General features: G+C 40.1%; 8 protein-coding genes across 20 annotated transcripts; 3 read left to right on the top strand and 5 right to left on the bottom strand.

The window, feature by feature from the left end:
• Positions 1-4,845: 4,845 nt before the first annotated feature.
• Positions 4,846-6,165, bottom strand: LOC115793588 (free fatty acid receptor 4). Its single transcript, XM_030748635.1, is given in 8 exon segments — positions 4,846-4,979; positions 4,982-5,094; positions 5,297-5,381; positions 5,384-5,453; positions 5,456-5,630; positions 5,632-5,716; positions 5,719-6,019; positions 6,130-6,165. Coding segments are annotated over 8 exon segments (999 nt in total).
• A 495-nt stretch (positions 6,166-6,660) lies between these two features.
• On the bottom strand, positions 6,661-14,185 carry LOC115792993 (centrosomal protein of 55 kDa-like). 5 transcript variants are annotated; one of them, XM_030747671.1, is made up of 11 exons: positions 13,953-14,185; positions 13,512-13,585; positions 12,754-12,936; positions 12,434-12,661; positions 9,849-9,920; positions 9,479-9,629; positions 9,116-9,242; positions 8,508-8,697; positions 8,353-8,427; positions 7,964-8,086; positions 6,661-7,447 (listed from the first exon to the last, which is right to left on the bottom strand). In XM_030747671.1, the coding sequence occupies exons 3-11, from the start codon at positions 12,904-12,906 to the stop codon at positions 7,253-7,255; spliced, it is 1,314 nt and encodes a 437-aa protein (XP_030603531.1). In that variant the 5' UTR covers positions 12,907-12,936; positions 13,512-13,585; positions 13,953-14,185; the 3' UTR covers positions 6,661-7,252. The 5 variants fall into 5 exon arrangements, with proteins under 5 accessions (XP_030603531.1, XP_030603528.1, XP_030603529.1 ...); XM_030747668.1 differs by having other exon boundaries at positions 12,754-12,915; positions 13,953-14,184; XM_030747669.1 differs by lacking the exon at positions 13,953-14,185 and adding an exon at positions 13,808-13,826 and having other exon boundaries at positions 12,754-12,915.
• On the top strand, positions 14,044-40,115 carry myofl (myoferlin like). Of its 2 annotated transcripts, XM_030747666.1 has the most exons (54): positions 14,044-14,230; positions 14,761-14,816; positions 14,952-15,043; positions 20,369-20,477; positions 20,623-20,719; positions 22,174-22,337; positions 22,682-22,810; positions 23,193-23,255; positions 23,395-23,445; positions 23,547-23,577; positions 23,675-23,790; positions 23,891-24,017; positions 24,102-24,205; positions 24,304-24,372; positions 24,460-24,503; positions 24,582-24,664; positions 24,767-24,802; positions 25,018-25,142; positions 25,216-25,329; positions 25,521-25,698; positions 25,856-25,980; positions 26,110-26,219; positions 26,394-26,586; positions 26,714-26,869; positions 27,004-27,135; positions 27,259-27,422; positions 29,505-29,619; positions 30,147-30,249; positions 31,585-31,724; positions 31,807-31,971; positions 32,157-32,244; positions 32,450-32,527; positions 32,650-32,831; positions 32,947-33,105; positions 33,176-33,277; positions 33,423-33,584; positions 33,685-33,850; positions 33,939-34,009; positions 34,104-34,118; positions 34,210-34,308; positions 34,556-34,684; positions 36,685-36,840; positions 36,962-37,053; positions 37,149-37,319; positions 37,507-37,655; positions 37,835-37,977; positions 38,081-38,169; positions 38,250-38,345; positions 38,461-38,602; positions 38,699-38,798; positions 38,913-39,088; positions 39,180-39,289; positions 39,377-39,524; positions 39,678-40,115. In XM_030747666.1, exons 1-54 carry the CDS (start codon positions 14,143-14,145, stop codon positions 39,714-39,716), a joined length of 6,141 nt encoding a protein of 2,046 aa, XP_030603526.1. In that variant the 5' UTR covers positions 14,044-14,142; the 3' UTR covers positions 39,717-40,115. The 2 variants fall into 2 exon arrangements, with proteins under 2 accessions (XP_030603526.1, XP_030603527.1); XM_030747667.1 differs by lacking the exon at positions 24,767-24,802.
• Positions 40,116-40,704: 589 nt separating this feature from the next.
• On the top strand, positions 40,705-71,379 carry parga (poly (ADP-ribose) glycohydrolase a). 4 transcript variants are annotated; one of them, XM_030748504.1, is made up of 19 exons: positions 40,742-40,770; positions 40,898-41,039; positions 43,464-43,526; positions 43,655-44,266; positions 44,384-44,516; positions 45,676-45,798; positions 45,918-45,998; positions 46,403-46,477; positions 51,395-51,487; positions 52,756-52,910; positions 57,969-58,048; positions 58,149-58,209; positions 58,775-58,850; positions 62,164-62,311; positions 65,269-65,347; positions 65,422-65,530; positions 66,109-66,214; positions 69,317-69,445; positions 70,162-71,379. In XM_030748504.1, the coding sequence occupies exons 3-19, from the start codon at positions 43,489-43,491 to the stop codon at positions 70,341-70,343; spliced, it is 2,280 nt and encodes a 759-aa protein (XP_030604364.1). In that variant the 5' UTR covers positions 40,742-40,770; positions 40,898-41,039; positions 43,464-43,488; the 3' UTR covers positions 70,344-71,379. The 4 variants fall into 4 exon arrangements, with proteins under 4 accessions (XP_030604366.1, XP_030604364.1, XP_030604367.1 ...); XM_030748506.1 differs by lacking the exon at positions 40,898-41,039 and having other exon boundaries at positions 40,705-40,770; XM_030748507.1 differs by lacking the exons at positions 40,742-40,770; positions 40,898-41,039 and adding an exon at positions 40,818-40,897.
• A 1,941-nt stretch (positions 71,380-73,320) lies between these two features.
• On the top strand, positions 73,321-91,795 carry ogdhl (oxoglutarate dehydrogenase L). 4 transcript variants are annotated; one of them, XM_030747832.1, is made up of 24 exons: positions 73,321-73,419; positions 74,027-74,239; positions 74,628-74,798; positions 75,574-75,676; positions 76,671-76,679; positions 78,421-78,536; positions 78,648-78,802; positions 79,317-79,463; positions 79,556-79,646; positions 79,723-79,902; positions 81,304-81,432; positions 81,585-81,764; positions 81,848-82,000; positions 82,619-82,721; positions 82,873-83,001; positions 85,204-85,354; positions 88,131-88,258; positions 88,336-88,514; positions 88,612-88,683; positions 89,169-89,294; positions 90,176-90,248; positions 90,337-90,500; positions 90,590-90,744; positions 90,842-91,795. In XM_030747832.1, the coding sequence occupies exons 2-24, from the start codon at positions 74,027-74,029 to the stop codon at positions 90,963-90,965; spliced, it is 3,051 nt and encodes a 1,016-aa protein (XP_030603692.1). In that variant the 5' UTR covers positions 73,321-73,419; the 3' UTR covers positions 90,966-91,795. The 4 variants fall into 4 exon arrangements, with proteins under 4 accessions (XP_030603692.1, XP_030603693.1, XP_030603694.1 ...); XM_030747833.1 differs by having other exon boundaries at positions 73,335-73,446; XM_030747834.1 differs by lacking the exon at positions 73,321-73,419 and adding an exon at positions 73,590-73,662.
• Positions 91,796-94,297: 2,502 nt separating this feature from the next.
• Positions 94,298-94,851, bottom strand: c15h10orf53 (chromosome 15 C10orf53 homolog). The gene is made up of 3 exons (XM_030747836.1): positions 94,758-94,851; positions 94,551-94,670; positions 94,298-94,424 (listed from the first exon to the last, which is right to left on the bottom strand). The coding sequence occupies exons 1-3, from the start codon at positions 94,849-94,851 to the stop codon at positions 94,360-94,362; spliced, it is 279 nt and encodes a 92-aa protein (XP_030603696.1). The 3' UTR covers positions 94,298-94,359.
• Positions 94,852-100,918: 6,067 nt separating this feature from the next.
• chata (choline O-acetyltransferase a) lies at positions 100,919-111,934 on the bottom strand. 2 transcript variants are annotated; one of them, XM_030747922.1, is made up of 15 exons: positions 111,747-111,934; positions 111,301-111,399; positions 110,681-110,872; positions 110,251-110,369; positions 109,642-109,695; positions 109,360-109,540; positions 108,691-108,868; positions 108,431-108,600; positions 104,178-104,278; positions 103,952-104,080; positions 103,743-103,865; positions 103,518-103,659; positions 103,237-103,299; positions 103,019-103,156; positions 100,919-102,131 (listed from the first exon to the last, which is right to left on the bottom strand). In XM_030747922.1, exons 2-15 carry the CDS (start codon positions 111,346-111,348, stop codon positions 101,700-101,702), a joined length of 2,070 nt encoding a protein of 689 aa, XP_030603782.1. In that variant the 5' UTR covers positions 111,349-111,399; positions 111,747-111,934; the 3' UTR covers positions 100,919-101,699. The 2 variants fall into 2 exon arrangements, with proteins under 2 accessions (XP_030603782.1, XP_030603783.1); XM_030747923.1 differs by lacking the exons at positions 111,301-111,399; positions 111,747-111,934 and having other exon boundaries at positions 110,251-110,409; positions 110,681-110,818.
• A 647-nt stretch (positions 111,935-112,581) lies between these two features.
• Positions 112,582-115,209, bottom strand: slc18a3a (solute carrier family 18 member 3a). Its single transcript, XM_030748386.1, has one exon. It carries the CDS (start codon positions 114,726-114,728, stop codon positions 113,175-113,177), a length of 1,554 nt encoding a protein of 517 aa, XP_030604246.1. The 5' UTR covers positions 114,729-115,209; the 3' UTR covers positions 112,582-113,174.
• Between the last annotated feature and the right edge of the window lie 7,185 nt (positions 115,210-122,394).

Genomic DNA, 122,394 nt, shown 5'->3' with positions numbered 1-122,394 from the left:
TAGGATTGTAAATATTGTGGGTATATTTCCTGGTTTGCATTCGGTTTCCATGGCGACTGTAGGATGCAAAATGTTTCTGACCTGTGATGCAGGGGTGCGGGAAACCCTCCTGTCACCCTGACAACTGTTCTACTTCAGCCCCATCCCCCTCACCCCCTTCCACAAAAGACAGGTTAAGCAGTCCTTAAAATCCCTTTTCTGCGGAACATAGTGTTTATTTCATTTGTCTCTTTTTATGCTTTAATGTTCCTGCAAGTCACTACCTTCACAGTTTTACTGCAGTGTTCTCTTCTTCTTCTGTGCCAGACACTAGATTGTGCAGCAGGGTGCTCTTGGAGCCCTATAAGGTCGTCACCATCTCATTTCTTATTTCTTACTATCCCTCCAGAGTTCTAATGATTAATATGTTTACTCACTGTGGCTGTCAGGCCTGCATGCCTGTGACCCATCTTGGTAGAAATATGTGCAGGACTTCTGAAAAGGTCTCTAAATAAGTGCATAAATCCTCGTGTGATTACAACATTTTATATCCTGTGCCTGTTTACCATAATACTACTAAAGCAGGAGAATTAGAGGAGCATGATCCTGCTCTGGGAGGTATGAAAAATTACGCTACGAAGAATGAAGCTATTAGACTGCTTCTTAGAAGTATCAGCAGCTACTGGACTAAATGGAGAACAGTGGATATTATTGTTGTTCTGCAAGATGTTGTGTAGTGTCTGTGCTTCATAAATGTCACCATTCATCACCAGAGTAGGACACAGTCTTTCCAGCAACAATATCACCACAGTGAGTCTAGTGTTTCTCACTTTTTTGATATGTATTTGGAGACTAGTTTCCTTTAATATACACAGATCGGCTACTGAAATACACTACTGTCTAATATTGTGCAGATTCCCCCCCTTTTTTCTCCTGACCTTCTTAGGGTGTTGACACAGGACCTCTGGGGTGTTATGTGGTTTGGGGGTGGGGCTTCAGTAGATCAGGCTTGTTCTGGCACATCCCCCAGATGCTCTTGGACTGGGATCTGGGGAGTTTGGAAACTGGGGTGAACTTTGTTGTGTTCTTCAAGCAATTCCATAGCAGTTTTAGCAGTGCGGCATCATCCTGATGGGAGATGCTGTTCCCCTGGGCTGTGCTATGAAGGGTGTTCTTGTTCTGCAACAATGTTTATGTGGGTGGTAAGTGTCACTGTAGCATGCAGCAGAATATTGCACTGTAAAAATATTTAGTATTAATAACTTCACATTTTAGTGGTTTTGATGTTGTGGCTGGTCATTGTATATGCCTGCATTAGCTCACGACCTCATGTATATGCTATTTATTTAAAAAAAAATCTTTGCATTAATGCAAATGTATTTCATGTGGAGACATTCAATCTGTGATAGGCTGTAGGTAAAATAGAGCCATTCGAACAGGTAGTCTAGACTAATGAGCTGAGCTCCCCACTAGAGGGAAATGTAGAGCCAAGGTAGAAAAGTGTAGCTGTCAGATGGATTCAATAGCTTTATAAATTTCTTTCTCTAAGATTTCCAGCTAAAGTGGAAGAGAGTTTCCTTTAAGCAAATTTTTCTGTATGATTATTGAGATTTTAAATCGCTAAAGGTGTCCACCCTCCCACTCTGGTCTTGTGTAAACTTAGTGAATGTGCTTGTTTTGCAGGTCTGCCATCTTGTCAGCCCACAGAATAGACATGGACATTTGCAAGAGCTTTACATGAAATAATGAAGATATGTAACTACTCCATTTTGGGGTTGATCTGTGTGTGTGCATGCACAACAGAACACATATGCGCACATGTTCAAATAAAGAGAAATAGGGATAGACAAAGGTGAGATTAGAGAAAAATCAGGATCAGGGACATGGCTTTGGAATGGCTAAGAAACCACAAGCATTGAAGAAATACTGAAGTATGTTCCGATAAGTGCTACAGCAGCAGGATAGATTAAAGGCAATCAAGAGAACTGGTCACATAAACACTGTATGACTCCTTTTCATAAATTGTGTAATTACATAATAGTTTCCTTCCTATTTGGATTGCTGGACATCTCTTTTTCCTCTAAAATACAGTTTTTGACCATTATCCCCTTCCTGAAAGCTGACAAAGTTGCCAAACATTTAGATCATATAAAGGTATTAAAATTGTTGAATGTGGGACTAAATAGCATACTCCCATGACAATGAACCAAAATCAAGGGGGCAAGATCAGATATGATTATGAAAATATTAAACATGTGAGTGGCTCCATAGTGTAATGATTTACATATTTGCCTAACAAGGGAAAGATTCCTGAGTTCTGGGAGGAGACACAAATTCCTTTGGGGTTGCATCAAGATGGGCATCTGGTGTAACAAAAAAATCTGCCAGATCAAACATGTGGAGTCACCTGCTGCGGTTATCCCTTGTGAACAAGAAAGCAGCTGAAAGTAGTTTTTCCGTCACCGAAAAATGTGAGACATATCAAAGCTGAAACAATCATTAAAGCATTTATGAGAATTGATTTCATGCTGTGCAGTTCAAATAAAAGTTCAAGTGAATCAGTTTTATTGTTTGAGCAGCAGCTATAAGGGTATGACGCTGTTATAACCTTTGAGACAACAGGATAAAAAAGTAAGAAATGCACTGAAATAGCAGCAAAGATACTCTGACCTGGATGTGGTTGCTGAAGGCAGCAAGGTTCACATCTGTCTTGGCATTTAAAAAAACAGCAATCCTCAGCAAAGTGATGCAGTACAGTGTCACTTTATGTTTTCTCCAAGTCTGCATAATGGATTGCCTCTGTAACTGCAGAGGGATGCTCCCCTCAGACAGATACAGTACATCTGGTACTAAGGCTATAAAGCCTCTGGGCTTCATGAATTTGCAAATCCATTATTGCAGGCAGAATACAATGTGCACTCTAGGATAAGTAGTAATGAGTTAAGACTGCAAATATAGTGTATATGTGTCAAATATTTTCACTGGATCACAGATGTTGTGATAAGGACCCAAATGCCAGACACAGGAAGCAGAATGTTCATCAAAAGGTTTTGCTAATTCAAACATCTGAAAAATTAAGTCCAAAATGAAATCCAAACATAATCCAAATCCTTTCTGGGCGCAAGAAAGCCCAGAGCACATATGTGTCTAACTAGGTAGCACTAACAGATGGCACAACACCGCCAACAACAAAGAAGAGGGCAGGGCTGCATATGCACACATGACAAAATGGAATTTTGGAAACAGAGACGAAGAATGAGATCCAGGTGAAGGCGATCAAGACAATCAGAGAGGAAGCCTTGGAACCAGCTCCCAGTTTGGATTGTAGGAGACAGAGAACCTCTCTACTTTTAGACAAAAACTTTCCTTTGTGATGAAGCTCATCGTTAGGGCTGCATCAGGTGAACCCTCCCTTAGTTATGTTGCCATAAGCTCAGATTGCTGCAGGACTTGATGTGATACACTGTGATGCACTGAGCACTTCCTCTCCACCCACCTTTTACAACCCACATGTTTATATACCACTGCAGCACGTCATTAAATTTTGCCCCCTCTCTCCATAAGTCTGTGTTTTGTCCCGTCTCCCAGTGCTCTCTTTTTCTTATCTCTTCTCTTTCCCCTCACCCCCTAACTGGTGGCGGCAGATGGCTGTCACTACCCGAGCCTGGTTCTGCCGTTTTTCTTCCTGTTGAAAGGGAGTTTTTCCTTTCCACTGTTGCGAAGGGCTTGCTCATAGGGGTCATTTGATTGTTGGTGTTTTTTTATACCTTACAGTATAAAGCACCTTGAGACGACTATTGTTGTGATGTGAGGGAAATGAAAGGATAACGTAATAAAGACATTGAATAAGCTGAGAGGAAGTATGTAAAACTAACGCAAGACACGGAAAAAAACGAAACCTTTAAATTGAAGCAAAAGACAAATAATGATCACAGAGACAAGACGACTCAGAAGGGGGGAAAAGCAGAGAAATATGAGACAGAGAGAGAAACAGAAACCTAAACTGCCACCTCTTTTAAATATCAAGAAATAACCCAAAACACAATCACAAAATTAAAACTTATCAGTTGAAAAACATGAAACTTAAAGTCCTCATAAGAACAGGAGTGAAGTTAAACACCTGAAGTAAGAATCAGAGAAATACAATAAACACATCACTTTAAAACAGAGATGAACACCAAAACTAAACCTCGAATAAAACAAGAAGCCAAAACCAAAAACATGTTTCCCTATAGAGCCATCTTGAATGCAGCAAATTCCTCCAAAACCTGTATGTCATTCAGCATTGATGTTGCCTTCACAGATGTTTATAAATGCTATGAGCTTTAATGCATGACATTTCTGCTTCTTGTTTAGCTGCAGGTTTTCAGAAGAGCTCATGCAGTGATTTCCACTATAGAAACATGTCTGTTTTTAAAGCAGTGCCCCCAGTGGTCCAAACATCAGGCACATTCAACAATTTCTTCTAGCCTTTTTTTCATGATGCTATGAGGCTAAGATTAGATGGTGCAGTGGAACCAGACTAGGTGAAATAACAATACTCCAGCTGGTCAACTCAGAACAAGTATTAATATCCAGCTGTACTGTGGTCTTGTTTCCTAATTCATGTACATGCACTTCCCTAGAAAGAAATAACTGTGTTTACGCATTAGTCAGACTGCCCAGGCCTGTGGGTATTTAATCACTGACAGGGCAAAACGGGGTTTTTACTGCAGAGTGGAATTTGACTCATGTTGGGAGACAAACAGACCTTTGTTAGCATGATCTGGTGCTGAGACACTGAATCCAGATCTTTCTTTTTCCAGATAAAATGACACAATTAAATAAAAGGATTATTTTTTTGTTTTTGTTTATTAATACTTAAAATCAATTGAGCGCTGAATTGGCCAGAGTGAATGTCACCACCCAGAAGAACATGGTAGAAGAGACATATATGTGACCCTGTGAGTTCCTGACCAATATGAGGAAAGTGATAATGAAAATAGCGCTGCACATGATTCAGAAAGCACCAAGACCAGCACAATATGGAAGAACTTCATATCCTGGCGAGAGACATGGTAGTGAGGAGAGTCTCCATATGGGTTCTGACCACCTCTGGGTCAAAGTCTTAGCCTGCTATTTTTAGCAATCTGGAATGGAAGTAAAATGCTGTTGTACAATGATGACACTTGTGGTTACAGAGGCATGATGAAACTATTTACACAGCCTGATTGATCCGCATATGGATTGAGAGCTGAATTTTTGCAGCTTGTGTTAAAAGCATAAAAAAAACACTACACACCCACTCTATCCTTCTCCTGACATCTTTAGCAAAGACAGCATTAAACCCATCTGCAATATTTTGCTGTAACTAACCAGAATTATGAGTCCTGAGAGAAGGCCTGTGAATCTCCCCTTGCTGGGTCAGGCCACTTGAGAGTACAGATGTCACCACGTTCCTGTGGCGAAAACATTAAAATATACATTTACAGTAGGCATCCACTTCCATCAGAGTGAAGAACCGAGTGAGAGGCAGGGAAGTGAGTGCAGAAAAGGCACAGATGAAGATGAGGGTCACAGTCACCATCCTAGGGGTTAGAGTTGGCACAGTCTGCAGCCAGAGAATAGCTTGGACTCTCTCCACACTGATGGAAGCCAAGGTTGTGATGGCGACAGCCACTCATACAGATGACACAGAGCACTGTGTAGCAGGCAGTATACCCCAGCTCCCAAGACACAGTCCAACGTACTGCCACATTGTTGGGATCATGCTGACAGCAGATCAGGTCAGATCAACCACAAACAAGTTGAGAGTCAGGATGGTCTTATTGAATAACAGCGTGTGTTCACAGGTTACCAGGACTACAGCTCCCACATTTGCAGCCACAGAGACGAGGAAGACTGTGCTGATAGCCATGGTCTCGATTATAGTGGTGGCAACATGATCTGAGTGGTGCAGCTCAGAGAAGAAAGAAAAATAAGTCAAGTTTCTAAAGTTAAGTGAATGAACGTGTCTGTGTCCACACAGGCTGAAAAAGTACTTAAATCTGAAATGCTCACACTATTCACCCCTGTAGATTACCAGAAAAATGAACATGGGACAGATGCTGATAAGAATTAAATGGATACAGGTGAGGAGAAAGGGTGGGTGGAGACTAGACTTTTTGATACTGTTTGCTCTGTGATGCCTGAAAGGAAGTCAAACATTATAACAGATTCTTTGCATTTGTATTTTTAAACATAATTTTAAGAATTTTGTCCTCATTCTCTGCTCTAATTTTGCATTTCTTAAGCAATAATGTTTCTGCACTTTTCCAAAAATAGTGTAGACACACTTTCCTAATGATAGGCTCCTGCTGGTCTTATGGTGACAGATTTAACACGTTCCGCAAGATTTACAAAGCTTAACAAATTTATTAGACCACCACCCAGTGTAATGCTTATGCCACAGCTGCATGCTGGCTCAAATTTGGGTTTAAAAATATGAACTCAGTTTATTTTGCCTAATAAATAACAGATGGCATGACAGATCTCTAAAATAATTGGTGTTTAGTTGTTTTTATGACAAGTGATCAAATAAATTTGTTAAGCACTGTATTTTGGAAATACTTCTTTACAAGATGCTAAAACACTTTCCAACAAAAAGTTATGCAAACACCAAATTCAGTAGAATTTATTGAACATGGATCTCAAACATCTGTAGCCACACTCAAACCATCAAATTGTTGCTTGTAAATTTCAGTTAAAACCAAAACTAATTTGCATCATGTTGATTTTGGCACTACCAAAATCAGTAGGATTCATTACACAGGGCACAGTATCTAAAGAGTATCTACATCAAATTTCAAGGAATTTTCCAACAGTTTATTTTGCACTAAAATATGTATGGTATTATTTCCTTGGAATATTTTTTCATTCCTTCTCACCCAGCACAGCTGGTGTGCTAGTTCAATCCAGATAATACTCTGCCAGTTTAGGGAAAGACTCTGCAAATACTACAGAATGCAGAGAAGATGTAACTCTGCATTTATTGTTAATTAGTTCTTTCAAGCTGCTGCAACAATTTGCTGCCAAGAGCTGTGAGCAGCTGCAGCTGCTTGGCCGTGCTGGATGAAGCAGATATTGCTCCAAATTTAGCTGCATCTTTGGTGATATGTCTAACCAAAACTTTGAGGGAATCACTCGAGAATCAGAACTTAGACAACTCATCACTTTAATTTATTAAAAGAACTTACATCTAATAACCAATATATCTTAAAGAAAGATGCAGAACTAAAGAGCTCCCAGGCTCAGCTCAGTTTAGACAGATTTCTAGATGGTTCATCAGTTCTCTGTGGTGACTGACTGGATACTCAGCCTGGCAGCTGGGACACTCCAGGATGCTTTCATTCATCACGTTAACTTGAGGGGAGGATGTCAGGCTGGGTCTGGAGAGGTGGGGGGACAGGGGAGGGCTTGTTTCACCTGAGCTGTGATCCGGCTCCTCTCTCTAACATAAACAGCATCATCCATCAGTTACAGTTTAGTCCCTGGATGAAAAATCTGCACACTTCATTCTGAAGCAAATCTTAAAGCTGCACTAATAACTATTTTTATAATAACAGAACAGGTTGAGAAGGAAAGGTGCTGCATTTTATTTATTTTACAGCTTGATTTTAGTTTTCCAATCGTGGGTTTTTGAGTTGTGGACTTTCAAGTTCTGTTTATTATTTAATGTTCTCTGTTGAATTTTAGGTTGCTCTTCATTTTTTATCCTTTGTTTTTTTGTTTCATTACTTTTGGAGGCCAAGTAGAATTATTTATAGTAATCTTGTATCTTGAGTTCAGTTAATATTGTCTACGAACACTCTACGTTATCAGTCCAGTCTTCCCAGTGTTTCCCTATTGTCGGGTCCTATTATTATGCGTTTTCCCTGTTTAGTTATTTTATTTTGGTAGTCTCTGTAAAATGAAAACTCTATTAATGCAGCTTTTAAGTTTGACACTTTGCTGTATTGATGCCAACCTTGGACTGTTTTGCCACGCGGCCTTTTGATTTTTGCAGTATCTTCAGAACTTTAACCATTTGCTCCTTTAAATAAGAACAATTCTGCCTCTCGTCCTCAAGGTCTTGTGAAGAAATCTTGATCTAAAATGTCAAAAAAAAAAAAGTATTAAAATTTCCAATGAACTGAATGAATAACATTATAAATTAGGAGATGAGAACTGGCTTCAGAAGGTAGGCACAGAGGTAACAGAACACGGTGTGCCTGCATACGGCTCTGGCTTCAACAATCTAAGTCAAGCCCAGAATCTCACAAAAGGCCTTATTAGAAAACACAAACTGCTGATCCTGAGTTTACTGTAATTAATCTGGGCCTTCATTAAGAGTGGATGAATTAGTGCCTTTCATACCTGTCGCTCCAGGTCTGCAATCTTTTCCTGGTCTGCATAGTGACGATTTAACATAAACCTTTGAAAGAGATTGACCTGAGTGGAGAGCAGTTTTTGTGTGACTTTACCGGCTCTTTCTTTCATCATGTGATGGCAATAAGATTTATACTTGTTACCTGCAGCTCAGCGTTGGCCGACCTTCTCCCCTCTTCATCCAGCATGCCTTGGAGGTCTATGTTCTCATCTGTCTGCTCTTGCTCTTCATCCTCAGGGCAACTTTGATCTTCCTGTGTGCTTCTTCTGCTCATTCTTTCAGCTTTCAGCTGCTGCTCGAGCTCCTCCACCTCCCTTTCTCTTTCCTTGCACCTACAGATCAGTTTTCCTGTTAAGTAGCTGACCATCCTCTAACTGTGTCCAACTTGAATGGAAACATATCTTCTGTTACAGCTATTCCCAAATTTCAGACTGCTGTGGCCCATTTGAAAGTATAAAAAAAATTCTCTGATCATTACAAGAGCCAAGTCTGTTTTTGGTATAAAAAAAAGGTAAAAAATGAAAGATTTGTCATTTTGAAATCCTGTGACTTTCTTTAAGTAGTTCTTACAATTAATTAGCATACATTTAATTATTTAATTGCAATTTTAAAATAAGTAGCAGAAATGAAAAAAAAAAAAAATTTAAACTGCAAGAGGTGACTTCTTGTTCCTCTACAGTCCACCAGAGGGCTGCAATCCACATTTTGGGAATAATGAATTTTTTTTTTTTTTTTTTGCAGCAATCATACCAATTTTGGGTGATCATGAGGTTTTGTTGGGTCACTTCAACTCGTTCCCTCAGTACCTCCAGCTCATCTTTGGCTTTCTGCAGGAGTCTTTCATAATGCCCCTGCATCTGGCTTATTTTCTCTTTCTCTGCAATAACAAAAATAAAACAAATATTAAAAGCAGAAGTTGGACACAAGGACATCTGCACATGTGTGCCATCTGGTATTAAAAAATAACTGTGAAAATGAAGTACATGGAGAAACATTCTGTTACAGTGGGCTACTATTGAGCAATCTTGATATCTTAAAAACTTGTTGTGACAATCTGTTGCCCTCTGTTGCCCCAGTGGTGAGTGTCTGCTGCCCACTATCCTCTTGGCTCACCATCTGAATGGTCCTCATTGTGCTGCTGTGAACGGGCCTGATTGGCTTCGTTCAGCTGCTTCTCCAGCCATAACATTCTGGCCAAAATAGCTCTCACATAGGCCTCTCTCTGCTGGTCATACTCCAGCCACTGCTTGTTTTTTTCCAAGGCCTCAGGGCATAGAATGAAAGAATGAGAAGCACATAAGAGAAGAAGGCAGAAACAGAACTGTGCCAGGAAAATGTCTCCAAATTACAAATACTTAGGAAGACATGTATACTGTACACTTACATGTAAGTAAAAACTAACCTAAAACAACATTAAGGGGATCTAGGAGTGGATAGAAAAACAGAGAACATTTCCAGTTGTGCCAAGCAAATAAATAATTACATCTCTGAGATGATTTTGGAGCTCTGCCACAGCTTCATTACTCATGGAAGCCTGTTCGTCAGCTGTGGAGTCCTACCACAGACCAGAAAGACACAAAACAATATTACACATTTGAAAAAGACCAAATCATATTAGCAGTCTCTCACCTGCAATGATAAAAAGAGAAAGCTAGGTGGCAGGATAGTCTGAAAAAGATCCAAAACATGATGACTTAGGGCTCTCAGCATCCTAATGCTATTGAGACTGAATAATAACTGCTGCCATCTAGCGGCATACCCTGGCTAAGAGGCAAGAGGGTCTTGGTAAATCAACCCCCTAAACAGCTATTTTACACAGATGTTGGGAAGTCTAACAGTGACACCTTCTGGTGAGGGAATTAATTACATTCATAGACTAGCTGCCCTCTTCATCTGCAGCAAACTTATCAAGCAATTAAGGATGCTCAACATGCTCCAGATCTTTTCTTCTATGCAGGGTTGACAGAGAGACAGGCAACCATTCACGGACACATTCACCCAATGGTAAATTTAAAATCGCTAGCCACCAGATGTGAACCCAGACCTTACTTTAAGGGGACAATACTAACCACTGAACTGTGGCAGCTTTCTTCTGCCAGCTTCATGCTCCCAATTGAAGCAGCATGACAGGATACATTTAACTCACCCTGAGTATAAACCAATACAGCAAAATGTTCCTCCTACTGCATCTACAGTGGACACATTTTTCCACACCTACAACTGGGCCATCAGCCAGTGACATGCAGTGGATCTGTATCAGTGACACACTGGAATATAAACAGCACTCCCCTCAGCCAGGATCTCATACTCTCAGGAACCTGTATAAGAACCTAGCCAATAGGGTCTACTCAACTTCATCCCATTTATCACTCAGGAAAAAATTCTTATTTGGGATCTCTGGAAACAAGACATCGGCTGGCACGACCCGACTGAACCTCAGAACCTTTTGGACTCATCAACTCTACTTTCCAGCCTGCGCTGATATGCCTTCTACCACCAGACAACTCATGCATTCTGTGATGCATCAGCAAGGGCAGGGAGGCACAGGCACAGAGAGCTGTCACCTACATCCACACCACAGATGATGATGGAGGGATCCACACTGCCTTCATGCTAGCCAGGTTCAGAGTTGCACCTAAGAAACAAACAACTGTGCACTGCTTGTCGGTGAATGCAACCCTTTAATTGTGCAGAGTGATACACACTGAGTTGGCCCTCATAATCAGCCAGACCTTCCAGATTCCACCACTGTGTCATACTGGGTTTTACTGGCTAAGATCAGAATCTTGACGGTGCAAGACTGTCAATACTGGCATGCCAAGCCCAGCATCCCAAAAACTGCCGACCTAGCCTCTAGCTGACTACTAGAGGGAAGAGCCCTCATTCTATTCCACTGGAATGGATTGTTTTGGCCTACTTACTGTCAAGATTGGACTCCACTAAGAGTAAAGATGAGAAATCTTGTATAATTCATGACCACCAGAGTATCCATCTTGACCTCCTGGAAAGCCTGGATTCAGATGCCTTCTCCCTCCATTGCTTCATTGCTCGACAAGAGAAACTTTTTGAGCTGCCATGTGACAATGGCACAACTTCACTGGAGCACAATATGAGCTACAGGAGGCCTTTAGTGTGATTGGAACCCCAGCTAGAGGAGCAACTCACCAGTCAGCAGATTCCGTTTCACTTCAATCCACCTAGCGGCCCACATTTTGGGGGAACATGGGAATGAAAAGTGAAACCAGTGAATATGCTATATTATGGTAACATTGAAGGAGTGATCAATTCCAGATCTAGTTCTGTATACTGTTGCTGTGGAGACCTAATGCTTTCTGAATACCAATCCTTGTATCATCTGACATAGTCGATCCTGATCCCATAACACCAAACATCCTTCTCATGGAACGATGGGACTCAGGCCTTCTATGATTCCAATAACCTACTGTGAAAGAGACGATGGAGGGACAACCAAATTTTGGAAGTTAACTTCTTTCTTTTTCCTTTCCTCCTTTATTTGCTTTTACAGGAGTGGCAAAAGTGGAAAACAAGTGGCCAATAACTCACAATGGGACAAGCGGTGGTCAAAGTTGACCCACAGCTCCTGAGAGCTCTCTGGCTTTTGCGTACTGTAGCAAACTGGATCAGATAGACACATCTGGAGTGCTATAGTAAAGGTCACAGATTAAACCTATGTCCGACTAGTTGCTCGTCTAATACACCTTCCCAAACTTTCAGAGGAAGAGACACACTGATGCCAGCCTTGCCAAATGAGTACAAATGTCATGACTGACATTTCGGGATGGTTGTGTTGGGAAGCCTAGTAGTGACACCTTGTGGCAAAAGAATTAATGACATTGACTGGCTGCCTTGTTCATCTGCAGCAGCTGGGCAGCAAACTTATCAAGCAATTAAGAATGCTTAACATGCACCAGACCTTTTCTTCTGTGTTTATAATCAGACAATGCTATATTGTGTATTGATATGAAGAGGAAGGTGTAATGCTTACAAAGGCAAAGTAGTTTCTACTTCCTCTGGCATTATAATCACTAAATTGAAAATCTGCTATACCTGCTTCCCTGTAACTTTGTTCTTGAGATACTGACACCTAGCTGAGATGACCTCAAGCTTGTCCTCGATTTCTTCAATCTCTCTGGAGTAACGGGATATGCTACTCACTCCATACATCGGGCTCTTTTCTTTTTTACACAGATGGTCACCAGGGCAAACAGTTTTCTCATCTTTTGTCTTCAGCTCCAGGGAACACTCGAGCCTTATGGTTTCAAGGGAGAGGAATCTCTGCATGTAGACACAATAAAACCTGTTTAAAATATGGTCAGACTGTACTGATACAAAAACACAGATTTGACTGAGTAGTATGATAAGATTACCTCTATCAGCCTATTATGCTGCGACTGTTGATGGGTCAGCTCAGCCAGGGACCTTTTCAGGCAAGTATTCTCTTTCCTGAGGCTGCTGACAACCACAGCGAGCTCTGACTTGATCTTTTTCTCAAGAGAACGCTTGTATTTAGATGCTGCCATCCCTGTTACCTGCTCACATGTATCACAAGACTGTCACAGGTGCAATGGATCTTAGAATATACAATATCAAACATAAACATTGTGAGTTTAACATTCATTAGCTAAGACAACAGCACCAAATTTTGATTTTATAATTTGCTTGCAATGTACTGTTGTTCAGTTTAACCATGTTTAGTTGCTTTTGGCTTTGAAACTTTGTATGCTCTTTTAAAGGTTAGGTTTGTGTTGCTGAAAAGTGTCTAATCTTCTAATATTTTATACATTATTTTACCTGTTAAATTACCTGGTTTAATATATTTGTGTCTATCAGCTCATGCTAGCAAGCTAAAGTCAATCTCACAGTTGAGTTAAACTAGCTATTGAGCACTTGTCTCTTATATCTAATAAGTAAAACTGTCATAATAATTATTATAATCTGTAAAGTTTTTGTTAGTCGGTAATAAGGCTAATTTGGCTAGCTAGCTTAAATAGCTAGTTATACCAAGAAGCTGTTATCGTAGTGAAATATGACTGCTCGCTTTAAAACAGACGTTATTTTCTTAACTTTCTTACGGTATTGTTTTACTAAATCCACTGAAGCAGCTGCTGAGTTGATATTCTGTTACCTAGAAAGAGTGGTGGCTGTCAGATTGTGAAATTAGATGACTGCGGTACCCTCTTTCTTCCTCCATCCATCAGCCTGAAAAACACAGACGTTAAAAGTTTAGCGGGAAAACAGCGGTTTTAAATGAATAACAGTACTGACTGTCTAGAGGAAAGTTTTTGCAGCATATTATTATTTTTTAAATATAACATCAAAGTGTATGGGTTTACTTAAAAGAAGAAACATCTGGAAATAACACTAAGTGAGCATTTTTTTTTTTTTTTTTTTTTTGATAGCAGGGAAAGATTTAGACATCACCACTAAGTGGAGCTGCGGCACAAGAGAAGAGCCGCTTGCACAGCTGCATATTTAAAAATGCTTCTTGAGATACAAATATGCGACATTTTTGAAAACAAAGGACAGGCTCTCCCCTGCTTGTCGCTTTTGTGTGCCCATTGCTTACAGTAATGCCTCCTCAGACTGGGTGGGTGCTGTGACTCATGAGGTGAGGGTTGTCTCTGTGTCCACTCCTCTCCTCCTCTTGAAGCTTTTTTTTTTTTCAGTTCCTTCTCCGATGGCACTTCTCTCAGCGGAATATGAAACTTTTCTCTGAATAATTATTATTATTATTATTTTGTTTGTACTTTATCACCATGCTGCGGGTCCAAGTAGAATCCGCCAGCGGGATTCCCAAAAAGAAACTTGGCAACCCAGATCCAATAGCTTCGGTGATCTTTAGAGGTGAGAAAACGGTTCAGGATAACTATTAACTTGACTTTTCCTGCTGTATGCTATGTCACTTCTTTTCAAGGTGAAACTGACCATGCATACAACGTTTCACTTTCTATCGGTTTAACGTCTTTTAGTTATGATTACTTAGTTATTATTGCAGCTGAAATTTTTTGGCTGTGACTCACAAAACAAAGATGCGTCCTTATAAGGTCAGAATAACACACGGCTCCCACAGGACAAGGCTTATACTGTTATTATTTATTTATTCTTTTTTACAAAACTGCCTTAGCATTGTAAAACTGTTCATGCAATAATTAATTTTAGTTGAAAGAAAACTGGTTTGGGACTAATTTGTGTGCCTATCAGGGTCACTACTTTTCACTGTTAAAGCTTTGTCCAGTAACCACTTAAAATAAAGCTTTACATGGGAAACAGTCCAATTGTAATAAATAACATAGCATAATGAAATTAAAAAAGCAACAAGAAGAGCATAAGAAAATATAAAGTATAAATGTGTTTATCATCATTGTTTCTTACAGGTGAAAAGAAGAAAACCAAACAAATTGATAATGAACTGAATCCAGTTTGGAATGAAGTAAGTGAGGAATGAAAGTTAACTGGAATGTTTGGAATGCTGGAAACTAGAATGCAACAGTATATTGATGTGTATATCGTTAACATGACTTTGTGCTGGTGACTGATTGTGAATGCCCCCTTTTTGTAATTACAGGTGTTTGAATTTGATTTGAAAGGCAGCCCTTTGGATGCATCTTCGTTCCTCGACGTGATTGTGAAAGACTATGAAACAATCGGAAAACACAAGTATGTGCACAGAGAGCGGTTGACTGGACAAATCGTCACATCTGCGCGTTGATTTACTTATAAATGTGCTTACTTAAAAATTTAGAGTCTTAGTTGTCCTAAATCAGACAGGTATGCGGGACTGAATCAGTATTGATCCCATTGTGACAAATAACTCTTCATGTGAGCATATTCCTGCCTTTGTGGTGGCGAGCGCCTTTGAGTCAGCAACTTCCCTATTAGTGCAGCTAGTCATTACAGATATACATGCATGCTGTGCCTCAGGTAATGACTTAAAGGGAAAACCTCATCCCACCTCAACGGTTTACCTTCTGACATGTGATTATAATCACGTCAGTAGAGTTTAGAGCAGTTGTACATCGATGACCAACATTATAACTCCCAGTTTTCCAGACTGTGACTGAAAATAGTCATTATGATCTGTTCCCGAGGAGCAGAGTAGCATGTTGTAACTTCACTGAGATATTTAACTCCAGGACTCACTTTAATCATGTTGAGACTTGCTACGCAAAAGAACATACTGTGTCTCCCTCACAATGGTGCTCCAGCATTTATAAAAATGTTTCCTTAAAAGGGGGGAAAAAAAATTCCTTTTTTACTTTTTTCCCTCAAGATCAAGCCATCACTTATTAGTCAGTTTAATCATCCTCTTTCATTTGTTTGACACATATACACATAACATAGAGGGCCTGGGTTCCTTTGTTTTTCTACAGTGGCAACAAGAAAGGAGACCAAACGATAAAATTTCCATTGAGTCACTCCAGTGACTGATTGTGCACAGTATAAATTATTCTCAGGCAGGGACAAGGGGTGGGTGGAGGATGTCTGCGTCAGCCGCACATGCATTTTATGTTTTTCTGACCCTGCAGTGCATGAGAGGGGAGCTTGTGCTGGCTTGTCATTGGCACATTAGTGATTTTAACAGCTCAGCCAGTAATGCCATGAATCAGGAAATGTAGGCTGTTTTTTTTTTTTGTTTGTTTGTTTTTTTAACCAACCCTTACCTGCATCTAAAATCCATGATAGTAACGATAAATGTGGCTCAGGGAACTGAAGAGGGGTATCTAATCTGCAGTGCAGTTAAAATAAGGCAGATCCAGCTGCTCAACTGGCAGTCATTTCCTTTGGCGGATTTTATTTTGTTTTTTCCTCAGCTGTCTTTAAAAGTCAGTAGTGGAAAATATTTGAGTATGCCCAAAAAAGTTGTTTTTTTCAGGGTGGTTTTAAAGTCAACATTTTTTCTTCAATAGAGCAGCTACAAATAAGACTAGAATTCAAAGTTTAATTTCATAGTGGAAGTTCTTTATTCTCATTGTGTTTAGAAACTAAGTGTTCCTTACCCGTTCTGCCAGGAACAGTAAATTACCATGCCAGATTTATTGCACACGTGACACAGTTTTCCAGGAACAACTCAAGTTTTCTAGGCTCTGTGCAGTCTCAACTAACTCCATATCTGCTGAGAACCACTGAGAAAAATAGTCTGAGCAGAACCCTGAATGTTATTGTGACTGTTACTTACTGTAAGACTGTTCTCCTGCCTCTTTGGCTCTATATTTGTCCATTAAACTGGGCATAGAGTGCATGCCTGTGGTACATCTTAATGGTTTCCATCTTTCTACTCTTTCCTCATATACTGGTTCAGCTGCTCCATCCACATCTCCCTGTTGACAAAATTAGTGAAGTGATAGAGGAAAGCTTGCTCAGTTCAGATAAAATAAAGTGGGTGATTTTAACCTCCATGTAGATGATGAAAATGACAGCCTCAGCACTGCATTTAATCTATTATTAGACTCAATTGGCTTCTTTCAAAATGTAGATGAGTCCACCCACCACTTTCATCATGCTCTGTATCTTGTTGTCATGTGTTAAGTCCGAGGGGTGTGAGGACCCAAAGGCAGACACACAAAGGCAGACTGTGGTGAACTAAAAGGAAGCTGTTTATTTGGCTGATTTCCTGAGGACAAGCAAAGGTGAAACATAAACCACAAATGGAAAGGGAATGCCAAACTGATGCTCCGACAAGATACAAAAGGAGACTGAGACAATAAATACACAGAAGGGTGATTAGGGTAAGTGGAGACAGCTGAGGGGGACACACACACAGGTCAACTGAATCACAGAAGACAAGATGCAGGAAACAATACTAAAGGCAAAGCACAGGGAACATTACCTCTCAAAGAAGTCTTTCCAATTATTGATGCTTCTATCTTAAAAATGATCAGTCTGTCTTTATTAGTTGGCTATATACCACAGGCCTTCAAGGTGGCTGTAATTAAACCTCTGCTTAAAAAGCCATCACTTGACCCAGCTGTCTTAGCTAATTATAGGCCAATCTCCAACCTTCCTTTTCTCTCAAAGATTCTTGAAAGAGTAGTTGTAAAACAGCTAACTGATCATCTGCAGAGGAACGGTTTATTTGAAGAGTTTCAGTCAGGTTTCAAAATTCATCACAGTACAGAAACAGCATTAGTGAAGGTTACAAATGATCTTCTTAGAGCCTCTGACAGTGGACTCATCTCTGTTCTTGTCCTGTTGGACCTCAGTGCAGCTTTTGATACTGTTGACCATAACATTTTATTACAGAGATTAGAGCATACTATAGGTATTAAAGGTACTGCACTGCAGTGGTTTGAATCATATTTATCTCATAGACTCCAATTTGTTCATGTAAATGGGGAGTCTTCTTCACACACTAAGGTTAATTATGGAGTTCCACAGGGTTCTGTGCTAGGACCAATTCTATTTACATTATACATGCTTCTTTTAGGCAGTATTATTAGAAAGGATTGCATCAATTTTCATTGTTATGCAGATGATACTCAGCTTTACCTATCAATGAAGCCAGATGACGCACATCAATTAGTTAAACTGCAGGAATGTCTTAAAGACATTAAGGCCTGGATGACCTCTAATTTCCTGCTTCTAAATTCAGATAAAACTGAAATTCCTGTACTTGGCCTCACAAATCTTAGAAACATGGTGTCTAACCAGATACTTTCTCTGGATGGCATTACTTTGGCCTCCAGTAACACTGTGAGAAATCTTGGAGTCATTTTTGACCAGGATATGTCCTTCAATGCACATATTAAACAAATATGTAGGACCGCTTTTTTGCATTTGTGCAATATTTCTAAAATTAGAAACATCCTTTCTCAGAGTGATGCTGAAAAGCTAATCCATGCATTTATTACTTCTAGGGTGGACTACTGTAATTCATTATTATCAGGCTGTCCTAAAAGCTCCCTGAAAAGTCTTCAGCTGATCCAAAATGCTGCAGCTAGAGTACTGACAGGGACTAGAAAGAGAGAGCATATTTCTCCCATATTGGCTTCTCTTCATTGGCTCCCTGTTAAATCTAGAATAGAATTTACAATCCTTCTCCTCACATACAAGGTCTTGAATAATCAGGCCCCATCTTATCTCAAAGACCTCATAGTCCCATATCACCCCAACAGAGCACTTTACTCTCAGACTGCTGGCTTACTTGTGGTTCCTAGGATACTTAAGAGTAGAATGGGAAGCAGAGCCTTCAGCTTTCAGGCCCCTCTTCTGTGGAACCAGCTTCCAGCTTGGATTCAGGAGACAGATACCCTCTCTATTTTTAGGTTAGGCTTAAAAACTTTCCTTTTTGATCAAGCTTATAGTTAGGGCTGGATCAGGTGACCCTGAACCATCCCTTAGTTATGCTGCTATAGGCCTAGGCTGCTGGGAGGATTCCCACAATAGACTTTCTTTTCATTCACCTTATTTACTTTGTTTATACTCCACTCTGCATTTAATCATTAATTGTTATTAATCTCTGGCTCTCTTCCAGAGAGATGACTGCCCCTCCCTGAGCCTGGTTCTGCTGGAGGTTTCTTCCTGTTAAAAGGGAGTTTTTCCTTCCCACTGTCGCCAAGTGCTTGCTCATAGGGGGTCTTTTTTGAATGTTGGGTTTTCTCTGTATTATTGTAGGGTCTTTACCCGCAATACAAAGCGCCTTGAGGCGACTGTTTGTTGTGATTTGGCGCTATATAAATAAAATTGAATTGAATTGAATTGAATTCAAAGTAAAACAAAGGAAAACAGACGTGTGAATAAATATAAGGGGCTTGACACAGGAGGGAGGAACACTTGCTAATAGTGTTACATCTGATTGATCTTTCTGAGTTAACTTAAGGAGTTACTTCCTCCACACCATCGGTGTGTCTATTAAAACCCATTCCTACAGGACTGCTCACAGATATCCTACCATTAATTAATGCTTCAATTTAAATATGATCAATCTATCTCCATTAATGGGCTAAGTACCACAGGCCTGTAGGGTGGCAGTAATTAAACCATTACTTAAAAAGCCATCACTGGACCAGATGACACACACCAATTAGTTAAACTGCAGGAATGTCTGAAAGACATAAAGGGCTGGATGACGTCTAATTTCCTGCTTCTAAATTCAGATAAAACTGAAGTTCTTGTACTCGAACCTACAAACATTAGAAACATGGTGTCTAACAAGGAGAAACCTCCCTGAGCCTGGTTCTGTCGGAGGTTTCTCCATGTTAAAAGGGAGTTTTTTCTTCCCACTGCTGCCAAATGCTCACTCATAGGGAGCATTGTGGTTTTCTCTGTATCATTGTATGGTCTTTACCTTACAATATAAATTGCATTAAGGTAACTGTTGTTGTGATTAGGTGCTATGCAAATAAGATTGAATTGAATTCAAACTGAGTTTCAGCTATTTGGTAAATGGACTGGTACTTATATACCCCTTTTCTACTCTAACTGAGCAATCAAAGCACTTTTTACTACAAGTCTCATTCACCCGATCACACACTGATAAAAAATGCTTTTTCTATACCTAAGTGCCTTTTCTACATAACAGCCAGACTTGCTCAGGGTTCAGTATCTTGCCTAAGGATGCTTTGATTAGAAGAGTCAGGGATTTAACCACCGACCTTTGAATTGGTACACAACCTGCTCTACGTCCTGAGCCACAGCTGCCCCTATGATATGATTTTTAAAAATGTCCAGTGTGTTGCAAACCATTTTCATTATTAATCATATATTACATAACTTCCTTTTACTAAAATAAAAATTTACATGGTGATACCCAATTTGTCATATTATGTGAAGTGAAACTGAGAAGTGGAAACTGTCAGATATCCAGAGGAACGAGCAGTTACAATCATAAACATTGAGTCCAATTCCTCTTTGCGGTAACCGTTCAGCACAAATTGTGGAAGCACTCTTTTTTTTTTTTTTAGCCATTTGAAGGCGATTGATGGTTTCTTTGATTGACGTGTGTGTGAATTTGACCCAGTGGAAATGAATGTGATTGCTTTTCAGATTTATTGGCTCTGCAAGAATCTCACTGAGAGACTTGGTCAGTGGTCAGGTGAAATCTCTCCCATCCAAGAATGTACCACTTGTCAATGAGAAGCAGCAGTCTTTTGGGGTAAAAACACGATCCTACATATTGTGCTGTTGTTTTTATGAAATGAAATACTAGGTTTTTGTTGAAATCTATGATGGAACTTTTGATTAGACATATACAATAGATCTGGTGGTGCCAGGAAATTGAGAATGTATTCTTTTTGTAGGCAGTCATTAATTTGCTCATTGGGTATGAGCCACCTATGAACGCCACTCCAAACCTAAATGAACAAGTTGATGGAGACGTGCCTCATTTGGATGCTGGTAAGAAGACTGCAATTAACTAAAATCTTCTTTGGTTTTATCCATCCATCCATCCATAGATTCATCAGACCACATGAAATTTTTTCATTGCTACAAAGTCCAATATTTATGTTCCCATCAAACTGAAGCACTTTTTAAAACCCCCCATTGTGGCTTTCTTAGGCTAAGGGTACACAGCTGTTTAGTCCAAATCCCTTGATTCCTCTTTGCTCTCTGTGTGTGGAAATGCTCCAGTTTTCACTGTTAAAAATAGCCATATGTTCTACTGATGATTTTTTTGCAATCTGATACAACAAACATTTAAGTGATCTCTGGTCACAGTCATTCAAGATTTTTTTTTTCTGACCACATTTCTTCCTCAAAGATGAGCACAATGCTTCCAGGTTTTAATAATAGGTTGGACAGTTCTTTCTGAAACAGAGTAACATATTTTCCACGATCATAGTACAGTATATGTCTTGTTGTTGTTTATGAAAAGAGAACCTACTCACTGCATCAGTTAGGGTTAAATAGCCTGTTGCCAGCCAAGACATATTAATCACTCTATTAATTTTTTTGGCCACATCGAAAGGAGCCAATTGAGGTAGTTTGGGCATCTGTCTAGGATGCCTCCTGGGCGCCTCTTGGGTGAGGTGTTCCGGGCATGTTCTAAAGGGAGGATGCCCTGGGGCAGACCCAGGACAAGCTGGAGTGATTATATCTCCCGGCTGTGTAGATATCAGTTATGAGATGTTGTAGAGAGGACCAAATTTCAAGATACATAGGCAGCATCATTTAAATAATGATGTTTTATTTAGCTGAAACACAAAGTCCAAGGCATACCCCCCTCAAAAAACAAACAAACAAAAAAAGCAAAACAAACAAACAACAAAAATCTACAAACCAGTATTAAGATAACAAAGAACAGTAGCATTATCCAAAGGACAACGAGAGAGATGGAACGATATGTACTCTGGAGACTGAGGGTTAGAAACACAAGGGGAACAAGACACAGGTGTGCATAATCAACACAGGTGAGGACAGTCAGACAGACAGTAAGTCTCAAAATAAAACAAGAAATAACTGAAAGACAAATACTAAACACAGAGGCAAGAAGAATGAAGCTAAACATGATAATAGAAACAGGTGAAGAGGTACTAACAGAAGGACGAAGCAGAGAAAGAACCAGACGAGGAAACTCTGGGGAGATAAAAAACAAACAAACGAAAAACAAACAAACAAAAAGCAATGGAACCAGAACTCACAAAAACTGAAGTTCAACATGACTAGAATCACTAGATTCCATCACTAGAAAAGTGCAATCAAAACAAGAGCCAGAAGTCAAAAATACCACAGGGCAGAAGCTTAACATGACTAGAATAATAATGAAGATGAATAACCATTAATTTCACAGATTTTTGCGATTTTTTTTTTTTTTTTGCTGGTGTTGTTGTTGTGATTTTGCACCACATCAGGCAGTGATGAGGGTGATGAGAGAGAACCAGACACAGATGGGGAAGGTCAGGGTGGAGTCTCCGGAGCTCCTGGTTTACCAAGCCACCCTGGGAAACCTAGACAGCCAATCCGTCTCAGGCATAAGAGGCACAGAGCCCTGGCCAATAAGCCTCAGGACTTCCAGGTATTGTTTGACTTGTAATTATTTTTACTCTTTGTCTAGATAATGACAAATATCGGTTTTAGAAGGAATTGTTATTGTTAATCACACGAATGACAGAACATTTCACCAGTGCTGCTACACACTCAAGTCAGTGCCAGGGAATAGACAGACAGGAAGCAGACTTGTCAACAACCTTTCTGGTTCTGCATCACTTTCTCTGGGGCAATATTTTTGTTCCACAGTTTCCTGACATTAATTTGAGCAGGCTTATGTGTTCACTGTAAAGGTTGGCAGAACAATTAACTCAAAGAAATCAATAGCACCTTTTCAGAAATGATAAACTGCAATTGTCTTGCAATGTCCAGATCCGTGTTCGGGTTGTCGAGGGTCGACAGCTGCCTGGCAACAACATCAAGCCGGTGGTTAAAGTGAGTGTGTGTGGACAGACCCACAGGACAAGAATTAGAAGAGGGAATAACCCCTTCTTTGACGAGGTAATGACTCCATCACCACACAAAGATACTCTACTCATCCAGAAATTACTTTTGAGAAATGTATTATTGATCGGTTTAGCCTTTTGCTTTGTTTTTTTTTTAGCCTTCTTTTGCCTGCTTTACATCCTGTGGTATTTCTGTCTTTATCAGCAGCTTTAGTCACATTCTTTAGCTACTGAAGGCAGTCCTTTCAGTTTTTCCTGAATTTCTCTCATTTGCATTTCACCTTGTCTTTTTTTTGCCTAAATCTTAGCCAAAAAAAACCCCTGTAAGTTGTATAATTTGCTACAATCAGTTATATCAGAGTATTCTGGAATAGAAATGTACTGTGCACACAGTGAAACAACTTGTGAGAAGCACTTTCTGTCTCTCTGTCATTCAGATGTTTTTCTACAATGTTAACATGCTCCCCTCAGAACTGTTTGATGAGAGCATCAGCCTTCGGGTATGTAAATAACTCATTTGTGCAATAAAGTTATTATTGATTTTATATATATATATATATATATATATATATATATATATATATATATATATATATATAAAATCAAGTAATTTCTGCATCTCATATCTTTTCTCGACAGGTCTATGACTCCTACTCCCTCAGATCTGACAGTCTAATTGGAGAGTTCAAGGTGTGCCAAAAATGCTTTTAAATCCTAAACTTTGCTTTCATTATTTCACACTTCACTGATGAATCAGAAGTCTGACAGATTTCATTTTCCTTCCTATCCAGCTCGATGTTGGGTACATCTACGATGAACCCAGTGAGTAGTTCCATATTGCAGGCATGTTTTGAGAAATTTCCCTTTCTAAACACTGTATGTAGATGCTTGAACATGTTTCATATGACCCCATGTGCAGGTCACGCCATAATGAGGAAATGGCTCCTCCTCAGTGATCTTGATGAGTCGAGCGTGGGGCCCAAAGGCTATCTGAAAGTCAGCATAATTATTGTTGCTACTGGAGATGATCCACCAGTGAGAATACCTTCTTCCTCAAAATCACATGCCTCTCTCTCAATGTAGTTTAAAAAAAAAAAAACACCTCTTCTGCTCTCCTGTTACCTTTTGTGTTTAGACTGAAAGAAAAGTGCTAAATGAGGCGCAAGATGACATAGAGAGCAATCTTTTGGTGCCTGCTGGTGTCACAATGCGATCAGCCACTCTGAGCCTTAAAGTCTATCGTGCCGAGGATATGCCACAGAGTAAGTGATGTACCATAATTTTCTGCACCTCCCGTGGGTTAATGCAGTGAAATCTGTTTAAGAAGCTTCTACTTTGTGTTGCAGTGGATGATGCCTTTGTTCAGACAGTAAAGCAGATGCTTGGAGGGGAAGGAGACAAGAAAAACTTGGTGGATCCATATTTGGAAGTCAGCTTTGCTGGGAAGAAGGTAATTTCATGTTAGATTAAAAAGGGATGTTTTTAAAATTACTTACAATGTAATTACAGTTAATTTGCAATGATTCTTTTGTTTTTTTGTTTTTTTAGGTGTCCACCAAAATAATTGAGAAAAATGCTAATCCAGAGTTTAATCAAATTATCAATCTTCAAGTAAAGGTAAAAAATAAAGAAGCAAAAAGATGCATATGATTCAAATTCAAATAAGACTTTAACCTCCAGCATAAATAATCTCTACCTCTGTAGTTCCCATCCATGTGTGAATGCATCAAGTTGACTATGTATGACTGGTAAGAGCTGACAGTCATTCACAGGCACAGGTGAGGACAGCATGACCTCTATCTGATATGTCCTTTTATTCTTGGCAGGGATCGTCTAACCAAGGATGACGCTGTAGGAACAGCATTTTTGAATCTGAGCAAAATATCTTCCTCTGGTGGAGAGATTGAAGGTAATCATACAGTATTGCTTTCACTTTTGCCACTCACTGGTTTATATCCATGTTGCAGTGTAACATTTATATTGGGTTTTTGTTTTTATTCATTCAAAACAGACACACAGGCTGAAAATTCCAACGCAGTCACTGAATGTATGTACTGAACAGTTACTGGCATGATTGATTTTGTTTTACGTTTGAAAACGACTGTAAGATTGGATCATAAAACTGATTAAGGGATATAATATATTTACTGAGGTAATAATAGGTAATAAAGACTGCTTAAGTGTCTGCTTCTCTTTATGTCTCTATCCTTACCTTGAAACTGTCCTGGTGGATTTTTATATGTAGTTTTCTGTGTGTTATAGTGAGCCCAACTGCATCAGATGTTGGTTTTCTCCCAGCCTTTGGGCCCTGCTACATCAACCTGTACGGTAGCCCGAGAGAATTCTCTGGCCTGCCTGACCCATTTGAGGAACTCAACCTTGGAAAGGTAAGTCTAACCAGTGTGATATTTTGCCCTCATTAGCATGTACTCAGTGTTTTTTCATTTTCACCTCTTTCAGGGAGAAGGGGTCGCATATAGGGGGAGGGTCCTTGTTGAACTGTCTACTCAGTTGGATGGAAAGATTGATAAGAATGTGGATGACATCTCAAGTGATGACATCTTGGTCGCACAGGTACTCACTACACACATCATAGCCTGTTGTGCTGTCTTTGCTTCTACTGTTGATCCGAGTGTCCCCAAAGCAAAAAAAAATAAAAAATCTGCAGCTTGGTTTCTAGCTTATGTAATCTAGAGACACAATACCTCTAACTAATGGTGTGAAACGAACTTGTAACACTCCCACATCCTTTTTATTGGGTGCAGAAATATCAGCGGAGGAGGAAGTACTCCCTGTGTGCCGTTTTCCACAGTGCATGCATGCTTCAAGAGCTCGGTGAGCCAATCCAGTTTGAGGTCAGCATTGGTAATTATGGTAACAAACTGGATTCCACCTGCAAGCCACTGGCGTCCACCACCCAGTACAGCTTTGCTGTGTTCGATGGTACGAAACTTTTGTAATAAAGAAAAAAAAAATCTGCATCAATAATAACTCTAATATGCTTGAACTGTTAACCTTGCTATAAGTGTTAGCAATAAGGAGTCATAAACTCCTAACATGTGTTTAAAATAACTGTGTATATTTATTATGTATGCTACAGGTAATTATTACTATTACCTACCCTGGGCTGACACTAAGCCTGTAGTGATTCTCACTTCATACTGGGAGGACATCAGCCACCGCCTGTACTCTGTTAATATTCTCCTCTTCATTGCTGAGAAGCTGGTAAAAATAGCTCACAGTGTAATATTAGCATTAATGTATGCCTTAATGTTCTACAGTACATGCCTGCACAGGAAGTGGTGCTCATTAATCTCTCTCTCTCTACCTTTTACTCTTTGCGATTTGTTTCAGGAGTCTCACCTTATTTCTTTAAAAACAGTCATCTTAGCCAAGGTTCCTGAGACACGCCTGGCTGAAATTTGGCTTAAACTCATCAACTGCCTGATTGAGGACCTTAACAAGTAAGACAAGACCAGACAGATCCCACACTAGACCTGCATGAAGTAATGCTTTAATGTAGATTCTTGTTAGATAGCTGTAATTTTTTGCTGTTAGGTTAGATAAATTTGCAGGTGGCTTTTGTGGTTAAATTCTGTTTATTTATTTATTTTTTGCTCTGGTCTGTGTTTTGACAGTGTCCAGCTTCCAGTTGTGCAGGAACAGCCCAACATTACAGCACTGGATCTCCAGATAAAAAGTCTGCGTGATGCTGCTGTGGAGAGTATCAAACACATGGCCACTCGGATGAGAGAGGAAGCCACAGATGTCAAGGCGACTGTTGGTGAGATTGAAGACTGGTTGGACAGACTAAAGCAGCTGGCAGAGGAGGTGAGAATTTTTTTCTCCTGCTAAAGGATGTCCAGGGTGCCATTGTTATCAAAATTACAATATAAGGCAGCTCAAAAACACAGCATTGAAACTTTTTTTTGATGCAACTTTTGTGTGTCTCCATCAGCCTCAAAATAGTATGCCAGATGTGATCATATGGATGTTGAGAGGAGAGAAGCGGGTGGCTTATGCGCGAGTCCCAGCCAACCAGATCCTGTACTCTAACTTCAGTAATGAGGCCTGTGGCAAACACTGTGGAAAGACTCAGACCATCTTAATGCAGGTAAAGCACTTATAACAGATGTGTCTTTAATAGCCTGCAGTCAGTCAGCAGGCCCTACGAAGCTGCTAGAATTATATACTTAATTGTTTAAATTACCCATAAAAATGATAATGCCCTTGATTTTTGTATGTCAGTATCCCATTGACAAAGACAAAGGTCTGAAGATCCCTGTTCAGCTGAGGGTCAACATGTGGCTTGGTCTCTCTGCCCAAGAGAAGACGTTCAACAGCTTCTCAGAGGGAAACTTCAGTGTGTACGCTGAAATGGTACAGCATCTACGCAAAACATTTGCTTCTGAAGAAATACATAAACACATGTGTGACTGCTTACTTTAGAGAGGTTTTCTATAAACTATTTCTTGACAGCACTCCTGCTTTTTTTCTCTGCAGTATGAGAACCAGGCTCAGGTGTTTGGCAAGTGGGGTACGACCGGCCTGGTTGGACGCCATAAGTTCTCAGATGTAACCGGAAAGGTGAAGCTCAAACAAGAGCGCTTTCTGCCACCACGTGGATGGGAATGGGAGGGAGACTGGTTTGTTGACCCTGAGCGATGGTGAGCAATCATACAAGCACACACACTCACAGTCCTTTCAATCTTTTCAGTTTCCTGCCTTGTACAGTTTCAAGCGCGTACATCCTGTTGCTGTGCACTCAGTCATGCACTCCTAGTATCCTGTTCACATTTCAGCATCTTTTATGGAAGCATGCTGCTGTATGTTCTATGAATGTAACGGATGTCATTGCGGCCAAGAAGCTGTCATGGTCCGGGGTCCGTGTGACCCTGTGTTTTTGTTTTGGCTTTATTTTCTCTGTTCTGGGGTTTTTCTTTTGTTGTGGGGTTTGGTTATGTTTTGATTTTCTAGTTCCTTGTGTTTCCCAGTGTTCAGTGTCAGGTCTGCTTCTTTGTTCTCTTGAGACACTTCCTGTTTTATTTTGACAGTCTCTTGTTCCCTGTGCTTTGTGTTTAGTTTTGCTTCCCCTGTGTCATTAGGTTCATTTGGTTCACTTGTTGTTCCCTGTTGTTTTCACTTGCCCTAATTACCTTGTGTGTATTTAAGCCCTCAATTTTTTTTTGTTCTTTGTTGCATTGTTGCCTGTGTTTACCCCTTAGCTGTGTGTCCTCAAGTGTAGTGATCTGTTTTTGCATTTTCTCCTAGGCTTAGTGTTCTGCCTTTTGGTTCAGCTTTGGTGGAGATTTTTGGGTTTTGTATTTTGTTTTTGTTCCTTTGCTCCTTCAGCAATAAAGCTATTTTGAGTTTAAGTTTTTATCCCGTGTCCTGCGTTTGGGTCCACCCATTCCTGCACACAGTCCCAACCATGACAGAAGCACCCTGTGTGTAGGGTATTAGCCTACCTATAAAAACAACAAAATGCAAATAATTAAAAAAAAAAAAAAAAAAAAAAAAAAAAGGAACTTTTTGTTGCTCCCTTATTGACAAAAGGTTGTCACAGGAGGTAGCTCCACATATTTGATTTGGCAGATTACACTAGTCCATTTTAGGCTGCATCAGCCCAAAATGGACTAGTGTCTCCTCCTGGGATCAAAATCAGGGAGCTTTCAAAATGATTGGCCAATGGTTTAAGTTAAACCAGTACACTATGGCGCCACAACTGTATGTAACTGAAAACATCACCTGTTTGTTTGAGCTTGCTTTCCTGTTTCAATCAGAAAGCCGGTACTGTGGGTTCTAGTTTGTATTTGTTTTAGAAGTTGTGGGTAAAAGTAGACCACATGTCACCCAAAAAGTCACACCACACCTGGCATTATGAATCAACACTGCCAGTCATGCTCAGATGTGAGCTGCAGATGTGGCTACAATTGGCCTTTCCATAATACAATGTTGAGAAGTAAAGGAGACAGTGCTTTTGGAGCAGTGCATTTTCATGGATTTTCTGTTGTGAAGCACTTTGTGATATCTGTCATGAAATGTGCTATGTAAATACAATGTTACTTCCTTACTTACTTAACTGAGAATTTTCACAAAATCTCAGTCACAGCACAGCATAGAATAGTGATGTGTGCCACCACAAATTATAAAAAAATATCTGCCCAGTGGCATTTTAATAGGTTACACAGCACCTTCTGACTTACATATACAAACCCTCTCTCTCTGTTTAATTATTTACTGATCCCTTCACATTTCTTCATTTTCTATGGGGTTTTAGCTGCACTTGCTCACTGGTCCAGCTTTCCCTCAGAATCAGATTACCACTTTTTTGGGGGCGTTTTTTGCATGGCGAATGTTATTTTTACACAGTTTTCTCCAAGAAGCTGTTTATTCCTGCTTTTTGATTGATGTTGTTGGTGGTACAGATTCCCAGGTAGAGTCCCGTGTGTACCCTCAAGTGAATTAGGGTACCAGCCACAGTGCAGAACCAAACTATCATCACAATCACAGGAAATGAACAGGAATTTGGCATCAGCCAGTGTTTTAGTTTAGGGACTTCTCCTTCCCTCCCTTTGTGACTTCTGACTCTAAAGTACTTAGAGCCTCACACCGAAGTTTGTGTAAATAATCTTAGCTATCTGAAGCCTGCCTTCCTGAGATTTTCTGATTTGTTTATCGTGGGCCTACATAACTTTTGTCTGAGTCATTCAGCTTTTTATTAATCTTTGTGGTGCTGTTCTCTACAGTCTGTTGACAGAAGCAGATGCAGGCCACACAGAGTTTACAGATGAGGTCTTTCAAAATGAAACACGGTTTCCTGGGGGGGAGTGGAAGCCTGCTGCAGAGCCCTACACAGACGTGGTATGATGTACTTCTCTCACCCATAGCCATATAAATACACGTTTAACTTTAAGGCCTGAAAAAATCAGAAAAATGTTGGTGAAGATAGCAGGACAAAGCCTGTTTATTCATACTTGTTTCCAATGTTATCACTTTCTTCTGTGCTAGTGTGTACTCATGAGAGGTCAATTTCTTTGTGGTTTTATTGACGTAAATGAGCATAAGGCCTTTTAAGGACCTGACCAGCTGTCTTTCTGACACCATTTGTAGTTTTTAGCAGGGTTGCTACTAAGAATAATTACACCACATTGAGTATTTGGGCTGAATAAGAGACCAAAAACCTCAAAGCTGCTGTAAACATCTATCGCCCCAGTCTCCCTTTTCCAGCAGTTCCAACGTGTTTCATTTCTTTTAGTTACCCTCCTTCCAAATGCGACAGAGAGCTCTTAAAAGCTTTAATAAACCAGCTGCTTGTTTTTCAGTTTCTGTATCATAATTAATACTAGAATTATAACATAAATGAATAACAAACTTTGCATTTCGTGTAGAATGGTGAAAAGGCTCCGAGTCCAGGGGACTTTGAGTGTCCGCCCGGATGGACCTGGGAGGATGACTGGAGCTTTGATAGCAACAGAGCTGTAGATGAAAAAGGTAACATGAAAATTAAAATTAAGTGAGATTAGGTCCATGATTTGTTGGACAAAGACAATATTTTTGTAGAGATGTCAGTGCAAGTGAGGGAGGCCATCATTAGGCTGAAAATAAAAACAACTCAAAAAACAAAATAAAGTGATCCGAAACACAGCAAAAAAGAGGGGAGTGGCCAAATCTATAATTTACAATATGTATTATTTAAAAGAAGGAATCCACTGGACATCTCAGCAACACCATAAGCCTGAAAGACCACAGAAGGCAAATAAAGTGCATGAATTCTTTCCATATTTAAGAAATACAATTTCAAAACTTCTAACAAAGTCAAGAATGCTCTTAAGGAGGTAGGCATATCATTGACAGTGTCTACAATCAAGAGACGCCTTCATGAAGTTCCAATCGGAGGGTTTACAACAAGGTGCAAACTGTTGGTTGCACTCAAGAACAGAAAGGCCCAATTAGACTTTTAGCTGAAAACATCTAAAAAGTATATCCACAGATTAAACCAAGATTAACTTGTACCAGAATGATGGGAAAATAAAGTTACGAAGGAGGAAAGTTACGGTTCGTGATTGGAAGCATATTGCTTTTTCTATCAGCCATGGTGAAGGTGTTATGACATGTGCATGTATGACTGCCAGTGTAAGCAGGTCCCTAGTGTTTATGATTTGACTGCTGATAGAAGATGCAGGGTGAATTCTGAAGCGTACAGGGCTATACTCTCTGCCCCAATTCAGCCTAATGCTGCAAAGCAGACTTCATAGTGCAAATTTACAAATGCAAAAACTAAACTCAACTCAAGAGTTACCCGAGGCAAAGAAGTGGGATATTCTTCCATAACCAAGTCAGTCACCTGATCTCAGCCCAGCAGATCATGCTATTCCGTTACTAAACACAAAACCAAAGGCAGAGAGACCCACAAACAAGCAGCAACCGAAGGTGGGTGCAGTAAAGGCCTGGCAGAGTATTCTAGGCAGTTTGAAACAGCATTTGGTGATGTCCGTGGGCTTTAGACTTCATTCAGTGATTGAAAAGGATTTTCATTCAAGTGTTAAAAACTGTTCTTATATTTAAAATTATGTTAGTTCGTCCAATTACAGTTGAGCCTCTGGGGGATTATATATAAAAATGTCTGTAATTTCTTTTTATTTCATTGAATTAAAGTCTGCACTTTAATCTGTTTGATTTAAAGTCCTCTGTGGTGTGTATAGAGGCAAAATTAGAAAAACGTTGTCCAACAAATTACAGGCCTAACCATACATATCTTCTCTTCCTATTGTTGTCATTTTAGAATTACTGTGAGCCTAACTGTGTACGTGTGTCTACTGACACTAGGTTGGGAATATGGCATTACCATTCCCCCTGATGATAAACCCAAATCCTGGGCTCCAGCAGAGAAGATGTACCATGTCCACCGCAGGGTGAGACTCATGAGAAAGAGAAAGAAGATATCTGACAAAACGGCTGCTGCTGAGGTGAGGAAGAGGTAGATTAGTAAAAGAGTAGATTCAGCACATGGGTATAATCTCATTGTTATTTATTTTATTCCCTCTATAGAGACAAGGATTGGGGGAAGGCTGGGAATACTCTTCCCTGATTGGCTGGAAGTTTCACAGGAAAGCACGTTCCTCTGACACGTTCCGCCGCCGCCGGTGGAGGAGAAAGATGGTCCCATCAGACGCAATTGGGGCCTCTGCCATCTTCAGACTGGAAGGAGCATTAGTAGGTCTATGTAAAGTACTCTGAGTAAAATTATTAAATATAATTTTTATTCTGAAATGACTCTGTCCTCATAAATGTGTTCATCTCTGTCAGATATTGGCAAATAACATCAGTTTTATTTCAGTTTTGCTCAAATGTTTCGAAAACCCTTCTTTTAAGCTCCTTGGCGTTTGTTTCATTAACAGGGGCTTGATGTCGACGAGAAGGCCAATAAAACATGTGCATCCAAAGTATTTGGTGCCAACACACCCACTGTTTCCTGCCACTTTACCCGTAAGTAGCTGGATCAGATAAAATAAATTCCTGTTTGTTGCTGATTAAAGGCATAGTTTTTCTTTGAACTCTGCATCCCAACTGACTGCTCTTAATGTGAGATTACGCTGATATCCTGAACCTGAATATATCTTATGTCTTATGAGGTTATATCATTTCAGGAGACATGCTGTTTGGCATTTTAATAAAAATGATTTCCCTCCAGGGTCTTACATCTACCATCTGCGAGTGTACGTCTATCAGGCAAGAAATTTGTGTGCCATGGACAAAGACAGCTTCTCAGGTAAAAACAATCCCTCATGATAGGAATACAAAGTGTAAGCCCATTAAGAAGAAATAAATGAAATAAACTCCTGAAGTAAAAATTTGCAAAGCGTGATAATAAGAGTATTCTGGGTTTTCTAGATCCCTACGCCCACGTGTCATTTCTGCATGTGAGTAAGACCACAGAGGTCATAAAGACTACACTGAACCCCACATGGGATCAGACTCTCATTTTTGATGACATTGAAATCTACGGAGAACCACAGACCGTTGCCCAAAACCCTCCTGATGTAGTCTTGGAGTTGTATGACAAAGATCAAGTGGTGGGTTCAGTGTTTAATCTGCTCAACTTCTGATCAAATTACATACACAATCATGTCCTAGAAAAGCAAAAGTTGACATAATAAGGCTTTGCTGAGTCTGCACTTTATTCTTTAGGGTAAAGACGAGCCCATGGGCCGCTGCACGTGTCCCCCTGTGGTAAAACTGAACCCCAATGTGGCCGTCAGCCCTAAGCTGCTGTGGTTCCCGGTCACCAAAAAAGGTCACAGTGCTGGAGAGGCACTGCTAGCTGCTGAGCTTATACTGAAGGACAAGGTACAGAAAACACCAAAATCAAGTGATTATACTGTAACTTAACATTAAGAAGCTTTATAAATGCTTACAGGTTAATGATGGAGATTTTCCTCTGGTGCCTCCTCGGCGGGGGGAGAATCTCTACATGGTTCCTCAGGGAATCAGGCCAGTTGTACAACTCACTGCAATTGAGGTACACCTTTAAGTCATTCAGGGCCTCTGCCAGCCCAGACCAAGAACACTGTCCTACCTTTAATTTATCCCTCTCTGCCATGCTACCCTCTTCATCTGCCTCTACTAGTTTTTGTAACAGTGAATGTGTTTTTATTTGCCCCCAGGTCTTGACTTGGGGCTTGAGGAACATGAAAACCTACCAGTTGGCCACGGTGTCATCCCCCAGTTTGATAGTGGAATGTGGTGGTGAGATTGTTCAAACCGCTGTGATCAAGAACTTCAAGAAGAACCCCAACTTTCCTGGATCGGTGCTGATGCTCAAAGTGGTAATAACCTTGAGTCTTTCTCAAGAAAATAAAACAAATTCACATGTATAGACTTTTAAATATTTCCTTACAACAGCCTGTTCTCTCGCTGTTCATATAGCTTCTTCCCAAAGAGGAGATGTACACCCCTCCCATTGTGCTGAAGGTGATCGACCACAGACCCTTTGGTAGGAAACCTGTAGTGGGACAGTGCACTATCGACTGTCTGGCAGAGTTCCGCTGTGACCCGTATCGTCTTAACGATGAAGTCTGCATGTCTGCTAGAGGTATCCACAGACACAGAACTCTCACACATGCACATTTAGCTTCATAAGGTAAGCACTGATTATATATATTTTTCCATTAACTTTGAAGTGGCAATGATAGCTGCCAATCAAGGAGATGTTGTCATAGACATGGAGGAGAGAAGCATTGTCAAAACTGAGGTAAATAAATCACTGTCACAAAAACAGAATGACAAAAAATTTAATCTACTACTTTTTTTTTGGTGAAACTCATTCTTTGCTTCCTTTTTTACAGCTTCAAGCAGAAAAGGTCAGATTTTCTCTTGTCACACATTGTCTACTAATGGATACTATCATCTATCTTAAAAATACTAAATGTATTAATATTTTTTGGTGTGCAGGAGGAGGAGGCAGTAGACTGGTGGAGTAAGTTTTATGCCTCCATTGGAGAGGAGGAAAAGTGTGGACCTTACCTAAAAAAGGGATACGACAAATTGCAGGTGACATGCTTTACAGACGGTTTCACACGCAAACTGATATAATCTGAGCATGCATTTGTGATGGTTTTACGACCTAAATCTAGATTACACACAGGCTTGTGACCTGAAATTAAAAGTTTGCAGTTATTTTCAGTGAAAATAAAACCAGTATGGGTGTTCTGTGAAGTCTTGCAGCTAAGTGATACACCCGTTTTTAATTCACCTGCTGTAACAAACAGGAAACCGTAATGCATTTTGTGGTTTTTAGGTATACAACTGCGAATTAGAAGAGGTTAGAGAGTTCCAGGGACTCACTGACTTCTGCAGCACCTTCAAACTTCAGAGAGGAAAGAATGAAGATGAAGAAGATGACCCGTCAGTGGTGGGAGAGTTCAAGGTGAAGAAATGTGGCTATCAGTCATGCAGCATCCCACTATAGTCCAATTACTGTTGGAAACTTATACACTGCTCAAAAAAATAAAGGGAACACTCAAATAACACATCCTAGATCTGAATGAATGAAATATTCTCAATGAATACTTTGTTCTGTACAAAGTTGAATGTGCTGACAACACAATCACACAAAAATCATCAATGGAAATCAAATTTATTAACCAATGAAGACCTGGATTTGGACTCACACATAAAATTAAAGTGGAAAAACACACTACAGGCTAATCCAACTTTGATGTAATGTCCTTAAAACAAGTCAAAATGAGGCTCAGTATTGTTTGTGGCCTCCACGTGCCTGTATGACCTCCCTACACCGCCTGGGCAAGCTCCTGATGAGGTGGCGGATGGTCTCCTGAGGGATCTCCTCCCAGACCTGGACTAAAGCATCCGCCAACTCCTGGACAGTCTGTGGTGCAACTTGACATTGGTGGATGGAGCGAGACATGATGTCCCAGATGTGCTCAATCAGATTCAGGTCTGGGGAACGGGCGGGCCAGTCCATAGCTTCAATGCCTTCATCTTGCAGGAACTGCTGACACACTCCAGCCACATGAGGTCTAGTATTGTCCTGCGTTAGGAGGAACCCAGAGCGAACCGCACCAGCATATGGTCTCACAAGGGGTCTGAGGATCTCATCCCGTTACATAATGGCAGTCATGCTACCTCTGGCGAGCACATGGAGGGCTGTATGGCCCTCCAAAGAAATGCCACCCCACACCATTACTGACCCACGGCCAAACCGGTCATGCTGAAGGCTGTTGCAGGCAGCAGATCGCTCTCCACGGCATCTCCAGACTCTGTCACATGTGCTCAGTGTGAACCTGCTTTCATCTGTGAAGAGCACAGGGCGCCAATGGCGAATTTGCCAATCCTGGTGTTCTCTGGCAAATGCCAAGCGTCCTGCATGGTGTTGGGCTGTGAGCACAGCCCCATCTGTGGACGTCGGGCCCTCATACCATCCTCATGGAGTCGGTTTTTAACCGTTTGTGCAGACACATGCACATTTGTGGCCTGCTGGAGGTCATTTTGCAGGGCTCTGGCAGTGCTCCTCCTGTTCCTCCTTGCACAATTGCGGAGGTAGTGGTCCTGCTGCTGGGTTGTTGCCCTCCTACGGCCTCCTCCACGTCTCCTGGTGTACTGGCCTGTCTCCTGGTAGCGCCTCCAGCCTCTGGACAGTACGCTGACAGACACAGCAAACCTTCTTGCCACAGCTCGCATTGATGTGCCATCCTGGATGAGCTGCACTACCTGAGCCACTTGTGTGGGTTGTAGAGTCCGTCTCATGCTACCACGAGTGTGAAAGCACCACCAACATTCAAAAGTGACCAAAACATCAGCCAGAAAGCATAGGTACTGAGAAGTGGTCTGTGGTCCCCACCTGCAGAACCACTCCTTTATTGAGGGGATCTTGCTAATTGCCAATAATTTCCACCTGTTGTCTATTCCATTTGCACAACAGCATGTGAAATTGATTGTCAATCAGTGTTGGTTCCTAAGTGGACAGTTTGATTTCACAGAAGTTTGATTTACTTGGAGTTATATTGTGTTGTTTAAGTGTTCCCTTTATTTTTTTGAGCAGTGTAATTACACACACACTCTCTCCTTACACCTTGTGTACCATCTAGTGGACAATTTAAGAACAGCAGTTAAAATAAGGTTGGCACAGATTTGAGACTGGGAGCAGCTATACTAGTGAGGAAACGTGTCCACCACTATGGCACGGGTGCATAATAACACTGTAATGACGTGTCTGTGAAGGGATAATTTACTAAAGAATATGGTAGTCCTAGAGCTGGTTTGAACCACTTGCTTTATTATAATATGGCATAACTATCATTAAATCATAGTTTAAGTAGTTAATGCCGATACTTTAAAAATCCAAGCTGATTTTGGGAAGACTCACAATTTTAATATAACAATGCTTTTTTCTCTGGTGCCCTACAGGGCTCATTCAAGATTTACCCACTGCCTGATGACCCAGGGGTGCCAGCTCCACCTCGTCAGTTCAGAGAGCTCCCTGAGAGTGCACCACACGAGTGCCTGATCAGAATATATGTGGTGCGCTGTACTGACCTGCAGCCTAAAGATGCAAACGGCATGGTGTGTTTCATACACAAAGCTGCAGCTGAGAATCCATGCTGCTTTAACCCTGTGCAGATTAACCTGTCATAATTTTGAAAAACTGCTTTCAACATTATTTATTTCTGCATTCTCCTTTCAGTGTGACCCGTACATTAAGATTACACTGGGGAGGAAAACAGTGGATGACAGAGATAACTATAAACCAAACACCCTCAATCCCGTGTTTGGAAGGTGAGATGTTGGCTTTTTTTTTTTAAATTTTAATTCATTTAGACTAAGTGAAAATGCAAGAAGAATTTCGTATTTTTTTCTCCATTAATGTCCAGGATGTTCGAGCTGTCCTGCTTCCTGCCTCAAGACAAGGATCTGAAGATTTCTGTGTATGACTATGACCTCCTGAGCAGAGATGAAAAAGTGGGTGAGACTGTCATCGATTTGGAGAACAGGTTTCTCTCTTGTTTCAGGCCCAGCTGTGGCCTGCCAAAGACTTACTGTGTGTAAGTATGCACACTTCAGTGTGAACTGGGACCATAAAAATACATCTGCAGTACAGCTAGCACATGCTAATATGCTTCATATGACTTCATTTGAGGATTAGTTTCTTAATTCCACATTTGTGTAGCTCTGCCTTGCTTGTATCTGGTCATTATGATCAAAGTTGCCATTGGTTCTATTTTCTTTCAGGTCTGGGATCAATCAGTGGAGAGATCAGCTGAAACCTTCTCAGATACTCCAAAATCTGGCCAAAGTGAGGGGTGTCCCTCCTCCACGCATAGAGGGAGATGGCAGCTCACTCTCTTTCTCAGGACGAGAATACCACCTACAGGAATTTGGTACAGCCATTATTGAATCATACCCTATAATCATATTAATAGTAATTTTATTCCTTTTGTGTACTATCCCACTGATTGTGTCCTGCTTTCTTGTATGCCTTTCCACTGTTGGAGATATTCTTACTGTTTGTGTCAGTGATATTAACACTGACATATGTGATCCACTGCGTTCTTTGCAGAGACCAACACGGTACCACAACACCAGCACTTAGGCCCAGCAAGAGAGAGGCTGGCCCTGCATGTTCTCAGAGATCAGGGCTTGGTGCCAGAGCATGTAGAGACCAGGACCCTGTCCAGCTCCCACCAACCAAATCTACCCCAGGTTAACACCCATTGCTGCATTTTGATTTAAACATAACACTCTGCGAAAATGAATGTTGTAGTTATATGCTTCACTTTGTTTAAACCTTTTTCCACAAATGCAGGGACAAATTCAGATGTGGGTAGACATTTTCCCCAAGAGGCTCGGTTTGCCTGGGCCTCCGTGTGATATTACTCAACGCAAAGCTAACAAGTAAGAAACTCTTTGCAAAATAGTCATATATTCTAATATAATGCATTGAAGGGTGAAACAGAATTGTCTACTTGAAACAGGTACTTCTTGCGAGTCGTCATTTGGAACACAAGTGACGTGATTCTGGATGAAAGAAGCATCACCGGAGAAAACATGAGTGATATTTACGTTAAAGGGTATATTTAATATCATGTCCCTCGCTTCAGTTTTTTATTTGTACTTGTACCATGTTCAACAACATGGCAACATTTTTTTGTTTGTTTGTTTGGTTTTTTTTGTATTTTTTTTAAGATGGATTCCAGGAATGGAGAACAACAAGCAGAAGACTGATGTCCACTACAGGTCTCTGGATGGAGATGGAAATTTCAACTGGAGGTTCATATTTGGCTTTGACTACCTGCCTGCAGAGCAGCTGTGTGTTGTCTCTAGAAAGGTGAGTAAAGTCACGGATGAGCAGCAAAATCAGTGTAAGCAGATATACTGTGATGGTCTCGGGTAATGATCTAAATAAAATCTGATCTTTATGCAGGAGCATTTTTGGAATATGGACAAAACTGAATTTAGGATTCCTCCTAAACTGATCATCCAGATATGGGACAATGACAAATTCTCCCTGGATGACTACTTAGGTGAAACATTATTGTTCTTTCTCCAAATTTACTGAGGCAAAAGCCTTAAAACGAGTCAGCTACAATAATGTATGCTCCACAGCTGTTTCACAGAAAGATATTTTTCTGTTACAGGTTCAATTGAGCTGGACTTACTGAATCTCATCCCCCCTGCTAAGACCCCAGAAAAGTGCAGCCTGAAGATGTTGCAAGGAATGATGGGATCACAGCCCAGCTCACTTTTCTCCCAGAAGTCTGTGCGAGGCTGGTGGCCATGTGCAGTTGAGCAGAATGGAAAACCCGTACTTGGTGTATGTTCACTTTTTCTGCACAGTCCTTTCTAATTTTTTTATAAATGTTTTTAGAGATCCCGTTTAAGGCTGTGTTTCAAAAATTTTGCAGGGAAAAGTCGAGATGACGCTGGAAATAGTGTACGAGAAGGAGATGGAGGAAAGACCTGCAGGGAAAGGCAGAGAAGAGCCCAACATGAATCCCAAACTGGACCCACCCAAGTAAAAATATGGCTCTGTAAATAAAAAAATAACTGTTTTATTTGAATATGCTTACTTTAAATGTAACTGCCTGTCTCCATTCAACAGCCGCCCCGACACTTCATTCTTCTGGTTTACAAATCCTTGCAAGACCATAAAGTTCATAGTGTGGCGCAGATTCAAGTGGTTTTTCATTTTGGGGATTCTTCTTCTGCTTGTTATCCTGTTCATTGCGATCATGTTCTACTCCCTCCCTGTAAGTTCACTCAGTTTGCTGATAATTTCTTTATTTCATCACTAGGTGTATCCATCAGAACCCTTAAAGCATTTTGTCTAAAATTGATGTAAGCGATTTATTAATATAGCAATTTTAATTCAGAATCTAAGAAGTCTGTTCTTCTCTCTGCAGAATTACATCTCAATGAAGATTGTGAAGCCTTTCTCCTAAGAAGCATTGTAGAAGAGCTGTGTATAAGAACTAAGCAATAACCTTCTCTGCTGATGCCTTAGAAGTCTGACACTCAGCATTTTCCTGTCACAGTGACTGCTATGAATTTTTATATTTTTTCACTCAGTCTATTTGTATGTCTTGTACACAAAATCAAATTAATTTCACAGTGTTAAAAAAAAAACTAAAGAATGACAAAAATCAGATTTTATATCTATAAAAGATTTCATATCTTGTGTGAATTCCATGATAATGTCAAGTATTCTGTGTAATCATGTTTGAATGTCAGTCAATACTACCACTACATAAATACTTTTTGTACTTTTTCATACATAATGGCAACACTTGCAACTTAGTGATTAGAGTTTAGGTGACATGTCCAAATAAATGTGTAAATAAATTCAAATAATAAATAAATAGTGGCAGTAAAATTCATATATACAGTGCTGTGCAAAATTGTTGAGCCAATCCTTGTTTCTTTAAAGTTTGCTGGAAAAATGGGGGAAAGGTGCAATAATTTATTCAAAGCATGCGCAAACATACATTGAATATAGTATATACAGCAAAAACAGAGTTTGTACAATTCTAAAGAGTTTGAAAGTTACTATTTGGTATGAGCACCTTTATTCTTTAACACAGCCTGAACTCTGAAGCCTTGAGGTGACAGTTGTGATTTGGTGCTATATAAATGAAACTGAATTGAACTGGTCCAGCCCACTTAAGATCAAAGAGGGTTGCATATGGCCCAGAATGTAAAATGAGTTTGACATCCAAGGTATACACAGTATACCTCGGAGTTTTGGGTTCCTGCACGTGTTGAGGGAATGAAAAGGTGGCAAAACAATTGATTAAAATTAACATAGAAGCACTGTTAAGCAAACCAGAGGTTAAAAATATCATTAAGAATCATATTATGCAAAATAATTGGCAGCAATACTGGACACAGCTGACACAGGAAGAAATCTGCCCAGGATCCACAAGGACGACAGTTCACACAGAATGCAGGGCGGGAACCCAAAGGAAGAGATGATGAACCATACACTCCACAGAATCGGTGAACACCCAACATGTACTGAGCCACTCCTTTAAGTATGAGGAAGAATGGCTTTATTTGAAGACAGCAAACACAAGTTTATGCTAGAAATTAAGCAATGCTTTATTTGATTGTCTCCGAGTCACAGGTAGGTGGCGGTAATGCGCCTGTAAGTTGCTTTGCCAACCACCATTAAAATCTACAAAGGAAGAAGAAGTGGCACAGCGAAGTGAAACAATGATGTGGAGAGAAATAGTTTATGTTTAAAAGCCTTGCACAAGGACATGTTTGTAAGTCCTTTTTCTTTGTTTGAATAGCGACAGCGCTGTTAGCTTGTGTAGGTTATTGTGTGCCACAGTAATCGTGGCTAACGTTCAGAATTTATAGCCAATCAAAGCTAAGTTAGCTAAAAATGCTGTGTTTTTGCAGTGCGTTCAGGGTTGTGAGATCAAACAAAAATCAGTCCAAACATTTTTAACATGAAGGTAAAATGTCAAATGAAGAAAGTATGCTTGGTTAGCTCGTCGCGGCTTTGGTGGAGCTGTCGGCTGTAGTTTCATTTTAGTGTTTTTTTTTCGCGATGTGCTGACATCAGAGCTTATTTGTTCGTTAATTAATGTGACGCACATATACAGACAAAATGCTAACCTGAATTCTGTAACTTAGTGTGGAACATCTACCTAAGAATCGTCCCGGTGAAGCAACAGAGTGTGATAAGTGGACCAAAGTCCAAAACACCTGTTTAGGTCTTACCGTAGCTTCCACCCAGTACAAGGCATTAACGAAGTTTGTATTTCGCTGTGTAAGAAGTCCACTCATACATAACAAGGCCACTATGTTTCCATGTTGTAGCTTAGAAGCATGTCCAGTTGTGGTTAGTGGTTTACATACACTCATCATGAGCACTAGTGTCATGGTAATTTTGGTTTTTGAAGCTCTTTTTCCAGGATGGAATGATTGTACATCATATATCTTTATTGACTTAGAAAAACAAGAACTGGGTGCACAAGTTTGAATGTATTTTGATCCACATAGGGTCCGAACTACAAATACAGGCTCAAATATACTGCTCTCACAAAAAAAAAAACATGGAAATGAAAATGATCAGGGGGCTGAATTGAAAGCCTGAAAAAAAAAAAAAGAGCCGGTAGGCTAGTCCTTTTTGCCAAAATTTCATTGCAGCAACTCAAAATGGTACTCAGTATTTTGTGTGCACAAAGGAGGAGATACCAGTCCTGCTGATGGGTTAAGGACTTTTGGAAGACATCAACAAGCTTCTGGCATAATTTGGGCTGGATATTTGACCACTCTTGGCAGAATTAAATTGGTTGGTTTCTTGGGAAATACTCGGCTTTCAAGCATAGTCCACAAATTGGATGACGTTGGGGCTTTGGGAAAGCCATTCCAGAAACATAATGTTAACCTGCTGAAGAATCTGGAGGTAGGCCTTCTTCATTATTCTTCATTATTCCATCTACTTTGTGCAATGAACCAGTACCACTGGCAGCAAAACAGCCCCAAAGCATGCTACCACCATTCTTGACAGTTGGTACAGTGTTTTTAGGTTTGAAAGTCTCACCTTTGCTCTTCCTAACGTGCCTCTTGCCTTTGTGGCCTATAGCTCAGTCATTGAATCGTCGGACCATAAAACTTTTCTTCAGAAAACATTTGGCTTGTCCATGTGGGCAGCTGCAAATTTCAGTTGAATTTGAAGGTGTCAGTTTTAGCGCAGGGGCTTCTTTTTGGTCGGCACCCTCTTAGTCTGTGGAAAAAAAACACTTCACTGCAGACAGTGGCACTGGTGTTCCAGTCATTTCCAGTTCATGGCAGGCTTGTGCCTTGGTGGTTCCTGAACATCCTAACCCTCATCTGAGGGTGACAATTTGGGTGTTCTTACAGATCTTGCAAAAGTGGCGATACATCTGTTTAACTTGTACTTGCATACAATTATTTGAACTGATGATCTTAGAATCTGCAGTTGTTTAGAAAATGACTAGTCATTCACATCTTGAGTAAATCTACAGTTCTTTTTAGATCGTCACTGAATTCCTTGGACTTTCCCATCGTTCTGACGATTGGCCAATCCAATGAGTGCTGTCAAACAAATAAGAAGAGAAACTACCAGCTGTAGTCAATCGTGATAACTAAGGAGACGCTAATACGCATTGGCCTTGTCAAGTTAAAAGACATTTTAGAACCTTTCATCACCACTTAAAGATTTAAGTGAGTGTATGTACATATTTGACCCTGGGTGGATTAGAGAAATCCAAATAAATGAATAAATAACTTGTCCATCCAATTCTTGTTTTTCAGTTATTAAAGGTGTATGCTGTATAATCATCCCACTCTGGAAAAAGAGCAGTTTAAATAAATAAATTAAATTAATTAATTAAAAGAATTAAAAAAATTATGATAAGATCAAATTAAGATATCTTTACTGACATTGCACAATACAACACAGTTTTGTTGGAGCCATCCTCCAGGTGCTGAAATAATAAATACAAGATAAAAATTAGAAATATAAATAAAATAAATAAGGAGCTGGTATTTACAGTGAGCAGAGGTAGTATGATGCATAATAATATGACTCAAATTACCATAACATTCATGTCCATGAGTGTATATAAACATCTGACTGCAACTGTATAAAATCCTGTAATATGTTGCAGTTTTCAGTGTGCCATTCTTTTTTTCTTTCTTTTTCTCTAAAGCAGCTGTTTTTGATTCATCTTGTATGACATGTCAAACTTAGATGAAGTTATGGATTCTCAAACAAGGTAAAGTATCCAAGTTAACTGTTTACTTTGGCCTTGCATAATATATTTCTAATTAATGAACATGTTTATAGAAGGGTGGAAGATCCATGATTATAATAAAAGTACATTTTCTTTCTCTTCTTCTGCAGTTTAAATGCTGAGATTAAGCCAGAACATGTAAAGGATGATGCTCCAAAAACAAGCATCACAGATGAACTCTCTGACACTGCAAAAGACTGTTCGCCAACAGAGAACACACACGATAATGTGGCTTCTCAGAATTCGATGGACTGTGGGTCTGCAAGTGACGTAGATGAATCTGTTCTCACAGGCAGCAGAAGTAACACAGCTCCAACACACTGCTCTGACGGGCAGAAATCTAAGAGGCCTAGTTCACCAGGTCCCCTTCCCACTAAGGCAACCTGTGTTGCTGCACCCACTACAAATGCTAAACTCACCCTCTGTCTTAGTTATAAGAAGCCTGTGTGTACACAAAGTGATGTGGAGATGCTGAGTCCTGATAGTCCAGTCTATAAAACCATGTTCAACAACTCTGCAGACCAGGATTGTGATGGCAGCTCAAAGGCTCAGGTAATGGAATGTCAGATGACTATCAAAGACTCTGATCCAGGAAGTTCAACCAAAGAAAAAGACCATGTTGTTGCTATGGGATCTGAGGATGCTGAGATAGCAGAGTACAGTGGGTCATCAAATATGAGCCAGGACTTAGATAAAAGCCAGCCAGATGCAATTTTTGAAAGGTACTTGCAAAGATTGTCACTACAACTTTTTTGTCTTGTGTCGTAGCTCCATGATATTCATAATGTTCATCAGTTAATCTGCTGTCCGCTGACCTGTCCTGCCTTTGTTCTGAGCAGTGTTTTACGCCCGTTGCATAACATTGAGAAAAAGTGGCTGGGGACACCAATAGATGAGCTCAACAGACTACCCCAGTGTGCACCTCCTTTGTCTCGCCTGCAACCAGCACCTCATCACACCGTCACAGTCAGGGTGAGTCAACAGCCATTTCGTTTGTGGATCTTTGTATGTGGCAATACGGACATACGCTCCATAGCTACTTTGTCAGGTACACCTGTTCGACTGGTCGTTAATGCAAATATATAATTGGAAAATCGCATGGCAGTAATTCAGTGCACTTACAGATGTAGACATGGTCAAGATGACCTGCTGAAGTTCTAACTGAGCATCAGAATGGGGAAGAAAGGTGATTTAAGTGACTTTGAACATGGCATGATTGTTGATGGGCTTCAGAAACTGCTAGTCTGCTGGGATTTTCCCCACACAGTTACCTCTAGGGTATACAGAGAATGGTCAAAAAAAGAGAAAATATCCGCTGAGTGGCAGTTCTCTGGGTGAAAATGCTTTGTTGAGGTCAGAGCAGAATGGCCAGACTGTTTCAACCTGAGCAGTTCAGAAGGCAAAACAGGGTCCAACCCGGTACTACCAAAGTGTACCTAATAAAGTGGTGTTTATATAAGCGAAAATAAGACTGGGAAGAGTGGGGGAGATGACGTAAAGAATGGCTCTTGAGACACAGACAGAGTGAATAAGAATGAGGGAGACAGTGCTGGGCCGAGTGAAGCCATCCTCCATGATCCCCTGAGGGGCTCTTGTCAGTAGTGGTCCTATCAAACTGTCCTCCGATGCTAGTCCCACAGGAATATAGCCAGTGCTGCTTTGTAGCTACAACTTGCTCTTACCCTAACCAAACACTGCCACATAAACTAGATGCTGCCAATCACTAAATTGCAAGAAAAAAAATGGATTTATAGTTACTCTTTTAATTAGATCTATTGTGTACAGTGAAAATGGCTTGGGTTTTAGTTCATCGTGCAGCAAATAAATCTATAACATGAAAATGTATAAAGCTTGTATTTTCACTTTTGATGGGTTTAGCTTTAAGATAAGATCCCATATAGAAATATAAGATTATATAGAATATAGAAATATGAATTTTAGTTTATTTCTTAATTTTTACACAATCTACCATACCATGCCCTAGCTTTCAGGGGCTTTTAAAGGTAAGCTAAAACACATTCTTTTAACAAGCAAAGGGAAAACAGTTACTTACGTCATAATTTCTATAAAAACAACAGTAACCTGTGAAGATATATTTTTATTTCCTTGCATTTTTATTTCCATGTTACAGACAGATCTCCTCAGGGAGGGAGAAGTCCCTGTCCCATACCCAAGCAAGTTCAAGGATGCTTGGGATGAATTGTCAGTTAAGATGCCCTGCTCAGAGAGGAATCTGTTTCCTATGGAGACTGAGGTATACTAGTTTTAAGCCTATTCTTTAGCTATATAGCATCCTTTCATTGAAGCATGCCAAGGTTAGTTACACTGAGAACACTGTAGTAATAACAGTTTGTATTTTTAAATGTCTCCCAGGATGGAAATGGCGTCCAAAGTCGATGGGACCTGATCCGCACTGCTTTGCAGACGGGGTTCAAAAGTTCTCTGGATGTGAGGGTAAGACATCAGGAGGACTGGGCAGTCACACTCTCCTTGTCCCTGTTAGCAAACTAAGCATTTGAAACCTTGATTCGGTAACCACCTCCTCTCCCGGTATCACACATCGTTTCAGAAAGCTGAACGCATGAACGTTGCCAGATTTGCCAAACAAATGACCCCAAAGCAGCTGATTTAGGCTTTTAGGCATTTTTGCACTGATACTGAATAATTTCTGGTCATGTTTGTTTCCAATTAAATTGTTAAAGCAATGTCAAATATACAAATCATATTCCATAAGCAACCACATGGTGGCAGGGTTTGCAACAATTATATTTCACACCATTTATAAAACGAGCTGTATTTTTTGCGCTGCCAATATTATATCTTCAAAGTGACTTCTAACTTCTCATTCGTCTCTCCAGGATGCAATATTGAGGTATAACACAGGCCATGCAAAGAAATGGGACTTCACTGCCCTAAACCTTCTTTGTACAGAGGTAAGGTGTTCAGTATGCAAGTGTTACCTGATTTTTATGGGTTTGTCTTGCACAAAAAAACCCAAAACAGAAATATTAACATGGCTTCCTAATGGACTACTAAAAATATATAAATAATACTAACACCTGTCCTGTACAGACGTTTTTGCTGAACATAGCAGACCTTATTTAAAAACCATTTTCTGTCTAACAGGCTTTCAATTTGTAATTCAAAAGATTCAAGATTACCTTGAGGAAAAAAATCTCATAGAGAAATTAAGCCATTACTGGCAGAATTGAACCCAACATGATTATCTGTTTAAATGTTATTATAATAAAGAATGAAACTAAAGCTCATAGTAGACTAAAGTTATTATCGCAGAGGGAATCTGCTTCTCTTTGTTTGACTGTAAGCCCATTAGCGTGTGTCATCCCCTCACGGTACCTGGGAGTCTCTCGGGAGCACGTTTAGGACAGATGAGCACAGAGCATAGCAGCACCAGCTGTTTCAGGTGAACCAGGGGAATGTCTTGCTTTTTTACCGTCTCCCTCCTCCTTTCATTTAGCACTTTTTATCCTCTTTTCAGACAGTTAGGGGCTATAATTACATACATGTTGGTAGATAAACTTTTTTGGGCATGGAATAATGATTTCCTGTCATTTAATTTTACAAGATAACATTTTAAAACTGAAGATTTTAAAGTCTCAGCCCTTTTACAGAATTTCGTTCCTTAGAGAGCATAGATAAAGCATGATTTTTATTGGCTGTCAACTACGTGGGCTGAAACTTTACATTTAAAGTACTCCACCACCCAAAAGAGCTTATGGATGGATGGCAAAGCAAATTCAATTTGAAGCCTAATTTGGTAGCTACATTTAGTAAATCACTTGTTTGTTTTTCTTAAAGTCTTTCTAGCTAAATATATTTCTCGGATATATCAATCAAGAACAAAATCATAATAATGCAGTGTTCAAAATTAAGTGAGTGCTTGTGATATCTGGCACAGTCCAGTCAGTTTATTTAAATCTAATTAATGTTCCCTCTCCTTGTACATTACTTAGCTAAATTTAGCCCATTCAGAATTGTGCTTTTTTTTTTTCCCCTCACTGAAATAATTTCTTAGGAAGGCAGAAAGCTTGGTGGATCAATAGCTGCCTAAGCCTTTTTATAGCCTAATCCAATTTAATTAAAAGGCCCCATTAAATCTGTAAGGATGCTAAGCAAGGCCAGCCAGTAAGTTGTTCTTCCAGGAAGCTATTTCATCAGTGACTCCAACTGCCTGCTCACTGCCGTGACCACAGCACCCCCCCCCCCCCCCCCCCACTTGTGTCATTTTTTTTTTTTTAATGCTGCAGAAACATTTTACAAAGGTGAGTGGCACTCACTAGAGAAGGACAAACTGGGGTTTAAGTGACACAGTAGAACCCAGAATTTGATTACATGAACAACAGTTGGCAAAAATGTGATGAATCCATCAAATAGACAGACACAGGTACAACACACCTACTGGCTGTGACTACTTTCTGTCAGTTTGTGGATATAGCATGATTAAGCATTAAGACCTTCATGACAACACTTAAGCAGAAACAATTAACAGTTTCCATTCTACAGCAGAACTGTGCCATTTGTCTTTCCTGCACAAGCTAATGTTATGAAGAAATCACATGTTCAGCCATTCTGTGATAGTGACCAAACGGGCTGATTAATATCACGATTTTCTGTGTAATTTTTTTTTTTTTTTTTTGTGGTCAGTATGAATGCTAACTCTTGTACTTAGCCAAGAGCACCTAATTAAATGTGGAGCAACATTTTGTAGAACTAGAGTAATAGTGAGAGGATACATTGCCCCTGGACTTGTGACTGACAGTCCGCACAGCATGTAATAGCTGTAAGGGGGAGAAAAAAAAAAAAGAGTTTCTAGATTAGGGCTTGTCTGTAAATTGTCTTAGTGTTTCTCCTCTGCCAAATGAAACTGTCAGTGTGTCACTTTCTGATAAATGTCTGAGAGCTAAGCACAGAAACCAGGCCAGGAGTACAGTACAGCTAATGTTGCAGAGGTACACAAACATAGCTGCAAGACAACAGTGGTGTTCTTCTAAATTTTGTGCTTTGTTGCTTGGTTTGTTTCTCTCTCTCCCACTGTTAAAATTACCTTGACATGTCAGAGTTTGACAGTAAATGTATTGGGAAAACACCCTTAGAAGACCTCTAAATTAAATAGTCAAATCAAGAGTTGCGAAGGTTGAGCTGCCGGAAAATTAAAATGACTTGTTAAGACTAGAATGTATGGAAGATCAATGTGTAATCGATCACTATGCTGTGCCGCACTAAATCTGGACTGTCCTGATGAAACTCAGTCTGTCATATTTATGGATGTGAAATGTATAGTTTGTATCCACCCTAACCTTGTGGTCAGCTGCTGTAGCTGTGGAAAAGGGGGTGGGGGTGGGGGGTCATCTTTCTGCCCTCATCCTACCGCATCACCAGCTACCATCTATTAGTCCCACAGGAGCGCTTTATGATGTCTGCCAGCTCATTACTCCTGACAGCATTTAGTCAGACCTGCTCTGCAGCCATATAAATGCCCCTGGCCAAATCAACTGCCAAAGACTTCCTGTGGAAAATCAAGCCACCCTGCCACTCTCTCTACAATTGGTCATTTGCATTTGCTCCAGAAGGTCCATTTAATCAGCACAAGCTCCCTTGCTTACCTTGATAGAATAAGGCAAGTGATTGATGACTGTGACATTCGAAGCCAATACACTCATAAATGATTGCGTTGTAAATCTGGGGCGTATGATGGAATAACTGGGTGTTTATTTTAGAGGGAATTGCAGATGGATGCTGAGGTAAGCTTCAGGCTGAAGTATGGACGCCTCAGCTGTGGCAGGCTCGTTCTTAGATTGATGGTAGTTTCTTCTGAAAAAGGTTCTGTGTAGTGAACAGCTCTGCAGCATTTCTGTTTCTTTTTTTGCCACTGAAGTGTTGGGATTATTGATATCTGAGTAGTCAGAGTTCACCTATAACAACAATAAACTGAAACTTGAGTTTTTATTGTTGGATATGAGAGAAAATTGCTTCGATATTGGTTACTGTTGTGGGTTTATGACCTCTGACTCTGTTATTAGACCATTTAAAGTTAATCAAACAGTTGGCTCATCCTCAGATTTTTAGCTACATTCTGTGTCTTTGGCTTAAGAAAAAAATACTAAACCTTAAAAAAAATCACACATTTTAAATTGAAGGAATTTGAAAATGAAGCGCAAACAAAAAGGAACAATTTATGGCTTTCTAAAAAAATTGCTTGAAACCCATGTATCATTTGTTTTTATTAAAAACAATTAAAAATTCCTTATATTTATAAAATTCACAAAAATGGCAAATGAAAAAATAGGAAATTGAGGGGAAAAGCCACAGAAAGAATTTGGTTATTAGTTGTTTTAACAGTGTTTTGGAAAATGTTATGTTAAATGCCTTTAATTATGTGAAGCAGTTTATAAGAAAAAGGAATCCTAATGTTGCCAATATTACACTTAGAGTAAGTTACACTGTGGTGACCAACATGAACCCAGTTTGGAAAATAGGAGCTCCCTGAATTAGATAATAGTAATTTATTATAGCTCTGTACCATTCAATGATGCTAACAGCTCTCTCTGAGTTACTTTCATAGCCAATCATAAAAATCATAAAAATTTGGGCACCCGGGTGGCTCAGTAGTGGAACAGGCGACCACGTCAGTGTGCCACGTTGTGGTGCAGGCAGCACAGGTTCGAGTCCCGGCCTGTCGCCAGTTTGCCCGTGTGTCTTCCCCTGTATCTTTCCCCCATTTCCTGTCTCCCTCCACTGTTGATTAAAAAGCTGCTGTGGCCAAAAAGTTAAAAAAAAAAAAAAAAAAGAAAAAGAAAAAAGAAAATCATAAAAATTATAAAAAACTAGAGCATCCCCACTTCACTCTTATGGAGATTTCTCACATAATGTCGTGCACATTGCTCGAGAGCTGTCCACCTCATTGCATGTGATACAATCACAGGGGAGAGTGTGTATTCTGCCACTGGTTAGTAAGCGGTTCCTGGAGGTTTCTGGCTGTTGCTAGGTGAAATCAGTTGCAGAACGTTTCATGTTGATACCCACAGTCTAGCTCGCTTTATCCATACCACCATTCACATAAATGAAGAGGTATGATAACATTTTGCTAAATAGTTTGTGCAGTGGTGGTGCTGTGGTTAGCATTGTCACCTCACAGCAAGAACATTCTGGTTTTGAAGCCACTGGCTGACCGGAGCCTTTCTGTATGGCGTTTGCATGTTATCCCCATGTCTGCGTGTCTCTCTGGGTACTCTGGCTTCCCTCTATCCAAAGACATACGCGAACTTATGTTATTTGGTGATTCTAAATTGGCTGTAGACATGAATGTGAGTCTGAATGGTTGTCTCTTTGCGTTAGCCCTGTGACAGAATCGTGACGTGTCTGGGTTGTACTGTGCCTCTCGTCCTATTGCAGTTGGGACAGGCTCCAGTCCCCCTGGACCCTGAATTGGATAAGCGGAAGAAAATGGATGGATAGATGGATTGATGTTAAAGTGCATATTTATTAAATTAAATGAGGTAGCATAGTTATGCCAGCATATTGGCTGAAAGTTTGCAAAATGCACGAAATGAAGAAGTAACTTCCTGGCTTGTAGTAATACATAAATCATACAGATTTTGTTTTCTGTTTAGTCAAAAGCTCACTCAGGTCAATGAGCATAAAATCTAAAGCACAAAAACAATTTTAGTATAAAAAAATCTGTGGTGTGACAAACCAGTATGTCACTTCACATATAATCAGTCACTCTGACTGCTGGCTCCGAGTTACTGCCTGCCTAAGTAGGCAGTCAGCTCGATACAGATATCCCATTTAACAATACTTCAACCTGTATGTTTTTTTTCCCTCTTCAGGGTCTTGCGCATTCTAAGGTACAGCAGCTGTTTGATGTCATACTACCTTCTATGGTTGAACTTGCACTTAAAGCCCCTAAGCTGTGCACAATGGTAAGTATTGACTGTTTTTCAGTATTTATAGCAAATTATCTATTTTTAAGGGTTTTGTAAATGTATAAAGAATGTACAAGGTAGAGCGTTGATAGTGGGTTTAAAAAGTAGCAGTGTTTAAGGTATGTAGGAGGACGAATGCAAGTGTGTTAAGTTAGCAGTAAGGGTTAGATGGTGGATGTTTTACAGGATCAACTTATGAGTTACAACTTGCAGTTAATGAATACCCCTCTTTGGTTCATATCAAGAACTGCTTCATTAGAAAAGAGCACTGTGAGAGGAGAGGTCCATGTCATGTTCTGTCATCCATTTCGTGTGTTATGCTTGTACACTTCAGGAAACTCCACTCACTTTTTTGAATTCAGTGCACTAAGTTGGGACTTGTGAATTTTAAAATGTGGTCTATTTCTTTAGATTTCCACAAAATTCCTTCTCTGAGCAAGACATTTTGGGAGCATGGGTTTGATATCAGCCCCGTTGAACCTCACAAGGCATCTCTGTGATTCACATTGCATAGAGCTGATCCATCTCAGAGTTCTTTTAAATGTCATGTCCATTTGTCCTTGTTTTCCTCCTCCGTCATCAATTATAGCAATTGGAGAATTACAGGATTGGTATTTTTATAATCATGTTATCCATTTCAGTCTTCAGTATAATTTAATCAAGTGAATTCAGCTCCCACTTTGCACTGCAGGATAAGGAAATCCCTCTAACTATTCACTACAGGAACCATGGGCAAAAGTTTAAGTATTATCCACTTTAACTAGAGGATGGAGTTTCTGGTGCATATTCCATTTCAAAAGAGCATTATTTGGAGAAATTGGATAATGAAGCTTTCTGACTCTCTCAGCTTTGTTTGGCAGTATTAACCGTCAGGCCTGTTTATGTGTGCCTTATTAGAGCTGGTATTGATCTGCTAACTGGGCAGCCTTGGGAGGCTCTTTAGCCTTAATCAGTGAAGATGGATGGGGCCCATGTGTCTGACTGAACAAACCTGGTGGAGAGCAAGAGAATCGGGACCTTAATTACTATCACCCATTTACCTAATGGGACCCTCCTTGTCTCCTGTTTGCTAGATTGCTAAACTAATTATCTACCCTCATTAGCTCTCCAGCCTACACCACTAAACCCATATTACTTTGTTTTTTCAGCATCTGTCCTTGTTCCTGTAATCCCTTATCTTACTTCTTGCTTTGTCACTGTAGCATTGCTCTTTTCACAATTTTGATTTTTCTCTCTCTCTCTCTCTTTTTTTTTTTCCTTTGCAGCCAATTCCTTTACTTAAGTCAAGGATGAATCATTCCCTGACCCTGTCTCAGGAGCAAATAGCCTGTCTTCTGGCCAATGCTTTCTTCTGCACATTCCCTCGACGCAACTCCCGCAAGTCAGAGTATGGCAATTATCCTGAGATCAACTTCTACAGGTGAAAGCACACAATACAAAAGAAATCACCGGCAGGCTGCTGCCATTAGTATTTTATTCATAAAATAGGTTTTCCAGTGTCGACACACTTGCTTCGTAAACCTTTATTTAGAGCAGAAAAAAGTTGATTTAAGGTGACTGGACACCCCCTGTAACTGGGGATCAAATACATTCATCATTATTTATAAATCTATAACACATATCTATAATATATTTTTCCATATAAATGTCAGCTATCTGCCTTAGTCGGGTAGAGATTTGAGTGACTCTGTTTAATGATCCTACCATTCAAAGTAGAGTAAACTCATTTCCATCAGGGGGCACTACTGCCTTGAAAACCCTTATTAGACGAATTATCTTGTTTTTACTTTCTATACATATTGTACCTCGTACCATTCAGTGTAGAAATTTACCTTGCTTACAGTGGTGGGAAAAACAGTGACCTGATGGCTCTGGATGTTTAAATGTAGCCACAGCTTGTCATTTGTTTTTAGCTGTCATATTAGAGTTTGTGGTGTAACTGCAAATGTCACGTAATAGATTTGAGTATGGGGCTGTGGGCTGAGAATCTTTCTCCATGTTATGCCCTGTGTGTGGGAGGGAGATCCCAGTAGGAGTGTTAAATTGGTGTTCTGTCTTTCTACCTACTCAGAACCAGTGGCCTGTTAAGAAAGCCTGGGATAGCTAATGGAAACAAATTGTTTTAATAGACTGTTTTAAAGTGAACACTTGTCTGTTTGTCTGTGTGTCACTGACTTCTCATAACTTGAGGTGTCAGGAAAAAAGGGTAGTGATGCATGTATATAGTCAAAACTTATGAAAATGATGGCTCTTGTGCTGTTTCTTCTAACACAATAGGTGTAAAGTGTAGATGGGAGCAGGCATTGTAAAGGTATTGCAGGTTAAAATAAGTTACCAGTCTAGAAACAGGCTTTGTTAATAATTTCTTATTTACGTTCTTTTGAAGATCTACTTAAAGGATGAGCCCATAATTTTCTGCCTTAAAATAATAAAAATATTATTTATTTTTAGCTCATTTGGCTGAAGGACTAATGAGCTTATGTTGTGGTGAAGCATCCCTCATCCATAATTCACAAAAATTGCTATTCCTCCTACAGTATTGGTCAGAATTTCATCAAATTTGCACACACAATGCTCACCTAATAGGCCTTCAACCAAATTTTTGCCAAAGGCCGAGGTCACGTGAACTGTGGTGGATCGTGACCTGGATTACTATGTCATTTATCTGGTTTTTCCTCTTACAGCTGTGGATACATTGATGTAAATCACTCCTTCTGTTTATACTTGCCAATTTGTGGTTTTTTTTTTTCCACCTGTAAGTGTGTTCAGAGGTTTATCTGGAGGAGGGAACATGACAATCGACTAGATATCTTCCATTGTTATGGAGCTTTTAAAATTGTATTGTTTTCCTGTCCAGCATCTTGAAATTGAGTGGTAATAACAACAAGAGAGCATTTTCTTCAAACAAAACAGTAGCTCTGGATAATGGTACTGTTGAGTCATTTTGGCTTCAAAAACTTCGGAATGCATTTTTACACAAATGAAAGTTGTGTTATAAAACTTATTTTATATAATTTAGAAATTATTACAGCAAGCAAGTCAAAACCCATCTAAGTGTGCACATGGATACCCTGCTCCTATTTTAAGACAGCCTTGAAAAATTATGACATCATGACTCTGAGCTGGCGGCTTATTGAATGTGGTAGGCATGTGGTAGTATTTTTTTTTCTCCTCAGTTGATAGTGGCTAAAAAGTTGACATGTTGTTTATAGGCTAGATTGGGCTGGTAACAGAGTTATAATTAGATTTTGTTACAACCTTTGCAGCTTCATGTTTGGACAGTAAGTACTTCTTTATACCCTGAACATTGTCCAGATAATACCTCAACTCAATTTTCCCCCATTTCCTTGAGGCCCTGTCTCCTCATTAGTGACACTTGCAATAACCTTGGGTTGTTGCCTGACAAACTGAAGACACGGGCTTGGCAATACCTTATAATGAGTTTCCATATTCTTTACAGAACATGAACATTTAATGTTATAAATTTTGACATCCCCTGCAATTTACATGTTCTCTAATTGCTGGTCAGGTTAGGGGTGGAACAAAATAGCCATTCTTCAGTTTATTGTATATGTTGCCCCTTGATACAATTTATTGATAAACTGCTGCCAAATATCAACATTTTTATTAATTTTAGGTGCTTAGCAGGTTACTTCACCAGTTTGACTTACTCGAGTGACTATTTCATGATTCCTCATTGTGGTGTTTGTCAAAATAAAAAGTGAAAATAAATTAGCGTCCTGTGAAGAAAAAGAAATTCACAGATGGAAAGTGGATAGCATTAAAATTAGCTAATCTTACTATAACACACAAAGCCCATTTGTTTGCCCACAAACTCTTCCTACATGATCAGGAGTTGAGCAACCAAAATTGGCAAATAGGTACATCTTTGGCCCCTGAAGGTTCTGATCTGTAACAGATACTATGATATCATCATGTTGCCTATCAGCCAACTAGAACAGGCTAAAATGGCCCATTTGTAGCATTTACACACCTACAACATTTTACCAAAGCACAGTATGATATAAATTTCACGATGGTAACATATCATGATGTCATGATTTTACCTACCAACCACCTACTAACAAGCTAAAATGACCCATTTGTAGCATTAATCCGTAGACAGTTTAAAGCATGGACGTAGCCAATGCAGAAGTGCCTAAAAAATTCTATCTGAAAGCCACCAGACATTTTCCTTCCAAGTTCATGGGCTCAGTCACTCATTTTGGGTCATATTGAATAAAAAATTGTCAATTTTTTTTTTATATCTCTCATACTGTGTTTCAAAAGTGGAGGATTATCTGTGGTATGAAACCACACTCTAATTGGCCAACAAGACATTAGCCAATGAGAGTGCAGTTTCACAGGCAGCCCCACTCTTCTTCGTCAGATCCATTTTTTTGAAAACCAAGAAGGTGACAGCGCAAATGCTCAACTTGATGTTTCAAAATGGGACTTCAGAAACCTTGGGCAACATCACTATTCACAGACTGACTTGTTGCAATGGTGGCATCCATTTACAGTACCATGCTCCAGTGAGCCCTTTAGAATGACCCGTTCTTTCACAAATGTTTATAAAGTCAGATACCGTGGTTAGGTGCTTGATTTTATACACCTGTGTCTGAAAACACCTGCATTTAAAAATTAAGAGGTATTGGCCAATACTTTTGTTCATATTCTGTATATTGTGACAGACTAAAACAGTACTGTAGCATGGACGTGTGCTAATAATAATTACACACACACGCACACAGTTTGCTTTTTGCTCTTTATTTTTTCTTCTTATACACATATATTGTAATATATGGACGACGATTATCATATTTATCTAAACCATAATTGTACTTTCAGTGTCATCAGTTTGAGGGCACAATATCTTTGTCTGTAATGATGTAAGCATTGATTTCAGTTGCAGAGCTGGCTGTTTAGGAACCACTTGGGTATGCCTTCACTATCAGTATTTCTGCCAAGAGCAAAATACACAAAAGTGCAAGAGATGGGGGGGAAGTCTTGGTGTTTCTGAGGAGATGAGACAAGACAACCACTGCAGTCTAAAATGGGTCCTGGATCGTTAAGGGCCCTCCCCTTCTCTCAGTAATTGAGGGAGTGTCCGTCACTTTGCTTATCGGCTACACTGACGCTCTGTCTTGGGCAAGCAGAGCAGCAAGCAATCTGCTGATTGCTGTTTTGGCAGAACTGTCGAGGTTTGTCCTCTGTTAAGTGATGGATAGAAGGCAGAAGACTTATCTCTTTATGGCTTGTATTTTCATACATTTGAGAAGAAAATAACATAGGGAATTTGAATAAGAGTTTGGTGAACATTGAAGGCTCATTACTGAGAAATAATATTTTTAAGTCACTATGAGATGGTCTACCTAATTTGCAAAAAAAAAAATTGCTGAACAGGTAATGCTAAGGCTGTCAGAAATATTGTCTCCATGTGCACTTTATGCAGTAGATAAGGTTATAGTGGACAAGAACCAACTAATTACTGTCCTTAAATGAAAATTGCTGCAGTATATTTTGTAACTAAATCCTTCATAATTAGTTGCCGTTCTTTCTTCAGTGTGGTATCAGTTGTGGCTATACTGTAAGTCTCACCCTAATTCACTTGTGTTTCACTTATACTTTCTCATAGGCATGTTGTCCTCCAGGATATGTTATGCCAAATTAGCACTGACTAAGGGAATGGATGGGGTTAAAGGGATCGCAGAGCATGAGTAAGGCGCTGTGTAAGGAATAATGTAAGGAAAACCAAAATTGACATGAAAGAATTATCTTTAATAAATTGCTTTTTTTTTTCCTCACAGAAGGGCTTTTAGCAAATGACCTTTTCATTTCATTTGTTCCCTCTGTTTTTATTTCTTTACTGGTCTGAGCAGAAAGCGGTGGGAGGGAAAGAAGAATGCTGAACTGTGGTTAGTCATCAGCTTAGGTCGCTTTTAATGGAGGGAGTGTACTAGTATGGGGTGATTTAAGCTCTCCATCCAGTGCACTCCCCATCCTTCCACTCTAGTTTAATAGTAACTGAAAAGTGAAACAGAGCCTCAGGCAGCGCTGTTGTATGAAGGATGAGGGTAGACGCGAGAGACATCATGCCAGTTTGAAAGCATGACTTCACTCATGTTCCTGTTGTGCAGTGAGCTTTAGATAATAAATGAGTGAAACGTTCATTCCGCTCATCTTCTAAAATGTAACACATTATTTAATGTCAGAAATACAGGTGTGATTATAAAGTTCTACAACTTGGCCAATTTAAAAAAAAAAAAAGAAAAAAAAAAGTAGTACTTACAGAAAGCAATCTGAAAATAGAAGTCATGCTCGAAGTGGTTCAGAACTGCATATGGACACAACTTTGAAGGGGAGATTCTGTAAAGTTGCTTCTTTTTTTTTAAATAAACTTTTGCATGTAGTGTTTTAAGTGAAGAAGAAAAATCTCAGTTTTTAAACTTTGATACTTTGATTCTTGTGGTTTCAGGTTGTTTGAAGGTTCTTCACAAAGAAAACTTGAGAAATTGAAAACTCTGCTGTGTTACTTCAAAAGAGTTACAAAGACCAGTAAGCAATGAAACATCTTACGTGATGTTGAAGACATTTCTCGTTGATACTCGTGTATCTTTCAGTTAAATAGCTTTTTTTTTTCTGTTTTTTTTTTAAGCACCTGAGGGTCTTGTTACGTTTACAAGACAAGCACTGAACAATCCACCAGACTGGGAAAGGTAATCCTTCTCTGCTACCTTATTAACATATTGAACTAATTGCCTGCATTCAAAATAAGTTATATTGTGATTCATGACATACTCTGTCTATTACAGTATACATCAAATAGCATTATTATTTGCTTGCTGTAGTAATTGTTGTAGGGCAGTAACTGTTCTTTTAACATGCAGTAAAAGTCAGAAATACTATCAAAGTGTGAGGGAATCCCTGAATATATATGTGCAAAACGTATAAGATAAGGAGATTGAAAGTGTTGGTGCTGTGGCATCAGTGCTGTAAAGGATTGGTGGTATTTTTGTATTGTTCATGTTCATTTATGACTGTTAGCTAACTAATAACTTAACTTAAACATGACTTCACATCAGAACTAGAAGCATTTATTTTCAACATGTGTCTTTCATTTTTTTTTCATCTACATAAACTACAGCTGAAAGACCCTGTTTTAGAAACTGCTTGCATGCTAATGTGGTCCACTTAAACATGTTATGTGGATGACTAGTCTTTACACAAGCACATGAATGTGGAAATGTTTGCAATCTTTTATTTATTTATTTCTTGGTCCAGGTCTCAGACTCAGCTGACACACCTGCATATCACTTGTGAAGGGACAATTGAGGGAAATGGATATGGGATGCTCCAGGTAGGAATGCTTTACAGTTTTTCATCTTATGTTAAAAAGCAGTTATTCAGTGCGGCTTCATAAAGGACAGTACACCTTGTTACTGTAAAAGGGCCACATGAGAAAGTGGGACTATTGTGGAGTGCCTGCATCAGTAAGCTGAAATCAGTTCTGCTCAATATTAATTTAATCTCATTATAAACTGTTACTTGTAAGAGTAGATGTTACAGTTAATCAGTGTAAAAATTAAATAGGCATAGTTAAAAATGCCAATATTCTGTCACTATTAAACTAACATTCCCAGTTGATCCCATTTCAGCTCCAGCCTATCCAAGCATGCAGTTACCTTTTGAACATATCGCTCCTAGTCGTAGTATCTTTCATTGAGCGCATTGGTGGCAACTTCTCTGTCAAAGTCTTTTGTTAATCTTTTTGTAATCCTTAAACACAACAATCTGTTCTCCACAAACTCAGCACATGGCTTTACCTCCAACTTCAGTCAAGTCAATGTCTTGTTAAAAACTCTACATTCTGCATTAATCTTTCTTTTTTTTTTTTATGTGAGCTGACATTTTTCAGGGCTAGCAAACTCACATCTCTCATAAATGTTGTTCCAGTGCATTTATAGCAAAGTTGCATTCACTTGCACACAGTTATGTAAATTAAAAAGATAAAAATAAAAAATAGTCACCTTCAAAATAAAAGGAATGAAGTTGTATTGTGATTTTCTACAAAATTGCAAAAAACAGTAAGCCTTTCTCTGATGGGCAGCTTATCAAAGAGTATTTGGTAGATGAAATGGGACAAACTGCGTGATGTATACTTCTTATTTACGTTTGACTCCTAATTTCCCATTGGCCTGACATGGGCCTGTCAGGGATAACCAAAGGGATGGATGTGGCCTGCTGGCTGTACAATGTCCAAGTCTCTCCCAGAGTGTTAAATTTGAAATACCAAACATGTTCTGCAGTTTTTCCTATGGTTACACCTAACAAACCTGATTCTGTCCATCACCAGTCCATATTTCTAGCTTTAAAAAGCAAAAAGACTACCTTCAGCTTTAAATCTGTTGTATAGTTTTTGTGCATATCAATGTAAGTTATTAAATGTCTGTCTGCATTGATTCACCCGATCTCCTCTTCCCCCCCCTTGTTGTTCCTGTGTGGCTGGTGCATTCATTTTACTCTAGTTGACAGCTGATGTATACACATGAGTAGCTCAGAGTGGCAAGAGTGGAGGAGACGACCCTGGGGTGGGGGATGAGGGAGAAGGAGGCACAGAGAGAAAAAGATGACTTGGGGGAGCCATCTCACTGGGGGTGACCCAGTGGGCCAGGAGTTCTGCAGGCAGATTGATGGCTACCTCAGCAGGCTGGACATTGGCTGTGTGTTGAGTTTTGATAGGGCAGAGCGGGCTGTCATCCTGTCAGGAGGTGAGATTGAAGGGTGGGGGGTGAGGTTAGGGGTAAACCAGTGAAGGTGAGGAGTTGAGCGCCTGGTTAGAAAACATACACAAACCCACTGTCACACAGATTGACGTAGTTGTGGGCCACTGAGCAGAGCCTTCACCCCTGACAAGCTGTTTAAGTATTAGCATTGTGATTTGAATGGGCTGTTCTCTTATCCGTGCCACAAAAACAAGATCTGGTTTTTCATGGCATGAAGGTCAAGTACCACATGAAAATACTTCCTTGATGAAATAGGAGTCCCAGAAATAAGCACAAATGGCTGTTGTAGGTATGGATTTATCTCAGTCCCACAAATCCCTGGGCTATTATTTAGAATTTTATCCTGCGAAAAAACATTTCTTAATCTAGTCAGTTCAGCTCAAGAGCTGAACTGACTATCCCTTCATTTATTATCAGTCCAGTGTGTGATTTGGGTCATTTTATGTAAAATTCACCAAACCTGAACAAAGCTCCACTTGACCCCATATGAATCAACTAATTTTTTGTACAATAACTTTAATATATTCAGTGAAGGTGTGCAAAATGTTGCCTTCGAACTATTAATATTTTTGAGTTAAAGGCCCTAAAGGTGCATAGGGATGGGTTGAAGTTTTTAAAAACTAAAAAATATATTTAATAACTGTAACCACATCAACTTTACCCCCACTCCAAGTGCCTTTCTGACAGCAGACCAAGCACTGGTACTCTGGATGTATTGTTTTCAGATAATTCACTGGAGAAAACAATCAGATGTTCCTTTCTAAAGTTTAGTAACATGAGTAAAAGGGACATGTCATCTTATGCTAGAATTGTCACAAAGTAAACAGGCAATGAAACAACAACAAATTATTAATATCTTGTTATACAGCGGTGAAAAATAAGGTACATCCCGTGGTTTATCAGTTTCTTCCATCGTTGTGGAGGAATTAAGGCCCATTCTTTAAAATGTTGCTTCAGTTAATTGAGGTTCGTCAGCATTCATTTATGCACAACTCTCTTAAGATCCCAACCAAGCATTTCAGTCAGACTTGACTGGACCATTGCAACACCTTGATTTGTTTCTTTTTCAGCTATTCTGTGTGTGATTTGTGTGTGCTTGGGATCATTGTTCTGCTGCATAACCCAAGGTTTAACTGTCAGAGATGGGCTCACATTTAACTCCAGAATCTTTGGTATGAAGAGGAGTTCACAGACAACTCAGTGACTGCAAGGTGCCCAGGTTCTGTGGGGCTCATAATTTCTGACGATAAAGTGCATTTCATTAACAGTACCTAGCTGCTACTTCCCTCTTAATTCCTATAAAAATAATAAGGGTGTTCTTAGTTTTTCACAGGACTGGAGAGAGTCCTTTGAAAACAGTTTTTTTCCTTCCTTTTTTGTTCCTTTTCTCTGTCGTCTCAACACTGAATAGTGAACCCTCCTAGAAAATACAACACTGTTAGATCATATATCTAAATATATATATTAGATCTGCGCACATTCATGCAGATTAATTGTAGATTTGAAGTACATCTTTAGACTTCATGTGTTGTGTTCTTTTATAGTTTCCTGATTTGATTAGTTCTGAGCAGGAAGCATTGCTATGATCTTTATAGATTTATCTGATTTAAATGGCCATAACGAGACACTAATCGAGATATTTGTTGAAATTATAGGAGTGACAATAACAGAACTTCACAAATCCTCTCATTTGAACTGGAAAGACAGGCCAAAGGGCAATATGTCCAAATATTTCCCAAAAAGTTGGGACGTTTTGTAAAAAGTACTTACATATCACTTAAAAAACAATATTTAAGACAACATACCAAATGTAATTTTTTTTAAAATTGTTAATTTTAAATTTGATGCCAGCAACAAATTTCCATTTCTTTTCTTTTATTTCACTAGGTGGACTTTGCCAACAGGTTTGTAGGTGGCGGAGTCACAGGACATGGACTGGTCCAGGAAGAAATCAGGTTTCTTATCAACCCTGAGCTCATTATCTCTCGCCTTTTTACTGAAGCTCTGGAATACAATGAATGCCTCATCATCACAGGTGTGTAGTGTCTTCTGTCTTACACACACACACACGCACACACTTTTTGTGGATGATGTGGTTCTTTTGGCTACATCAGGCAATGACATCCAGGTCATACTGGGGTGGTTTGCAGCTGAATGTTAAGTGGTGGGAATAAGAGTTAGCACATTAAAGTCTGAGGCCATGGTTATCAGCCAGAAAAGAGTGCTTGTGGATACAAGTGGTGGAAATGGACTTCCTCCGAAAGGTGTCTTGAAGATAGGATGAGAAGTAATTCAGGAGTGGCTGCCATCTTTACATATCAAAAGGATCCAGTTGAGGTGCTTCAGGCATCTGACTAGGATGCCTCTTGACACCTCCTAGGTGAGAGGTTTCAGGCATGGCCTACCCAGGGTTGAACCAGGACGTGCTGGAGAGCTTGCATCTCTTGGTTGGCTCGGAAATGTCATGGTGTAACCCTTGTATACACCCTGTAAGAGCTTGAGGAGAAGGCTGGGAAGAGGGAGGTCTAGAGTACTGCGACCCAGACAAATTGTCAGAAGATGGATGGATGGATGGATGGATATATTCACTGATTGTGTAATAAAAATGCTTGAGTGAGCATCAAGTCAATCTGTCCCCTTACACAGTATGCATGTACTGGATTGTTACAAGTTGGAAGCAAACACTAGTACATACAGAACCACTAGACACTGATATATAGTGTAAGCAGACTGTAAATACTCTACGTTTAATTTATCTTCATGTCATGTGGTATATAGGCTATTATTTAGCAATTATTTCTTGATATTCTGTTGGCTTTCCTCCTTTTCCAATAGAAACTAGACACATCTATATATCTCCCATGCCTCTCTAGTATTACATTTTGGTTTAAACCGGTGTTTTGCCCATCACTGAGTTATTTTCTCTTGTTCATTGAGCTCTTTCTGTTTATTAAGCTCCATTCATTTTTACCCTCATACTTCCTTCCAGTCCGAAGGTAAATCTATTGCATTGATTCAGATAGGACTGCTTGGTTATCCTTCATTTCTCCCAAGCAGAATTGCTATATTTTTCAACCTCCAACTCACTGTTTGGGTCATTCTACCCCTCTCATTTGCCCCCCTCTTGCAATTCTGGTCGTCCTACCTTTTTTCCATGCCTCACATCTCACCACTGTCAATAGAAAGAAATACGTGCAGATAAAGATATGCAGATGTGCCAAAAAAAGTAAATATAGTAACATAAGTATTTTGCTTTTATTTAATAAAATTATCATTTTGAGGCATCATTATCCTGTTGGATAAATTCATCTTCTTGGCGTGAGGATATATCTTTTTTGACTTACCTTAAATAGAAGCTGCCATTGATTGATTGTTTTCTTATAAACGTAACTCCAAACTGAAAACAACTTTGCATAATTTGACGTGCACCCACAGCACACTGTTTATGCTTGTTGTTTTGAGGGTTTGAACAGTAGAGAAAACAATTAGTCAGGTGTTGTTTGGTATTGGCACCAAAGAAACACATAATAAAAAAAATGTAACTTTGTCTCAGCAAGCCAATCATGTCTGTTTTTATGTGGCGCCATGTTGTCGTCTTTGAAATTCCCATCTCTCCTAAGTGACCTTCAGGTGGTGAGTCACTGTCCCTGTCTTTCCCTCCCTTCATAGTGTCTCCCTCCCTCCCTCCCTCTTCCTTCCTCCTCCTCTCCACTTAACTTTATTACATTTGGACAGAAAAGAATTTATAGTCTAACTAAGGTCATTGCTGCACTAATGGAATGGGCCAGTTATGCCATAGATTCATTAAAACCTTCAGAGTATTCCTCGCACGGATGCCGTGTTTCCTCTTAAAGTCCCATTTCTCTTGCAAGACTCTTTATATCTCTCTCTCTTGCCCTCTCTGTTTTTCTCTTCTGTCAAGTTGATCATATTTCTTCATCTTCAGAGATGCCCTAGTACAAGTCTTCAAGTGCATTTGGAACTTAAGCATCAGATGACGTGTAAAACAGAACTCAAGTCTAAGTTTGAATGCCCACTGTTGTTTTAGATTGGAAGGCACAGATCTGCGATGTGGTCTCATGATGGACATCTGTATAGCAGGATGTTATCATGGGTTGGTTGCCAGACTGAATAGGCTCAAGGTGAATAGGGAGGAGGAAGAATTTTGATGGGCAAAGTGATATGGGCAGCCTGTTCTTTGACATTAGGAGTCACTCGTGTTGCAGAAAGCACTTAACTTGCTGGGCTGGACTTGCAATGGCACAGCATGTTTAAAATAAAGTAACAATTCCTTTAGCACAGCCAGTACCTTACTCTACATATTACTGGTTCAGAAACCACCATTTCAGATGCGTTGGAACAATCACAATTTATATATAAACAGCTTCTTTAATGTGGACAAAATTTGCAGAGCTGTTGATCACTGTTGGTTTTTGTCTTAGTGACACCTGCTCATTAACTTAAGAAAACACTTTGCCATACTCTCCTCATGCATAGAGTATAACTGTAATCCTCCATGTAATCACATTTAACTCCTAGTCTTCAACAAAGTGTTGTGTAACCACCTCATACCTAATATATAATGTATGGGGCCGTTAATGGGCAACCATTTCGGAAAGGAGCACAGCGATAACAAATGATAAATCTTTGTTGCTCTAACCCTTAGAACATATCCATAGACGTTATAAAGGAGCTAATCTTTTAGAAAAATAGGTGTGTCAGTGATTAATTTTTGCTTGTTCTGTTCTTAAAGTTTCTCCCAGTTTTAGCTGAAAGCTTTTCATTAAAAACCCCAAAGCAGATAACTTATTAAATCAGTGGACTTTATTTATGACAATCCTATATGAGCTTATGCTGTGTACTCTCATGTGGAGCATAGAAAGCGCTAAATTTGATTTTAAAAAAAAATATGGCCAGATTTAGACCTGCTGTGTGTTCTGCCTGCAGAGCAGTGAGTAACTTCATATATTCCTTGTCTTACTTATTCTGCAGGAGCTGAACAATACAGTAGATATTCTGGCTATGCCGAGAGTTACAAATGGGAAGAAAGCTGCAAAGATGAGACACCCAGGTATTTTTTTTTCCTACACAGGATTATTTTAATGTGTTTGTTGATACTTTAAATCTAAAATCTTTCATTTCCAGGGATGACTGGCAGAGAAGATGTACAGAGATTGTGGCCATTGATGCTCTTAAGTACAGGCACTTCCTAGAACAATTTCTCCCTGAGAAGATGACCAGAGAACTCAACAAGGTGAGGGAAGATTTAATTCAGTGTTTTTTTTTTTCCCAGGCAGATGTGTCTTTGTGAAAGGTGGCAAAAAAAACCTATAAAGTACTGCTCTAATTTGTAGTACCTTTCAAAAGGTGTCAGTAGATGACATAATGCTGAATGCGGCCATATTATATTGTTTTGATAGAAAGCTCACAACCATGAGCTTTGATATTTTGTCTGGTACAACTGCAAAGATGTCAGTAAAAGTTTAAGTGATTTGTAAAACCACTGAACATAGCTAAGGACTAACAACAACTTATCTGGCAACACTACACAACTCTAAGTAGTATTAGTTTATTGCTCTCCTGATGACTAAGAAAAATATGATGCACTTTTAAAATTTTTCTTACTCTGCTATATATACAGTAAAATAGATGCTTTATTGCATATTCTTATATCTGCTTGTGGGTCAGCCTGGGGCTTAATGCTTGCCTACACATTATACATTGATTTGATTTGAATTAATATTAATAGATTTAGAGATCATAGAAAAGATTGTCCTGTTTGTTTTTCTTCCCCACTTTTACGTCCTTCTGCTTCCTGTGTATTAATCCCAGGCGTACTGTGGATTCCATCGAAATAACGCCAACAGGAAGCACCTCTCTGCGGTGGCCACAGGCAACTGGGGCTGCGGAGCTTTTGGTGGAGACACACGGCTCAAAGGTATGATTGGATGAATTATGACAACAAAAATTATAAACTGTGTTCAATGCACAAATTAAACAAATATGTAGGACAGTTTTTTGAATTTGCATAATATTTAGTAAAATTAGAAACATCCTGTCTCAGAGTGATGCTGAAAAGCTAGTTCATGCATTTACTACTTCTATGTTGGACTATTGTAATTCATTATTATCAGGCTGTCCTGAAAGCTCCCTGAAAAGCCTTCAGGCGATACAAAATGCTGCAGCAAGAGTACTGACGGGGACTCAAAAGAGAGAGCATATTTCTCCCATATTGTCTTCTTATCTTAAAGACCTCATAGTATCATATCACCCCAATAGAGCATTTTGCCTCAGACTGCTGGCTTACTTGTGGTTCCAAGAGTATTTAGGAGCAGAATGGGAGGCAGAGCCTTCAGCTTTCAGGCCCCTTCTGTGGAACCAGCTCCCAGTTTGGATTCGGAGACAGACACCCTCTCTATTTTTAAGATTAGGCTTAAAACTTTCCTTTTTGATAAAGGTTATAGTTAGGGCTGGATCAGGTGACCCTGAACCATCCCTTAGTTTTGCTGCTATCCGGTCTTTAAGTCTGACGTCATTTCGTCATGAGGTCCAAATGCTCCTAAATCAACAGCAATGGCATAACCAATGACTGTTCACTATTAAAGATGATTGTAACATCACCACATTTTCCGATAGTTTTCCCCTGTGGGACGACTGGGGTCTTTGTCAAGATATGGGATGATGTTGCATACATACTTGGATTTCAGGTCACATGTCACCCAGAACTTTATGCCAAACTTGTCAGGTTTTGTAGCACTGTACTGCAGGAAACAGCAACGGGTCTTAGTTGGAAAAAGTTGCTCATCTATGGTGATGTGCCGTCCTGGGTTGTAGGAGGTAATGCAGTTGGTAACCAAAAACCCCCAAATGTCAGAGACTGCAGCAAACCGATCATTTGCAACTCGTTCATGGCGTGTGTCCTTGTCATCGAAGCGTAGGTGCCGCATGATGTCCTGGAAGCGGTTTCGGGCCATAATCTTGCTGATTGCGGGCACTCCCAGTGTTGCTGACCATACATCATGCACCGCTGGAAGGCGGACAATCCCTCGCAGGATAAGGATTGCAATGAACGCCTTTAGTTCAGGGAGGGCCATGAACCGGTTTCCCTGCTGTGTCTGGCGTGCATGCTGGACAGTCCACTCCTGAATGGTCTGAAGCAGAGTGATGAAACAGGAAATCTTACCAGAAGAATTTTCAGAGTCGGAATTTAGCACAAGGGTTATTTCATCTCCATCGGAGTCACAGGGGTTGACATGGTTGAGGATCATGTCCAAAGCTTGCTGTGTGCCGTAAACCTTTGGCATCTTTGCTTCTCAGTCAACAGAGTAGGTGAAATATGTGTTGTGACCTGGCTTTTTATACACCTGGCGACCCTGAGTCATCATTGGTCATCATTGGTAACCCATCCCCACCCCCACACCCATCCCACACACATTCCAATCTACTGGCCCCGTGTACATAACAAAAGGTGGCCTAATGAGATGTAAAACTGCCATTTGGCAGCGCTTGGTAGAAAAAGGAGTAGAGGGAAAATGCTGGTAGTTCTAGTGTTAAAACAACCAGGGACACAGCATTGCGGCATATTGATCACGTGACAGTTTGGACCCAGAAATGGAATTATACGTCATCACTGCATTTAATCATTTGTTACTATTAATCTCTGGCTCTCTTCCACAGTGTCTTTTGTTCTGTCTCTCTCTCCCGTCAGCCCCAACTGGTTGGGACAGATGACTGCCCCTCCCTGAGCCTGGTTCTACTGGAGGTTTCTTCCTGTTAAAAGGAAGTTTTTCCTTCCCACTGTCGCCAAGTGCTTGCTCATAGGGGGTCATTTTGACTGTTGGGTTGTCTCTGTAATTATTGTAGGGTCTTTCCCTTACAGTATAAAGCACCTTGAGGAGACTGTTTGTTGTGATTTGGTGCTATATAAATAAAATTGAATTGAATTGAATTGAATTGTTGGCATCTGCGTCCAATTTCTTACATCAAAATTTTAACTCTGGATTCAAAAGACTGAGTTAAATATCAGTAGCTCAGAGATGATCACAGCTTGTCCCAAACAGTAGAACCCCTGCTGAAGGACACTCAGCATTCATGTAGCATGTACTGTACAGCGCACTCGAACTCGTGCCAGTTTCTCTCAAGCCCCACTAGTCAATTAGATGCTCTCCCAGGGTGTCAGTCTTCTATCCCTTTCCATCTTTTATAGATCATCTGACACACATTTGTGTTTTCCATTAAAAGGGCGATTGATTGTAGAGAAAGGACACTATAAATCCAACTGATGCTGCTCTCAGTGGACTTACGCAACATCTGTCTTCATAAGCAGGAGGCCGGTGTATTTTGTATTTTGGCCAGTTGTGTGTTGGACATGCAGTTGTTGTAATTCTTAAAGAGTGCCTGATATGGCTAGATTCATTGTACAAAAATGTGTTTTAAGGTTGTGTTTGTGTACACTTGGATTTAAAACTGAATCTGCTGATTTCTTCTGCAGCATGCTATGAATACATTGACTGGACTTCACAAAGTCCCTGAGGTTGATTTTAGGTTCCGGGGGGGCCCCACTCAGTAGCTCCAGAATTAGCATAGCTGGTATTTTTGTAAGCTAAAAACTGTATTTTACATGAAAGTCCTGGAGCTGACTTGAGATGTGGTAGTTACAGAAGACTAAGCGGGTATGCTGAAGTAAAGATTACAAAGCTTTTGCTAATGATGGCTTGTTTTGAGTGTTCATTAATCTGAAATGTATAACCATTCTGTTAAATATTTAAAAGTCTTGAAACCTAATTTCAAAAACTGAATGCTGTTTACGAGGCTATTCTGCCAGTGCTGGATTATTTACTCCTCTGATACAAATTGCCGCTCATGTTCTTTTCTTCCAGAAGCCATGCCTTATCTGGCTTATTGACCAAATATTTAGTCTGTCATGCTTTTCAGCACTCAATTACACTTTTATGGTTTTATTCTGAAACTAATGGTGCAAACAGAGTGTAATGCTGTTGCTTGAATTTTCCTTTACCATTCTCCTTCGCTCTTTTTTCAGCACTGATTCAGTTAATGGCAGCAGCACAGGCTGGGCGAGATGTGGCGTATTTCACATTTGGTGATGCTCCGCTGATGAAAGATGTTCATGACATGCACTCTTTCCTCACTGAGAGACAAGTCACCGTCGGTAAGATTCACACACAAAACCAAATATGTGGAGTTTTTTTGTATTTGGGAGTTACATTTTGTAGATAAGCTGCTGTCACACAGTACAATTATTACCACATCAGACCTGCGTCTGCTGATCTATTCAAGTTGATTACAGGAACAGTGAACATGAAATCAACCTCTGGGGCTTTTACACCTCAAAGTGATTTTCCTTGTTGATGTCATTACAGGAATGTGTGCATAAATAACAGCACACACTCCATGAGTATGTTAAGTTAGTCTACCTTGTGGGCCATCTCCCATTCCTCAGCCCATCCATTCAGGTTCAGCCGCAGAGTGGATTACTGCCTGAACTGGCCCCTACCTCTCCCCTCCCCCTCTTTTCATTTTTCTTCTGTTGACATTTATTGAAGCCTTTCAGAGAAATTCCCCTCTAGCCATCCATTTCCTAAAGTGGAGCTACAGAGGGGGAAAAAAAAAGCTTGCAGTATATGTGAGTGCGTATGTGCGCTTGATTTATAAATGAGCCCAAACACACTTTCATTTTTTTTTCTTACCTGCCTGAATATCTGTGTTTCTCTTGTTCTTTGACTCACAACCTGTTTGTGCTTTTTTGTCTGTTTCTCTTAAATCCCGTGTTCCTTCTTTCTCTTAACCCCTGCACATCCCTTTCCTTTTGTTATTCCTCCACCTGTCTGTCTTCCTCTCTCTCCACCACCCTTTTTACCCTTACAGGGCAGCTGTACAGCCTTTTAAACCAGTACTTCAATGAGGAATGCAAGAATTGCCGCACAACTCGACCTGACATCAACCTCTACAATTTCATCTACGAGAAAGTCTCCTCCCCCGCAGCCTCTGACACCTTGAATTCTGCTAAGGATTGTGGGATGTCTCCTGTAACTTCAGACTCTCATTAACAGGAAAACAATTGTAACCTAATCTCCCCTCTCCAGTCACTCTTTGTAAAAGACTCAGTGTGCCCTCAGTCTTGTTTTTACGGTCACTGTTCTCTCTGACATCAACCTCTCTCTCTCTCTCTCTCTCTCTCTCTCACTCTCACTCTCACACACACACACACACACACACACCCTTTAAATTTGTGATCCCAACACACAAACTACCAAAACACAGTTTTGCCTTTCTTACTGGTGGTATCATAGGAATCTCATAGTACAGCACCAAATGTGGTGACATTTTTCAGAGACTTATAGCAATAGTAAATCCTGGTTGCTGTTAGGCCTTTCTTTAGTCTAAATGTAATGTGGAGTTCATTTTTTTTACACACTGATTACAGATATGGCCAAATATTCATCATATGCATGGGTGTAAACACATTTCACCATTGATAATCCAGGACGTGATAATTTTCCCTGGTTATCGTGTCTTGTATTGTTTGCTACACTTTCTGGATGAGTTCTCTAGTTACCATACCCAGGCTATGGTGAGGTGCCTGAATGAGATGCCATACTGTAGTCTATGCATGGGTAACATTTATTTATCAAATATTCTACAAATATATGCTGCTCTTTTATATCCTGTATGATACTGAAGTGTAACATACATATTGTCCCTAAGGCATATTTTGTTATGGATCACAACAATCCAAATTATCACTAGTAATGGAAATCATCTATAATTAAACATACAGGAAATTTATGCTCACTGTATTCTTAGATATTTCATTTTATTCTGAAAAATGTCATTTGCTAAGCATAGGGGGAGCAAATAAAAATATAATGGCACGAACAATATTTTTGTTAATGTTTTTACACATTTATTTTGGGGCTCATCTTTTTTTTATTTACTGTGGTTTCTGATTGGCAGTGTGGATTCTATTTAATGAGTTTATGAATATATTAAAGGCTTTGGGTATTGCATAGTACTGTAATTTAGGCTTTTAGGTTGTACTCTTTTTATTATAATTTCTTAATTAAAGTATAAAATGTAATTCTACACTCTGTGTTGCATTTCTCTGCTCAAGTGAACACTGTTCACTTACTAAAATGATCAGTACAATGTAAAATTTAGGAGCATGACCTCACTTCAGACGATTGAACCAAAAATTGTATAAAGAAGCCATGCTATGGTGTAGAGTTATGTAGTTTCTATACATCAGGTTAGCATAATCATCCATTAAAAATGCCAGATTTTGCTGTAGTCTCTTGCCTTCATCCAAGAGATTTCATTTTTGTTTAATATGGATGTTTGGAGCAGTGTCTTGGCACTGCAATTTTGTCACTTAATTTCATGAAATCATACATTATTTAATCATCTGATTGACTTTTGTGATAGTGCATGTACCTAAGGCTTTCAGAAAAATTAAATTATGCCTTCAAACATGCTGTATTAGATGAATTAGGACTCCTAAATAACCTCATGACGTGGACTTCCATAAATGGTGTGTAGGCTTGGCTGGGGTAAGTGGATTACACATTATCTGCTTCTTCTGCTCTTTGTACTGAGCCCTGCATTGACCAAATAAGCTGTGGACTCACGTATAAAGTTAATTTGGTTTGGCAGACCTAACTGTTGATGTGAGCGTGGGTTACCTGGACCTGAACTTTATTCAGCTTACTGGTGCCTGCTGGATTTAATCAAATAACACTGAGCATTGAATGTGGCAGGCTGATCCTGCAAATGAATAACCTTAGACAACAGAAATGGTGATGTATTAAGACTTTTCTTTTAACTTTTATATGTCACCATAAATTAGAGTTTATAGAATATTTACTTCTCTCTATTTTCCCACTCCACACATTTCGGACAGCTGGTCCGGTTTTGCCCCATGTAGTGATGTAATCATTCTAAACAGGAAGTTATTTAACATCAAGCTTGTAATGTTACCCAGCGGCACAGGTCGCTTCATCAATGGACATTAATAACAAAATGCCAAAAAGCAGCTGGTCTTCGCTCCATCTCTGTCAGGTGGCAAAGTCATTGCAACAAAATGGCATTTCAGTTCATAATTGCCTGACCCTGCAAAGTCTGGGTCACCTGGAGAGAAGCAGCAAACACAAATGTGCAAATGCAAGTAGCAGAAAAAGGAAAAACTCAGGAAACACTGAGCCTTAATACTGGCTGAGAATGATTCATATACTGTTATATGAAGTCTGTTAAGAAATAGACATTTTGGTGTCATTAAAAGGAGCTTCAAAAAACAAGGATGCTGTGATTAGTGATCCACTGATATTTAGACCTACCCTGTTCTGTCTGGTTGATCTTCTGTCGACTAGTGCTCACTCCATTATCCCCCCTTTCAATGGTGTGTTTGTCATGATTGATAATGCTGTTCCTTCTCTGCCAGCAAGTATGAAAGATGAAAATCCAGATGAGGAGGAGAGCGGGGTTGGAAAGGGGAAAGGAAAGAGGCTGGAGGGAGGGAGGGAAGGAGGGCCAATTATTTTATTGTTTAACCCACTCAAGGTAGAAGCCCATCAATCTGAAAGCCCTTGTTCAAATGACTCTTGTTCAGCCTTTATAAAAATTTAATTGGTTTATGTAATTAACATTGACATATGTGTGATGTATCTTAGAAGGCAAAATTACTTGGCTGGATGATAACGCTGTACCGGGGCTCAAAGATTAGAAGTGACAGGATTAAAGTAAATTCTTTATAATTATTTGTGCTCACAGCACAAATATATATATATATATATATATATATATATATATATATATATATATATATATATATATATATATATATATATATATATATATATATATATATTTATTTATTTATTTATTTATTTATGCTTATATAATTAAACTGATTTTTTTGAAAATCCTCTTTGGGTCAGTGAGCAGGTATGATAGGTCGTTACCTTGGCACCTTTGGGTGCAGCAGGCTGGTCGCTGTGCAGAGAAGCGTCACCTGACACCAAGGGGGCGTGCCAGGCTGTGGCTCCTCTTGGATCTGTGTCACCTTCACTGATACCTGTCCTGCTTGCACCTCTCCGATGACAGTAAAGCCAAAGAGCGGTGCAGCCTAAGGTAAAGGTAATTTATGGAAATAAAAAGGCAGGTAACATTTTAACCCAGTATATATATATATATATACTATTTTTTCGTGTTGCGCTTTAGCGATGTTAGGGACGAGCGGAGATTATGAGGATTTATGCTGGTAAGGGATTAGAGGTCCGAAAGTGGAACAGTTGCAGAATGAAATATACAGTGTTTTGACATTGATGCCCGCGATGTTGAGCGAAGGCGCCTAAAGAATCCTGCGGGGAAAAGGTGAGGAAGAGCGTAGCAGCGGTCATATACTGCGGCACTTAGTCCTGGAGCGCCGCTGTTTGCGGTTTGCATCTGCAAACATTTTACGCAGAAACAGGCTTTTCCACAGCGTTAAGTCCTTTAGGCTGATCTCTGTGAATCTCATCACAATCATTAAGGCCATCCTGTGTGACAAGCATAGTCCCTTTAGGTGTGATTTGCGCTCTTCCCAAACACGGCTGAATTTGAATCTTACCTGGGATATGACAAAAATTTCCCATTCTTTTGAGGCTTTACAGTAAATCTTCAACTTTAGCCCAGCAGTGTTCACTTAACTGCGTGACAACCTTTAGTGTTATCCTACACTTTTGTTTTTATTTTTTAGATGAGTCAGTTTCGGGTATTAGCTGGTGTGCTGAAATGTGGAGGACGCCACTTGCTTCCATGGCGTGGAGGAGGGTTGACCCAACGTTGCTGGGCCGATCCAAAGAGAGGCTGCTCCTCTAGGACTGATCCTCTTCCAGCAGTGGTTAGCAGCTCCCGCTATGTGGAGGAGATGTATTTCGCATGGCTGGATGACCATAAAAACGTCCACGAGGTAACAATGTGCCACAGGAGCCGCAGCATGAGTTTCTTGCCACAGGGGAAAAAAAAAAAAAAATCTGTTGAACATACCTTTTGTCCATGAATGGGAATTTAAAGAGAAAACTATAATACCTGGAGAATTTGTGTAGAAGTTACATAAATTGAAAGATGTTGCCAGTGTTGGCTTTGAAATACAGTTGCATATCACTGACAAGTAGGACCTTAATAAGGTTTTCCTTGTTAAATTATGCTATTATTAGTTCAGCTGTCTGGGGCATATGCTGCAGCTGCATTGTCCTGGATTCTTGTCCAACTTTTCTCTATTCTGTCACTTCTGACCAAGCATTCATATTAGATAGACCTGTGTTCCTTTGATGGATCTGTCTTCCTTTCTGCTCTAGTCTTGGGACAGTTTCTTCCGTAACATCCAGGCCTCCACTCCATCTGGCGAGGCGGATGAGAGGCGGCCCTCCGCTCTGCTGCAGGGCCGGATGATGTCCCACTCACTAGACATGGCACAGAAAGTGGTGGAGGACCACCTGGCTGTGCACACCCTCATTAGAGCTTACCAGGTATGCCACACTCACCTGACGCAGCTGTGAGGAACGAACACACATACAGAAACGTACATGCATCTGCTTTTGGTGTAATGCTGATTTATGATATAATTATAAGATTCACGTCTCGGCCATCGATTTAAATTTTAAGGCACTGTCTGTGTATGGAATTAAGATGTCATCCATCTTAAGCTACAGCTGACTGACTACTTAGATCTTTGACAAGTATGTGAAAAATACATCAAACAAACTCCACTTGGACTTGTCGAAACAGATGCAATTGGCAAAGAAAGCTGTTTATGCTGCGTGTCCTTGTATTAAAAGGAATATACAACTTGTTTGTCACTGCACGAGGTTATGCAAATTGCAAGATTAACTCCAGCCTTCTCACCCTGACTGCTTTTTGAAAATGGAAAAATCAAAGAGACTACTTAAACAAAACAGGTGGTAACATTTCCCATCGCCCTCAAATTAATTCAAGGAACTATCCGAGGGATTTATTAAATTCTGTCTTTTGGCAAAGGCGTCACTTTTATTCCCAGCTTGTTGCAATCCGGGTGGAAATGTCTGTGTGCTTGTGTACATAGACATAAAAGCTCTCCCAAGGGTATCGTTTCTCTGAAAGGGTGACCTATAACTGAGTGTTAGCTTATTCTCCAGCTGTTCATGCTTGGTTTCATGGTGGAAACCAAATTGCTTATTATTTTTTTTTTCTGCCTGTCAGATTCTCTCATTTATTTTTTTATCTGATTCTTGATCTCTTTTCTTCATCCTTTCTGTCTCTCTGTAGATCCGTGGTCACCATGTTGCTCAGTTAGACCCTTTAGGAATCCTGGATGCTGACCTCGATTCTTTTGTTCCCTCCGACCTGATCACCACTATCGATAAATTAGGTGAGATGTTTTCTTTCGGTCATTCCAGTCACATCATACATCATGAACAGGTAGCAAAAATTTGGATTGTGACATGAGAAAATTTTCTGAAGGATTGTTACTATCTTCAGTTTGGTCAGGTGTCAGACCAGCTTTATTATTTTAAAGCAGTCATCATAATTTAATGCACATCAGCAGTTGTTATATTGTTACTTTCTGTTTTAGATTTGAAGTGCAAGAGGTATGGGATTCCTTATTTTAGACCCAATTTTATTGCATTCATATGAGGTTAACCCTGAGGCGGTATCTGTGCTGATGAGTTTCCTACTATAGAAATCCTTCCTTCTTTTTAACTCTAAGGATACTTCTCATGCTTAATGATTTCAGTCTTACAGTGATAAAATCATATTTGTATGTTTCTTGCAGAGTATCTTAAAATTTTTCTAACTTTTGATTATTATTATTTTTTTTTTTTTACAGTAGATAGATGTGCAGCTTTGCATGCATTAAAGATCAAGGGTTGTATAAGTGATCAAACTGAGGAGTGGAAGTGATTTTTTTTTTTTTTTTCTCTCCTCCTTCAGTATAAACGACCCATCACATTCTCTATCAAGTCCGTATACTGGTTGGTCAGCCTGATGCTGCCATTAATCTCAGGCTGAGCTCTTGTCATTCTCCATTTCATTTAGCGGACTGAGGGTTGGAGGATGTGGGATGGCCACAGAAAGCGATCGAAGTCTACAGGAATAGATAGTAAGGAGGAGAGAGAGAGAGAGACATTGTTTCTGTTGGCTGGTGTTATCAGTGATCACTGAGTGTCAGGACATAGCATCGCATTATGTAATGTCACCAGGGCTATAGCTCCCTAATGAAAGCTAATGACAGCCTTCATGGCCCCTTATTTGGTCAGCTGATTGTACACAAGTCTATTCTTGGCCCTTTGTCTTTGCTGTGTTCCTAATATGATTTTCACCTGTCTCCTCTTATGTTTGCTTGCAACCTTGAGCTTGACCAGCTCTCTCAGGTGGGCTTTGTCATCGCAGAACCTTACTGTACCTGTATGTTGTGCACTACATCCATAGGTCCTGTGACATTACTGTCTACAAATTTATAATGGATTATTGTTTATTTTCTCCTCATTTTTTAAGTCTTTGTCATCAAACCAATCAACTCAAATGAAACTTTTGAAGTTTGTCAGTTAATTCATTGCAACCTGCGCTGGAGGGAGCTCTACAATCTAATTTAGACCAGCTAATCATTGCTTTCATTAGCAATCAATCTTTTGCTTATTATATTTTGATAGATCAATTAATCATTTTGTCTATAAAATGTGAGGAATGGGTGCTGCAATTCCCCATAGGATGACAGGATGTCTTTAGATTGCTTGTTCTGACTGACTAGCAGTATCTGTAATTTATATTAGCATGACATAGATCAAATTAGTAAATCCTTACTAATGCATTAATGCGCATGAATGCTTGATAATTGGCTTTTAACAATGAATGATCACAATTGTTTAGTGATTCATTATTGTGACTGTGGCATATAAACACCTGTCTGAGATACCCTGCACTCCTTCTTGGACGATAGTTCCAGCTCCCTTCCTTTATTGCTTCCTTAATTTTCCTGTGCTTCCACAAGGCTGCCCCCCCCCCCCCCCCCCCAAAAAAAAAAATACACAAGAATGGGGTAAAGCATCTCACAAACGTGCAGTTTCTACCCTCTGCCTTGTTGCCTGCCTTCTTGTTCTCCCCAATAGTCTTGGGTTCAAGTCCAATGACTGCCTGGCGCGAGTTTGCATGTTCTCCCTGTGTCTGAATGGGTTCTCTCCAGGTACTCCAGCTTCCTCCCAGAGTCCAAAGTAAAATTGGCAATTCTAAATCAACCTTAGGAGTAAATGTGAGCATGAATGACTCTGTCTCTATGGGTTAGCCCTGCGATAACACATATCTGTCCAGGGTGTAACTTACCTTTTGCCCTATAACAGCTGGGATAGGTTTCAGCCCCCCATGACCCTGAAGTGGATAATTGGGAAAAAAAGACGGATGGATGTTCTTTTTAGTGTTTTTACCTTCCTCACACTGTGGCTCTATTGTATAGATTAAACTACAAGTGATAGTCCCTTGATACTCACACCAACTTAACAGTGAGATCTCTGTTTTTGTTTCTCTCTTTGTCTTCTGAGTTTGTCTTTTGTTTTTTGTTTTTTTTTACATATACACACACACAACTCCACACACATACCTTCAACTAGAGTATAAGGATACCCTGTAAATACAGTATGTATAAAGTTGCATGTTAAAACTTAAATATTGTCACTTTTTCCTCACATTAGAAACAAAGAAAAACATTGTTTTTTTATCAGTTTTGGGTTAATTGACTAGATTAATCAGTACTGGTCTCATTACAGGAACAAGAGCAATTTATGGACTCAAACACATCACAATATGTGATATTAGAAGAAATGGGAGGACTTTAATTCTTCAAACTAACTAATGACCTGAAAATTGATCAATACTTAATGTCAGTTCATTAGTTATGCTTTCCTTAAGCCTTGTTTAAAAGCATTGACATACTGTTTTGTGTAAGGTCATACACTACAGTGATGCTGAACCCCAAAATGCGATTGCAATAGATGTATTTGATTAAATTAAACTAACTTTAATCTTGATTTATGATGGAGAATATTTTGTTAAAGCAAAGTGTATGTGCCCAGGGGCAGTCAGTAGATCATATATTGTGCCTGTCATGTGGTCTTATTTTAGGTTTATATGGTCTTGATGAGTCAGACTTGGATAGAAGCTTCCAGCTGCCCCATACCACCTTCATCGGTGGACAAGAAATGACTCTTTCACTTAGGGAAATCATACGGAGACTCGAGGTATTCTGCTTGCGTTTTTGTCCATACATGTATCCAATTAACAGGAGAAGCCATAACACCGTTTCTGTGCATTTTTTTTTTTTTTTAAACTTTGCAACTTTTTGTTTTCAGGCATCCTACTGCGGTCACATAGGGGTTGAATTTATGTTCATTAATAATGTGGACCAGTGTCAGTGGATTCGTCAGATGTTTGAGACTCCAGGGATCATGCAGTTCACTAACACTGAGAAGCGAACACTGCTAGCGCGCCTGATCAGATCCACACGGTCAGCAGTGAATAAACAAATTTACACTGTGGTGACAGCACAATACCTCACTTTTAGTTATAGCTCACAACACTGACTCACACAACATAAACAAAACTCATGCACATCTTTGGAAATTAACATGCGCTATTCTTCATGTGAGCTCATTTTCATTTTTAATAAATGATCTCAGAAGTCACTGCAGGGTCCTGAAAGTGATCTCTCTAGGGTGCATATATTTCTTATTGTATCCTTGCATGTTCTATGCTGTTGTAATTTCTGATGACACATATACACACACGTGCACACACACTCACACACAGAGGTAGTGAGATGAATTTGCTAATGCTTGAGTACAAGATATTTAAAGCATCATAATGTTACTGTAAAAAATAAATTACTGTAATGGAGCATATGCTATTATCAGTCAGAACCAGTATATTTTTTTAGAACCAGCTGTTCACAGCTACCTGTTAGGAGCACAAACATCTGTGGTCCATATATGAGATCTGTTAAGAACTGTTATTCTGTCTAGGTTTGAGGACTTCCTGGCGAGAAAGTGGTCATCAGAGAAGCGCTTTGGTCTGGAAGGCTGTGAAGTTCTCATTCCTGCTCTTAAAACCATCATAGACAGTTCAAGTGGTGCAGGGATTGACAGTGTGATCATGGGGATGCCTCATCGGTAATGTGCTTTTCTCATTTCTTGCTTCAGTCTGTTTATAAATCTAATTATTTTCCCCCTGTATTTGATATATATATAAACTCTACTTCCAGAGGTCGGCTTAATGTCTTGGCCAATGTGATCCGTAAGGACCTGGATCAGATCTTCTGTCAGTTTGACCCCAAATTAGAGGCTGCTGATGAGGTGATATGTGGAAAACTGTCAGAGAAAATAAATTTGGACTTGCAGCTGATGCTTTATTCAGTCTCCATGCATACAGGGTTCAGGTGATGTAAAATACCACCTTGGGATGTACCACGAGAGGATTAACCGTGAGACTGACAAGAACATCACGCTATCACTCGTGGCAAACCCCTCGCACCTCGAGGCAGTGGATCCAGTGGTTCAGGGAAAGACCAAAGCGGAGCAGTTCTACAGAGGAGACACTCAGGGAAAGAAGGTAACACTCATTGTACCAGATACAATACGTAAGCCAAAGTCTTGAACCACCACTCTTTTTTTTTTTTTTTAATATTAAATATTTTGCTTGCAAACTTTGTTGTAATGTTTTAAAGTGGTCTTGAATAATAGTTCTCCAGGCTTTCTGAAGGTCTTTCAAAGCTTTTCTTTTAACATTGGCTGCTTTTTCACTCATTTTCAGTCCATTCCTTATACCTGACCATTTTCAGGAATGTTTTTTGTTTGTTAAGCCACTTAACACTGACCTATGTATCATTCAAGTCTAAAAGCAGCACCTAACTCAAGGAATGAACCAGTGTTGTGTCTACACATGACAGACAACTTACTGTAGCAAAGAACCAATTTTAAATTTTATCTTTAGGCACTTTGTAACTTTTGTCACAAAAACAGATAAAATGTTCCCATTTCTTTAGCCAAATTTATGGAAAAATGCCAAAGATACACAGTTCATCAGGCAAAAAACAGTATTTTTTGCACCAACAAGGTGATTCCCAAAGAGCTATTAGCTGAAAACTTGGCATATCTTACCATGGTGTCCAGTGTTTCCTTAAAAAATCTGAGGAAACTGGACAAGTGGAAAACAAAAGAAGACGCGGCAGACCGAAAAACTATCTGCAGCAGATGAACAGTATCTAAAAATCATGTCCTTAAGGACCTGACACAGGACCTGAGAGATGCATCTGGCCTTCAGTTGATCCATCTACTGTTCACTGAAGCCTCATCGAAATGGTCTCAGTGGAAAGGTGGCTGTCAAGAAACCGTTCTTAAGGGAGGGAAATGGGACGAAAAGGTTGAGGTATGCCAAATTACACAAGAAAACCAGTGGCAACAGGTCTTATGGAGTGATGAATCCAAATTTGAAATTTTTGGTTCAAATCATTGTCAGCATGTATGGAGGAGGTATAAGAGTGAGTGTCTACAATCATCTGTAAAACACGGTGGAGGCTCTGTCATTGCTTGGGGCTGACAGAGAATGCATGAAAAGGCAGCAAATATCCAAAGAAGTGCTTTGAAAGACCTTTAAGAAGCCTGGAGAACTATTCCTGAAGACCACTTAAAAAAATTTACAAGAAAGCTGCCTAAAAGAGTTCAGGTTGTGCTGAAGAATAAAAGTGGTCACACCAAATACTGAATTCTAAGCTTGTTAGAACTGTACAAACTCTATTTTTATCTTCTCTACTGTATGTCCATGCACGTTTGCACGTTTCACAAAATTGCTGTCTGTCAGATTTTGAAATTTCTGGTTCAAAATTTCCAATTTTTCTAGTAAAACAAAAAATTTGAGGGATGGCTCAATACTTTTGCACAATACTGTAGCTGTTTTTTTTTTTTTAAATGATAAAAAGATGCTTCTTGTTAAGCCTATGATATTATTTTCAAGGTGATGTCCATTTTGATGCATGGCGATGCTGCTTTTGCTGGACAAGGAGTTGTTTATGAGACCTTCCACCTGAGTGAACTCCCCTCCTATACCACACATGGTACAATCCATGTGGTGGTCAACAACCAGGTATTGAACCGCTGGTGTCACTTAAACACAGTCTCACTTACTCAAAAGAATGCTGGACAATAACATTTCTGTCTTCTGTTGTCTCTGTTATTTTGCAGTACATTAAATTAAATTAAATTAGTGTATCAATTTTGGCATGTGATTGTTGTCAGATTGGCTTCACTACAGATCCTCGGGTGGCTCGCTCCTCTCCCTACCCCACCGATGTGGCTCGGGTTGTCAATGCACCCATCTTCCATGTGAATGGGGACGATCCTGAAGCTGTCATGTATGTGTGTCGGGTGGCTGCAGAGTGGAGGGCCACGTTCAACAAGGATGTCGTCATTGACCTGGTCAGCTACGGCCAAGTGTAGATAGATAAGCAGCTGCTTACTTAAGTGTAGATTTTTTGTTCTTAAAGTGTCTGTTTTTGCAGGTTTGTTACAGACGTTTTGGTCATAATGAAATGGACGAGCCCATGTTCACCCAGCCGCTGATGTACAAACAGATCCGCCGGCAGGAGCATGTGCTGAAAAAGTACTCTGAAAAGCTTATTGCTGAGGGAGTGGTGACACTGCAGGAATTTGAGGTTTGTGATCTAGTAGCGTTTTCTCTTGTTAAATATACTGTATATTGCTTGGTGCTACTGTATGCAGTTTTATTTGGTATATCTGCTGGGCTGTGTGCATTCAATCACACTTAGATATTACCCTAGCCTTCAACCAAATATGTTATGCCAGCACAGCTGTATTTGAGTTTCAATTTACTGCCTCACTTCAGTCACCGAGCCTCACAATCCTTCACATAGAGTATATATTGCTCAATGAAGTTAAAGTATGCTATTCTGGCGCCATTCAATGCAATTGCCTGAGTTTCTCATCCACAACAGAAACTTTGACCATAACATCCATTCTGAACATTTTTTTTTAACACATGCCAGAGAAATACTGCAGCCCCTTCCTCCTGGCTTTTGATGGACATTGTTTTCTATTGTGTGGCCTGCTATTTGGACTCACACTAAATCCTCCATTTGTAGTATCGCAAAAGCAGAAACATGAATGCTTCTGGAAGCTTTTCTCCCCCCCCCCCCTCCCACCCACAGCTACACACTGTTTAGGATAGTCTAGGTCTTTAATTGAAGCAAACAAACCTTAGTTAGCATTAGGTGAATTGTGTCATTTATTATTATTACCAAATGTGTTTGCAGGAAGAAGTTGCAAAATATGACAAGATATGTGAAGAGGCATACACCAGCTCTAAAGATGAAAAGATCTTACACATTCGGCACTGGCTTGACTCCCCTTGGCCAGGTAAATTATCCACTTAGAAAAAAAATTCTACTTCATTATACAGTAAGTGAACCCAACAACATAAAAATCATAGTGTTTAATTTTAGCTTTTGTTTTCAATATTTGTGAGTCATATTTGTCCTTGCTCGAGTGATTGTTCTGCTCTCTGCAGGTTTTTTCACAGCAGAGGGAGAGCCCAAGAGCATGAGCTGCCTCCCTACAGGACTGGACGAGGAGGTCCTGCAGCACATTGGCCAGATAGCCAGCTCAGTGCCTCTGGAAGATTTTAAGATCCACCCTGGTGAGTCTGGTTGCTTTGTGCCAGAGAACAAAGCTGTGAGACAGAGGATCAGCCATGGTAATAGGGATGGTGGCAGTATTATTGGTAATCTGTGTAATGTATATGCATGGTGACAGACACAGTCAGCTGCTCTACAACCTAATTTCCAGAAAAAAAAAAAGGTTGCACCACTTTGTAAAATGAACAACAAAAAAATGTATTTTACATTAATTTAATGTAACCTATTTGTGTGTTTGACCTCAAATACTGTATGACTGAAAGTTGTTAAAAAGACACCTGGGGAGAATCTTGCAATTAGGTTGTTTTCCCTTTAGTCAAAATAGTGGTGGAGAGACTGCAGCGTAACCACAATTATTGAAACCTTGTGGAGTGAACTTGCAATCTCTTTGCCTTTGGAACAGTTGCTTTGAAGATGGGGATCAGGTCTGTGACCACTTGCAATCAATTGCCATCTTCAAAGCAACTTTGGTTTGTTATGATGGCGATAAAACAGCAATAGGTCAGAGTCAGGCTGCTATCAGTTTGCAATTGAATGGGGTCAAGTTGGCAATTACATGCAATCTGTTTGTAATATTAACTGTGATAAATCAGCAAAAATCACAAATCTGTTGCTGTCTGTGTAAACAGAAATTCACATTTACTACTTAGTTTCAGAGTTCAGCTCAAACCTCAGAAATTCCTCCATAAATCGTGATGTACTTGGTCCAGGATAGCAATTTAACTACAGAGTGATATAGGCACTAGCACAGCCTTGCTTTTATATAGGAATATAACCAAAATACATTTACGCCTATCAATGCACACTGACTCAGATTGATTGCAACATATTGACATTCTGTCTGTGTTCATAAATTAGACGGCAGTTACTTGCAAACCTTCACCAATCTGTCTGAGAGGGACTGCAGTCATTCTGAATCTGACTGACGGGTTGCTTCCACCAGGCGATCTGTGCGGTTGTCTTGCAATTGAAAGTAGTCAATGTTGAAAATGGTCACCAGTCAGTGTAACTACTTGCAGTTGGTCGCTGAATGTGGGGGAAAAAAAAAATAAATAAATCAATGCAATCACTGGGCAACCACAGATTTATTTATTTATTTACCCCTGCACCCATGCCCCTACCCACAAAACGGTTGCCGTCCTATTTTTACCCTAGTGTGATTGAGCAATTAGGTCAATTAGAACCAAAACTGGATATAAAGAGAGCATCTCATGGAGGCGCTGTCTTTCAGATGTAGAGACATGGATGGGTTCACCAGTCTGTGAAAGATTAAATCGGTAAATAGTTCAATAAATAGTCAGTAAATTGTCCCCTTGGAGGTGGTCCTGAGGGTTGTTGTCTCACTATTGATCATGTGAGTCGTCACATGAGCCAAGGTGTGAAAAAGGGTGTGGGTCATTACGGTCAGTGAGGCCGAGTTTTGAAAACTCTCTAAGACATTTCACCATGTCCTTCATGGTCAACCTGACCTACAGCAATTGGCTGTTGAAGTGTTATCAAAAGACAACACAAAGAAGCAGTGATACAGTTCAGTAGTAAAGGAAACATGTTTCAAAATCAGCACGTTGGCCTTTTACTGTTTTAATAGAGGGATTTCAATGATTTGCAAAGCCTCTTTTCCTGTTGTTACTTTATTTACACTTTACAAAGCATACCAGAATTTGGAAACATGGTCATACACACTTGTGAGTTTAATGTTAAAAGTTTTTAAATTACATAAATCTGCATAACACATCCTTTCGCTAACTGATTTAACAAAAAATTTTTAAATTCTATTGACAACACTGTCCATCTGCCCATTTTCTTCACTGCTTATCCAATTCAGAGTTGCTAGCAGGCCAGAGCCTCTCCCAGTTGTCATAAGGTGAGAGATGGTTTACATTTTGGATAGGTCACTAATCTGTCATAGGGCTAACACAGAGAGAAAGACGTTTACACCTATGGCTGATTTTTATAATCACCACTAAACCCAACATGCATGTCTTTGGACTGAGGGAGGAACATGAAAAGGCCCCAGTTAGCCTTGAAGCCAGGCGACAGTGCTAACCACCAGCCCACTGTTCCACCCATACAACATAGTATTTTGGTCAAAATACTATGTTGTCAAAATACTATGTTGCATCTGAGCCCCCCGGTGCTCAGATGCAAAATATTGAAATAATGTTTGTTCCTTTTCCTGTGTGTTTATGGGTTTGGTTCTCCAGGTGTGACCCGTATCCTGCGTGGTCGAGCTGACCTGGTGAAGAATCGTCAGATGGACTGGGCTCTAGGAGAGTACATGGCCTTTGGCTCCCTTCTCAAAGATGGCATACATGTACGACTGAGCGGGCAAGATGTTGAACGGGGCACCTTTAGGTGAGTCTGTGAGAAGTGAGTTTTTAATTTTTTTTTTAATCATCATGTTTAATCATCACGCTGATGCCACAGGCTGTTGTAGAGCTCTGTGCAAGTGTGCAAAAGATGTTTAGGTATATTGACTTTGTTTTTTTCCTTATGTAATTAAGAAAACCGTGGCGCACCAGTCATTATTTTTGAACACGAGTTTTAAAAAAATACAGTTCTGGATTAGTGTACTGTACCTATAAAGATTCATCATATTTCCCTGTCAGCACTTCTAAGCATAGTTAAAGGGTAAATGGCACAATCTTACAGATAGTAAATTAAGTAAGCAGGGGTGTGGGGAGGGTGGCATAGTGAGTTTGACAGACAAAAGACGTCAGTGCAGTCTCCTGGGAACGCTGAAGCCCACATGGTGTTGTCATGGTATAGAGGGAACGAGTGACACATGAACAAAACCAGCCTCCCTTTTACCGTGCCTGTCTCGTCTGTCCCCTATCATTTCTCTACCAGCCCATCTTCACTGACACCCCCTGCTTCAGCTTACAGCGACATACATCACGCTAACTAACCAGAGGCTAGAAGGCTTTTTTCTTTTGCTTCACATTTACCAATGACATCTGCTTCTCCTGTCCCAATGTGCCCTTCAGCAATGCAATTTGCCTAGTTCGAAAAAAAAAAAAAATGACCGCAGTCAAATGTTACATCCACTCTTTGCTCTGTATCACTTGCTAATCCGCATTCAGTTCTTTGTGTTTGCTCTCTTACTTGACCTCAGCTTTTTTTCTTCCTCTTACGTACAGTTATTTTTTTCATCCCCCTCTACTCTGCTTCCTTTCATAGTGCTTAGGAGCTGAGCATATTGGCATGTTACAGTTGAGTGGGTCTGCTTGCGTTTCTGTGATGTACGTAACAACGTGGACTAATAGTTTCAGTCGTCGTGTTTGGATAGGTTGCGTGTGCTTCAGCGTGCACCCCTTTCCCTGACTAATGGGGCCCCCTGGCAGAGAAACTGTATGTGTTTTTGTGAGTGTATGTGGAAATAAAGAGAATAAAGGTAGGCATGCTGTTTGAGGCAATTAAAGAGAAAGCTCTCTTATAAGTCCCCCCCCCCCCCCCCCCCCCCCCCCCCCCCCCCCCCCCCCCCTCTGTGGCTTGTAGGCAAATAAATTGTGAAAATGAAATGTGAAATTATGTGTGCTACCTTAATTAATGCAATAGATGCTGTTGTTCTTTCATAAGCACATTTCGTGAAGAGAAAATATGTCTTCTCCAAATGTAGATTAAGGATCAAGCAAGGCAATTATGCAGTACATTTGGAGCCCTCATTAGCCTATAATTATGGGCAATACTATTTAAACGAATGCTATCATGATAATCTAGTCTTCTTGGTGGAAATATATTGCATTCAAGACAGTAATTTGGGTTATTGTCTGTGGTTATTCTGCCTTAATATTACATAACATCCAGCACTGTGTGTATGTGTGAGTATATGCACATGTGTAGATGTCATTAAAGTGATCTTAAAGGGGTTTAAGTGACTGTCTGATCATGCCGGATTTGAAGGATGATTCCTTAGTTGGAGTGAGCAGACTGGCAGAACTTGTTAATGTTTGGGTCTTTGCTCCCATCCACTCTTGTTGAGCTTCATACTGACTGAAGATCACTAGAGAGGAGAGTACGCCTCACCGAGTGCCTTTATGAGCTAGGAACACAGGCTTTAGTCCTTGCAGTGCATCTCCTGGGTTAAGGACCTTTTGAAAATGTAAGTTCTGTTTTCACCATGATCATTAATGACTGCATACACTCTGTATACACTTTATTAGGCACACCTTGCTGTTAGCGGGTTAGACCCCCTTGAACCTGCTTTTGTCTTCAGAACTGGCTTAATTCTTTGTGGCATAGATTCGACAAGGTGCTGGAAACATTCGTCACAGATTTTGGTCCATATTGACATGATAGCATCATGCAGTTGCTGCAGATTTGTTGGATGAACACCCATGATGCAAATCGCTCTCGTTCCATCACATCCCAAAGGTGCTCATTTGAACTCTGGTCACTGTGGAGAAATGCTCAGTTGGTACTAAGGGGCCCAAAGTGTGCCACGAAAATATTCCTCATACCATTACACCACCATCAGCAGCCTGAACTGATGATCCAAGGGAGGATGGATCCATGCTTTCATGTTATTTACACCAGATTCTGACCCTACCATCCAAATGCTGTAGCAGAAACTGAAACTCATTAGTCCAGGCAATGTTTTTCCAATCCTTTGTTGCCCAATTTTGGTGCACCCATGTGAATTGTAGCTTCAGTTTTCTGTTCTCAGCTGACAGGAGTGGAACCTGGTGTGGTCTTCTGCTGCTGTAGACTATCTGCTTCAAGGTTCAGTGTGTTGTGTGTTCAGAGATGCTCTTCTGCAAACCTTGTTTGTAACAAGTGGTTATTTGAGTTAGTGTTATTTATTTTTGTTAGTCTCTCAGTCTCTTTTCCAAGTAAAAAAATCTCCACAACAATTAAATGGATGTCCTTTCCGATATTTGTAGCGCAGTTCAGTTTGGTAATAATAGCATGCTTAACGAATAAGGCAAACATGGTAAACACTGTAATGCTATAATTCTAAAAACTAACCCAGCTGTAGCTCACTGAGCTTGTTAGCATCTAGATTTCAGTGTTTAACTGAAAGGGCAGCTGCCGCATGGACAACTTCAAAGGGCGTCTCATAATCTTGTTTCTGAAAGCCTGTTTGAGGCCTTACTGTCTCTGCCTCTGTTTCACTTCTTCTGTTTCGCAGTCACCGTCATCATATTCTGCATGACCAAGAGGTTGACAGACGTATCTGTGTTCCCATGAACCACCTGTGGGAGAACCAGGCACCTTACACTGTATGCAACAGCTCATTATCAGAATATGGAGTTCTAGGTAAGACTTGGCATCACCGGCTGCATAGCATGCTCAGGAGATTTCGTTGTTCTGAATATTGATGTCTATGACTTCAGGTTTTGAGCTCGGCTTTGCCATGGCTAGTCCAAATGCTTTGATCCTCTGGGAGGCCCAGTTTGGAGACTTTCACAATACAGCCCAGTGTATCATTGACCAGTTCATTAGCTCAGGACAGGCCAAGTGGGTTCGCAACAATGGCATTGTCCTACTGCTGCCACATGGAATGGAAGGAATGGTGAGATCAATTTTGAATTTGGACACTGTTGGATTTGTTTTAACAAAATTCATTTTCTATTTTGTCATTACTGTTTGTGTCTTGATTTGTCCTTTAGGGTCCAGAGCATTCGTCAGCTCGACCTGAACGCTTCCTGCAAATGACCAAAGATGACCCAGATCACATCCCTGTGTGTTCACATGCCTTGGCTCAAGTGGTTGCCTCTTATTGCACTTATTTCTCTGCACATTGCACTGGTGTTAACATTCTTTAACTTCCTGCTTTATTGGCTGTGCTGATGTCATGGCCACTTAAGGGATTGCCTATTTCTCTAAAGCTGAAACGTCTCTTCATTATTGCCCCAAGTGCTGGCGTTCATGTCCCAAATGACCAGTTGCTATGAGGGAACATAGAGGAGGCTGTATCAGCAGAAGCTTACCAGATTCATCTTCAGATGGGATATTGATCGAACTATTAGTGGGGATTAACATTCTCTGTCCTCTGTGTACACTTACGTGCGTGTAGGAGAGAGATACAGTGCACTTACACAATTATGTGCTACATCTTCTGCCCATTTATGAGAAAATGGCATTGCCACAAGTAGATCTAAATAAAATTTCTGTTTTCATATTCATTAACTTTTGAATTAATATCATTTATACAATTTTCATGAAGGACATCAGTGGAGATTTTGAAGTCCAGCAGCTGTATGACTGTAACTGGATTGTGGTCAACTGCTCCACACCTGCTAACTACTGTCATGTGCTCAGGCGACAGATTCTGATGCCATTCAGAAAACCGGTAAAGTGTGACATCATCAGTGATACAGTATGGTTTCTTTGTGTCATACTTAGCTTGCATTTGTGGTTGTCATGTAGTGTATATATATTTTTTTACATTTGACATTTTGCATAGATTACTCTAAAATCACGCATAGAAGCCACGTTTGTCTTGAATGATAAATCGATGGTACGCCTCTTATTATCCTGCAGAATTTTTTGTCTTCCTTGGGTCATTAGTGTGAGGTGTTATGTTTTACCAGCCATTCCTTGCTAGACATATTATTATAATGACTGTGTTATTGTACAATATGTCACCACCATGATTCAATAAGAGACTCAATTTACAGACATATACATAATTTAGGTACAAATGCAGTCTGTATGTTCTGGTTCCTGCACTTTTAAAAAAAGGAAGTAGAATTAGTTTGGGTCTAAAGTTTTGAAGTGTAAAGTGTCTTTTTTTTGTTTTGTTTTGTATATGCACAGCTCTTTTTTCAGTCTCTCACAGTTTTCAGCCACAGTGAATATCTTAACTGATCCCCTGTTGCACATAAATGCAATGCTTTGCGAAGCGTGAGAAAATTAGTTCCAGAGCAAATTAGGGAGAAGGCCTACAGGGGATAATATTGTTTTTTTTTTTTATGGAAAAACTCTGAAATTCTGGACTTGGTCGACCGAGCACAAAGGGCTTTATTTATTTGATTGTTAAAGAATTGTTTTGTTTTCCCAGTGCTGATGTTGCGTGCTATATGTTGGTAATAAATTAGCGTGAAAAGAGATAAAAACTTTTTTCCTCTGGAGTTTTTTCAGTGCACACAATGAAGACACGGCTGACAGGATCAATCTGTTGTTTGTCACTGACTGAAACTTTTTCCTTTTTTTTTTCCCCTCCCAAAACAGCTGATCATTTTCACTCCTAAATCTCTGCTTAGGCACTTGGATGCAAGGTCAAGTTTTGATGATGTTGCCAAAGGTAGAGTTTTACTTTAAAGTGTGACATAGCCTTTTGCATTTTGTATTCATTTCTATTTATTACTATGTGCAATATTTCATGTGGGCAGGCACTAAATTCAAGAGACTGATTCCTAATGAGGGCCCTGCAAGTCAAAGCCTAGGCCAAGTGAAGAGGGTTATCTTCTGCACAGGCAAAGTCTACTATGAACTGGCTAAAGAGAGGAAACGGCAAAACTTGGACAGAGATGTTGCCATAATCAGACTTGAACAGGTTTTTAGTCCTTTTCCCCTCATTTTGAAATTAGACTGACACAGTTTGGTCATTTCTTCATCAGCCATTCTTCGGTTTCCCCCCCTCAGATCTCTCCTTTCCCGTTTGACTTAATACGAGAAGAGGCAGAGAAGTACACCAATGCTGAGCTTGTCTGGTGTCAGGAGGAACACAAGAACATGGGTTACTATGATTATGTCCGACCACGCTTTCTCACAGTGGTTGCCAACAAGAAACCCATTTGGTAAGAGTTTTTATTAACATCTTACTTCTACTTAGAGGACCAGGCAACACATTTGAGCTCTTATTGCAGGTGACAACCCTTTAACTGTTTGTTTCAGGTATGTGGGACGAGACCCTGCGGCCGCACCTGCGACAGGAAACAAATCCACTCACCTCAATGAGCTGAAGAAGTTCATGGACACTGCTTTCAACCTGAGCGCCTTCCAAGACAGAAACTTGTAATGGAGATTTGAAAGAAGACAGTCGGACGCGCTGTTTCATCTCTAAAACCATCGTTTTGATGTGACTTAGACTATAGTTTTTAATGACCCTCTGCCATAAAACACCCCAGAGGTGTGCTTGAACAATTACTCTGAATCACATATCACAGGTATGAAAACTGTGCTGAAATTTAACACATCAGTAGGTTTTAGTGCCTGTTTTTGTTTGGCCACCTTAGCTGTTAGTGAAGGAGTGTGTATTTATTGTCACACCTCACTTCACCAGGAGACATGAGCCAGCTGGCACAGAGACTTGTAACCATGTTTTCTACTTAGGACATAAGGCTCAGCTTTTTCTTTGGAAGCTGAGGGACACACACATAAACAAAGCACAGCTTCGGATGCTCGGAGAGCAGCATTGATGCTTGGTTGTCACATTAAAATCCCCCAGATATCAAACACAAATGATATTAGTCACTCTGCATTAGAAAAGCTCCTTAAAATTGTGCTTCTTGTTTAGCTGTACTGGAGCTTACCTTTCCTATTTACAGCTAGGAGATTTAACCACACATGTTGAAACATAATTTTTCATATTTAGTGACTTAACAGAGGTTTATATTAGTTGTTTAGTAATGGAAACACAGCCACATATTCATATGGGTGCTGAAATAACTGCACTTACAGTGAATAATTTAAATAGCAATAAATATGTATTAATGTATGAATGCTCTTTGTGATAATTTGTTGATGAATAAATAGTGTATGGTTTTATGGAACAAATGCACTGAACAGACAAGTGCAGGTGGTCACCGATTGATCTATGAAATAAAGTTTGCTCACTGATGCAAATCATTTAATGATCTTGGAGTTATTGTTTCCAGGTTTTTTTGTCCTTCTGTTTTTATTAATTTTATAAACATGATTTCAAATGTATGTGGGCTGTTTTGTGAACCAGCACACTTATAAGTGTAGTGAATCTCAGTTATGTAGATCGCCTCTTAAAAATGCGGTTGACAAGAAAATGCAATCCTGCTTACTTTCTTTCTTTCTTTTTCAATTCCTATAGAAATCTGTAATAAAAGAAATTACGAGCACTAATGCCCTAAAAAAGGTTTATGGCCATAAACCCAATATTTTCTGTGTAGACCTTAATCCAAGAAAGAATCCAAATAGAGTTCTAGTGAGGTGAGTTAATGGTCAGGAGGAAAATGTCCAGTGACTTTTTTTTCCATATTTTTCCCCATCTACAGTGGCTTTATCGTATAGTTTAAGAACGAGTGTGGGTGAGTACTCACGACCAGCAGTTGGTGCTTGTGGCACAACTGCCCCCTCAATTTTAACTGCACCTATACACCTCATTCATTCACAAACATAAACACATACACTTACAAGTTGGGCGCGGGGAGGGGGGGGTGGGTCATCTCACACCCCGATTTCTTACACCTCACCCGGGGTGGGGGTCGGGTGGTTCCTTGGGGACCGGGCTGGCGGCGTATTGGGGTCAGTGTTGGCCCTGGGGTGGTTTCCACTCGCCCCACCTCCAGAGGGTGGGTAGCTATGGATGAATGTGTGTCTTTGTATTTGTCACAGTCTTCGTGTGTATGGGTGGGTGAGTGGATGTGTACGTATGGTGTATCTATGTCTATATGTGTGTATGTATGTGTATTTGTGCATAAATGTGTACATGGGTGTGCTTGCGGGTGTGCGTGTGGATGTATGTTTGGCTGCACCTGGGTCTGGGTCTGTGCCTTGCCTCCTGGCCACTCCTTGCTGGTTGCCTCCTCCCCCCTGCCCCCCTGGGGTGTGGGTACCTCCGGGTTCCTGGGTGGGGCTGGATGTTCTGACGTGGGTGGTGGCCTGCTCCCCTGAGGGCTGCGGCGCAGGGCTGCATTGGCTTCTTTGGCGTGGGGGGGTGCTCTGTGGGGGCTTGGGCGGTCCTCGGGTGCCGGGGCCCTGGGGCCCTGCTGCCGGCCCGTGCAGGGGGCTGGCCGCTGGGGGGGGCTGGCTTCTCGTTGCCTCAGATTCTCTGGTGCCCTTGCTCCTTGAATGGAGGGACTCCGTCTGAGACCTCCCTCCCCCGTCTGCTGGGGTGGGTGTACGGTTGTCTTTGGAATGAGTGGCCGCGGGTCTTCGTAGGTCTTGATGGGCTGCTGGTGGCCTGGGCTTCCTGGGGCTCTCTTTGCCTGCCTCTAGCTTCTGATGCGCAGAGCTGCGGCGTTCTGCCCTCATTGATAAGTACATTTCATGACACAGACACAAACACTCACGTAATCATAATACAAAATGGTTGGTTTGTGTAACCAAGCAATTTTTGTTTTCCCCACACAGTTTTTAATTTTGCAAGTATTGTTATTATCTTTTATGTTTAACAAGTGACTAATTATTTGGTTTATTTACTTGTGCTTTTCCTAAGCCTGTCAGCTCTGGCAAAATTTGTCACACAGTATGCTAAAAATAGCTCAAATATAATAAAGGGTCACACAATAACAAGAGAAGCCTATAGAGGTATGCTCTTCTGCATACCTTAGTGTGCAGAAGAGCACACTAAGTGGTAATTTGAGTTACTGTTGCCTTCATATCAATTCGAAGCAGTCTGGCCATTCTCCTCTGACCTCTGGCATCAACACGACATTTTCACCCACTGCCACAGTGAACTGGCACTCACTGAATATTTTCTCTAGAGACGGTTGTGCATGAAAATCCCAGGAGATCAGCAGGTTCTGAAATACTCGACTCATCTGGCACCAACAACATCATGCCACATTCAAAGTTACTTAAATCACCTTTCTTCCCCATTCTGATGCTCAGTTTGAATTTCAGCATGTCATCTTGGCTATGTCTACATGCCTAAGTGCACTGAAATTCTGCCATGTGATTTTTTTGACAAGACATTTGCATTAATGACCCGTTAAATAGGTGTACCTAATAAAGTGGCTGTGGAGTGTTTGTCTGCATTACCACATAGAAACAGCTGCAAAATATCTTCCTGTTGACAGTGTGATGAGGTGCTGGTTTCAGGTGATGCAAAGGAGGAGTACACTTAGGTAGTCTGTCCAGCTCATCTATGGGCATCCCGAACCATTTATTTTTTCTCATTGTAATGCCATGGGCATAAATTATGACATGTTAAAAGTAACTTAAATCACCTTTCTTCCCCATTCTGATGCTTAATTTGAACTTCAGCATGTCGTCCTGTCTACATGCCTGTATGCACTGAAATGCTACCATGTGATTGGCTGATTAAACATTTCTGTTAAGGAGTAGTTAAACGTAAACCTAACAAACTGGCCTTTGAGTGTATATACAGTATGAATTCATACAGCAGTGTAACTGCATCCTATATACAGTTTTTGTTTTTTTACTTAAATTATAAAATGACCGTTTGTTTAAAATATGCTGTAATTTAAAAGTTATTTTCAGTAAGCGTTCTCCACTGCAGCAACAGCTTCTTTGCAAAGAGGATCCAGTTTTCCATCTCCACCTTTTGGGGAGGGCAAACAAAACAAAAACACAGAAAGTTGCCAGACTGAATGACATCATCATGACGTATCGCTTACAGGTGATTTGTAGCTCCTAGACATACACCCCAGCAGTTAATCAGGCTCACCAAACTCCAGCTCCTTTATGTTGCAGCGGAAGACGACTTCTCCGCTGACCACGAGCTCTACAATATTCCACTCGCGTGTTTCTTCCAAGACGCACTTATGCCCGCGCGCTCTCAAAGCAGCTGCAGGCACATTGAATTGGTCTTAATTTTTTTAAACAGTTTAATTTGACATGCATGAATCATAATAGAACTAGATAGGAAACAGACCCTGGAGACCCTGAAGGCGGAAGGTCCTGTGTTGTACTACTCCGCTGGATTCATAAGGTCCGTGGTAAAGCGTGACTCGCGCATTTGCCGGCATTGTTTGTTGTGTGTCACCTGGGTAACTGGTACCGTTTGCATCTGTTGCTGACATGGTTAAGCTATCTGGGCAGGTCAGAGAAAGAGAATACCAATCTGCAACCATCAGTGTGCCACTGCAGGCTCACTGCTAATCAAAAAAATGGATATTATTATAAAGAGGTATATCAAAAATGTTTACTGCATATTTAAGAATGTGGTCCTAACCTTCTGCTCACTGTGAGCTGCTCCAGTCAGAAAATGAAAAAGGGTTTTAAAATGAGAAGTTACCTTCAGACTTTCCTTAAAACTTTCCTTTTTTATTAATGCTTATAGTATATAGGGCTGGGTCAGGTGACCCTGAACCATCCCTTAGTTATGCTGCAATAGGCCTAGGCTGCTGGGGGGTGGGGGGTTACTCTGCTTATACACCACTCTGCATTCAATCATTAGTTATTATTCATCTCTAGCTCTCTTCCACAGTGTGTCTTTTGTCCTGTCTCTCTCCCCTCAGCCCCAACTAGTTGCAGCAGATGACTGCCCCTCCCTGAGCCTGGTTCTGCCGGAGGTTTCTTCCTGTTAAAAGGGAGCACTGTGAGGATCATGTTCTTTGATTTCTCCAGTGCTTTTAACACCATCCAGCCAGGACTTCTGAGAGACAAGCTGGAACTGTCAGGAGTGGACCACCACATCTCCGAGTGGATACTGGACTACCTCACTGACCGCCCACAGTACGTGAGGACACAGGGCTGTGTCTCTGACAGGCTGGTCTGCAGTACGGGGGCCCCACAGGGAACTGTGCTGGCACCGTTCCTCTTCACCCTCTACACTGCAGACTTCTCCATCAACTCCCCACGCTGCCATCTGCAGAAGTTCTCTGACGACTCTGCCATAGTTGGCCTCATCACAGGTGAGGATGACTCAGAGTACAGACAGTGGACTCAGGACTTTGTGGACTGGTGCCAGCGGAACCACCTCCTGATCAACGCCGCTAAAACCAAGGAGCTGGTGGTGGATTTCCGCAGGCGCAGAACCACCACACGGACACCGGTGAACACCAAGGAAGTGGACATTGAGATAGTGGACTCTTATAAGTATCTGGGTGTTCACCTAAACAATAAACTGGACTGGACTCATAACACTGATGCGCTCTACAGGAAGGGTCAGAGCAGACTCTACCTGCTGAGAAGGCTGAGGTCTTTTGGAGTGCAGGGGACACTCCTGAAGACCTTCTATGACTCTGTGGTGGCATCAGCCATCTTCTATGCAGCAGTATGTTGGAGCAGCAGCTTGTCTACAGCTGAGAGGAAGAGGATAGACAAGCTCATCAGGAAAGCCAGCTCTGTCCTAGGATGTCCTCTCGACTCAGTGCAGGTGGTGGGAGACAGAAGGACTCTGACCAAAATAACATCACTGATGGACAAGGTCTCCCATCCCATGCATGAAACTGTTGCTGAGCTGGAGAGCTCCTTCAGTGACAGACTGCTGCATCCTAAATGCACAAAGGAGCGTTACCGCAGATCCTTCCTCCCAGCAGCTGTAAGACTTTATAACCATCACTGCTCCCAACAAAAACCACAATAGCCTACACAATGTAGGATAATATATAATATACTGTAAATAGTCCGGCCTGTTAAGGTTCAACACACAGGCACATCATGTACATTGTATATAGTGTTATTATTAGTAGTATTAAGGTTAATATTGTTTGTTGATTTTATATATATTCTTTTCTTAATAGTGTAAATTATTATATCTTTATTTATATTTATAATAACTGCGGCTGCTGTTACACCCAAATTTCCCCTCTGTGGGACAATAAAGGCTGTTTCTTCTTCTTCTTCTTCTTCTTTTTCCTTCCCACTGTCGCCAAGTGCTCACAGGGGGTCGTTTTGACTCCTGAAATTTCTCTGAAATTATTGTAGGGTCTTTACCTTACACTATAAAGTGCCTTGAGGCCACTGTTGTGATTTGGCGCTATATAAATAAAACTGAACTGAATTGAATTGAAAAGAGAATTTCCACAACATGAAAAATTAAGGGACCACTTGATCATCAAAGTATAACACAAAGCCATTAAACTTAAGGGATACCAATCTGTTGGTATCTGCACCAATCTGAGCATGAACCATTGTGAATCCGTTTCACCTGCTTTGGCAGAAGTGACAACAGGTGCACTGGAAAGGCAACAAAGTCAAATCCCAAGAAGGGAGTGGTTTTGCAGGTGGTGACCACAGATCATTGCTCTCTCCTTATTGCTCCTGACTGATTTTTCTTTAGTTTTGCTTTTTGCTGGTGTCCTTGTCACTGCTGGTAACACGAGACGATATCTGCGGCCCATTCAGGTTGCACAGATAGTCCAGCCCCTCCAGGATGGCACATACATGGTCTGGAGCAACTCATCGCTACATGAACTGAGCTTCAATACATACGACTACTATGAAGGCATATGTATTAGATATGTGTATGGTAAGTCTTTGCCAGCCAGTAGTGACTGGTTGCCTGCAGGAGCCTCTTAAGGCCAGGATGCATGTCATATATGACATAGGCAATACATGATTTTGATAAGAAGCTACACTGATCTGGCATAACATCACGATCACCTGCCTAATGTTGTGTTGGTCCCCTCTTTGCTGCCAAAGCAGCCCTGACCTGTCGAGTCATAGACTCCACTAGACCCATGAAGGTGTGCTGTGGTATCTGGCACCAAGGTATTAGCAACAGATCCTTTAAGTCCTGTAAGTTAAGTGACTTGAGGTGACTGTTGTGATTTAGTGTTACAGTATATAAATAAAACTGAGTTGAATTGAATTAAGTTGTGAGGAGGGCCTCCATGTATTAGACTCATTTATCCAGCAAATCCCTTGGATGCTCAATTGGATTAAGTTCTGGAGAATCTAGAGGCTAAGTCAGCATCTCAAACTCATCGTTGTGTTCCTCAAACCATTCCTGAACCATTTTTGCTTTGTGGCAGTGCACATTATCCATAGGTAGGTGGTACGTGTCAAAGTAACATCTATGTGGATGGCAGAACCCAAGGTTTCCCAGCAGAACACTGCCCAAAGTATCACACTGCCTCTCTTGGATTGCCTTCTTCTCATAGTGTATCCTGGTGTTACCCAAGTAAGCAACACTCATGGACCCTGAAATGTATGTGATGTAAAAGAAGATGTGATTCATCAGACCATGCCACCTTCTTCAATTGCTCCATGGCCCAGTTTTGCTGCTCGTGTACCTACTGTTGGCGCTTTTGGTGGGTGACAGGGGTCAGCATGGGCACCCTGTCTGGTCTGCAGCTATGCAGCTCCATACACATCAAACTGCGATGCACTGTGTATTCTGACACCTTTCTATCAAAACCAGCATTGAATTTTTCAGCAATTTGCACCACAGTAACTCATCTGTTGGTTAACACGGACCAGCCTTCAGTCCCCATGTGCATCAGTAGACCTTGGCTGCCCATGACCCTGTCACTGGTTCATCACTGTTCCTTCCTTGGACCACTTTTAACAGATGCTGACCACTGCAGATCACCCCACAAGAGCTGCAATTTTGCTCCGACCCAGTCGTCTAGCCATCATAATTTGGCCCTTGTCAAACTCGCTCAAATCCTTACAGTTGCCCATTTTTCCTGCTTCTAACACATCAACTTTGAAGACAAAATGTTCACTTGCTCCCTAATGTATCCTGCCCACTGACAGTTGGCATGATGAAGAGATAATCAGTGTTTTTCACTTCACTGGTCTGTGGTCATAATAAGTTTATGACTCCAAAAGGAACATTGCTGTAAGTTTCATTTGCTACAGAATACAAATGTTGCATTTTCTCAATTCAGAAGAAAATTCAGATAAAAAATACGTTTTTGGGCATTTACAGGCTCGATAATTTGTTGAACAAAGACTAAGTTGGATTTGTGTCTACAAGTGGATTTACATCAAACAGTCAGTGCAATCAATATGTGATTGAAGTAGTTTGACAAAATTTTTGCGTTAGCTATTTATGAATTACAGCTATTTTTGTGGACAGTCCCCCATTTTCAAATATTCGAAATTCATTGGACAAATTAACATCCATCCATCCATCCATTCGCTTCCGCACATCCTGTTCAGGGTCGCGGGGGGGCTGGAGCCTACCCCAGCTGTCATAGGGCGAGAGGCAGGGTACACCCTGAACAGGTCGCCAGCCTGTTGCAGGGCCAAAACAGAGTTACAGACAACCTTTCACACTCACATTCACGCGCTCAGTCACACCTGTGGGCAATTTAGATTAGCCAATTAACCTAACCCCAGTAAGTGCATGTCTTTGGAATGTGGGAGGAAACCGGAGTACCCAGAGGAAACCCACACAAGCATGGGGAGAACATGCAAACTCCACACAGAGAGAGGGAGAGGCCTTGGCCAAGGTGAAATCGAACCCAGGCCTTCCAGATGTTATTCTAACTGTGAGGCAGCAGTGCTACCACTGCGCCACCATGCTGCCTGGACAAATTAACATAATTTAAAAATGGGGATTGTTTTTTAACACTTGGATGAAAATCCTTTGGAGACAATGGCTGCCTGAGGTCTAGAACCTATGGACATCACCAGATGCTGTGTTTCCTCCCTTGAGATGCTTTATCTGGACTGTACTGCAGCCACTTTAAGCTGCTGCTTGTTTGTGGGTCTTTTTGCCTTTAGCTTTACCTTTTGTAACTGAAAAGCATGCTGTATCTGGTTGAAGTCAGGTGACTGACTTGGCCATTGAAGAATATCCCATTTCTTTGCGTTGAAAAACTCTTGGGTTCCTTTGGGTTCCATTTGCACTGTGAAATGCTGTCTGATCAGGTTTGCTGCATTTGGCTGAATCTAAGCAGAGAGTATAACCCTGTACACTTCACAATTCACCCTGCTACTTCTATCAGCAGTCACATCATCAATAAACACTAGTGATCTGGTTCCACTGGCAGCCATACATGCCCATGCCATAACACTGACTCCACCATGTTTGATAGATAATGCGGTATGCTTTAGATCATACCACATTATCATGAGCTGTTTCTGTCCTTCTCCACACTTTCCTCTTCCCATCATCCTGGTACAAGTTAATGTTAGGTTAGATGTTGTGAAGCTGTTTTTTCTTAACAAAGGATATTAATTCTGTCATCAACTGCTGTAGTTTTTGTTCCTGGTTTTTCAGTGTTGCTGAGCTGGCCAGTGCATTCCTTCTTTAACAGAATGTACCAGACTGTTGATTTGACCTCTCTTGAAGTTTTTTGTATCTCTCTGATAGATTTATTTTGGATTTTCAGCCCAGTGATGGCCTCTTTCACTTGTATTGACATCTCTTTGGATTTCATATCGAGAATTCCACTGAAAGGCCAGTCAGTGCAAGTTCAGCAGTTGGAATCAGCTAAACACGGGAACAGGACTTGCCTGGCTATGAAATTGCTTGTCAGTCAATTGTCCAATTACTTTTGTGCGTCTGGAAATGGGGAACACTATACAAAAATGGTTGTAATTCTGAAACTCAATGTTTCAAACTTCAATCACATCAGGATTGTTTGGATTTAAAATCCCCTGTGGTTGTATGAAGAGGGAAAAACTACAAAAATGATGACTTAATAAATTATGGACCTAACTCTGTGTTTATTGCCATCATTATTACCATTTTCACTTAAGAAACTGTTGCTATTATGCAGTAGAACCCATGTAGAATTGCTTGGATACCTGCATTAGATGTGCGTATGGTAAGTCTTCATAAAACATAAAAGATTAAAAAAAATAAACATGCAATATCCATCCATCCAACCATCAATTCTCTTCCACTTATCCTGCAATATCTACTGTGTAAATAGCAAAATCCAAATTTAGGTTGTATCTTTTATTCATCAGCAGCACCTTTTAAGTGCAATACTTTGACAGTCATAAATACAGTGAACACCTTTGGTTAGTAACTTTTATATACTTATTTTTCAGATGCCTTCTAACACACACACACACACACACACACACACACACACACACACACACACACACACACACACACACACACACACACACACACACACACACACACACACACACACACACATAACTGATATATTCTGCTCATAACTTTACAAATACATGGTTTTATTTAACTTAACATTCTTTAGGCTAACTGTAAAGTATCCTTATAAAATCTTGGACAACTACATTTGATTTATTATGTACACAAGCACAGTGTGAGTCCCAGTATATGGAGTACAGAACAGTAACCAGTTTGTTCAGTGTTTCTGAACAAACTGGTGGGAGGATTTTATAAAAGGATACTTTTTTGAGCAGATGTATTAGCACACCATATTGGTCCAACAGACACAAGAATTTATGAAGACAACACAAAGAAAAGATTGCTGTTTGTCAGTCATCAGAAAGCTGTTAGATAGCAACACACGATTTGCAGGTTGACACTGTGAGACAATCAGCCACTTGGCGTAACTCACAGACTGCTTTTGCTTTGCCAGACCGACTGACAGAAAATGATGCAGACATTTAACAGTAAGAATGAACCTCCAGTATTTGTATCTTTTTTCTTTTTTTACATTTTTATTTCCCTCTAACCGTAACTCTTTGCTTTTGCTGGCCAGCAATAAACTGATTCCTTTCTTTGGCTGATTCATGTCAGGCTTGTGCGTATATGTGGCACTAATTCTTTTCTATATACTCTAGTAGCCATATTTCAGTTCCTGCAAAAAAGCATCTTCTATTGCAACAATAAACATTTAAATAAAATTCTGTATTACAGCTGGGCTGTAGTGTATATTTTGTGAATGGCTTACTAATACATTATTGCAACACAGAAAAACACATTTAGTATCACACCACCACTATTATCACAGGCACTGACAGTTTTCTAGGATTTACTCATTTTCCTCAAAGGTCGTGCCTCTCCGTGTGATAACGTCTGAGTTTGGGCCTCCACGCTAGTCTGGTCTGTTGCCTTCACCAGAACCTGTGGGACTGTTTGCTTGTTTTTAGTCAAGTCAGATGGTCTCTGGGGTGATTTTTCCTGCCACTTTGTTTCGGTTTGTGTGTGTGTCTCCTGTGTTTGGCCCTTTCGCTCCTGTGTGGCAGTACAGTCAGCGTTGCATTTATTGCACAGATCCCTCATGTCCCAAAGTCCCTGAACCAAGCACTTTACAAATTCTGCTGAACATGTCTGTTGGCTCTCGCGGAAACTGGACACAGAGAAGATAATATGGTCTGACTGAGGGTTGTAGCACGCACCGTATCCGTTTGGAACCACGGGACCGTAGCAGCAGAACATTTCAACAGTAGTGGGAACCTGAGGAAAGAGGAAAGTCTTCAGTCCTAAACTACTGGAAGTTTCACTGGTGTGGTGAAATACTGCTGTAGTTGTAGAGATTTAGGTAGGACACGTGAGATCGGTGTTATTATGTTTTTCCTCATTCAGTTACAAAGAAATCCCTAAATTGTACTTTTAACTCAAACAAGCAGTTAGGATTTATTTTATAAACAAGAAGGGTTAACCATTATAGTGAATGCTATGATGTATTAATACATCTGAATTTATACTGGAGCTTTAGGGACCAATAGATCACAATAATTTGCACAATAATTTGTTTTTTAAAGAATTGTGTGTAAAGTATCCACATTTCACAACATATCTTGGTATTTCTTTTGACAGCTTCTTGTTATGCATACAGCATACTCTTTGTCTTCATGGCAGATCTATAGAATTAGCTCACATTTAGGCCAACAGGGTTAGATTGCTGGGGGGGGCTTCCCATGATGCACTAAGTGTTTCTTCTTCACTTAATCTCTTTTCAGTCTCTGTTTATACACCACTAGTGTATTTAATCAATTATCAGTCATTAAACTCTGGCTCTTTCTCCTATAGTTTGCCTTTTGTCCTGTCTCTCTCTGCTCTCTTCTCTTTCCCCTCACCCCCAACCAGTCGCAGTGGGTAGCTGCCCCTCCCTCAGCCAGGGTTCTGCTGGAGGTTTCATCCTGTTAAAAAGGAGTTTTTCCTTCCCACTGTCACCAAGTGCTTGCTCATAAGGGGTCATCTGATTGTTGCGGTTTATTTCTAATATTTTAGAGTTTTTACTGTACAATATAAAGAGCCTTGAGGTGACTGTTATTGTGAATTGGCACTATATAAATAACATTAAATATGAATAGTTTTGTTTCAAAATCACATGTGTATACCTGACTTGTAGAGAGAATGAACTGATTACTGATGAGATAGGCTTCATCTTTGAATATTTCGGGCTTCTCCAGCTTCATTTCATGTGCAATTTCACGTAGTCCTAGTAGATGATTGTCAATTGCACTCCCTGTAATAGCCTGAAAAACACAAAGCATGTTATTGCATTTATTTAATATGGAAACTTTGCCATAGAAATCTGGAAGAAGACAACAGTTACCAGAAGCGTATACTTCGTCTGTGCAGTTATAGCACCCTGTAACATCTCCATCTTTTCTTTGTCCTGCAGAAGTAAACAATTGACAATTAATGTTTAGTCTCTAAGTCCAATAATTTACAGAGTTTTTCATGTTTGAATACATTAAGACAAACTGCAGTAAAAGACTGAATATCACTACTAAAAGAAAATTAAATGCCTAATTGAATTTAAATCTGCAGCAGCTTTTATTTAAAAGACAAAGAATGACTATAGTTTCTGCATAAAAAAAAAAAAAAACCTACGCAAGTGCTGTTTTCCCCATTAGTCATTGCTTTGACAAAGGCCAAGGCTTCAGGTGTGGCTGAGCGAATGTTGTCTACTCGGCCTTCCTGAAAACGACGTATAGAAGCACTCTCATATGTGGACACTGGTCGGCCATGACACCTACAGTAATGCAGAGAGAACATCTTCTGGCTTGGAGTCTGAGATAAATTGAATCAGTTCTGTAAAATGAATATTATTATTACCTGTAGAAGGCTAACTGAAGAGCAACCTGGATGTAGGCATCTGGACTCATCTTCTGCTTCTTGATAAACTCTTTCCCGTAATCATGGAACTTGTGGACATTCATATCCAAATTGCTTACCATTCTGAGAAAATAGGAATACATTTTTTATAATGTGCTGAAAGTATGGATTAATTTCTTCTCCTGACACAAATTAGAGTAAACCCAAACCTCTGGAGTTTGTCAGCAGCAGACGTAATGAGTTTGTGAATCTCTGGAGTGCATTTCCAGCGGAGTCTGCGTGGTGCAGGCAGCTCACTCACACTTGCAGCTCTGATCAGCTTTGATGGGCTCCCAGTCCTGATGTCACAGGGGAGCAAAAATAAATGCAGAATTTTTTGAAAAATATAACAAATATGTTGTACAATTCTAAAATCCAGTGTGCATAATTTCTCACATGTATTTGAGGAGATACTCTGTGCACTGCACAAGGACAATTCCTTCAAATGCAGAGTGTTCACACACGACTCCACAGCAGCCATCAGCTCCTACAATAAACTGATACAGAAAGGTTGGAAAGGCAGTGGGATTTTCTTGAGTTGGACTGAAATGTTTGAAAGTTTAATATTGATGATTGCAGTCTGCACCTGTACAGACTCTTACTACAACTACATGTTACATCCACACATTACCCTGTAAAGAAAGAAAGGAAAGAAAAGAAAGGTAAGAAATTCTTCAAGGAAGAAGCCTCCAAATCTGCACATAGTGTACATGAATTATCAAAGCTTTTGTTAAAGTATGTACTAATGACATTTTGTGAGGTAAGGGCTTAAAATCCAGTGGAACCTACACTTTTAGTTTGCATTTCTGCAAAAGTAAACCCTTAATTGGGCATGGCTAATTATATCCACTGATGCTTTGAGAGATGAACATGAATTTGCTAATTTAATTTTTCTCATTAAGGAGGTAATTTAGTCTTGTAAATGATCAGTCATTAATCTATAACCCTTTTTTCCAAAAAGGTTGGGGCATTATGTTTAATCTAAATAAAAACAGAACTCAGTGACCTGAAAATCCATCCATCCATTCGCTTCCGCACATCCTGTTAAGGGTCGCGGGGGGGCTGGAGTCTATCCCAGCTGTCATAGGGCGAGAGGCAGGGTACACCCTGAACAGGTCGCCAGCCTGTTGCAGGGTCAACACAGAGGGACAGACGACCTTTCACACTCACATTCATGCTCTCATTCATACCTATGGGCAATTTAGATTAGCCAATTAACCTAACCCCAGTAAGTGCATGTCTTTGGAATGTGGGAGGAAACCGGAGTACCCGGAGGAAACCCACGCAAGCACGGGGAGAACATGCAAACGCCACACAGAGAGGGAGAGGCCTGGGCCAAGGTGGAATCGAACCCAGTCCTTCCAGATGGTATTCTAACTGGGAGGCAGCAGTGCTAACCACTGCGCCACCATGCTGCCTGAAAATCATTCAGTTCAATTTTATTTATATAGCTCCAAATCACAACAAACAGTCATCTCAAGGCATTCATTAGCATAAATATAACATGTTGAAACTGAGAAATGTTATTGTTTTTTTTTTTTGTGCATTTTTGGCCACAGCAGCTTTTATGGGCAGTGGAGAGAGGAGGGAAATGGGGGCAGGAGGACATGTGAGCAGGTTGGCGATGGGCTAGGACTCGAACCCATGCTACAATGGGCCATATGTATGCGGTCGCTGGCTTCACCACTAAGCCACCCAGGCGCCCCAGAAATGTTATTGTTTTTGTGTTGAATTTGATGCCAGTAATAAAAAAAAAAAGTTGGAACAGCAGCAATGAACCACTTGAAATATCTAATTCTAAATAACACTATGTGGACAAATGTAATGGAGAATTCAGGTGTTTTCATTACTATTGCTGCAGGTGTAAAGTCAGCACCTAATCATGCAGTCTACCTTTCCATTCTAAAGAGCCCACTGTAATACAATGCAACTAGTCCATCTACCCATTTTCTTCCACTTATTCTTTACAGGGTCTGGGCTAAGGTGGACTTGAACCCAGACCGTTTCAATGTGAAGCAACAGTGCTAACCACCACACTACCGAGTTTATGAAGTTTCTTCCCTCCTAGGTATTCCACAATAAACTCTAAGTGGTATTATTGCAAAGTGGAAGTGTTTAGGAACCACAGCAACCAGCAATGAACACAGCTGCACACTGCATCCACAAAGGCAAGATAAAACTCTAACTAAAAAAAACCACAAAGACTTCAAAATGCTGCTGCCTTTTCTGGGTTCAAGCTCAGTTAAGATGGAAGGAGGTGAAGTGGAATGCTATCCTGTGGAAATGCTGATAAAAATATTTAATTCATTTTTGGAAATAATGCATGCAAAATTCTATGAGCTAAAGAAGAAAGGAACTGTTGTGCTGTTTAAAAGCCAGTGCATGTGATGGCAATAATATAGAGAAAATCTGAACAATCAAAACAACTCCCCATGAGCAAGTACTTATCGACAGTAGGAGGAAAAACTCTTTTTTAACAGGAAGAAACCTCCAGCAGAACCAGGCTCAGGGAGGGGGAGCCATGATCCAACACTAACTACAAGTTTGATCGAAAACTGGGAGCTGGTTCCACAGAAGAGGAGGCTGAAAGCTGAAGGCTCTGTGTCCCATTCTACTTCTAAATACTCTTGGAACCACAAGTAACCCAGCAGTCTGAGAGCAAAGTGCTCTATTGGGGTGATAGGGTGAGGGTCTTTCAGATAAGATGAGGCCTGATTATTCAAGACCTTGTATGCAGGAGAAGGATTTAAAATTAAATTTGGAATTTAACAGGGAGCCAAGGAAGCCAATATGGGAGAAATATATTCTCTCTTTCTAATCCCTGTCAGTACTCTAGCTGCAGCATTTTGGATCATCTGAAGGCTTTTCATGGAGCTTTTAGGACAGTGTGATAATGATGAATTACAATAGTCCAACCTAGAAGTAGTAAATGCATGAACTAGCTTTTCAGCATCACTCTGAGACAGGATTTTTCTAATTTTAGAAATATTGCGCATGTAAGAACATGGTTTATATATATTTGTTTAATATTTGCACTGAAGGACATATCCTGGTCAAAAATGACTCCAAAATTCCTTACAGTGTTACTGGAGGCCAATGCAATGTGCTCCAGATCTGGTTAGACACCACGTTTCTAAGATTTGTGGGGCCGAGTACAATAATTTCAGTTTTATCTGAATTTAGAAACACACTGTAAACCCGGATAAGTTGAATCTACTTAAAAAAAATCAAGGTAACTCGTTGCCTTAAATTTTTTAAGTAATGAAACAGTTCATTTAACTCAGCCTATTAAGTAAGCACTATTCCATATCCAATTGTACTAAATTGTATGTTCTAATTGACCAAATTTATCTTTTATAGTTCATGAAAAAATAAAATGTCTTTTTCCCCTATCCTTTTCATGGTTGTGTGGGGGTGGTGGGGGCTGGAGCCTATCCCAGCTGACAAGGCAGTAAGATGCAGGGTACACCCCATACAGGTCACCAGCCTGTTGCAGGGCTGACACAGACAACCATTCACACCTGTGGGCAATTTAGAGAGACCAAATAACCTAACCCCAGTAACTGCATGTCTTCAGATTATGAGAGGAAACCCATACAGACACAGGGGGAACATACAAACTCCACACAGCAAGAGTCCCTGGCTAAGGTGGAATTTAACCCAGACTATCAGATAGCTATTCTAGCTGTGAGGCAGCAGTGCTAAGCACCACGCCACCATGCTACCCAGTAACGCAGATATTTTTTACAGTGTTGAACTGTGTCTGTTTAAATTTGGTAAATAAACATGATAAAACTCAGCCCTGCTGAATGCTGATACATTAACATTTACAAATAACATTTGTCCATGGAACAATAAAAAAACCATACGAGAGAGCGTTGTGAACAAAAACACCTAAGTGTCTTCTATTCCAAACAGCGAGAGGCCTGGGCCAAGCCGGAATTGAACCCAGACCTTCCAGATGGCATTCTACCTGTGAGGTAGCACTGCTAACCATCATGCCACCATGCAGCTGCGCGTTAATCCAATGTGCATTAGTACAGTCTACTCAGCATTAACAAGTAATGTTCACATTCTAGGCAATTTTAAGTAATATGAACTCAATATTTTTAAGTGGAATCAAAATCTGGGTTTACAGTGCAGGAAATTAGAGGTCATCCACATCTTTATATCTTTAAGACATTCCTGCAGTTTAACTAATTGGTGTGTTTCATCTGGCTTCATCGATAGATAAAGCTGTATCATCTGCATAGCAATGAAACTGTATAATAATTCTAATAATGCTGCCTAAGGGAAAGCATGTACTCAGCATGTATAATGTAAACAGAATTGGTCCTAGCACAGAACTCTGTGGAACTCCATAATTAACCTTAGTGTATAAAGAAGACTCCCCATTTATATGAGCAAATTGGAGTATTTTAGATAGATATGATTCAAACCACTGCAGCGCAGTACCTTTAATACCTTTGGCATGCTCTAATTTCTGATAAAATATTATGGTCAACAGTATCAAACATTTTGTTTTGTCCACTTTTCTTGTCCTTAATAACTTATATCACTCAGAATTTAGGGTTCTAGCATACAGTATGCAAGAAGTTAATGAGACAAACATTAAAGTAGCCTTTTTTTTGTTGACTGTGTTCACTTACCTGCATGGGCTTGTCATACCAGCGGTTGCCTCCATTTTTGGTCACTCCACCTCCGTGCAGCATCAACATGGCACGTATGGTGTCACTAAGCTCAGGACCACTTGCTTCATCCAGACAGACGAGACACAGACAACGCTCAATCATATCCAGCGAGTCCCTGTTTGTGGACTCTGCAGGAAAAGAAAAGTCAGTCTGAGAGGCACCTCGTTTAAAAGAGAATTTTTATTGGCAGCCCACATAAAATTTGTATTGAAACGTGCCTCTCATTAGTACACTACGAGACTCAGCCCACTCTGTCCGCCCATCTGAAGTGAGAAGCCCTATAGGAGGGAGCTGCTCTTCTTTGTTGTCAGCCATCTTGGCGATCTTCTCCAGCTGAGTCAGAAGGTCTCTTTGATTCAGTCGACGGAAGTTGATCACCACATCTAATACAAAGAACTGGGGAGAGATTCAGATTAACCACAAACTTTTAGGAATCTATGGTACTGATAAATATTCCTAACGATGTTAATGATGTTGTATAAATCTTTTTAAGAAATGCAAATGTTTGAATTCCTAGCTATTGCTGTAAGGTGACAGTGCTAACCACTGCAACACTGTGCCACAGCTATTCGGAGGTGATCTGTTTTCATTCATACCATTTCATTTAGAGGAGTTTTCTTCTCTGTCAGGCTTATAAATGAAGTCTAAAAGTACATGCTAGATCTTTGTAGGTCTCACATTTCTGATAAAAGCCAAAAGATTTGGTTGAGATTGTCTGCCAAGATTCTATTTCCAAAATAAAGAGTGAACTTTTAATGCAAATTCTGTATTTATGATAATTCTTGAATGTGTATTGTGCTACATGTTAACTGATTCATGGTCAGATGAAGACCGTGTAATATGGTGGAAAGCTGAGAAAGGCCAAAGTCTGTTTCTCTAAGTCTGACCTGGTTTTTACACGCCACAATGATGTGTTCGGGTTCTGGCATCACACTACTCTCCTGTGCCACTAGGGTGTCCCTCTCAGGTCCTGGAAGACGGTAGGAGGTGAAGAGATGATAATACTGCTCCATACACAGACGGGTTCCTGCCAGCTGGCCCCGTGCATAGTCCACAGGCAGGGCATGGCTACACACAGACATGTACAACTTTGTCAGTCCTTTTCTTTACACATGAATTGTAAGTGAAGACAATTCTTTTGTGACAATTTGAATTATATGTTAACTTACGCATCAAGGAGGGTCTTGTACTCCAAAACTCCAGAAATTAAGTGTGCAGCAAATCTAGAAAAGACGACCATACTCTATTTTAATTTCTCACAAAACGCACACATTATACTTGGTCACTGCTTTGCCACCGTGCTCTTGTTCTTGATTAATTGTGTGGCTTCATTACGCCTAACAACATAAATGCCTTATGTAAATCATGTGGTTAAGGAGCCAGTAACAGATCAATACCATGTTAACCAAAACCACAGTTTTTGGACCTCGAGGCATGCTGGGTAATGACCCTTTCTATCAGTGTGCAGCCAGGAAGGATGTGTTCAAATTTGTATAATCAATAAATTCTGGTAGAAAACCAGTTCTTACAGTTCACTATAATTTATCAGGCTTTGCGATAGAATAACCAAAATGACCTACAACTTGAAATGCATGGCAATTATAGCCTTTTTTAGAGCCTTTCTTTCAGTAACTGTTGCTGACTATGAGTAACGAGAAACGCTGGTGATAAAAAAAAGATCCCTACCACTACTGAATTGCAGAGAGTTTGTCTGTCCCGTTGTATTGTATCAGACTGTGAGATTTCTTTCATGGTTCACTTGTTTCAGACGTGCATACCTTAAAGAGTCAACGGGAGCCTTAAAGTTCTGTTGTGGGAAGACCATTGCAGGACTTGAGTTGACGGGTAGAGCCAGTCTGTTGTTCAGGTACATGTCATTCAGCCAATAGTCATATACCTACAGTGGGAAAAAAAAGGAGCAAAATCCACCAACAGAACTGAAGGTGAATAAAGGGACCAGACCATTAAAAACAGAATTGGCTTAGGTCTATACAGATATCTCTTTAAGTCCTTTCTAAAAGGTTTGTTTACATCAGAAATGCATTTAGGATTTGTTTTAAAGCATTTATTATTATTTTTACTTATAATCACACAGAACACAGATTTTCATTAAATTAAATGCATTTAAGCCATTTATTTAATAATGTACCCGAACATTAACATGCATTTTGTCCTGTTATCACGTTTAATGTTTTCATTTTTATTTACCCAGTTTGCCTTGTTTTCTTTCCTCTCCATGAGTTTGCTCTGTAGTAGCTCCCCCACTCCTCCAGGGGCTCCAAACTGCTTCACTATGTTTTGCGTCTTGTTGAATTGTTCTTCTGTGAGCAGGTGCTTCATGCACTTCAGGTACATGTCCAAGGTTTCTTTCAGGTCGGGCACCGGCAGCTTTGGCAGAATCTGGACAGCATGGCGGGATGAAAAGCTTTCAGATTTCATCTCCACGTTTTCTTTTTCTACATTTGTGACTAAACATCATGTCATGTTCCTTATGCACAATTATTACATAATATTATCAAGCAAATATTCAAGGAATTAATAAGAAGTCAATAAGATTAATAATAATTGAGTATATGTAGCATTTATCTGAGAACAACTACTTGTCAAAACTGTAAATTTTCCCCTTAAAATGTCAGAGCACCACATTCTAATAAAATCTCACACACGAATCCCAGTGTAATCCTTTGAAAGTTACTTTTATGTCTTGAAATGCTATTAGACTTTATTTGATTTGGTAACCCTTAACTCTAAAATATAAACTGATCTCATGCAGATTCCAGAAGAAACATATCCTGTGTACTTATAAGGCAAATAGAAGATGTATTTACATCTCGGTCCCCTGAATCTCTGGAGGCATCTCGGTCGAGAACTGGCATGCTGGCGGCACAGAGGGGCTATTAAGCAGGTGGATTCACAAGAGGGACTCTCTGTCCACAAAAAAAAAAAAAAAAAAAAAAAAAAAAATTAGAATACAATCACCTATAGTTATCTAAAATGGAAGCCCACTGAAATAAACATTAGTCACAGTGACAATCTGAAACCAATCGACTTTAATCTCTTGGAAAATATTATGACATGTGTAAAAAGTTAATAAAAATACAAAATTAAACTGTTGCTGTCCTTAAGAAATACATAAATGCGCACCTTGCGAGATTATAACATGCATGATGTAAGGGAAAATTGCCTTGCAAACCTGCGCATTTGATGCAGACATGCCCCCATTACTAATGCGAAACTAACAAAAAAATTGTGTGCAATTAAATGTTTTACTCACCAGGGAGGAAAACAGACACCCTCTCGTCCGGGAGCTCAAGCAAGTAGTTTCAGTTGGACCATCTTTACTTGAATCCATTTCTGACAGAATTTCTTTAAAATGTCACTGCTTCGATCCTTTATCATTTTACGCATCTTTCAATCCCACACATGGCATGAGCATGACTCCCTGGCTGACTCAAGAGAGACGCTGAGAGGATACCTCAGCCTCCTGGCAGCCAGGCTCCTCCCAGACGCCCTGCTATTCGCCGAGAAGTTTATTTGGCACTTCATATCCTCACCCCACCTTATTTAGACGCCAGCTGAGCGCCTGAGATGCTCACGCACTTTGCAGGAAAGCAAATGGGACGCATTTTTAACGTGGATTTTTTTTTTTCCTTGGGCTTTCTGAATTTACAACAACATCCGCAGAACAATTTGGGCGCATACATCACTTCCACCTGATTGCACCTGACCGATTCAGAGGACCCCGTTTAACATTACAATCAGATGTTTGTATTTCTAACAAGATGCTTTGACGGACTCTGTTATACATATAAACCACAAAGCCCTATGAAATTAGTTATATTGTGCACCACAGCTATTTTTCTCAGAAATTTCCACAAGTTACTTTCGCTGTAATAACAAATGTTTCCCCTTTGTTTAAAATTCACTGGCAAGGATCAAAGCACCAGATAAATGTAGGCCTTAAAAACTTTAATGGCAGATTTCTTTAACCAACATGTCAGGCAAAACATGTCTGAATCTTTAAACGAGACACTTTCGCACTATAACAACACATTTAAATATCAGTCTTGATGACGTTGTAAGTACAGATTATTTTCATCTATAGCGTAAAATAAAATTGCAAAATAAAAATTACAATTTGTACCTTAAATAAATGATTTCAATAAATAATATCATTCACGTGATGTTGATTTAATTATGTACATGAATATACATTTATGTACAGTCGCAGGTCAAACAGTGAGGCTTTACATTCCTATGCATTCCAGAAAAAATAAATAAAACGCAAAAGCAGATTTCACTTTTTCCCATCTTTGTAAAACTGCCGTGTGACATACAATACAGATTACAATGAAAGACACATTACATTTGTTCTTTTGTTCAAATACATTTGCACGCAATCCCTGAACACGATATGAGTCAGTTTCCGATACAGTGATAAATACTGTTAATGAATATACATTTATCTCAGCAAATCTTTGACAAGAGTCTCACCTTTAAATGAAGAAACGGCAGCGAGCGCCTTTCTGCTAAAGCTTTAACCTACTTTATTTGACAAAACCCAAAGAAATTGTCACCAGAAGCGGTAAATAATTGATACTGTTGCACAATCATAATCGTGTTATGCAATTGATTGACTCGGGCATGATACAGACATCTCTACATCGGCACTTGGATAGTTTAACACCCAGCTAACGGTCTTTTACGCATATTCTCCCCCAGAGGATTCCTCCTCTGAATAAGAGCGCTGAGCAAAGGTCTCAATGCCATTCTCGTCTATCGTTGTGCACAAACCCTTTCTCTTCTTCTCTCGTTGCTCCATCTTAATCGTATCATACAGTCCCGTTGGGCCGTCTTCTAGGAGCATATTTCGCTCGGAGAAAGAAGGCTTCATTTGTGCCACGTTCTTCAGCAGGAGGAGCGCCGGTGCGTAAAGTACATTAGCGAGCCCCATGCCTAAGTTGAGCTGAACGAAGCCCAGGTCGTGCACTATTTGTCCGGCCACCACGGGCCCCAGGGCATATGCCACGCAGTAGGAGATGTCTGCAATGGCGTACACACTGCCATACACTGACACATGTCGCACATCCACTAAGAAACCCAGAGTTGGTAGGAGCGCCGTGTCCACGAAGGCGATGCCGAAGCAGATGCCACACAGCGGAATCATCAGCTGTCCAAAGTTTTTACAGGCTGGCACCGTGCACGAGCTCGCGCCTATAAATACCATACCTATAGCCCCGTAAAACCACTGCAGATTAGGGTACTTGGCTGCTAATTTAACAGTGAGATACACACCTAGGACATGAGGAAAGAATGCAGGGAACCATGTCATGCCGATCTCCCACTGGCTGGCATGCATGGTGTCCTCCATCCAGTTGGCTATAGTGGGCTCAAGGAAGGCAAGAGGGATGTTACAGATGATCAGAGCACCGGCCACAACCGCTATGTAAGGATCAATCATGAGTTTGTATATGGGGGTACCCACTGGCATGTTTTCTCTCTCACGATTAGAGAAGGGCTTCAGCACAGCTAGACACAATATACCATCAGTGAGACAGACGCAGGCCAGAATCAGGAATGGCACCGGCTTCCCTGCGAACTCATAGAGGACTCCTCCAAACGGGGGCGCCACAAGACTTCCAAATGAGATGAAGGCCAAGGCAATACCCAGCGCTTTGCTCCTTTCTGCCTCCTCTGTGTACTTGTCTGCAATCATAGCAATCCCTGACGTGTCGGCAAAAGCAGAGCCTAGGCCTTGCATGCTTCGCGCCAGGAACAGAGTCGCGTAGTTTTCAGCAAAGGCAAAAATAACAGTTGAGAGAAACATGACATTTAGTCCGATGAAGAGCGGGATATCATACCCGACCCTGTCTATAAACGTCCCACTTAGCGGGTTCACCAGGAGCTGCAGGATAGCCTTAGAGGCAAAAAGAACGCCTATCTGCAGGTCGAAGTTCCCCTTGATTACTTTGTGGGTGGTGCTGTTAGTGGAGTTGGTTGCAGCAGCTTGAGTTTGATCCGCAGCATTCTGTAGGTCTTCAAGGTAATCGGGTATAATTGGCACGATTACCATGTAAAGCATGTTGTCTAACAAAAGTGCTACACAGACTATTACTAGAATAATCCGTTTCTGCCGTTCTGGGTCTTGGATTGCGTTGCCCAGTTGTTTAGTTCTTTCACCCATCTGGGACAATTTGGAGGCGGCAGACTGTGCCATATTAGTGCCTTGTCCCTGTGTGGTCACCTCTGGCTCCATGATTTTCTCTTTTTTTCACGCAACTCTTGACTTTTGAAAGAGAAATTCTGTTTCCCCAGTTTGCTTTTTTATAGAATTACGCACACTTGGCACATGTGTTGTTGTTTTTTCTTTTTAAATTGTTCCTTCTCTGCCGCCCCAATTAGCTAAATAACTTTTCTCTGCTTTACCTCTTCTTTGTCCCCTGCGCTGTTCGTCATCGCACGCGCATTTCCACTTGCATGACTTGGACTCGTTTTATCCCCGCCGTCCCTAGTTGCTTCATTGTCTCATATCCCGTCATTCAGGTGACGCGCTGGCCCCGGGCAACACTCCCAGGTTGGGGATTCACCTACTGCTCACAGTGCAGGCTCCATCAGTGTACTGGCTGTTTTAGGTCCGTCTGCTGCACCCCCTCCGAAACCCGGACGCTCCCAGCTGTCTCCGGTCACCTGTAACACCGTGAGCTAAGTCATCATTTCACATCAAGCAAGCTGGTTTTTGTCGGCCGTGGAAGGAGTACACACTGCAGTTTGTTGACTCCCATAGGTATCCCCCTTCCCCCTCCCACCTTCACCGATGGATGTGACGCACAGTCCTGCTGCTCTCCAGCAGATCTTTTATGCTAATTAAACATAAAATCCCGAGTGCGTACTGCTGTCCAGCGAGTTGCTTCAAAGGAGAGTCGAAGATTCATGGCTCAGTTTAACCTTCTCAATGTTAAATGATAGGTTCTTCGCAGTTGTAATTGATTCAGGTCTTGAAGTAGAATACTTTTCTAAAATCTGGCATATAGTACAGTACACATTCAGCTGAGCGTGAAGTCAATGACACAAGAAAAACAGTTACTACTCTTGAGGTCACAAGCAGCAACACCACTACAAAGAATATGGAGATTTTTATTTTTAAAGGAAAAATTAGGAAAAGTTTTTTTTTTCCTCGTTTCAGCACGACAATCAAATGGACAGCTCCACCGAAGATGACAATTGAACAATGACAGGTAACAATTGACTTTTCAAACCACCGCAAACTTAATCCGTTTTTCGGACAGCAGCGAACTAAGGTGTGTAGACTAAATCAGCAATGATACAGCACGGCTGATTCTGGCTCTTTTCCAGTAGTTTGTGATAACTGTAGTTGAAGCAGAAATTGTGAACCATTGATTGGGTCTCTGTTTAAGGACCATCTCCAAGCTAGGTCCCCAAGCTGGGTAAATGATGTGAAAATGTAAAGCAGGCATTTATTCACAAAGGACTTAATCTTTTACATTTTTTTTTTACATTTTACATTTGTCATAAACCTTTAGCACCAATTTACTGTTCTCAGAAGATCAAGAGAAGAGAGGAACCTGAATTAAGTTTTAAACGTAGATACTGACATCTAGCGGTGAAGATAGACTTCAGCAGCTGACACAAACATTAACTGCAGGACCTTTCAATGACAGTAATCTCCTAATGGAGAGAGATAAATAATAAATAATTTCATATAGATATCAACCCTTTAGATAAATTTCCTGAATCGCTTATGGCATTGGAACCACGTGTTTTTTTTGTTTTTGTTTGCTTTTTTTTAAACTAACAGCTGGTAAAATGTCATTAAAAACAATAGAAGGAGATTAAAAATCATTTAAGTTTTCTCACTTCATGGGAAGCATTTGCAGTAAGACAGAGCTGTACTGACATCTAGTGGAGGAAGACTGAATTGATCATGGTGATTAAGGAACAAAGAAAACGTGAGATGTGAACTGTACCCATTCCCTTAGTATTTTACTGTACAGTAAAATCTGCCCCCCCCCCCCCCCCCCCCCCCCCCAAACAGTATGATTTGATTGGATCTAATCAGAATGGCTCGCTTGTGAATGAAACAAAGTTTTCATTAGTTTATCAACCAATTATTTGTGTGGTTACTCTGATTACTTTTTTGGTTTACTCTTTGTGGCTTTGTTCAGCCAGTAGATGTCCTCATATCCCTACAGACTATCCTTACAGAACTGCTTTTATCATTCGAAATGTATTACCCCTATTCCACCTCTTTATAATTGTCATCATATAATAAAACCCATATTTCACTGTCTGCACTTGTGTTAAGTTATTCTGAGTAGACAGACAGATAGATAGACAGATAGATAGATAGATAGATAGATAGATAGATAGATAGATAGATAGATAGATAGATAGATAGATAGATAGATAGATAGATAGATAGATAGATAGATAGATAGATACTTTATCAATCCCACAAGAGAAATTATTGTGATACAGCAGCAATTTAATAATAATTTAAACCTAACTTGTTTTGGTACTGACACCAAATGAGATCTATTCAAACTAGACACCAACTAAATGGTCAATTTATGAGCCACCACTTATTCTCAATGTCCTCAAAGAAAGTGAAAGCAGTTTCTCTCAGTTTGAAAAGAATTAAATGACTAATGGGTAGTAGGAAAAGAGCTTCAAAACTTCTTGGTGTTAAAATCTCTAAGAAGAAACACTATTTTGGTCTTGGTGACATTTAACTGGCAGTTGCAATATGATGAACAGCTGACTCGCCACGTGCTGCCTAATTTTCTGTCAGTATAAAATGGTAAAGCCCTGTTTGGGGATGTCACTGCTTATGAATAGACTTAATTTTTTATGACCAATGAAATGAAGGGCAACAGTGTAAAATATAAAGACTTGTCAGATTGTCAGACACAAAGGTAAGCATGAATATGATGAAGTGCAGGAGCTGAAGTTAAAATGAATTTAGCTTTAAATTACACTCTGCTCCATTCCAGTGTCTCTGAATCAAATCCGTATTATTTTCCTATTATTTGATTTGACGTAAGCATGTTAAATCCGACTAATAATTGTTACAAATCTGACAAAAAGGCAGCTCAAAAATTAGTTTTATTTTTAGACCACGTGTTATGTCACATCAGTGAGAGAACAGGCTTGATAATCACATTTATTTCCCTGGGTAAACATACTGTAGCTGAAAAGCTTATGCAGAGTCATGAAGGCCAAACTGTGAGTTGGCTTCTGATTTACCCAGGAGACTCTCGAACTTGATTTCCTCTCGCCCACTCACTCTCGCTAGCACTGACACATAAACACAAACATGTGCAGACACAGTCACATAGAGAAGTTGCGGATAAATAAACAACAACAGTTTATACAGATTTCAGACTTGTTTAACTGTGTTTATTTGTTTTGTCAGTCATCCCGTCTTTATCTCTTACAAGTACAATGTCCTCTCAGGGTCAGCACTGCCCTCATTAATGGATTGGCTGTGGTAGGGGATCCACATTTTTTGCTGTTTTCCCAGTGATTCTACTCTGATCTGATTTGCTCAGGAGCTTCAAGATCACGGTGTAATCTTGAGCAGTTGCCAAAGTATTAATTCCTAGCAGCTACACAAAATCCAAAGCCACTGCAGCCAAAGGGTCAGAAATAACCCCAGTGGAGTTAAATGACTATAATTATTGAAATTTGTAGATGGAAAATATAGATGGGCCAAACATTCCTTGCATTCCAGCTGTAGTCTGGTTCAGTAGTTAACACTGTTAAGAATGTTCTGGGTTTGAATCTCCTGGTTGCCTTTCTGTGGGGTGCTACAACTTCCTACACTCCATGCAAATGTCCAAAGAGATTTGTGATAGGCTAATTGGTGATTCAATAGCAGCCACGTGTCTGGGTGTGAATGGTTGTTTGTTCCTCTGTCTGTGATAGACTGGTGTTGTAGAAGACACTGTGTGCCAATCAAGAGTGCACTTTAAACAGAGGTTAAATATACATCCCCAGTTCCATAAAACTTGGGTCACTATGCAAAATGTAAATAAAAACAGAATGTAATAATTTACTAATCTCATAAACCATACTTTATTCACAATAGAACATCAAAAACTTATCAAATGTTTAAACTGAGACATTTTACTATTTCATCAAAAGTAAATAGCTTCATTTTGAATTTGATGGCAGCAACATGTCTCAAAAAAATTTGGACAGGGCAACAAAACGCTGGAAAAAAAAAGATTACTAAACAGCAGTAGGAATGTTTTCAACTAATTAGGTTAACATACCTCAACATAAAATTGTGAAGACTTTGAATATCTCATCATCTATATTATCATCAAAAGATTTTGAGAATCTGCAGAAATCTCAGTGTGCAAGGGACTAGGCAAAAACTCAATATTGGATGCCTGAGATCTTCGGGCTCTCAGGCAGCTCTGCATTAAAAACAGGAACGATTCTGTGATGGAAATCACTGAATGAGCTCAGGGACACTTCCAGAAATGACTGTTTGTGACCACAATTCACTGTAGCATCCACAGTAGCATCCTCAAATACAGGCTAAAGCCCTGTCATGGAAAGAAGAAGCTGTATATGAACGTAATCCAGAAATGCCGGTGTCCTCGCTGGCTTAAAGCTCATTTAAAATGAGTCAAGGCAAAGTGGAAAACTGTTCTGTGGTCATACGAATTGAAATTTGCAATTCTGTTTGAAAAACATGGGTGCAATGTCCTCTGGACCAAAGAGGAGAGAAACCATCTGGCTTCTTATCAGCTCTCAGTTCAAAAACCCTCATACCATCAGCCTCTCTGATGGTGTGGGGGTGCATTAGTGCCTATGGAATTGGCAGCTTGCACATCTGGAAAGGCTCCATCAATGCTGAAAGGTATATACAGATTTTAGAGCAACACATGCTCCCACCCAGATGATGTCTTTTGAAGGAAGAACTTGCATATTTACGCAAAAAAAAAAAAAGGTAAACTGCATAATGCTGCTATTGCAGCAGCATGTCTTTGTACTAGAAGAGTCCAGATACTGAACTTGCCTGACTGCAGTCTGGGCCTTTCACCAATCGAAAACATTTGGAGCATCATGAATTGAAATATATGACAAAGAAGACCCCGGGCTGTTGAGCAGCTAGACTCTATATCAGACAAAAATGGCACATTCCTCCCAAACCATCCAGCAGATGGTTCTCTCAGTTCCCAGATGTTTACAGACTGTTGTTAAAAGAAGAGGGGATGCTACACAGTGGTAAACATGACCCTGTCCCCACTTTGTTGAGATGTGTTGCTACCATCAAATTCAAAATAAGCTTATTTTTTTCATAAAATAGCAAATTTCTTCAGTTTAAAAATTTGATATGTTTCCAAGTTCTACTGTGAATCAAATATGGGTTTACGAGATTTGAAAATAATTGAAAATCACTGCATTTTACACAGCATCACAACGTTTTTGGATTTAGGGTTGTGATTCCTCCAGTTGTTGCTGTATGTACTGCTTTTCAAAAAAAAAAAAAATGCAGTAAATTGATTGATAGCATAGTCTATATAGTTGAATGGATTAAAGGCAACATAATCCCCATATGCGCATATCACCCCTGCAGAAAGACAAATTTGTCACAATTTTTTCAGTGATTTTGAAACATTATAAAAGAAATTGTTGTTCATATCCTAGAAAGATGGCTGTTTAAATTTTAGATGCATATTTAAGAGTCAGAAACATTTAATCAAAGGGTATGGTGAGTGGTAGTATCCCAGCAGCATTCCACCAACAGCAGAGCATTTTTGATGGCATGAAATGATCTTGACATCATGATTGTAACAGTAGAAGGAGGATAATTCACTAATGAGCACCGCATATACAGCACATATTTATATGCCTGTGTTAATGTAAATCAGGGTGTAAATAGTGTGAAGTGGCCACAGAATTGTGCACCCTGTGCTGGTCAAAATGTGTGGTTTAATGATTTAAAATGGCGATTTCTAAAGAGCAGTGATGCACAGCCCCCCTTTAATCCAGATTATAGTGAAACACTAATCCTGTAAAAATACGCTTTCTTCAAAACAAATATGCTTCTGAAAAAATATGCAATGCTACATGTGTATTGTTATTGTTAAGGTTGAATGTGAATGCGGTGTTCACATGTCCATTCATTTTATGTAAATCACACTGTGTACAAATAGTGGTCTTTCTCAAATTCAATGAACTGATTAGATGCGCAGCTGTGTCTAGCATTGCCGTAGTATTACCGTTCATTGTCCTGCAGCTGTGTGTGTGTGTGTGTGTGTGTGTATGTGTGTGTGTGTGTGCAGTCTTGTGTTGTCATTGTTATATAATTGACTTCACATCTGACAGTCAAGATCACTGACAGTCGAGAATGTGGCCCACCTGAGGCAGCAGACTGATGTTACTGTCTGGCTGGCCTGAGGTCAGTCATGAGGTGCTGAAATCACTGTTTGGTTCTACCACAAAGGGTGGTTGAGAAATTGGCACTCCAGGTTGGCCAGACTCTTTTCAGTTTTTCCTTGCCAAAGGTTTTATAATAAGACCAGCAGGGTCTTATTTATAATTATTTGAATTGCATTGTTCAAAATGTGTAAGAATTTACCCATTTATACAGCAAAAGATTATTAAACACTTGTTTTTATTTGCACACACACTTTATTCCACTCAGACTGCATAGTTTTAACAAAAAGTGATAAACCAAATGCGCTGCACATCTACTGGTGAAACCTAATATGTTTTAAATGCATTCACACATTTTAAGTGCACAAAATCTTTGTTTATTAACAATCAAGATTTGAGCAATGAAAATGGGCACCCAGAGGTACATATTAGGCCCCTGAAGGTTCTTATCTATAGCAGATATTGTCACTAGGGTTGGAAAAAAAAAAACAATAATAAGATACCATCCATCCATTTTCTTCCACTTATCCAATTCAGGGTTGCAGTAGGGCTGGGCACACCTTGGACAGGTTGCTAATCTGTTGCAGAGCACTGCGATACTAATTGATTCTAAAAATTAATATCAGATCATATACTCATTTGCAATAGTATCCATACCAGCAGTGCAGTCTTTACTTCCTCCAGCTGACACACAACTTCACATAGCACCTTTAGGTCACCTCACTTGCAGCTAAACACAAACTTGCCAAAGTATCTGCTGTTTATGAGTATGCTCGTGAGGTCACTAAAGCTCCTGTTTGAACAATAGCTAACCTGGCCGGAGCACATGGTCACATTAACAGTTTCTCTATAGCCACATTAGTTGTCCGTTATTATTAAGGTAGCAGGTAGTGGCTAATAAAATTATAACCTTAATCCGGGAGCTAAGTAAAAAACTTTATCAGTCCTGCTCATTTGTAATGTCAACAGAAGGTGTTCATTTATCCTTAATGTTTTTTTCTTAAAGTTCCGGATTGAAGCAGAGAAAAGTCTATCAGTAACTAAAAAGAAACAGCAGCAGCTTGCCTTACCAACTCTATTTGATCAGCACTGAAAACATGGTGTGAAGTCACCAGAAGCACAGGAAATAAACTGGGCTGCAGCTGAATACATTTGCACTTTTGATCAGATTTTTTTTAAAAAGATGTACCTCTTAATTTTGCCATTGTTATCTCATTAATTTTGTCATTTTCTCCCATGGTATCAAAAATTGTATTGCATATTGTTCTGGGTAATGTGTTTGAAATTCGTATCATGCTACCTAGAAACCACCTACTGACTGGCTAAAATGAACCATGCTTTTGATAAGGTGCTGTATGCACCTTATCAAAAGCATGGTATGATTTGTATTTCAGGACAATAGCATGTCATTTATGTCCACAAAACTTGAATCAGACTTGACATATTATGACGCTATCTTATTACCTAGCAACTACCAGAGGACTTAAATCCCAGCCCAAAATATACAG

This window comes from Archocentrus centrarchus, chromosome 15, assembly GCF_007364275.1.
Source record: "Archocentrus centrarchus isolate MPI-CPG fArcCen1 chromosome 15, fArcCen1, whole genome shotgun sequence".
Lineage (NCBI taxonomy): Eukaryota > Metazoa > Chordata > Actinopteri > Cichliformes > Cichlidae > Archocentrus > Archocentrus centrarchus.
The sequence above is the reverse complement of the archived record's forward strand: the minus strand, read 5'-3'. Positions and strand labels throughout refer to the sequence as shown.

What these genes read in the sequence shown, in the direction of transcription:
- LOC115792993 (XM_030747671.1), bottom strand. Translation starts at nt 12,906, where the DNA reads ATGGCAGCATCTAAATACAAGCGTTCTCTTGAGAAAAAGATCAAGTCA. An exon ending in ACAAAGTTACAGGGAAGCAG is followed by an intron (nt 9,921 to 12,433) that starts GTATAGCAGATT and finishes GGTCTGTGGTAG; the next exon opens with GACTCCACAGCTGACGAACA. An exon ending in GCGTGGCAAAACAGTCCAAG is followed by an intron (nt 7,448 to 7,963) that starts GTTGGCATCAAT and finishes TGTTTATGTTAG; the next exon opens with AGAGAGGAGCCGGATCACAG.
- myofl (XM_030747666.1), top strand. Translation starts at nt 14,143, where the DNA reads ATGCTGCGGGTCCAAGTAGAATCCGCCAGCGGGATTCCCAAAAAGAAA. An exon ending in CGTGCCTCATTTGGATGCTG is followed by an intron (nt 20,720 to 22,173) that starts GTAAGAAGACTG and finishes GCACCACATCAG; the next exon opens with GCAGTGATGAGGGTGATGAG. An exon ending in ATGAGAGCATCAGCCTTCGG is followed by an intron (nt 23,256 to 23,394) that starts GTATGTAAATAA and finishes TTTTCTCGACAG; the next exon opens with GTCTATGACTCCTACTCCCT.
- parga (XM_030748506.1), top strand. Translation starts at nt 43,489, where the DNA reads ATGTCAAACTTAGATGAAGTTATGGATTCTCAAACAAG. An exon ending in GTTATGGATTCTCAAACAAG is followed by an intron (nt 43,527 to 43,654) that starts GTAAAGTATCCA and finishes CTTCTTCTGCAG; the next exon opens with TTTAAATGCTGAGATTAAGC. An exon ending in TGAATGCCTCATCATCACAG is followed by an intron (nt 62,312 to 65,268) that starts GTGTGTAGTGTC and finishes CTTATTCTGCAG; the next exon opens with GAGCTGAACAATACAGTAGA.
- ogdhl (XM_030747832.1), top strand. Translation starts at nt 74,027, where the DNA reads ATGAGTCAGTTTCGGGTATTAGCTGGTGTGCTGAAATGTGGAGGACGC. An exon ending in CCCTCATTAGAGCTTACCAG is followed by an intron (nt 74,799 to 75,573) that starts GTATGCCACACT and finishes GTCTCTCTGTAG; the next exon opens with ATCCGTGGTCACCATGTTGC. An exon ending in AAATCATACGGAGACTCGAG is followed by an intron (nt 78,537 to 78,647) that starts GTATTCTGCTTG and finishes TTTTGTTTTCAG; the next exon opens with GCATCCTACTGCGGTCACAT.
- c15h10orf53 (XM_030747836.1), bottom strand. Translation starts at nt 94,851, where the DNA reads ATGCCGGCAAATGCGCGAGTCACGCTTTACCACGGACCTTATGAATCC. An exon ending in CCGCCTTCAGGGTCTCCAGG is followed by an intron (nt 94,671 to 94,757) that starts GTCTGTTTCCTA and finishes ATGTGCCTGCAG; the next exon opens with CTGCTTTGAGAGCGCGCGGG. An exon ending in CATAAAGGAGCTGGAGTTTG is followed by an intron (nt 94,425 to 94,550) that starts GTGAGCCTGATT and finishes CCTCCCCAAAAG; the next exon opens with GTGGAGATGGAAAACTGGAT.
- chata (XM_030747922.1), bottom strand. Translation starts at nt 111,348, where the DNA reads ATGCCAGTTCTCGACCGAGATGCCTCCAGAGATTCAGGGGACCGAGAT. An exon ending in GAGATTCAGGGGACCGAGAT is followed by an intron (nt 110,873 to 111,300) that starts GTAAATACATCT and finishes CATGCTGTCCAG; the next exon opens with ATTCTGCCAAAGCTGCCGGT. An exon ending in TACAAGACCCTCCTTGATGC is followed by an intron (nt 109,541 to 109,641) that starts GTAAGTTAACAT and finishes GTCTGTGTGTAG; the next exon opens with CCATGCCCTGCCTGTGGACT.
- slc18a3a (XM_030748386.1), bottom strand. Translation starts at nt 114,728, where the DNA reads ATGGAGCCAGAGGTGACCACACAGGGACAAGGCACTAATATGGCACAG.